A 144,179-nucleotide genomic window follows, 5' to 3' on the forward strand; every position below is an offset into this window, starting at 1 on the left:
AAGGCTATTTATTGCCACCACCCCTCCTCCAGGTTGGATTTTATCAGCTGATCATGGGCTCAGTCCCTGGACATCAGTGGCTCCTCTCTGTGCCACTCCTCCAGCCAGACTTTGACAAGTTCAGTATTTACACTTTTCTATTTTGAAATGCCCGTGTACTATATCTAATATATTTAAATAATATATTTTCAGGGTCACCAATAATTGAAGTTATCAGTAGCCCTGGTAAAGAAACTTGCTGGATCCTGGCAGGAGCTTGGCAGGAGCACTGGGAGCATCTGGGAGCCCTTTGGGATATCCAGTAACACACAGCCAAGGAGTCTTTTATTCAGTAATTCCCCAGAATCTGTGACAATTGTGTGCCCAGAGCTCCACACGAGCTCAGGCTGCAGGGGACAAAGCAGGGACAAAGCAGGGACAAAGCAGGGACAAAGCAGCCCCCTGGGACCATCCCAGGGGCAAACACGAGCTCAAAAGCTCCAATCTCAAATGTCAGAACTGTAAAAATGGCATTTAATGGCATCTTCTCCTAACCAGTCTGAAATGGCATCATTTTCCTGGGATGATGTGAACACAACAGAACCATGAATTGCAATCACATGCTGGGCTTGACCCGAGTTCCTGGGAGCTGAGGACAGAGGAATGAAAGAGCAGCAGGTGAGGGAGGGCAGGAGCAATGGCCAGACCAGGCCAGGGAGGGAAGGGGCAGGAATCCTGCAGGGAATCAGATCCTGGGCCAGAGATGCTTCTTTTGTCAAAGGAATGGGACAAAGGGGATTTGGGGTGGAGTGTGACCCCACTGAGGACTCCATGCCCTCACCACGAGCCTGGAGCCATGAGCAGCTCTGATGAGTGTCTGATGGCTCTCCTGGAAGCATAGAATATATAATATATAATATAGAATATAGAATATAGAATATAGAATATATATAATAATAAACCCAAATAAACATGGTGACTGTAAATCCCATTCTTGTCTTGCTCTTACCCCCCCCCCCCTCCCCATCCATCCAGCTTGGGAATTACCCAAGAGAAATTTATGTAAGCTTTGTTTTAATTGCAAACAATTCAAAGAAATCATTCCCTGCTGGGAACTGGGCCTTTTCTGCTGCAGTTAAAGGAGGTTTTATTGCAGGCCTGGCTCTGAGCTAGGGCTGGAAATGTGGAAACTCCAAGGGAGCCTCATGGCAGCATCTGCATCCCTGGGCTGAGACTTGCTGAGCCAGGAGCATCTTCAGAGCTGGAGAGGCTCCTCCAGCACTGCTGCTTCACCAGCTCCTTTTCCTTTATTCACCAGCTCCTTTTCCTTTATTCACCCAATCCTTTTCCTTTATTCACCAGCTCCTTTATTCACCAGCTCCTTTTCCTTTATTCACCAGGTCCTTTTCCTTTATTCACCCAATCCTTTTCCTTTATTCACCAGGTCCTTTTCCTGTTTTACCCAATCCTTTTCCTTTATTCACCCAATCCTTTTCCTTTATTCACCCAATCCTTTTCCTGTTTTCACCCAATCCTTTTCCTGTTTTCTCCCAATCCTTTTCTCCTTTTCCTGGGCTCTGTCTCTGCCCAGGGCAGCTCAGCCCCACACCTGGGGACCCCCAGGGCCTTTCTGTACATTTTATTTCCATCACTGATGTTGGGCAGCTCCTGCCTTGGGAAGGAGCTTTTATCACATTCTGAGCATCAGACACTTGGGAAGCACTGCAGTGACAAAATACAGTTAAAATCAAAGAATTAACAGGGATTGAGGTTTAACTCACAGAGTCCCTCCCCTGCCATGTCAGACCCAACCCTGTCCAGGACCACAACAAAAACTCCACAAAAGCATTTTGGAGCCATTTAATGAAAAAAGCAGAATTTTATTATATGGTTTCTGTCCATTATTCGGCATTGCTGTAAATGGCTCACATTTACTGCAACTTCTGTACAGATGTGTGGCTTTGTATTACCAGAACAGCAAATTTAAATGAAAAAATAAATGTTCAACAATTCCACACAAGCTTTTACAGTCCAACATTTCACTGAGTAGGTGAAAACTACAGACTTGTTACTACAGAATTATTCAGCATGAATAAAAAACTACAACTTTTATTTTTAAACAGGAGTCACTGGTTTAATTTTTTTTTTTAATGCTGTTTAAAATTGCTGTGATAAAAATAATGATTTTTTTTTTCTTTTTAATAATGCCATACACTGGTATGATATAGGATTTGTCCCCAGTATATATCTTTTTTGTTTAATATACAAAATAGAGTAATGAGCCATGGCTGCCTCTGCTGTGGGCAGGGGGTGCAGGTGGGGTGTTCCCAACACTCTCAGCCTTCCCTTGGACACCAGGCTGGGGAGGCCTCGACCTTCATGGAAAATTTGGTTCCTATGAGTCAATGGCTCAGCAAGCCCTGGCTGAGACTGGGACAAGGGCAGAGCCTGCCTGGTCTGGGACCACGAACCCCAAACTGGAGGGGACCCTAAAGCTCATCTATCCCCCTAAAACAACTCATGTATCCCCCTGAAACTCATCTATCCTCCTAAATCTCATCTATCCTAAAACTCATCTATCCCCTCTAAAACTCATCTATCCCCTCTAAATCTCATCTATGTCCCCTAAATCTCATCTATTCCCCCTAAATCTCATCTATTCCCCCTAAATCTCATCTATCTCCCCTAAATCTCATCTATCTCCCCTAAAACTCATCTATCTCCCCTAAATCTCATCTATTCTCCCTAAATCTCATCTTTTCCCCCCTTCCACCAGACCAGGCTGCTCCAAGCCCTGTCCAAGCAGGCCTTGAACACTTGCAGGGATAGAATGATAATAATAACAATAATAGTACAATCAGTATAAAATCTCACCCCAAGTCATGTCCCTGAAGTCCTCCCTCTGGAATTGGGCCGCAGGGTGTTTCCCACAGCCCGTGTTCATCCAGGCACTTTCTCCTCCCTTCCTTTCCCCCCTAAGGCCACTGCGAGTCCTGAGCGGCTCCGTGCACTGGGATAAGGCACTGCAGGGCCGGGGGTCCCGGCTTTTCCCAGGCTGGGGGCTCCGGTGAGCAGCACGGCTCTGCCCGGGGCTGCGCTCCCCCGGGACCCGGCCCGAGCCCCGGGAACCGGGACACGGGGGGAGCGGCTCGCCGGCCGGGCTGGGAGGGGTCCCAGAGCTCACCCGGACCGGGAGGGGTCCCAGAGCTCATCCCGGATCGGGCTGGGAGGGGTCCCAAAGCTCATCCCGACCCGGGAGGGGTCCCAAAGCTCACCCGGACCGGGCTGGGAGGGGTCCCAAAGCTCATCCCGACCCGGGAGGGGTCCCAGAGCTCATCCCGGATCGGGCTGGGAGGGGTCCCAAAGCTCACCCGGACCGGGAGGGGTCCCAAAGCTCATCCCGGACCGGGCTGGGAGGGATCCCAAAGCTCGTCCCGGAGCTGGAGGGATCCCAAAGCTCATCCCGGACCTGGAGGGATCCCAAAGCTCGTCCCGGAGCTGGAGGGGTCCCAAAGCTCATCCCGACCCGGGAGGGGTCCCAAAGCTCATCCCGGACCGGGAGGGGTCCCAAAGCTCATCCCGGACCGGGCTGGGAGGGGTCCCAAAGCTCATCCCGGATCGGGCTGGGAGGGGTCCCAAAGCTCACCCGGACCGGGAGGGATCCCAAAGCTCATCCCGACCCGGGAGGGGTCCCAAAGCTCGTCCGGCCCCCAGCCCCGACCCCACCGTCTGCAGCTCGCTCCCTGCAGCTCCTTTGCTGGCAAAACCCACAATTGGGGGTCCGTGTCCCCCGGCCCCACGCTGTCCCCGGGCTCTGGGGTGCAGGTTCATTCCAGAGGCAGAGCAGGTGCCCCAGCCCAGCAGCACAAACTCCAATCTGCATCGCAAACGGAGGATTCCCAGCTGCAATTACAATCCTGACCTTTGCCTATTACAAAATGTACATATTCCTTACAGATCACGAACAGTGTGATTATTTCCTTTTATTAAAGATGCTATTTTACTCCAAAGTACTGAATATAGGATCTTTTTTTTGATAGGTATAACATTCAAAAAGAGCTTTTAGAAAGGACGAGAATTGAGTTTCCTATTTCAGCTGGAAACCAAGGTCTGCTGGATGTAGAAATGTGCTGTGAGCACCCCACGCTCTGTATTTACATATTGCTGGCACCTGGTTGTGGATTATTGCCCGATTCACATCGGTTCTGCCTGGGGGAGGCTGTGCCCCTGCTCAGCCCTGCCTGGGGAGTGTCCCAGCCCAAAAAGCCACCGGGAATTGTACACAGTGATTCAATAAACACAACCCGAGCCCAGAGCAGCCGGGGGATTCCCCCGGAGCCTCTTTGGATTCCAACAGCGGCAGCCCGGCCAGGCTGCCTCCCGCTCCGCCTGCCTGTGACCCCTACAAAAAATAGAATTACATGTATCATGATAAAGCAATCTGTCATCTAAAAATCATCCTTATTATACACTATACAAGCTATTTTACAATCATTTAATAAATTGCTTTTAAAGCTGCAGTAGCCCTTCCCTTATTTTTTTTTTTTTTTCCTTGGATCAGCGAATATACCGATTATACATATTTGAAACTATAACTAAATATAAAAATATATTAGGTTTTGTATTTTCTCAGATGATCTTTCTCATTTCTATTACACAAACGATCTGGCCACTTTTGAGTAAAAATCAAATTTTAGAGTGGCGTAGTAAATATTTCAGTTTTGAGATACAGAAAATCGTTAAGGTGCACGTAGAAAAGGCTACTACAGCTTCTAAACGTCGAAAATATCCTCATCAATGGCAACAAGGAGAAATCCACAAGGCCTACGGGGATTTATGGCACGCCAGGAATTGAGTGTGAAGGGCTGCAGCCTCACAAAGACAGAGAAGTTTGACAAGTCCAAGAGCAGGAGCTGAGCAGCAGAGCTCTGCTCTCCAGGGCAGGTGTGAAGTGGCTCTCAAGCAGGTGAGTCTGAGCTGGGAGATGCAGCCCCAGCTGCCTGGGCAGTCCCTGCAGAGGAAGGTTCTGGAATCCTCGGGGGCACAGCCCCAGCTGCCCCCCCCTCCCTCTGCAGAATCGGCTGCAAGTGTACAGAAAACAGAGTTTCTCCACACAGAAGTAAACTTTTCTGGAGCTATGCATATTTTCCTGAAAATTTCCTGATGGGCAGTCAGGACTGATCTTCTTGGCATCAATGCAGCCCGTGACTCTTTGCGTTATGGCTGTTGCATCATATGCAAAAATCAGGCTTCTTTTTTCTTTTTTTTTTTTTTTTCTGTTTTTTTTTTTTTTTCAGTATATAAAATAACCTGCTCATTTACATCCAGTTAGGACTGGGTTAATTTTCTATGAATCTGCATATCCAACGCTTTTGCAATGTACCAAAAGGATTTGTTTCATCCGGATCTACTGAAATGAGATTTGAGAGTGTTCTCCCACCCACCCTGGCCCTTAGAAAAAAAGCCCAATTTTTATGGCCACTTTGCCTGTTGAAAGCATTAGGTTAGAAAAGCCCAACCCAGTTTCACATGAATCTACTCGAGTATTTACTGTCTAGAGGTCATTTAGGAAAGCTACGAGCTGCCCCACCTTAAAAAACCAGCTGTACAATAGGCATCTTGAAGTATTACAAAAAAATTATGTAAGAAAAAAATGAACAAGCCGAGTTCACGGTATATAAAGTTAAAGGAAATTGCTAAAACCAGACAGTAATAGCTATAAAAGGCACAACTTCCCTTTTCTGATATACACTTGTAAACTTTCTTCAGGTTACATGCATAAACCAAAATACTATCTTAACTTTAAAAAAAAAAAAAAAAAGAAAAAAAAATCCAAAACACTTTACTAAAATAAAAAAAAAACAAAAACCAAAAAGCCTAAAAAATTGTCTCCAGCCAACTGCAGCAATTAATGAATGAATTAGCAGAATGTTCGTAACAGCCTCAGAGCTTGTCACTGGTGGTTTGATGCATCCAGGGATGGTGCAACCAGGGGAGAGAGAAGATTTCTGCCCAAACCAATTTTTCTTTTCCTTTCCTTTCCTTTCTCCCCCTTTCTTTCCCAAACACAAGAAATCCACTGCTTCTCCAGCCTAACTCTTGGCCCTCTGTAAACCACATGTAGTGCATAATTACAAAAGAAACACCTGCGAGGACAAAGGGAACAAGTTCTGTAGGTTTTTCTCTTTACAAAACAAAGCTATGGTGTGACGGATTCTTAAGGCAACCCTTTGTGTTAAGGCAGTCACTTCTGATGAAACAAGAGCTTCTTGATATTTCCATTGGAATATTTTGGTATCTGATTGCTGATGATTTCTGCCAACATTTCTGGGAACTCAATACTCATGGATTTATCCAAAAATGTCTGGAAGCAAAAGCTCAGAAGATTTTCAACCACCTACGAGTGACAAGACAAAGAATTACTTGCAGATTCAGAGAACTGTTCCCCTCCCTCCTCCCCAGCTCCTGCCCACAGGATGGGGCTCAGGCAGGACGTGCACAGGAATCCTCATTTAGTTCACTAATTATTGTCTGTGGCACTCTGATAATAAAGCAAACAGACAGACAGTGTGAGGCTTGACAAACACTGAGGAGATCTGGTTCCAATTCCCATTCCAGCAGGTAAATAAGGATAAGCTAAATGAGATCTTTCCAGGTGCTTGCTACAGTAACAAGAAAAAAAACAGCAATTCTGAGGTCTCAAAGTTACCCTTGTCTTAAACACTGCTTTGTGCTACATGTGTAATTAGAATTAAACTGCCAAAGGAGACAGTCTGAATTGGAAATTCCTTCAAAATTAGATCACTGCTAACACCACACAGAGTGCTGAGGCATTGTTTTAATGGAATTTCAAACTATTCCATAAATTCTTTACTTCTTGGGCTCTGAGATAAAGCTGCTTTTAAACATCACATTTCTGCTTCTACTGCAAAGTCAGTCACAGTTCCTGAGCTCCTCCGTTTTAAAGCAACATAATTTTTAAAACCTGGAGAGACTGAGAATGAGATGAATTACCCAATTAATTGCTGTGGATTGGGCTCAGGCAGAGGCAGCCTGAGAGGACCATGTTCAAGGCTGTCAATTTGCCTTTTGTGAGACAGCAGAGGAGCGTGACCTCCTCCTCCTCCTCCTCCCTCCCTTTAAATTTATCTCTTTAAATACAAAGAGCTGGAGGAGCTCAGAGCCCCATTTCTCTGGAATGGCTGCAGCATTGCTGTCAGGACTTACATCATGCATAGAGTCCAGCAGTTTAGTCAGTTGATAAAACCTCTGCCAGTTCTGGCTGGAGTTCCCCTCCCTCTTGACGATGGCCTTGCCCAGCTCCTTGATGTACGTCATGCGGATCTCCTCAAACAGGGACTGGCTCTTCAGCCCCTCCTTGGGAACTGCAACAGGACAGCAGCCTCAGAAACCCTGAAACCCACCTCAGCAGCACCTCAGCCCTCTGGCACTGCTCACACAGAGGAACTGCCATCAGGGCTGTGCTCACAGCACAGGGAGCAGGAGGGGATGTTCAGGTTAAAATCTGCAATTGTTCCCTGTCAGGGTGGGCAGGCTCTGGCACAGGGTGCTCAGAGAAGCTGTGGCTGCCTCTGGATCCCTGTCCAAGGCCAGGTTGGAATGAGATAACCTTTAAGATCCCTTCCAACCCAAACCACTCTGTGATCTATAAAAATGAACAGAAGAAAAAGGACTTGGATTGACTGAAATGACAGCAGAGAGACAAGGAGAGAACAGGATGGGACAGTGACCAGCTGAACACAAAGCCAGGCCTGCTGCAAAATAAAACAAACAAACCTCCAGAGGTATCCACCAAAAATCAGTGGGAAGGGAACTGGACCATGCAGGCAACAACAGCCAGCCCTGGAAGCAGCTGGATGGAGAACCAAGAACCTCCAGGGCTGGAGCTCCTGTGTTCTCCAGGGCTGGGGAAACGTGACTTTAGGAAGGTTCCATGAAAATCCTGCATGCCAGGGAAGAGCAAGGGCAGGATCACAGGACAGCCTGGCTTGGAAAGGATCTTGAAAGATCATCTGGTCCTGAGCCTCCTGACACGGATCAGGTAACGGGCCCAGAAGGCACAGACAGGGCAACAAGCACTGCAGCAGCCATGGGCAAGCTGGGCTGGGACAGGGCTGGGACAGGGCTGGGACAGGGCTGGGGACACCAGGAGGGGCACAGGACCCACAGCCTGGCATTGCAGCCAGGGCAGAGCTGTGCCTTTCTCCTGCTGTGGGGATGGTCCCTGCAAAGCTGGGAGAGATGGAGCACAGGGACCCCACAGGGCCCCAAGGTGCTTCTTTGAGCCCCTGATCACCTTGGGGAAGTGAGGGAGGTGAAGAGAAGAGCAAGAGACAAAGGTGACCAAAGCATGGCAGAGGCCACAGAGCACATTCCCTTCCTCAGGAAATCCAACCTTCCTGCACTGCCAGCCTCTGAGAGCTTCTGGGGTGAAGTCTCTTGTTTCTTGTCAGGAGATGAGACCCGTCAAGTGTTTCACATGGAAAAGGTCCCTGAGCTACAAGTCTAGACCTGAGTGGGATTCCTGTTTTACTCCTTCTCCTCAGCTCTTGGAAAACTTCACACAGAAACACAATAAACAAATTCAAATTGTCAAGTTGTGGATTAAAGAGCTTTAGAAACTCCAGCTATTCAATTGCAGAAGTTCCCTGATGTTCCACTCACACAATGTATGTAGTTAACAAAATGAGGATAAATTGTGTCCCACTGGAAATGGAGAGGAGAGGCCAGTGCCAGCTGCTGCAGGGGCTGAATCCTGCCAGTGCTGCCTCCTCACCACTTCTGCCATGGAAATTTCCAGCTCCTGTGAGGAAAGTTGGCCTCTACCACACCCAAAACACTTGAGGAATTTTTGGGAGAGATTTCAGAATCAAACAGGAACTGTTTGAAATCTGCAGTTTCAGGGAAGTTTTAAGTTCCTCCAAAGCCCACGGCCATGAAGGCTGAAAGGCTCCTCTGAAAAGAGTCCTTGTCCCAGTTCTGGGCTGGCAGAGAGGCAGTGCTGGGCACTGCCAGGCTGGAGGGGCACTGGGGAAGGGGCCAAGGCAGCCTGGCACTGCCCTGGCACTGCCCTGGCACTGCCCTGGCACTGCTGGGGCTCCCAGCCCTCCTGCTCTGAGCCAGAAAAGCCAAGGTGAACAAATCCCATTTCTGGGTAACGACCAATGCTGTCACTCACTGGGAACATTGAAGATAAGGAATATTAACAATATTTCCTTTCCATCACCTTTCAGGTCCCTTCCAAGCCAAAGCACCTGATGAGGATGATGAGGATGATGCAGAAGAACCAAAGAACCCTGCCAGATCCTCACCTGCTCTGGGCTCTTGCCACCCTCCAAAGACACTGGCACCACTGGCACTGCTCTGAACCAAAGCCTGGGGCCAGGAGGAGCAGGGACACACGGGGGTGGGATAATGGGGTGGGAAAATGGGATAATGGGGTGGGATAATGGGGTGGGATAATGGGGTGGGATAATGAGATAATGGGATGGGATAATAGGGTAGGATAATGGGATAATGGGATGGGATTTCCCAGGACACAGAGGCTGTGCTGGAGAGAGGTGCACAGCTCACACCCACCCCAGCACACTCACACTCACACTCACACTCTCACTCTCTCTCTGTGCTGAGCCCCTGCACTGCAGCCAAGCCCTGGCTGATCTCAGATCCCCAGGGATCTCCCCATGGAGCAGGGCAGAACAGAGTTACTGGCTACAGAGATATCAACAGAGGGGAAAATAGCACTGTAAAAGGAATTTACACATCATCACTTGCATTAGTTTTGTTGTCTCAGGTTATTTCTGTATATTCTAAAAGGAGCATTTTTGACACTGCACTTTGAACTTTCATGCAGTACAGACAGAATTGACTAAGCTCTGACTTGTTTAACTCCAGCATATCCCACCCAGAGATAAAAACCAGCATGCAGCATATTGTACACAACTATCCCCCACTGTATAAACCCAGCACATCTGCAGAAGGCAAAGGCTTGGTACTGAGCTGTTCACCTACTTGTGGAGAGGAGAAGCAAGGTCTTCATGCAGAGATATTCCTCATAGGACACCTGGAGGCGGGACAGCTCTCGGGCCACCATCAGCATGTGCTTGCACTGCTCATACATACAGGGGAGATTCATCCTCTGCCTGGGGAACAAGCACAGCAGTCACTGACAGGCCTGGCAGCAACAGGGCAGGACAGCTGGGACACCTGAGAGCCACAAAGGCTGCACCAAGGACCAGCTGCAAGCTCTGCTTCCTGCAGTGACACAGCAATCAGTTCAGTCTGAGTTCCCAGAGCCTCTCACCCTCCCAGGGAAACACAGAGTGCCACACCAGAGCTGGGATTTCTCTAATTCTTCCAAGACTTTTGAGAAGTGCACCTAATTTAATGCATATTTATGTATTTAGGAGTATTTTCCTGTAACTTCTCAGTTTTCAAAGTGACTTTATGCTTGTGCCCATCTATGTTCCTGAAGCAATGACCAGCACTGCAATTAAACTTCATTATCTTTGTACTGTAATGAACTTGTTTCTAACCATAAATGGAAAGTCATGTTGACAAGCAAAGGCAAATCTTGGAATCAGAATAACAAACATTATGTGTATTTGTGTATTTGTTTTTCCCATTTCAATGAAGCTTTGCATCAAGGCAGGAACTCCTTTAATATCTCATCTGACACAGCAATCTTGCTTATGGGTGCTCTTACAGCTGGTTACTGTGAAAATTGCAGAATTAGTTTGGAGTGGGAAATGAAGAACAGACTAATTCTGAAGAGTGTAAGACAGAATTATGCTCCTCCATGGGTTTTCTATAGTAGAAATAACTATAACTCCATGGAATGAGCACACAGTGTCTCTGCAGTGATCCAGCACCTCATTTTTTGATAATGATGTGTCACCTTTCCTTGGCATCACCCACCCAGCCCTGCAATCTACAGAGAGACAAAATGGGATGGCTGTGGGAGTCACCAGCAAGATTGGGTTATGAAACAATTACTGCAAAGCTGATCACTCTCCCAGCCTCCCTGGCCTGGCCCTCAAGGAGGATTATCCAGTCCAGTCACCCTGGGGGCCAACAGGGAGCAGCCCCTCCTCAAGGTGCCAAAAGCAGGGGGAATTCTGGTGGCTTTGGGAAGACAGAAACACAAATTACTGAGACTGCTGAACCAGACCAAGCCCAGGAGTCAAACCCCAGCATTTCCAAAGGACAATTCCTCCCCCAGGGACTGGGCCAGGTGTGGCACTGCCCCACAGCTGCAGCTCCAGCTGTGGCACCCCCAGCCCAGCCCAGCCCAGGGAGCAGCAGCACAACCAGGGACATATCCTGAGCCCAGGATTTCCAGGAATTTGTGTCTCAGCTGGGCAGGAATTCAATGGCATCTGCTCCTGAGGGGCACAAGTGGGCACTGACACTGTGCTCACCCACTGGGCACACTGGGACACTCCCAGAAAGCTGAGACAGAACCAGCTCCAGTTCCAGCAGGGCATGGTTTCAATCACAAACTGGGCAAACAGTTATCCAATACTGCAAAATCACAGGTCTAAACCCTTTCCAAGTACTAAATAATGGCCTAAAGCCTAAGATTTATCCAGCTGCCAAACTTTTCAACAGCTTGAATCAAGTTTCATGTGCGTGTGTACAAAAACATGTATAATATATATAAAATTGCCAGCTAGTATAGACATACCTCCATAAAAAAGAAATAAATTACAGGAGTACAGAGGCAGAAGTAAAATATTCAATAAAAATTCAGTTTTTAGGAGAAGACTGAGCAAATGACTAATATGCCAGTTTAAGACATAAGAGGAGAATTCAATCCTCTTTCCCAGCACACACTGTCAGCTACTGGATGTTGCTACCCCATGGAAGAGCAGCAAATAGACAGGAACACACTGGGCAGGGCTGGCACAAGGATAACTCCATGAAGGAATGATGCTGCTCAGATGCTTGAGCAGACACATGAGGCTAAAGAAAGTCCATTGATTAAGAGAATTAATCCCATAAAGAAATCAATCAGTAGCTGCAGTTATGTCCAGCTGAACCACCAAGCTTTGGACACCCCTCAGGTGGAGTTTCTATTTCCTTCCCAACAGTTTTCCCTTGAGAAGTTGAAGACACTGAACTGCACTGAACATGAGGGTGAGTCCTGAAGGCTCAGGAAGGGAAGAAGAGGTTTCTGAGGCCATAAAAAGCCAAGGAGAGTGACCCAGGAGCAGCTGCCCTGCTCTGTGCCCCAGCTGACCCCCCAGCCCCCAGCTGACCCCAACCCCAGGCACTGATTTTTGTCCATCTGATTGATCTCCCTGCCCTGCCCAACCCCTGGCACTGATTTTTGTCCATCTGATTGATCTCCCTGCCCTGCCCAACCCCAGGCACTGATTTTTGTCCATCTGATTGATCTCCCTGCCCTGCCCAGCCCCAGGCACTGATTTTTGTCCATCTGATTGATCTCCCTGCCCTGCCCAACCCCTGGCACTGATTTTTGTCCATCTGATTGATCTCCCTGCCCTGCCCAGCCCCTGGCACTGATTTTTGTCCATCTGATTGATCTCCCTGCCCTGCCCAGCCCCTGGCCCCAGCTCTCCCTCTCTCCCCTGCTCCCTGTCAGATTTGCCCTGAGCTGGTTCAGTTTTATGGAAGGATGGGACATAAAAAATTACGACCAGAGAGTTTTATGGAGAACCTGGAGCTGCCTGGAAGGGACTGCAGAGCTCTCAGTCAGCTCAGTGTTTTATTGGAAACAAATGTCACTCTGATATACCATTCACCAAACCCTAGCTGGAAGGAATTTGGGAATTACTGTTTGCTGTAACTGCATCACCCTTTCACTTCTGGGGCTTCTCAAGAGTTCCAACACCCAGCACTGAAGCTCTGTGGCTTTGCCCCACTGATAAAACAGCAGGAGACCTCTGACTTACAGCAAATTAGATGCTATTGCACTGAGTGACAACTTCAATGATTTCAATTCCACCACACAGAGACTGTTCTGCTCCAGGGACATATTCTAAGCACTCTGGTAAACACAAGCACACAGATGGACCCTCACCTACCATCTCCTCTCCAGCCTTTTTAAAAAAAAAATATTATTATAAGGCAACGATTAGAGTTTATAAAAGCCTGGATAAATATTTACAATGAATTAAAAAAAAAAGGCAAGGGAATAAATAAACATGAAATATGAATTGCTGATCCCACAGAAAATGTAACAATTATTACATTTCTTTAAAAGACAGAAAATATTTGGGAGATCTGATTTTGAAGCGAATTAGGACCAAAAATATTAAATTGTGCCACAGCAGGCTAAAGGTATTGCCTCCAAACCAAAACCAGTAAGACCCAATCACCTCATTAATCCCAAATCCCCTCTTCTACACAGAATTACTGCACGACACAAACCTGGAAAAATACAAGGAAAATGATGTGTGGTGCAAGAAAAAAATATATCCAAACTTTCCACCAAATTCAGCTTTGCTTGAAAGCTGACAGCAAAGTTCAACAAGAAAGTGTAAACCAGGCAGGTTGTTCCATCTTTAACCTTGTCTCTTCAGCCCTAATTTCATCAGAGCAGACAGAAATGTTTCACTCTGGCAAACTCCTAGGGCCATTCTGCCACTTTGATACACTGAACAGACAGAACATTATGCAATTTGCCAAACTTTTCTCTCCATCCCAGGCATATTTTTAGCTCTGACTGTGTTGGCTCTGATCAAATGAATGATTCTAGTGAATGGTGCAGGAACAGTCACAATATGGAATGTTAAAGCACAAACACCTCCCACAAAAACTTCTGGATATAAATACACTTAATATCTCAATTACCTTCCGCTTGACTGAGTGCAAATGCAAAGCAAGCTGGAGAAAAACAAGGGGGGAGAGAGGGTGGGGGTGTCTGGGAGGATCCAGCAGGCAGAGCCAGCCCCAGGCAAAGCCCCCCTGGCAGCTGCTACTCACTCATTAATGATCAGGTCTGGAGCAAAGCACAGCAGGTTGCCATTGGACTGCTTGTAGGATCTCCAGCCTAAAGCAAAAGCCATCAGGAACATCCAGGAGTACTGCAGGAGGGTCATTTGGTCATCCAGGTGCAGGTTTCGGAAACCTGGAGAAATAAAAAGAGAGGGGGGATGGTGGTAGTCACAAAAAAGGAACAAAGAAGTTGTGTGGCCTGGAAATGGAGCAGGGCCATGAGCAGCACTGTGCTGTGTTATCAGGGCACAGAGCTACAGGCAGTGGAAGAGATGCAATATTAAAAAATCACAGTGCATATGTGTGGGGTTATCTGGAACTGATGGTCAGTCAGATACATCACAAAAGGCAACAATTGTAGTTCACATACTCTGTAATTCACTGGGCTGCCTTCCAAAAATAACAGGGTTAGCTCCTTTTCACCAGAGCAGTCTGCTAGACAATAAATGATTTCACATCAAATTCTGTTCTTATTCAACAATTGCACACTGAATCTACAAAGTGTGCAGTGCATTAGTTACCAGCATTAACTCCTCTAATCTCACATGTAGCATGAACAGAGCCAACTGAGCGAGGAGGAAATGAGAAAAACCTGACAAGTGGTCCCTCAAGGAGTCTGAAAATGCCACCAGCCTCAGATTTGCAGCAGCAGCTCCCATCAGATCCAGCCTACACTCACCAAGAAACCACGGTGCCATTATTAGAGCCTGAATACAAGCTGATTTTATCTATTTTTATGAAGCATCTGACATCTAAAGAGCTCATAACATCTAAAGAGCTGCTTCCTGAAGCTGTGCCAACAGGCAGAGCCAGTGGATGGATGTGTAACAAAGCTGGTGGGTCCAAACACAGCCCCTGGCTTTGGAGGCACCAGGAGGGAGCAGCTCTGAAGTCAAAGAAAGGGTTTCAAAGTGATTCCAGTCTTTCTGGGTCAGACCTTCCAATCTGTGCTCAAACCCTCCCCAGGAAAAGGTTATTTTGAAATCCCAACCAAAGGGTTTGGCAGGGAATGCTGGCGTGCTGTCAGCATGGCTGATGGGCTACAACCAGGAGCAGGATATACAAATTAAACACTCCTGAGGAACCACCTCAGCAGACAAAAGAAAGGAGATAAAAACGATAAGGATAGTTGCTATTAAAGCAGCTATTAAAGACAAGATTGGCATTTTCATTGAGAGCATAAGCTCTAACCTGAAGGGTTTGGCTAATTACAAAAACTGCTCAGCAGAGAGATGATGAACAGAGAAGTGTTTTATAAAATGGAATCTAAATCTGGATCTGGGAATACCAGATGGTCTCCCAAAAACCTGTCCCAGAAGGAAGTGTGTGCATGTGAGCCTCTCCTAGAGCAGCCTGAGCTAATTCAGCACCAGTGCCCAGTGCAAACAGCCCTGACACAGAATGCCAGAGTTACTGAGGCTGCAGAAGTCCCCCAGGATCACCCAGTCCAACCTGCCCCACTTGTCCACCAGACCCCACAAATCTCTCCAGTCACATCTCTGCTGGACATGGCTGCATTTGAGTTTCCCAGCCTTTCCTTCCCACTGTTAATTTATTTCCCCTGCTCAAAGAGACACAGTTATGACTCATAAATCTCATTATTTTTCTTTTTCTCTCTTTTTTTTTTTTGGCAGACCTGTTCTGTGATGTTATTTTTGGGCAACCTATGCGTCATGGAGGTGTTTTTGCCAGGGTTTTTGAGAACAGGTAGTGAACAGCAGTGACAGGGGTGAAGGGAGATGAACACTGGGCTTTGTTCTGTGGGAACAAACACCTTCAGCTCCCCTTGGCCCTGGCCTCTCCAAGACAGAGTCCAAGGCTGAGATCTGACATCATTGCTTCTGTGTCTGCAGGTGGGAGCCAAAAGAGCAGCACACCTCCCTCTCTGCCCAGGTAAGAGTCAGTTTGAACAGAGCTGGAGAGAAAGTAACACCTTGACTTGGAGCCTGGAGCTGGACAGTGAGGGGCAGTCAGGAAAAATCCTGCCATGGACAGACCCAGGAGCCAGCACGGTGATGCTGGGCTGCAGCAGCCAAGAGAACCTCATTGCTAAAAACACTAAAAAAAATTGTTTACTGTCCAGAGCAGCTGTGGCTGCCCCTGGATCCCTGGCAGTGCCCAAGGCCAGCCTGGATGGGCTTTGGGGCAGCCTGGGGCAGTGGGAGGTGTCCCTGCACAGCAGGGGTGGCACTGGGTGGCTTCAGGGTCCTTCCAACCCAACCACTCTGGCATTCTGTGAATCTCAGGTGGAGACAGAGCTCATACAAATAGCTCTCTGCAATAGTTTAACAATCAATACCCATTTATATAAGAATTTTAATATCCAATGGTCAAAGTGTACAATTAAAATTGTACACCTAATTTGTGGTAAATAAATGTTTGTATTCTTTTCTGCTTTCCTGCTCTGGAAGCACCTGAACCATGAACAAGTTGTGATATTACCAACACTTCATCTGTGCAGCCTGGAGGAGAACAGGCAGAAAAGTTCAGTGGGAAGCCTGCAGCCATTCCCTGTGTCTGTGTGTGCATTCCCTGTGTGCGTGCACTCCCTGTGTCTGTCTGTCCATCCCCTGTGTCTGTCTGTCCATCCCCTGTGTCTGTCTGTCCATCCCCTGTGCCTGTCTGTCTATTCCCTGTCTGTCCATTCACTGTCTGTCTATTCCCTGTGTCTGTCTGTGCATTCCCTGTGTCTGTCCTTCCTCTGTGTCTGTGTGGTCCCTGTGTCTGTCTGTCCGTCCCCTGTGTCTGTCCATCCCCTCTATCTGTCCATCTCCCATGTCCATTCATCCCTCCCCATGTCCCTCTGTCCCTCCCCTGTCCATCCATCCCTCCCCATGTCCCTCTGCCCATCCCTTCCCATGTCAGTCTGTCCCTCCCCATGTCCCTCTGTCCCTCTGTCCCTCCCCATGTCCCTCCATCCCTCCCCCTGTCCCCCTGTCCCTCTGTCCCTCCCCCTGTCCCTCCGTCCCTCCCCCTGTCCCTCCGTCCCTCCCCCTGTCCCTCTGTCCGTCCCCATGTCCCTCTGTCCCTCTGTCCCTCCCCATGTCCCTCTGTCCCTCCGTCCCTCCCCCTGTCCCTCTGTCCGTCCCCATGTCCCATGTCCCTCTGTCCCTCCCCCTGTCCCTCTGTCCCTCCATCCCTCCCCCTGTCCCTCTGTCCGTCCCCATGTCCCATGTCCCTCTGTCCCTCCCCCTGTCCCTCTGTCCCTCCCCATGTCCCTCTGCCCATCCCTCCCCATGTCCCTCCATCCCTCCCCCTGTCCCTCTGTCCCTCCCCATGTCCCATGTCCCTCTGTCCCTCCCCCTGACCCCCTGTCCCTCTCACCCCCGTGCATTACCTGGGATCGCCTTTGCCCACTTGACGGCCGCGACCACCTGCCGGCCGCCGAGCATGTTGAGCGTGGAGAGGATCCTCCAGCTGGAGTCGGGCAGGGAGCTGTCGTAGCCCGAGTAGAGCACCTCGGGCTCGATCACCTCCAGCAGGGACACCAGCGTGGGCGTCAGCTGCGGCAGCGAGGCCGGCACCAGGCTGCCGGCGCCCTCCGGAGCCTCCCGCGGCCCCGCCGCCTGCAGCCCCTTCAGCTTCTTCTTGGTCTTGCGGGCTGGGGCGGGACGGCGCGGTGAGACACGGGGACACGGGGACACGGGGAGATACGGGACACGGGGACACGGGGGGATACGGGGGGATACGGGGACACGGGGACACGGGGACACGGGGACACGGGGGAGATACAGGGACACGGGGACACGGGGACACGGGGAGATACGGGGACACGGGGACACGGGGAGACACGGGGACACGGGGGAGATACGGGACACGGGGACACGGGGAGACACGGGGAGACACGGGACACAGGGACACGGGGGAGACACGGGACACAGGGACACGGGGGAGATACAGAGACACGGGGACACGGGGAGATACGGGGGGACACGGGGATACGGGGGGACACGGGGATACGGGGGGATACGGGGGGATATGGGGCGATACGGGACACGGGGAGATACAGGGACATGGGGACACAGGGGAGACACAGGGGAGTGCACAGGGACACAGGGGAGATAGGGGGACACGGGGACACAGGGATACAGGGACACAGGGGAGCACACAGGTGACACACAGGTGACACACAGGTGACACACAGGTGACACACAGGGACACAGGGGAGCACACAGGGGAGCACACAGGTGACACACAGGTGACACACAGGGACACAGGGGAGCACACAGGGGAGCACACAGGTGACACACAGGTGACACACAGGTGACACACAGGGACACAGGGGAGCACACAGGGGAGCACACAGGTGACACACAGGGACACAGGGGAGCACACAGGGGAGCACACAGGTGACACACAGGTGACACACAGGGACACAGGGGAGCACACAGGGACACAGGGGAGCACACAGGGGAGCACACAGGGGAGCACACAGGTGACACACAGGGACACAGGTGACACACAGGGACACAGGGGAGCACACAGGGGAGCACACAGGTGACACACAGGGACACAGGTGACACACAGGGACACAGGTGAGCACACAGGTGACACACAGATGACACACAGGGACACAGGTGACACACAGGGATGCAAACCCAGCAGGGCAAATGCTGCTCTCCTCCCCCCAAGCTGGCAGCACTGCACTGAAACCTGCATGGCCCTGCTTTGCAAGGGCAGGAATTTCCTGTTCATTCCAAGCAAACTCCCAGTGAAAAGAATATTTTATATTTTAATAAATGCCACATTTATGCCCATGCTTCCAAATGTTCAATAATGTCATCCTGACAGGGCTGACCCTAAAATACAAGGCCAACCCTAAAACACAAAGCTGCCCCTAAAATACAAGACTAACCCTAAAATACAAGGCCAACACTAAAATACAAAGCTCAATCCCACCATTGGAAATATCTGCAGGACTGCACACTTTAAAAGTTCCTTTAAATACCAAACATAGAAACTAGGCAAAAGAAAGGGGAAAAAATGTATTTAATGGGTAAGAAGTTACTGGATCTCTTAGTCAGGGAAAACAGGGTTGGTTTTTTTTTTTTTAATGCTGGGCAGGAGGAGCTTTTTCTCTTGCCAGCTCTCTTGCTTATAAATCACTGCTGTGCAATTAAACCATAAAACTCACTCGCCAAATAAATAAAACATCACACAGAGATGTTAACTGTAAACTACAAAAAGTTGGAGGCACAATTTTATTCTATCTTGTCCCTAATGGAGTCTCCTGCTTGGCTCTGGCTCTCCTCGATGCAGGGAGAGCAAAGGAGAATTTTCCCAAAGTCTGGGACTGGCCACATGTGCCAAGCCTGCCATGAGGGAATAGCAACAGTTGTTTCCTTGGAGCAAAGAGTTTCTTGTTATTCTCAGTTTGGAAATGGTTGCTTCAAAATCCTTGCATATTCTGGCATTTTTTTGCCCCATTATCCGTGTTCTGAAGAGCAAATGAATTGCTTTGACTTAAATTTAGCAGCACATGCCTTCAGCTTCCTGCAGACACCTGGATGGAGTATTTCCAGCCCAGCAAGCCTGATAAAATTATAATCAAAATAAACAGATCTGATAAGACAAATTATTGTGCAAGAATTTTTATCAGGCTGTTACCAGTCTTGACTTAGATATATAGTTGTACCTCACATTAAAAAAAAAAAAAAAAAAAAAAGAAGGTTGAGCTAATATATTTCTTTGCAATTAATTTCCAGGTAATAAAAAGAGCACTAATTTAAAGCCAGCTCCTGAGGGCAGTTACAGGAGATAACCCCCACAGATAAACTCAGCATGGAGAGAAAAGCATCCAAGATTTTCTGTTCAAAATAGACAAAAGCCCCCAAGCCCCAACCTCCTGCAGGTTGGCTGCAGAGGCTTCCTCCTCCCTGCCTGGGGGCAGATGGACCAGCAAAAAACCCGAAATAAATCCCAGAAATAAATCCCAGAAAAAAAAATTTAATTAATTGCCAAGTTTAACTGTAAAATTGGGCATGAAAAGCCAAAAAAATGATGAGACTGTTTTTTCACGGGTATCAAACCCAACAATAAATCTTTTCTTGCAGCACATCACCAAGGGGAAAGGTGCCAAGGAACAGCAATTAATGGTGGGAGAGGAAATGAGAACTCAGGGAAATAAAGGCTGGAGAACAGAAAATCATCATTGTGCTCTGCAAATCTCTGCTACCTGCAGCCTGATGGTTTCCCAGTCACCCATACCCCAAAAAACATGCAACAGAAAAGAGAAAGTTCCAGAAAGGGATGGTAAGCAGGGCCAAAGGGATGCTGTGGACTTGAGGTTTTTTCCAATCTTAATGGCTTTATGGTAAAAAAAGTAATTATTATTATTATGGTCAATTGTGGTAAAAAAAAGACTAAGAGGAAATTATCCAATGAGTAGGAAGGGCCACTTTTAACTCACATCAATAACAGGTCAATGAAAATACTGCATGACAGAATGAATTAATTAATTAATTGATTTAAAAATTAATTAGTTAATCCATACCTAACAGTGAAATCCACTGTAGGTACTAGAAACAAATACCCAGAACAGGACAGAAAAGTGCAGCAGAAGGGGCAAGGAGCCAAGGACTGATGGACACTGGGATCTCTTCTGACCATTCACTGTTTGCTGTAACCATTGCTCATGCACTGAGGATGCAGCTGGGGACTTTTCAAAAAGAAATTACTGTCTAAAAAACATGCAAATTTAATTCTCTTTTTAACAAGTCATTCCTGAGCTGGGACCCTAAAATAGACAAGATAAAAGAAACTGGATTTTACTCTCTTCTGCACTTTATGCTGCTCCCAGTTTGCTTTTCTGCATAACCACTTCTCCATCTGTTCAGATCTGTCCCAAAAATCTTTGTTTTCAGGGTGTTTTCATCCTTTCACACAACTCTGGCCTCTTCCATTTTGTGCTGCTGAATTTCTAGATTCCTTTTCCCTCTCAGCCCTAACAGCTTCCCTCTCCACACCTTCTCCAACAACTTATTTAACCAAATCCACCCTCCAAAACCTCCCTATTCCCTCGGATTCCCAGTGCCAAAATCCAGACACCCTACTCTGGAAGGGCTCAGCTCTGGCACCTCCCCAGCCCAAAGCTCTCCACAATCCTCTGCTGCATGTCCTGCAGCCACTGGAAGGGATGCAGCAGGAGAGGCTCAGCATGGGAGCACCAAACCTGCAGCCAGAGAGCTGCTCCTGCTGTGAGAGCACTTCTCAACAGATCAACAGCTGAATATCACTGATCTATTCTGAAAACAACCTCGAAGGGAAAACATCCTAATCAACCTTAACCAAAGTGCATTCTTCTCCACAGTGCATTCTTTTCCAGCCCAAAAGCAGCCCTGGGGGCTTGGCATGGTTTGAGCTGCCCTTAGGCTCTGCTGTGATGTGTCCTTGGCCACCAGCAGGACAATGACCTGTCCCCATGGACACCAGGGGCAGGCAAGGGGCCTGTCCTGCTCTGACCTCTGAAGGATGGGGCCAGGCCCCTGGGAGTGTCCAAAACCTAAACCCAGCTTTTGGGAGACACTGAGAATCCTTTAGGGATTTATTTCAGAACCCATTACGGAGGGTTTTGGCTGTAGCCTCCCTCCTGCACATGGATCATGACAAGAGCTCAACAAGAACAAAGGGAGCAGCAGCATTATCCCAGCCTCCCTGAGGAGGGGATGTGCCTGGCAGGGCAGGACCTGCCCTGCAGCCAGGACAAGTGGGGCTGTGTCCCCCTGGCCAGGCTGAGCACAGGCAAGGGTGTGCTGACACAGTCTGTGCTTCATGGACCTCTTGAACTCACCACTTACACCTCACCAAGGGTATAATCACCCACTCAAATGCAATTCTGCTCATCCTTGGAGCTGACAAACACATCTTTGACATTTTTATTTTATCTGACAGTTTTGATTGTGCAGGTACTGCCAGGATAACTGCACCAGTAAGTGCTGTGTTAATCTCTGCTGCTCAGGGAGAAACAGCAAACATAAAATGAAGCTGACACTAATAAAAATGTTTTATGTCATTTTACAACTGCTGCTGAGTCTCTGGGTGATGTGGCCTTCAGATATTCTCACGAGTCATTCAGGACTCAGCAGAGAGCAACCATGTGGTGCTATGTTAAATTTAACCAATGTTTTCTGGAGAACTTTTGACAGGTATTTAAGAAGTATCCACAGCATGAACAAAAGTGCTTCAATTTCCTTCAGCTGGAAGATGCAATCCCCACTGCCATCCCTGTCCTCCCTGCTCTCTGTCAGGTCACTCAGACAGCACACCCTCCTGCAGGTGTTACACCTCCTCCAGCTGTTCTCCAGCTGTTCTGCTGTCTCATGTTCAGAGAGGAATGAACCCTGCACCAGCAACGCTGCTGCCTCTCTTGCAGTGAACAGCCAGCCTTGGTTGCAATGCCCAAAAATGCAGCTCAGGCTGCAGTGCTGCCAGCCCTGCCCCAGCAATGCTCACACATAACACAGCACAGAACAGCACAGATGAGCCCATCCCATCCCATCCCATCCCATCCCATCCCATCCCATCCCATCCCATCCCATCCCATCCCATCCCATCCCATCCCATCCCCAATCCCATCCCATCCCATCCCATCCCATCCCATCCCATCCCATCCCATCCCATCCCATCCCATCCCATCCCATCCCATCCCATCCCATCCCATCCCATCCCATCCCATCCCTGTATCCCAGCCCAGCTCAGCCCCACCCCACCCAGCCCCGCCCGTAAATTCCAGGTTCATCCCTGTCCATCCCTGCCCCGCCCTGCCCATTCAAGCCCCACCCAGCCCCGCCCATCCCAGCCCCGCCCCACCCATCCAAGCCCCACCCAGCCCCGCCCATCCCTGCCCCACCCATCCCAGCCCCTCCCATCCCTGCCCCACCCATCCCATCCCAGCCCCGCCCCTCCCTGCCCCGCCCACCCAAGCCCCACCCAGCCCCGCCCACCCCAGCCCCGCCCATCCCATCCCAGCCCCGCCCATCCCATCCCAGCCCCGCCCATCCCCGCCCATCCCAGCCCCGCCCATCCCATCCCAGCCCCGCCCATCCCATCCCAGCCCCGCCCATCCCCGCCCCTCCCTGCCCCGCCCACCCCAGCCCCGCCCATCCCATCCCATCCCGCACCTTCCAGGTTCATCCCCGCCTGCAGACACTTGCGGTAGCGGCAGGCTGGGCAGTTCTTCCTGCGGATCTTGTCGATGATGCAGTCGTTCCTGCCAGCACACAGGTAATTGTGCTGCCCTGGGCACAAACACAGACACACAGACACACAGACAGACAGACAAACGTCAGCCCAGGGCACAGAGCCCCTCAGCCACCCGCAGGCACAGCAGGGACCAGAAAAACCTTCACCTGCTGCCTGCACCTGACCTCACACCCACACCCAACTCTTGTGTTCAGACCCCAAAGCTTTTAGGTAGAAATATTATTTTCTATTTGTTAACAACAGGCAACTTCTATTTTTAAAACTATTTCCTCTTGCATTTACCAAAACTGCCTTCTACAGCATTTTCACATTTCATGTATTTTCGTTTTTACAGTATCTTTCCCATTTCTCTGAATAGTTTGACAAGAGACATAAATAATGTGCACAAACTCATTCTGAGAAAACACTTGTAAACATTTCTGCAGAGCACAGACACAGACACATCAGCTGGACAGTCATGGAACCTTCTGTAGCTCACAGCCTGACATGGACAAACCACATTCTCTGACATTTTCATGGATTCACAGATTCAGAGCAAAACTGGCCCTGAAAACATGACAAGTTGAAGTACATAAATAAAATAACCGTGTTTTTTTTAGCTGTTTGGAGCAGGCAACTGAAGTATCTACTCTTAATTAGCTGAGTGATGTGAGTGAATGAATGTCTGTATGTAACTTATTTAGGGAAAGGTATTAGCAAAGAGCAGATCCATCTCCCAGACAGGGATCAAGGAGCATGTTTTCCCAGAGAGCAGAAAGCTGCAGCCTGGGCTTTTACACTGTATTGCAAAGTACTGACAGTACAATATTGTGAGAAACAAACAGATTTTCCAAATACTGAGTTATTAACAGCAGAGCCCAAGAGTTTTCTCACAGGAAAACAGCTTGGAGAAGGAATTTCTTACAAGTCAGCTGTGAAAATTATGGGCATGCAGAGTTCATTCCTATGGCTTTGGCCAAACCTCTGTGAAGTGTCTGAAGCTGATATTCCAAGGAATGTTTTTCTGAGTGACCCCCCCACCTTTTGCACTTGGGGAAGAGGAGCTTTCCTCACCCCTGGGCCAGCTTTGTGTTTAATTAATTCAGACAACAGCTCCTCACTGGCTGCCATTAGCACCCTAACACAGAAACACACACAGAACACAACTGGGGGAAAGGAAGGGAAGTTGGTGCTCCATGTCTGCCTGCTGCCCAGGGATGTGCCAGGGGAATGTGCTCTGGCTCTCTGTGCTGCTCAAACCCAGATACTCCACAAACATTCTGCTAAAAACCAGGAGTGAGCCAATGCACGTCTTTCCAGGGGGATCTGGGGCACACAGGGGTGTTTTTCAGAGGCTGGCCAATCCTATCCCCATCCCCAATCCCATCCCATCCCCATCCCCAATCCCATCCCCAATCCCCAATCCCATCCCCATCCCCATCCCATCCCCAATCCCATCCCCAATCCTATCCCCAATCCCCAATCCCATCCCCATCCCCAATCCTCTCCCTTCCACCTTCACCCTTCCTCTTCTCCTCCTTGCTGAAAAAATGCACTTTATATTGACTTCCCAGACACTGACACTTCCAGTTTCTGTGACTATTTCTGTCACACTACACAGACCTGGAGGCAAAGGTGGAAAAAAGGGCTTTGGCTAAAGGCTGGATAATGAGTGTGCAGAGTCAGCTTGATGTGAACACTAACAGGTGCCTGGCAGCCACTAATAAAAAGGATATTGCAGAAACAAATTCTTTTTACATGTGTTCCTAATAAGAAAAATGCCTATAAAAGACAAAACCAAATTATTTGTTCCTTAAAGTGGAGACTAAGACTAACAGATGCTGGAAACAGTCCTGCAAACATCCATGTCATCAATGGAATATTTAGGGTGCTCAGTCCTTGGTGCCCTGGCCCAGCTGACGTGCTGGCACAAATCAAAGGCTGCACTTAATGATCCTGGAGGTCTTTTCCTACCTTAATGATTGTGGGATTCTGTGAAAAGTGGGATAATTTGTGGCACAATCAAAATGGAAGCAGAGGTGAGCCCTGAGGAACTGACTGCCACAGCCTGCTGACATTTTTAATATCAGGACAGTTGATTAACAATGTGCCAAAACAAAAAAGAACCACTGGGGTGATTCCTTCCTGTATCAATGCATTTGTGATTTATTTAAGCTTGAGAACAGGCAAACCCATGGCTATGGCACACATCCAGCTCCTCATAATCTTCTGAGGGATCTCTGCTTTTTAATCCAAGGTACAGGTGATTACTGCTTTGCACTGGAGCTCATACTGCCTTGCCACACTCAGAGCCAACACCCTCTGTGACAGCAGAAACCACCACATGGACCTGACTTTCCTGATCCCTGGGAGGCTCTGCCCTTCCATGGAGCTCCCCAGGGGCTGGGGGAAGTGCTGCTTCTGAGGACTCACTGGTGGCTTGGTCTAAAGCCTTCCCTCTCCTCCAGTGACCCCAACTTGCACAAATGGCAGCAGAAACAGCTGGTTCAGTGAGGGCTGCACGAGGAAGGCACAAGACAGGAAACCCTGAGGGCCAGAGCTAAGAAAGATGCTCTTCAGACCAAGGAACTAAGAATGATGCTCTTCAGACCCAAGGAATTAAGAAAGATGCTCTTCAGACCCAAGGAATTAAGAATGATGCTCTTCAGACCAAGGAACTAAGAATGATGCTCTTCAGACCCAAGGAACTAAGAATGATGCTCTTCAGACCCAAGGAACTAAGAAAGATGCTCTTCAGACCCAAGGAATTAAGAATGATGCTCTTCAGACCCAAGGAATCACCACCTTCCCACAAACACTGGGAATATGCTCCAGTTTCCTGCATGTGACACTGAAGCAGGAAGATCTTGAGGCACAACCTCAAGATCAGGATCAAGATCAAGCACAGCCTAGTCCCTCACAAACTGGCCACTGATGCACCCAAAAATCACACAGTCCTTATTCACATCAGCTCTCCAGCATCTCTGTTTTCCAGAATGATTTTCTCTAATCACAACTGGAGAGAAATCTCAGTGATCCAATTCCTCACCCTGGTACTCAGTGTCCCTGCAAATAACACCCAGGGACATGGATGCAATTCAGCCAACATTGTTTACAGGAGGAGCTGTAAAATGACAATAATCTCACACACAACAGATTTACTGAGTTCCATGTAAGTTTTCTACACAAACCAACTAACCTTAAACTGAAAAATCACAAACTTTACAAATCTAATGCACACAGACAAATATTTGTACAAATATGGGATAAATAAACAAAAACAACAGTGAAAGAAAATGCAAGAGACAAAAGCCAAGACAACAATAAATTCTTTCACACAGAGTGAATGGGAGCCTTTTAGCAATGTGAATGGAATCCACATTTGGATAATGCACCATTATCAATGTGATTTACTATGACAAGATCAGTGATCTAATGGACGTTCAGTGGGATTCTAGCAAAACCAAGGGTTTGAAAAGGGATGGTATGAGTGGGGATTTTGCATATGCAAGCAGGTCCTACCTTCCACTGCCCTTTTGAAGAAGACTTTGCAGCTGCCACACGTCAGGACACCGTAGTGGCACCCGGAGGCCTCGTCAGAGCACACCAGGCACAGCTTGGGAGGTGGTCCCGTGGTTGCTGAGGTTGTGGAGGGAGAAGAGCTTACATCTGACCTCATTCCAGGGCTGAAACAAAGCAGAACAGCACCTTTAACTGGGGTAGAGCCAACACAGGGCTGGCAGCAATGGCTTGTCCCCATCGCTGGTGGAGTTGTGCACACGGAACAGCCCAACAAGGACTTCTGTAAAACCCAAGGAAAGCTGAGGGGATTTTTGCAGCCTATTTGGCTGCATCAAGATCCCTTCCCTTACACATTTGCTGAAGCCAAGTTTCTTGCACAATTACCCCAGCCTTTAAAATTGACTCTTAAAACACGTTCTTACTCCATATTGTTTCCATTACTGCCACATTCCCTGCAGCCTGCAGCAGGGCTCCCCTCCCAGCACCAGCACTGGCTGCTCTGCTGGGATGGTCTTGTGCAAGAAGCTCTGCAAATTGGGCCATACAGTAACAAATATTCACAGCAGCAAGTGATCATTGCACCCCAGCAGCTTGGGAGAAGAGTGAGAAATACTCCCCATTTCAGGATCTGGATGTAAACACACAGCCCAGCTACAAGGAAAAAAAAAACCCAAATCCCTCTGAGAACAACAAACAATCCATGGTAATCACCTTGGAGCTGCTCCTAATCCTGGGGCTGACCCAGCAGTGCTTAGGGGATGATCTTACAGAGCTGCAGCCCCAGGAATGGCCCTGCCCCACAGCCCTGCAAAGGCTCAGCTTGCTGAGCTCAGCCAGCTCCACACCTTCCCGAGGAGAACTCCCTTCCATGCAGGGACAGCTGCCCAGGATGCCCCTCTGGACACATCCCAAACCCTGTGTCCCCTGCTCCAGGTGACCCTGCCTTGCCAGGGCTTGGACTGGATGAGGTCCCTTCCAGAGATCCCTTCCAACCCCAGCTATTCTGGGATTTCCAGCTAAGCCTGAAACTCCTAAAACACCATTTCTACACTGCCTGCTTCACTTGAAACTGATTTTCACAGAAAATCCTGTTCACCAGGGTTCCAGCCACTCTCCAGATGAAGTTAGAAAAATGACACTTTTATTTAAGATTTTGGTGCCTCTCTTTGGAAGCTCTCCAGACCATCCACGTTCCCTGATGTGGGCTTTAACATTTGTATGTGGGACGGCTTCTGCATGGAAAATTCCTTTTCCTCTCCTCAAGGAAGTCTGAGCAGATTTGGTCACACATTTAAAAAACCCCACAGCTCCAACACGCTCACGCAAACCTTTAAATTCCATGAAGACATTCCAGCACCTGGGAGCTCTGCTTTTGCACAGGTCCATATGTCCCATCCCCACCCCATCCATCCAAAGGACTTTGCCACTGAGTTTGTTCTTTCCTATAGGGATTGAGGCAACCAAAAGACAAGGAGCAGGATCCTCCGACTCAAACACAGAGGGATCAAAGTCAAACCACAATAAATGTGTCAGTGAAGTTCTCCCTTGGACTAAAATGGAACCAGAAGGCAGAGAGAAGTGAAAATCCCTTGTGTTATGGGAAAAAATGAGAGCACAGGCAGGCAAAGAGGTGTAGGATGTGCAGACCCCCAAAACCAGAGGGAGAAGCTGAGAGGGCTGAGCAGGAGGGCAAAGAGCAGACAGGAACGAGCTGGCAGAGAGGGGAAGAGGAGAGCAAGGACCAGAGCAAGGCTGGCAGCAGAATGGAGGAGAAGGAGTCAAACTTGGGGGAAAAAGGGAAGAAATTTTCCCCAGAGGGAGGAATGCCTCTTTCCAGAAGCTGGAAAAGAAGTGCAGTGTGTCCCATCACTGCTGTGTGTGCAGTGTCTGTGTCTGGGATGCTGCCCAGGTCTCAGGCTTGAGAGCCATCCTTGGTTCTTTGCTCTCACACCTGTCTAATCATCAGAATTCTGACCCCAAAGCTTTGCTTCCTTTCATGTGATACACATATTCATTTCTTTTTTTTCCTTCTCTCCCCAGCTTACTGACACAATTGGAAAGAGAAATTTGTTTCTCTACTTTTAGACTGTCACATGCAAAAAAAAACCCCAATTAAAACCCCCAATACTTACCTCAAAATCATTCAACACCCTTCTACAAGCACCAATTACTGTCTGGCTACTCTAAGATGCCTTATTTTCTCTAAAGGTTTAGGCCCCGTTGCTCCTTTTCTAAGACTAAATATCTCAGATTAAACACCAAAGTACAGGTTGGGTGCTATGAGTTTAAATAAAGAATATATAACTTCAGAAATCTGCTTCATTGAAATTATTAAACCTAGAAAAAGATGGAAACATCTTTCTATGTATAGTTTTGAAGACAGCTAATTTAGATACAAAAATAAAACTCTTCATACCTCTCGAATTTCTGACAAAAGCATTTTTAAGGCAACATTCATCAGCTGTCAGGGAAACCATGACAGTGCCAAACATATTCCACTGAAACTTTTCAGCCACCTTTAATTTTTAACCAGGGCTCATCTTCTGTACCAGCACCACAGAAAAATGTAATATGAGAAAGAAAACAGATGATATGACTTAGAAAACTAAAAATAAACGATTACATTGATGAATAAAGCAGCAGCCAGCAATCCAAGCCGGGCTGCTGGCACATCTTGCCAGCCTGGCTGTATCAGATAAGGGCAATATTTATTTACTGGGGCTGAGAGAGCTGCCAGGCAGCCCCTGGGGAGCAGCACAGGAGGGGCTGCAGCTCCTGCAGCAGCCCCAGCTCCCAGCCCAGGGCTCACATCAATCTCTCACCTCTAGTGACACACACCAAAAGGCAAATGACCACTTCCTAAGGAAGAGGTAAGGCAAGGAAATTACACCCTGAGATAATGTAATAACAGAATACCTTTCAGTATTTACAGAACTCGCTTTCAACACAACAACACCCCAATAAACTATGAGTCTTATCTAGATTAAAGAAAAAAACCAAGCAGCAGAGATGAGACAGGAAAAACCTCCCAATTTTCAGGGTTCTAAATCTGTAAAATCTTTGATTAAATTTCATTTTGGAAGGCAAGGTATTGCTATGGGGCACTAACCTTAGTACGTTCCTGTGTGTTTGTCAGAAACTATTAATATATAACACTATTCATAAACTATTCATATATAACTATTAAAATATAACTATTATAAACTATTCATATATAATATTCATATACAATCTGATTTTATTTATTTATATAGGTGGGTTTATCACTTCCAATCATGTGATCATATGGGGGCAAAACAGAAAACCTTAATGAAGGGGGTGAAATGGGAAATGCTAATGAAGGGGGCAGTGGGAACTGTTAATTAAGGGGCAATAGGAAATGCTAATGAAGGGGGGCAATAGGAAATGCTAATGAAGGGGGCAATAGGAAATGCTAATGAAGGGGGGCAATAGGAAATGCTAATGAAGGGGGGCAATAGGAAATGCTAATGAAGGGGGGCAATAGGAAATGCTAATGAAGGGGGCAGTGGGAAATGCTAATGAAGGGGGCAGTGGGCAATGCTAATGAAGGGGGGCAATAGGAAATGCTAATGAAGGGGGCAGTGGGAAATGCTAATGAAGGGGGCAGTGGGCAATGCTAATGAAGGGGGCAATAGGAAATGCTAATAGAGGGGGCAGTGGGAAATGCTAATGAAGGGGGCAGTGGGCAATGCTAATGAAGGGGGCAGTGGGCAATGCTAATGAAGGGGGCAGTGGGAAACGCTAATGAAGGGGGCAGTGGGAAACGCTAATGAAGGGGGCAGTGGGAAATGCTAATGGAGGGGGCAATAGGAAATGCTAATGAAGGAGGGCAATAGGAAATGCTAATGAAGGGGGGCAATAGGAAATGCTAATGAAGGAGGGCAATAGGAAATGCTAATGAAGGGGGCAGTGGGAAATGCTAATGGAGGGGGGCAATAGGAAATGCTAATGAAGGGGGGCAATAGGAAATGCTAATGAAGGAGGGCAATAGGAAATGCTAATGAAGGGGGCAGTGGGCAATGCTAATGAAGGGGGCAGTGGGCAATGCTAATGAAGGGGGCAGTGGGCAATGCTAATGAAGGGGGCAGTGGGCAATGCTAATGAAGAGGGCAGTGGGCAATGCTAATGAAGGGGGCAGTGGGCAATGCTAATGAAGGGGGCAGTGGGAAGGCTTAAGGAAGATGCTGCCCTGGTAACCAGCTCAGCAATGAGGGTGTTTAAGTAAAGCCACTGCAGGTTAATCATTGACCAGAACTCCAACCCCGGCTCAAGGGTCACTGCAGCACAGCCCGGCTGGGACAGATCCTGCCACGGGTCCTGCTGGGGGATGGGCACAGCCACAGCCTGGACACACGGACACACGGACAGGGACACAGGGACACACAGACACAGCCTGGACACACGGACACACGGACAGGGACACACAGACAGGGACACACGGACAGGGACACACAGACACAGCCTGGACACACGGACACAGGGACACATGGACAGGGACACAGGGACAGGGACACACGGACACACGGACAGGGACACACGGACAGGGACACACGGACAGGGACACACGGACAGGGACACACGGACACAGGGACACACGGACAGGGACACACGGACACACGGACACGGACACACAGACAGGGACACACGGACAGGCTGCTGGTCTCTTGTTCTTCTCTTTGCTGTGGGAACAGCACACCTCCCCAGCACACAGAACGGGCACAGCCACGTGTGCTGAACCTGCCAACACTGAAATGGGACTTAAAAAACACACCACCCTCCTTCACTTTGCACTATTGAATGAAAATCACACAGTATTGAACTTTCAACAGTAGTTTTAGGTTAGATTTTGAGAAGAAATTCTCCCCTGTGCGGGTGGGCAGGGTGTCCCCGGGTCCCTGCAGTGCCCAGGCCAGGCTGGACAGTGGGGATGGAGCAATGGGACACTGGGAGGTGACCCTGGCCCTGGTGGCACTGGGTGGGTTTTGAGGTCCCTCCCAACCCAAACCACTGCACGGTTCTCTGAGCCTGTGAAAAACAACTCTAGTGAGACAGAGACAAGGGCAACACTTGCAGGAACCAACATCACTGATCACTTCCAGGCTGCAGCTCTTCTCAGCAGGGCATGGGGGGATGCCAGCCTGGACCCTGTGCAAACACAGCTCACTGCTGGCACAGCCAGACACCAGAACGTGCCCACCACACCCCCTGCCCCTCCACTGAACCACTGGGAATGCATCCCTAAAAGCAGATTACTTACTGCTGCAAGAGGGATCACCAAACTAAGAGTAAAGAAACCATTTTCAATGTCATTGCCATCTGGGCCTCCTCCTTATCTTCCAGCAATGAGAACAATGTAAACACCAGGCTGTGGACACTGCCTGATTACATTTTTTGAATTGTTTATTTATTTCTTCATTAACTAGAGAAACTATTAATTTTTTTTTATATCCTCTCAGGCAGGGAAGTAGCTTTCAGTTCAAGCAGGAAAACATTTTAATCCAAGGCTGTTGACACTAGACTTGTCATGACTACTAAAATAGAACTGTGTTTGCCAATTGGAAGTAATTCCAGAAAGACTGAGAACCTGAACCATTGGTTCCTTCTGTCTCTTGAAATGTTTTCAGTACATTTTGAAGAGACTGAGAATTGGTGAGAAGCCAGGTTTTCATCTGAACTCTGCAGACAGAGCCAGCCCTGGCCAGAGGCACAGACCCCAAGCCAAGGTGTCCTGGGGTGTTGGCTGCTCACAAAGCCACAAATCCTCCCTCCACGAACCTCCTTACACACCCACCCATTCTCCAGCTCTCTTTCCTAATTTCTGGTTAAAATGGAGACCTGGATGGTTCTGGTGGGAGTGCTGGTCCCCTCAATGATAAACAAATGCAAAATCTCCTTTGGAGCATTTAACCAAAGCCTGTAAACAAAAGCCCCCAGCACTTCTGGTTTCCAGCTGCTCTGAGAACCAGGACGATTAACACGGTTTCCTTTATCACACACCCAGATAAACACTGTATTAAAAAACCCCTGATAAGCCAGGAAATCAGATGCTGAGCTAACGGTCCCGTTGTGTGCAGAATGTCTGTGACAGGGCCAAGATAATGCCACTGTCATGTGTCACCACGGCCAAACCCCCTCCCCTGGCCAGCCAGAGGCTCTGCTGTGCACCAGGGCAGAGCTGTCCCTCTCCTGGCCCTGCACAGGGGCTGCCAGCACTGCAGCACAAACCTTCCAAATGCCACTTCTGCACGGCTCACCTGCAGAACACACCCTGTCCCACCCCTGCACACACCCACCCTGCCTGCAGGGTCTGCGGGGCTGCACAGCCAAACAAACACTGCTGGCAAAGCCCAGGAGCAGAGGGGAACCTGCAGACTGCCAGCACAGCACACAGAGCCCCTGCAGCCATGGCACTGCCAGGGACCCTGAGCATCCCCAAATCCTGAGCAGCACCACTGAGGGACCCTGAGCATCCCCAAATCCTGGGCAGCACCACTGAGGGACCCTGAGCATCCCCAAATCCTGGGCAGCACCACTGAGGGGCCCTGAGCATCCCCAAATCCTGGGCAGCACCACTGAGGGACCCTGAGCATCCCCAAATCCTGGGCAGCACCACTGAGGGACCCTGAGCATCCCCAAATCCTGGGCATCACCCCACTGAGTGATCCTGAGCTCTGGGCATCCCCAAATCCTGGGCAGCACCACTGAGGGACCCTGAACTCTGGGCACCCCCAAATCTTGAGGAACATCCCACCAAAGCAACCCTGAGCCCTCTGGGCCATTCCCAATCCTGAGGATCTCCCCCCCAAAGGGGACCCTGAGCCCTCTGGGCCATTCCCAATCCTGAGGATCTCCCCCAAAGGGGACCCTGAGCTCTCTGGGCCATTCCCAATCCTGAGGATCTCCCCCAAAGGGGACCCTGAGCTCTCTGGGCCATTCCCAATCCTGAGGATCTCCCCCAAAGGGGACCCTGAGCTCTCTGGGCCATTCCCAATCCTGAGGATCTCCCCCCCAAGGGGACCCTGAGCTCTCTGGGCCATTCCCAATCCTGAGGATCACCCCCAAAGGGGACCCTGAGCTCTCTGGGCCATTCCCAATCCTGAGAATGTCCCCCCCAAGGGGACCCTGAGCCCCTGGAGCTCTGAGAGCTGCTGGCAGTGCCAGAGCCACAGCCCAGCTGTGAAATGCTGCTGCTCCCATCCTGGCACCACCAGCTCCCACTGGAGCCTCTCCAGAACTCTACAGGTTTGAAGGGCACAGGCAAAGCTTTCTTGGAATGGATAAATGGTAATTGATGTTGCAGCTGCAACCTCAGCCAGAGCTCTTGGGATTTCAAATGTACTACAGACCTGAAGCATTTATGGCCAGAATATGATAATTAAATTATATGTTCTGAAGTTTTATATTTATTACAGTGCTCCAGTAAAGCAGCCAAAATGTCTTACCTTCAAGGGTAGAATTCATTTCTGTATGAATCAATTTAGGCATACTTTTCCAAAGCTTTGTGCTGCTTTTTTTAATTTCATTGTGCACCCTTCCTTCCCTATAAAGAGGCAGCAAAAAAAGAGACCCAGACAGAAGCCAGTACCTCTACACTTAAATGCAAATTTTACATAAAAATATGGACTCAAGTTATTCTGGGCATAGACATTTTTTATGCTTTGTTGGATGACAAAATAGCCATTTGCTCTACCTGTGTTTTACCTGAGGATCATCCCAGAGGTGCCTTGCACAAACATCACAGGTACAGGGACACACTCAGAGCTCAGACTGAGGGGATCAGCACCAGGACAGCTGCAAGAATAATGCACTGGACTATAAAGTGCAAAAGTCTGAGTGGAATTAGATTTATTTTATTTTTTCAGTGCATCCCAAGAAATGTCTCAGCCTGGAGAGAAGGAGGCTCAGGGGAGACCTTGAGGCTCTGCACAACTCCTTGATGGGAGGGGCAGCCAGGTGGGATTTGGGATCTCATCCCAGGGAACAGGGGCAGGAGGAGAGGGAATGGCCTGAAGCTGGGCCAGGGGAGCTCAGGGTGGGCACCAAGCAGGAATTTCTGCCTGGAAAGGGAGCTCAGGGATTGGAACTGCCCAGGGAGCTTTGGATCCCCATCCTGGAGGTGTCACCTGGCTGTGGCACTCAGAGCTCTGGGCTGGGGACAGGGTGGACTCAATAACTAAAATAATTAAATAAACTCAATAATAAAAAATCTTTTCCAACTTCTGTGGATTCTGGGGTTCTGTTTCAGACCTCAGCAGCCTCAGAGCTTCTTTACCTGACCTGGAAACATGTTTTTAGTTTTCTGAACCTTGCAAACCAACCAAGAGCCAAGACACTGCCCAAAAATGCATTAACACTGACCCCTGAACACACCAACTCCATGGGCCAGCACTTGGAACCCAAGAGCAGCAGAACTGCACTGAGACACTCTGCAGGGATCACAAGAGCTCCACGGGCTCAGAGCAGCCCCAGCATTTTGGCTCTTCCTCCACAGTCAGCACAGATCAGATCTGACCCCTTATTCCAGCACATTCATGTGGTACCAGAGGAACTGAAGTTAAAATATTGAACAGGATTTGTTCCATGAATGAGCTCAGCCTGAGCTGTGTCCAGCATGTCAATCACAGGACTGTGTGCAGGCTGCCAGAGGGATGCTGCTAGCAAAGCAGAGACATCTGGAAAGCTGATCCTACATACATGGAAAAACATTCATGACACAGAAAGAAAGGCAGCAAAAGATTCAGCTAAAATTCTCTAAATTTTAAAATTTAGAAATTTTCTAAAATTCAGCAGAATCCCAGAATGATCTGGATTGGAAAGGACCTTAAAGACCCCCAGCCATGGCAGGGACACCTCCCACTGGCCCAGGCTGCTCCAAGCCCCATCCAGCTGGCTCTGGACATTCCCAGGGCAGCCACAGCTGCTCTGGGTACCTGTGCCAGGGCTGCCACCCTCACTGTGCCACCTGGCAGTGGGAAGCCATTCCCCCTTGTCCTGCCACTCCTTCCCAAAGTCTCTTTCCAGCTCTCTGGAAGCCCCTTTAGGCACTGAAAGGGGTCTCAAGGTCCCTTGGAGCCTTCTCATCTCCAGGCTGAAAAACCTCAAACAGTGTAGTCCTTCCACAGTCAAATAACCATCAGGATATAAATAAATTTAGACTTGTAACTAGGAAGTGAATTCTATTCTGAAAAAACAATGAAATCCTGCTGCCAGTGGGACACCTAGCAGTGGTCTGGACCTGCAGCTGTATCTATGTGGACACACAGCTTTATTCACCAGTTCATTCTTTCAGCTGCACTGCAGAGCTAACTCCTGCTTTACAGCAAAAGTCAGAAGAAATATAAAGAAAGAAACTAAAAGTAATGAAACAAACACAAATAACAGAGTAGGAATGACACCTTAACTCTGAGCAGGAAGAAGAGAAGAAGGCAAAGATGAAGGAGGTGGCAGTGAAGGACCTGAGCTGTTGAATTCCTCGGAGCACAATGCCCATTTCCTCATCTCCCTGTCCCTCTGGGGGAGCCCTGCAGGGTGACTCAATGGGAGGCACACATTTCCACGTGCAGCACTTCATGATGGAATATTAACCAGCTCCTGCACTCTGGGCTCTGCTTCAGTGCAAATCTAAGGAGAAAGGGATGGGGACTGGTGCCAACTTCAGGCTTTGGCCTCGCTCCATCTGGTGCAGGGCCAGGATGACTTGGTTGACTGTTGAGTCATCGGTTGGTTCAATTGACATTATTTTACATTTGACTGGTTATTGTTCTTTAAACTTTGAACACGAGTCCAGAAGCTCAAAAAACACCAGTGGACCAAAAAGAAAGCGGCCAAAACAGAGTTTAAACAAGGCACGCAAACAAGAAAAATACTCTCCTTAAATGACATCTGCTTTTAGTAGAAACTGCTAAAACATCAAAAATTACCTCATGGTTTAAAACATGCCTGTTGTACTCCCAATATCTGTAGGAAGGAAAGCAAACTTTTCCCCCCAGAATCAATCAACTGGCTAATGAGAACTGTAATTTAACAGCAGCATGCTCCTGAAATTTCGGAAGGTCAGTGGGCACTGTGGTCATTTGCTTCAGCCAATGCTCAACCTACCACTGAAAATGAAAAGATTTAAGAAGTTACTGCTTCAGCACTGAAGACACCCCTCTGTTTGGCAGGAGATGTCCACAAACTCAACTGGTTTGTTTCCACACGGATGTGACACGAAACAAACTCGTTACACGGATAATTTGCATTTACCAACAGGAATTCCTGCTGAAGGTTCATTCCTGCTGTTTCCAAGCTGCTTATTAAACTCACTGTGTTTGCACTCCACTTTCAGGTATGCATTCAGTAGGTTTGGATCCCCTAAGAGGGAAATTCATTGTTACTTATTTCCATCAGCAGCTGAAGGAATGAGCCGAGGAGGAGCCCGAGCTGCTCTAATGAGAAGCGCAGTGGGAAGGGAGACTGGGCTTTGCTACAATAAACCTGCCAGGATGGAATCAGCTCTCCTGACGGCTTCCAAGAGCATGAACAACAAACAAAAACCCAATAAAAGCATCATATCCTGGGTCCTTTGGCAGACAGAAATACCTGTGATGATTCTGAGCTCTTAGTCACAGGGATGACGCCTGCGCTGCTGCGCCCGTGTGGGTCACGTTCATTCCCTCATGAGCACTAACATCACCCACAAGGGCAGGGATTCTACTTATCACCTACACAGGGAACAGGGATTCTTGCAGGAAAGACAAGGAGCAAATTCAAAATTCCTGGGGATTTAAAAATCAGAGAGTTGCTGATGGATGAGCACGGTGATGGCGCAGGGTCCTGAGGGGGAGACCAAGGCTCCCCCCAAACCCTACAAAAAGCTTTTCTTTCCTGTTTTACATTCAGTTCTCGGTGCATTTTATCTTTCATACCCACATCTGTGTGCCTGCATAACAGAGCTTAAAACTGAACAAATCTGTTTCAAAAGCATCTCCCAAACTCTTACGACCACCTTTACTTGAGAACACGATTTCACTTTGCTTTAACTGGCCTCTGACACGGTGGATACAAAGAACAAATATGAAACCACTCTTCCCCGCACGAACAGGAAGAAAAGCACGTCCTAAGTTTGTTTATTGACACAAAATCAGCCACAGAAACTTGTGTAATACTCTCAGAAGGCCAAGCAAGGAGTAGCACCCAGACCCGTATGACGTAGATACTGTATGTCATTTCCAAGGCACTTTTAAGTCAACTTTATTGAATTATCCAGTAGAGTGCTGTAATTACTTTTGTCAACACTGTCAAGCAATTACAGACACAATTTCTGCTGTAACATGCACACACAGTGGGTTATTACCTGCTTTTATTTCCACTTGGCAAGCATGTCACACACTCGAGCCCATAGAGATGTTTCACCACATCCCTCCTGCTGCCTTTACGGGCAATTCTCACCTCGGGGCTCGGGGCTCCTCTGTGGTGTGTTTTTTCCCCCACATGACACTTGTAGCTGTTTCTTTCTCTCTGGGCTGCTGGTTTGCTGGATCCCTGTGCTGTGTCCCCTCCCTGCCAGTGAAGGAAGCTCTATTCCTTCCTCGCTGAACCTCGCACCATTTCCTGGCCACATTGTTCCCCTCTGCCTCTTTGTGTATTTTCTCTTCCTGAGCAGCGCTGGGAACCCCTCCCAATTAAACTCCATCTGTAAACTTCATTAATGGGCTGTTTACCTCTCTCACCCAAGCACCAGGACAGGGACAGACAGACAGACAGAGCCTGAGTCCTGCACACATCCCTCTGCCCCCAGAGCACCTCCCGTGTCCTCGGGCTGAATTCACTGCAAGTGTCCAACTGCGGCAATTCCAACATTCTTTCTGGAAAGCATTAAAAACTTCCCTGCTGGGAAACTCTTTTCTTTTTCCCGAATTAGAACATGTTACAACAGCTCAGATCAAGCATTCTAACTATGGCCATTACTCAAGATTTACTCAATGCACTCTATATTGCATTCACAGCTGCAACAGGTTTTGAAGCCACCTAAAAACCGTTCCAGGAAGAGCTGTGGAAAAATTACTGGGTGTTTCCTATATGGGGAAGGCAGAATTCACTGCATGCTGGTTTGGAAGGTGAGCTCACTCTACTCAGCACCTGAAGAAAACAGGTGTTAATTCAGTTTTAAGATTATGTATTAGTCCCTAAGTGCTGATCTCCTTACATAAACCTAATTACACAGGAGGTGAGAGAGCAGGAATGGCATCGGTTTCCCATACTATTGATGAAATCAAATAATATAAAAATACCAAAAAATGCCTTTTTAGCTGCAGCTAGGAAAGGTTTTAAAGCTAGGGGCACTTGAAAAGAGCACATCAAAAATTTGACAAAGCTAGATGCAGGGTAGGGCAGGAAAAAATGAATGTTCATCAGCCAATTCCTTCAACATGTCAGATGATCAGTCAATCCAACAATCCCACCTTTTAAAAATATTAACATAAAGCAAAGGAGAAAAAAAAAAAAAAGATCAATTTCAATCAGACATTACTGAGAATACCTCACTGGTGTATAACTTCATTTCCCTCAGTCTCAGCTTCATAATCAGCTTTTCCAGCAGCAAGTAGCAGAGAAACAAAGCAAAGAGCACTGGAACTGCAGGCTGCTGGAACTCCAGGGTGCAGAGCCCATACAGGCACAGCCACACACCAAACAGCTGTACCTGCAAACACCAGGGGCTGCTGACTTCCAGAACACCTCATGCAAAGGAAAAGCACAGGCAGGTGCTTCTGTCTGTAGAACACAACATCCCATCAACAAGCATTTCTGTGCTGCTTTAACAGCACAACAACTTCAGCTGCTGCTGCACCTCGGAGAGACACTGATCCAGTGGCTCAGCAAACCCCAGCAAGGTTCCCTCTGGCAAAAGCTCCTCTAGCCTTGGAAAGCTTCTCTCAGATGCCTGGGGCTTTAGACAAATTAACCCCAAAGAAAGGCACGTCAGCACAGCCAGGGCTCTGAAACCAGCCTGGAGCAGCACAGGGCTCCCTCCCAGCTCTGAGCAGCCCCCAGAAGGGGTTTTTTAAAAGGTGCAATAAATACAGGTATGACCAAAGCCCTGCTGTATTTCAGGCTAAGATCTGTCTGGGGAGTCTGAGCTGCTCTTATGTCACTGACATGTTCTGTCAGAGAAACATGAAACAAAGGTCATGCTCACAAACACAGCAACAGGAGCCAGCCCAGCTCTGACTGCACACTTAACTCCTTGTGTGGACAGGCTCAGCTCAAACCTGCAGATGAAGCCTTGGCTGGGCAGGGATCCACCTGCCACTGGGGTGTCACACTCCAGGGACAGCAGGACTCCTGTTTTTTGGGAGCCATCCCATTGCTTTCCCAGGAGAAAAGCAGCTCCTGGTTTTTCTGGAGTCATCCCACCACACCTGAGGCTTTTCCTTTCCACCCTGCCCAGAGAAGCTTCCACTACTCAGTCTATTTGTGGCACAGCAATAAAGGATCTGGCTGAGAGACAAACCAGGTTAAAAGTTAAAACAATATCTGAATCATGCAGGATGAAGTCATAACATCTCAGTGTCTCAATGACCAATCTGTAAAGTACAATTGAGACTATCAACAAATAAACCACCACCATGGAACATGAAAAATGAAAGAACTAACACATCCTAAGAATAAAATATTAAAAAAAGAAAAAAAACCTGGAGTCAATTTTGTCCCCCAAATTAATTTTATCTCACTTCAGGAACCAAAAGAGGCACTCACTTTAGAAGTATGGCTATAATGAACACTTACCTGGCAATACAGAGAAACACTGAACATCAAAGAACAATCCAAGCCTGTTTCTCCTCCCCACTGCCTCATGCACAAAAATGAACTATGGATAATTATGCTCTTAAATTTGAGTCCTCAGCACATCTGAATTTAGATGAGATTAACCAATGCCTGAATCTAAATTATCATCAAAGTGACAGGAAGAAATGTCTGAAGTTTTGTATTTTCCTATTTGTGATGCTGAACACGCCATCATTACCCACAGCTTTTCCCACCTGGAATCCAGACCTCCCTCTCAGCCCTGCTCTGCTTGTGGAACCTGTGGCTGGTTCTGGGGGAAAACCCCAGGAAGGAGCAAGAGAGAAATGCAGTAAATGGTAACATGACCAACTTCCACTCCTGCTGCTACTTCTCAGGATTTCAGAAGCTTTGGTGCTTCAAAAAGCTGGGAAAAACTTAACCCCATCTTCCCCTGCAACAATCCACAAGGAAATGCCAGAGCAAGAGCTGCAGTTGCTCACCTCAGCTGGAGCTGGTGCTGGAGATGAGCAGTTGGCCTTTCCAAGGAGACAATGATAAGTGTTCCCCTGGATTGCTTATTCTTGCAACTTGAATCACAAATCCTGCAGCATCTGGCACCTCTCCTTGAGCTTCACTTAAGGGCTGACAATTAAGGGAATCTGTCTTTTCTCAGAAAATCTGTTCTGGGCTGAGAAGTGTATGTGCAGAAGAGCTCAAGAACAAAGCAGCACTTCTGATTTCAACCAGGGAGAGAAAATGGGCTTGAGCTGCTGCACAAAGAAAACATTATTGAAAAAGAAAACATTATTCCTCCCAGCTCCTGGATTCTTCAGTGGGATAATGTATGGACAGGTCTGGAAGGAGCTGCCCAGGGAGGTTTGGAGTCCCCAACCCTGGAGGTGGCACTCAGAGCTCTGGGCTGGGGACAGGGCACAGCTGGGACTCGATGGTTTTGGGGGTCAGTGACTCTGGGACTCTGTGATCTGCATGACCTTTTCTCAAAAGCTTCCTCCCAAACTGCCCAAGACCCAATATCTGAGGAGCTCTTTCCCTAACTTTAATTTTTAGGCCAGGAAAACAACTGAACTGGAAGAAAAAAGTTTTGGGTTTTTTTCAATCTGAAAGGAAATTACCAGCAAAATCTCACAATTAGGCTGAGCCTCAAACCATACCTGGTAGAGCTTTTAAGCTTTATAAGAAAAACTTGGAATATTTTATGGACTTTGATGCAGCAAGGAACAAATTCCACAGCTCAGTGCTAACAGCAGGTGACAAATGATGCAGCCCCCACTGCTCCAGGGGTGCAGGAGCTTAAGGAGCAGTACCTGCATGCACAGGCAGGTATTTCCCAGATATTCAGTGTATCATGGGAATGTAATGTGTTCAGATGAAGCCCTGCAGGGACTCATCACAGCCTCAATGCAGCCAGAATGTCCCAAGCCATGAACAAACCAGCAATGTCCCAGCCATGGATTAACCAGCAATGTCCCCAAACCAGCAATGTCCCCAGCCATGAACAACCAGCAATGTCCCCAAACCAGCAATGTCCCCAAACCAGCAATGTCCCCAGCCATGAACAACCAGCAATGTCCCCAAACCAGCAATGTCCCAGCCATGAACAACCAGCAATGTCCCCAAACCAGCAATGTCCCAGCCATGAACAACCAGCAATGTCCCCAAACCAGCAATGTCCCCAGCCATGAACAACCAGCAATGTCCCCAAACCAGCAATGTCCCCAGCCATGAACACACCAGCAATGTCCCCAAACCAGCAATGTCCCCAGCCATGAACAACCAGCAATGTCCCCAAACCAGCAATGTCCCCAGCCATGAACACACCAGCAATGTCCCCAAACCAGCAATGTCCCCAGCCATGAACAACCAGCAATGTCCCCAAACCAGCAATGTCCCCAGCCATGAACAACCAGCAATGTCCCCAAACCAGCAATGTCCCCAGCCATGAACACACCAGCAATGTCCCCAAACCAGCAATGTCCCCAGCCATGAACAACCAGCAATGTCCCCAAACCAGCAATGTCCCAGCCATGGATCAACCCCTGGTCACTGCTCTCCTGCTCAGCACCAGCCCCTTCCTGCCCCAGTGAGAGCCACCACTGCAAAGTCACAAATAACCAAACCCATTCCTCCCAGACTCACTTCTTCAGCTGCACGTTTTTAAAAACACCACCCAAGTAAAAAACAGTTTTATAAATATCACAGGGACTGTCATTTATAGAAAGGCAGGCCTTGAGAAGATCAGAGAAACCACCAAGTAATCTCAGTGTGATCATGGAGACGGGAAATGGACCTGACAGGCTTTAAAGTGCTCAAATGGAAAATTAATAATGAAGAAAACCATTCAAAATACTCAAAACCAGTTTCCACTAAGCATTATTGATTTCAAAACCAGCCTTTAAATTCAGTCCTGAATTACAATATGAAAAGAAAGTTTTCACACACTTTTTAAAGGCAAGCTCCCCCACACCCTTGGTGTGTAAAATAAGCATTTTACTTGACATTTACTGGAGGCAGCTGGAAAAGAAGGTGGCTCCTATCATCAGCCTTCACTCCCCTGAAAGCCTCTGCTATTTTGATTGCCCAAGATCTCTCCTTAGCCTTTCTCCAGCCTCAAGAACTCACAAGACACATCCATGTGCTCCAACCCAGACCTGCCCCCTCAGCACTCACCACAGGCAGGGGTGGCTGTGGCTCTGCAGGGGCAGCTCTGCCACCCCAAGGAGCCAAAACCAGCCCAGAAGTTGCCAGAAATAAAACTGCTGTTGCAAAACAGCATTACATGGACAGAGACAGCAGCAGAGGAAGAGATAAAACCAGGTTGGAAATAGGGTTCTGTGCAATAAGAATATTAACCCAAGAACACCTGGGCTGCTGTTTCAATCCCACTGCCAAGGCACACTCTGGTTTATTTTAGACCTCAAAAAGAGCCAAGAAGGGAGATGATATCCAAGGCTGCTGTGAAAGAAATGGTGGCTGTGAAGGTCCCTGCAAAAGCTTGGAAATGAGAATTCCCTGGTACAGGTACCACTGGTGAAAGGGTGCCATCAAAATCCCACAATCATTCAAGGCTGTGCCCAATCCCCACCGTGTCCCCAGGAATTCCCTGGGCACTCCAGGGATGGGGATCCAACCCTCCCTGGGCAGCCAAACCTGCCCATACATCACCCCAGGCTGAAGGAGCCACCAGCTGCAGGGAATAATGCAGACACTGTGTGGGTGCCCTTGGAAAAATCCTCCTCTGGTGAGGCCACGAGCCCCATTCATGTGCTGAGGCTTTCCCAGCACAAGGATTTTGTTCTGGAGCTTCTGAGCACATCTTGAGGGGAGAAGAAGAGGGATGCAGGAAAGGAAGCAAATTTCCTGGCAGATCTTTAGTGTAATAACCAGCAAAAAGATCAATTACAGACATGCATTCAGCCTAATTATTCTCCAGCTTACAGCACAGACATTTTTAAGTCCCTGTTACAGAAATGGGATCACTCAAACATTGGAAGGAAAGCAGAGACAGTGGTGCAGAACCCCAGGGTGCTGTGGGCAGGTGTGTCCAGGGTGCTCCAGGTCCTGCTCTGAGCTGCTTTCCCCAGCCTGGAGCTCAGAACAGTCACACAACAGCCTGAAAGGGGGAAAGGGGATTTTCCTCAGGGACACAGCTGGTGGTCAGGGCAGGGTCCCCGAGGGCTCTGTGTGCCCCAGCACCTCCCTGGGGACAGGCACAGCTGCCACAAACAATGCAGCCAGGGACAGAAACTCACTGGCAAACTCCCCCACAAAGAAACGGAAAAAAAAGATGAATTTCCAGCCTGGCCACCTCCCAGCTCAGCATCCCCACAACTGCTTCTTGAGAGGCTTCTATGCAAACTCAAAAACTTCCTCCCAAATTGCTGAGCCCCAAAATCTTAGAAGCTTTCTCCCTAATTTCAATATTTAGGCCAGGAAAGCAATTTAATTGGAGAAAAAAAAAAAAAAAAAAAGTTTTCTTTTTTGTGTTTGAAAGGAAAGGAAATGACCAAGCAAAGAGGCATTCTTGTGGGGCTGAGAGCAAGTCCCGAGCTGCCTGCTCCAGGGCCAGCTGGCCAGCAGCCCATGTACAGTACGTGTTTACTTGTTGTCTAAGCACTGATAACTCTGCAGTGCATCCACAAATCCAAAAAAGAACCCAGCCTGCTGCTCAGTGAGGGAGGGAGAACAAAGCAGACAACAGTAAAAATATTCACTGCTGGTGGTTACTACACTCACTTCTGAATATACACAGTGAGTCAAGAATCCAGTGTCAAGGCTCTGACGTATCAAACTGGAAAGAGCATTTAGATACAAGCAGGAACTACACCAGCATGGAGAAATAATGCTGCTCTGGACATGCCCCCATGTAAAAATCCACTTCCAGCATTCAGCAAGCACAAGCACAGAGCACGTGCAAAACTGAAGCACACACACAACACAGATGTTTGCTTCCTTCCAAGCTATGTAAGACTAAGTTTAATCTTGTGATTCAAGTGAAAAACCCTGCTGATAGGGGCTGGCAAATATTCCAAGTCCTACAGGGCACACAGAATGCTGTCCCAGCACCCTCACCCCCCAAACACGGGGTCCCTGGTGTGCAGGTGCCAGCCCAGCTGCAGCCCTGGCAGGGTTGGGAGTGCTCTGAGCCTCCCAGGCAGGGACAGTGGCTGTCCCAAGCAGTTTATCTGTCCCCCCTTGTGGGCACATAAAGCACAAAGCTCTGGGCTGAGCCCCTTGCTGACCCTCATGTGGACAGTCCCCACCTGTGCTCTGGGGAGGAAAGGACTCCCTGCTGGAAGATCTCTCCCATCCAGACACCCTAATCTTGTCCCACAGGCTGGGGCTGACCAACAGCCTCCCCACCCGTGACTCAAAGTGTCTGACATTTGCATGTCTACCCTGAGACAGAACACTGCTTCTCTAAAAATATTAAACAGCAAATACAGGCCTTCTGCATGTGCCTTCTGATCAAAGGAAGCACAGGTTTCACAACAGAAAATGTAAAATACACTTGTATACGGTTAGTGATACAGCCACAGCTGGGGCTGTAACAGAAAAAGGGATCACTGGGGTGAAGATGCAGCTTTCACTGCCCAAAAGGTTTCACCAAGTGGATTCCAACCTGCCAGTCCTGTCAAATGCAAACCCAGACACTGTTTATTTATCAAAGGCAATTGCACAATCCAGACTGAAAACTGAAATTTGGACTGGCAAAAGGTTACTTAGAAGGAGACCAAAAGGCACTTTCCCTTTTCACAAGGGCCTGGGGAAAAGCTTAAACTGACAGAGGGAAGGGTCAGGCAGGATTTTGGGTGATTTGGCACGGGTGCCCAGAGCAGGTGTGGATGCCCCTGGATCCCTGGCAGTGCCCAAGGCCAGGCTGGGCAGGGAAGGTGTCCCTGCCATGGCAGGGGTGGCACTGGATGGGCTTCAAATTCTTTCCAACCCAAGCTATTCTATCATCCTGTCTTCACTGTGCCTAAAAAAAGAAAGTAGAGACTTTACCAATGCAGGGATCCAAAATAAAAGGTGAATTTGTCAGTGCTGGAGTGCTAATCCAGTGTTATAACCAAATATCTGACTCCAATTTTTGAGATGTAGGATGGTTACAGGCAGCAGCAGCTTGGTGAGTGTGATGCTGTAAAGGGTTAATGAAGGCAGGTGACAACTCAAACCTGCCTTGAACAGGTCCCAAGACATTCAGGCTGAGCCAGGCTGTGAGGAGCAGTGTCCCAGCAGACAGGGCAGTGACAACAGGGCCCTGCTCTTCCCTGAGAAACGCTGCAGGCAGTGCCACAGCTCTGCTCTGCCACTGCTGTGCTCACACTGCATCCTACAGCAGGGACACCACTGCCCGGGACTGACCCAAACAAACAAAAATACAGCTTTGATCTGAAAGCCCTGCCTGCCTGGGCTCACAAAGCAGAGCAGAGCAGCCCCAGGGGATGGACCATCAGCTGCTCCCTGCCTGCTCTCACTTAGGGGCACAAAAGGGTCTCCAGAAGACAGGCTGGAGCGGCCAGGAATTGTCATTTTAACACAATGTTTCCCAGGGCAGAGCCTCACTGCCAGCTTGGTTGTGTTACTGTTAATTCTCGGCTAAGTCCCGGCAATTAATGCTCTGCAGTATCTGCAGCACGACTTTACTGGAAAGAATGAGAAACCCCCTCAGGCAGAAACACGCCAAGGATTCCCAACAGCATTCCCTGCTCTGGCACCGGCAGCAGCTTTATTCACTAAAACTACAATTCTGGGAAAACTGCTGGGGATTCATCATCACCCCGGGAAATGTAGAGCAGTAACACAATGTACTGTACACAGAGAGAGGAGGGACCCCAGCCCTGCCCCTCCAGACCCCAACCACAGCCTGTTCCAAGCACACCCAGCCCCTCTCAGCGCCCCAATTCCCACCCTGGAGCCCGGGTTTAACGCACCTCCCAGACCAGGAGAACATTGTAAACACAGCAGCAACAAACATCATCACCTTCCACGGGAAAGAATGATTAACCAGAGGAGAGCACCGAGTTCTATCCTTGGCAGGCAGAAAATAAAGAAAAATAAACTACTGGAATGGCTAGAACATGGTCAAGTTCTCATTTTTCTTCAACAATTAAAGTTCTTTCTTGCTGTGTTTGTAGAAAAATACTTTGAAAGATTACGTTTCAGTTACAAATTTGTATTGATTCTATTAAAAAGGTATTTATTCTGTTTACTACAACCTCCCTGCCGTTAAACTAGAGGAAAATAAATTGATTTCTGCCAAACTGGGGTCTGGCTGCCTTTGGTGGCACATCTGTGGCAGCAGCACAGGAGGGAAAGGGACATTCCTCAGAGCTGGCACAGCACAGCCAGGGAAGCTACTGATGGTAATATGTGTGACAGAGTAACCCATCTTCATAACAGAGGATTTTAATTTCCTAGATGTCTCTGGAACGATGACTACAGCATGAAAGAAGTGAGGGATGGCGTTCAAGCCCTTAGGAATTTCCCCAGGCAGCATCTGGAAGAGCCTGTTTCCTCTAATTGCCTTGATTTATTTGAAATTTTAAAAACAAAATGAAGTATGGAATTTAACACATGGGGTGGGAGAATACACAGACACGTGTGAATATTCCGGTATCAAAAATGAGGGAAGGAAAAAGTGCTGTGCAGGAGGACATCACCACACTCACCCTGGATCTGCCAGCTCCATTTTGGCAATTTCTTAACACTGGAGCCAAACCCACCCACAGCTATGGGGGTCCAGGGGCATCAGTGAGCCCAGACCCTTCCCAGTCCCAGCTCCAGCTGTACCAGCAATAGAACATTCCCGAGGCTCACAGCCTCCCCTTTTCCAGCTGGAGCTCCTCTCCCTCTGCTCTGTGCTCACACAGCTCTCCAGGCTGGCACTCAGCACCCAAAATAGCTCAGGATCAACTAAACCCAGACAGCTCTGTGCATGCTGCCTGCCCTGCCCTACACCCCCAAAACCAGCCCCCAAATTATCCCCCAAACCATCCCCCAAATTCTGCCCAAAACCACCCCCCAAAACCATCCCCCAAAACCATCCCCCAAACCCTGCCCAAAACCATCCCCCCAAACCACCCCCCAAACCATCCCCCAAACCCTGCCCCAAACCCTGCCCCAGATGCTGCCCCCTGCCCAAGAACTGCTCCTGCAGCTCCACCCTGGAGAGGTTGCTGGTTCTTTCCTTTGAAGTGGCCTCTGGCAGAAGTGTCAGAGTCCAGGGAAGGAGCAGCAATCCCAGTCCCTTCAGGGGCAGGGGCTGCACTCAGCACAGCCAGGGCAAGAGCTCCACATGCCCTTACAGGCTGACAGCTGCCCTGTGCCAAGGGCCAGGGCTGGGCTCCCCCACACTGCCCGGGTGCCCCAGAGCCCTGTCCTGGTCTGGGTGACTGCACACAGCACCTCAGGGGGGTCTAAAGCCCCCAGGGCAGGGCAGCACTGATGGCAGGCAGCTCTCCCTGCCCAGACCCCGGGCCAGCAGCAGCACTGGGCTCCAGCCTCCCACCCTGGCTGGGCTGGCAGAGCTGCCTGCCAGGCAAAAAGGGGATGGATGCTTTTGATAAAACCTGGAACTGCAAGTTTTGCTGTTTCCATGAAGGTCAGGGCTTCCCCCCGCGTTTCATTTTGAAATTAGGACAGTTTGAAAATCTCCACGCCTTGAAAGACCACACGCAGGAAGCCAGTGCTGTTAGCACTTCTGAATACTTGGAAAGACTCAGAGAGCTGAATGCTGCATTTCCTTTAAAGCTCTTCCTCGGTTCCGAGGCTGGGGTCAGCCAGGAATAGAAACCCAGTCACTTCCTCCTCCCCACTGGCATGCCAGGCTTTGATCTGCAACACCCAACCAGCTCAGGCACTAAAATAAGTGGACTCAGAAACCTCCAGATTGTTATTTAATAAAATATCAGATGTCCCAACCTTTAACGTGCTACAAGAGCCTTTAAAGATTTATCTTGAAAGTGATAAAATAAGTCCAAGCTCATTTGTCAAACCAGTTGCTCTGGTTGGAAAGTAGCTGTCAAGTATCTCGATGAGTCAGGATGTTGCCGTGCAGGCATCCTAATATTAACTGCACCTTCAATAGGGGCTGAAAAAGGAATGCTCTGCTGCTCATAATACAGAATTCCAAGCACTCAGGTTCTTACAACACTTACATTTTAGACGAGGGAGTTTCAGCACTAATTCTTTTATCAAATCATGCACAGAACTTGCAAATCACCTGGCAGCGCATGAGAACAGACTTGTCTTCTCCAGCTACAGAAACCAAGTCAGCACAGAACTTGTTAGATGGGTTTTGTTAAAAAAGGTGTCGGAGAAGCTTCCTTTCAGCTCAGAAAATGGCAGATGTGAGGGGCTGACAGAAACACGTGTGCAGGAAGGGCAGAACTCATCCAGCAAGGTGTGAAAATGAAAGCGAGGGACTGACACCAGAGCAGAGAACTGCCCCCAGCCAGGGCAGCCAAGGCACCTCTCAAAAGCCTGGGCTGGGCCCAAGGAGGGCAGAGAAAAAGCCTTTGCTGAAATCTGGATTAAAGCAGCAGTGCCACTGCAGCTGGGAGAGCTGATCTGACCCACAGCACAGCCCCTCTCGGTGCTGCTTCAATAACAGCACAAAGCCAACCTGCAGCTTGCCTCCAAACTCTGCAGGAATGGCTGATAAGGAAAATAACCCCACAGGAATTACAAGCCTTCCTTTGCCACCAAAAGAGATTGCATCATTTATTCATCAAAAGGTGAGGATGTAAGATCATTCTCTACAAACTGATTTTACTTTGTGTCTGGAAATCCCAGTGAGGTACTGGAAACAACCTGGACGTGGCACTCAGGGCTGGGGACAAGGCAGGGATTGGCTCAGGAGGGCTTTTCCAACCAAAATGATTCTTTTTGGAAATGAGTTGTTAATAAAAGCAGGTCTGGGGAGCCCCAAAAGCCACTGCAGTGCCATGGCTGGGGTCACTGCCAAGCCTTACCAACAGGCACTACAGCCCCCAGCACCCTATTATTTCAATAAACATGGATTACCTTACTAAAATGAAGGTGTGAAATTAAATTCCATACATCTTCAGCATCCAAAAACCATTCTGCATACAAAGTTTAAGATTTCCAATTTTTCAAGTTGTTTTAAAAGTCTGTTTTCAGATATGACTGTTTTTCTCATATTGGCTTACGTTCCAATCTAGTCCATGTTTTATGAGAATCAAGATGCAGAGTCCTTTACAAAACAAAAGTCTAATTATACCTACATCACCCTCATAAGGGGACAGCACAATTGGTTTGGGAGCAATTCATACAGAACACAAGATTAACAGAAATTCAACAGGCAAAATAAACCATCAAAGGCCCCGGGAGCAAAAGTAATCCACAGAAAAAAAGATACAAGAGAGAAAACAACAGCCGGGGAGTAGGAAACTGAAATCAAGATGCAAACTGAAATCCACATCAAGTCTGCCAGTTCTTCTCTTTATTCACTTTTGGTTTTTGTTTTTGAAGTTAACGAGCCTGGACTGCATTCTTGCACAACAAACCCACACATGTGCACGCAGAACGTGCACGTTTTCAGCATGGATTTATCCAAAATTTACCCTCTGCTGATGGCTTTGGGAAGTTATTGCTTCAGAGAGGTAACAGGAGCTCTTAGGGGAAAAAAATAGCAAGAGGAAAAAAATATATGGGTACAGAGCAATGGACAGCATGCCTGTGGAGAGAGGTGTTGGTTTAAAATAACTGGAGAGGCTCCTGCAGCCCCCTGTGCTTCCCCAGCACCCCAAAAAACTCCTGCAGCCCCCTGTGCTCCCCCAGCACCCCAAAAGGCTCCTGCAGCCCCCTGTGCTCCCTCAGCACCCCAAAAGGCTCCTGCAGCCCCCTGTGCTCCCCCAGCACCCCAAAAGGCTCCTGCAGCCCCCTGTGCTCCCTCAGCACCCCAAAAGGCTCCTGCAGCCCCCTGTGCTCCCCCAGCACCCCAAAAGGCTCCTGCAGCCCCCTGTGCTTCCCCAGCACCCCAAAAGGCTCCTGCAGCCCCCTGTGCTCCCCCAGCACCCCAAAAGGCTCCTGCAGCTCCCTGTGCTCTGCCCAGCACCCCAAAAGGCTCCTGCAGCCCCCTGTGCTCTGCCCAGCACCCCAAAAGGCTCCTGCAGCCCCCTGTGCTCCCCCAGCACCCCAAAAGGCTCCTGCAGCCCCCTGTGCTCCCCCAGCACCCCAAAAGGCTCCTGCAGCCCCCTGTGCTCCCCCAGCACCCCAAAAGGCTCCTGCAGCCCCCTGTGCTCCCCCAGCACCCCAAAAGGCTCCTGCAGCCCCCTGTGCTCCCTCAGCACCCCAAAAGGCTCCTGCAGCCCCCTGTGCTCAGCCCAGCACCCCAAAAGGCTCCTGCAGCTCCCAGGGACAAGCAGCCAGTGTCCAGCTGGGAATGAAGAGCCCATGGCAGCTCTCCTGTCACACCCAATTCACACAGCTGGGTAATGGCTGAAGGAGTCTCGACCAACACCTCATTTTCTAAAAATTTCACACAATTTCTAACCCCAGATATCCTGTTTTCACTCCCCTCTCACCAGTGAGACCAGCCAGGTCAATGATCACTTGTGAGCAGAGAGGTGACTCCCCTTCCAGCCCCCTGTCCATGAGAGGTGCCAGCAGGAACAGGGATCCAAACACACAAAAATGGGAACAACCAGCAGGGACAGGGATCCAAACACTCAGAAATGGGAACAACCAGCAGGGACAGGGATCCAAACACTCAGAGATGGAACATCCAGCAGGGACAGGGATCCAAACACTCAGAGATGGAACATCCAGCAGGGACAGGGATCCAAACACACAAAAATGGGAACAACCAGCAGGGACTGGGATCCAAACACTCAGAAATGGGAACATGCAGCAGGGACAGGGATCCAAACACACAAAAATGGGAACAACCAGCAGGGACAGGGATCCAAACACACAAAAATGGGAACAACCAGCAGGGACAGGGATCCAAACACTCAGAAATGGGAACAACCAGCAGGGACAGGGATCCAAACACTCAGAAATGGGAACAACCAGCAGGGACAGGGATCCAAACACTCAGAAATGGGAACAACCAGCAGGGACAGGGATCCAAACACTCAGAAATGGGAACAACCAGCAGGGACAGGGATCCAAACACTCAGAAATGGGAACAACCAGCAGGGACAGGGATCCAGACACACAGAAATGGAACATGCAGCAGGGACAGGGATCCAAACACACAAAAATGGGAACAACCAGCAGGGACAGGGATCCAAACACTCAGAAATGGGAACAACCAGCAGGGACAGGGATCCAGACACTCAGAGATGGGAACATCCAGCAGGAACAGGGATCCAAACACTCAGAGATGGGAACAACCAGCAGGGACAGGGATCCAAACACTCAGAGATGGGAACATGCAGCAGGGACAGGGATCCAAACACTCAAAAATGGGAACAACCAGCAGGGACAGGGATCCAAACACTCAAAAATGGGAACAACCAGCAGGGACAGGGATCCAAACACTCAGAGATGGAACATGCAGCAGGGACAGGGATCCAAACACTCAGAAATGGGAACAACCAGCAGGGACAGGGATCCAGACACACAGAAATGGGAAAATGCAGCAGGGACAGGGATCCAAACACTCAGAAATGGAACATGCAGCAGGGACAGGGATCCAACCACTCAGAGATGGGAACATTCACCAAAAACTCCCCAGATCACCCCTGCCTGCTAAGGCTCTAATGAGAACAGACTGAAAAAGAGAAGAAAAGACTGAAGAAAAGACCCAGAAGTGTCTCACAAGGGACCTTCTTGGTAAGAACAGCAACAGGACCTTTCCCAGGTTTCTTGGAAAAAGAAAACCAAGGCAGGGAGCTACAGAGTCACTTCCATTATTTGTTTCTTGAATATATGACAGACTTTACTGATACTTTGTATTTGCTCCTCCTTGACTCCACAGACCATTTCTGAGTTTCCCAATACTATTCTGAGGCAAACAACTCATTTGTGCTCTCATTTCTTTACAAAAGCTCCTGTCCTGAGCAATAATTTCTAACTTTAAACTCAGCTACACAAATAAAAGCAACGAGAAACAAGAAGTATCTGAATAAAGCAACACAAGAGTAAATGGCGCCCTGCTGCTCACAAGTTTCATATTAAATCTTGTGTGACCGTGGTGAAGAAATTTGATGATCTCCAGCTGTTTTCTGACACACAGTAACTGTACAAACATATTACAAATAGTATGAAGAATGTATTACTGTAAAATCCAATATGAAACTAGTTTTCTTTACTAAATTACAGTAGCAGTGAACTGAATTCAAGACATGATCATTATTTTAGAACTCCTTCCCCAACAGCATTTTGCCTTTGCAATCTCATAAAACCTGAGATATTTGATCAAAAAGGAGAAGTTGTGCATGATATCACATCCCCACAGCAGAGTATCAGCAGTCTGTGGAATATTAATTTCCAAAATAGATCAGGATTGTAATTTTCTGGGAAGATTTAGCACGGGCTGGGAGCTCCACAGGTAGAGCTGGAGTCTGGAGGTTTACTGGTGGCACAGGCTGGATTAAAAGGCAGTGGGCTGGCACAGAAAAACATTCTGCACACCATGTCAAGATGACTTCTGAAGAGCACAATTTCCTCCAGAAATCCACACAATCGTGGTGATTATTGATTTAAGGCACCAGGATTACAGAACTCTACATGACATCCTGGGTAAGTAACAGTGTGTCCTGAGTCTGAACCCCCTGAGCAGTGAGCAGACCTGACCTCATCCCCATCCCTGCCTTCATCCCCATCCCTGCCTTCATCCCCACCCCTGCCTTCATCTCCATCCCTGCCTTCATCCCCATCCCTGCCTTCATCCCCATCCCTGCCTTCATCCCCATCCCTGCCTTCATCCCCATCCCTGCCTTCATCCCCACCCCTGCCTTCATCCCCACCCCTGCCTTCATCCCCATCCCTGCCTTCATCCCATCTCCATCCCTGCCTTCATCCCATCTCCATCCCTGCCTTCATCCCATCTCCATCCCTGCCTTCATCCCCATCCCTGCCTTCATCCCCATCCCTGCCTTCATCCCCATCCCTGCCTTCATCTCCATCCCTGCCTTCATCCCCATCCCTGCCTTCATCCCCATCCCTGCCTTCATCTCCATCCCTGCCTTCATCCCCATCCCTGCCTTCATCCCCATCCCTGCCTTCATCCCCATCCCTGCCTTCATCCCCACCCCTGCCTTCATCCCCCCCTGCCTTCCCCATCCTGCCTTCATCCATCTCCATCCCTGCCTTCATCCCATCTCCATCCCTGCCTTCATCCCATCTCCATCCCTGCCTTCATCCCCATCCCTGCCTTCATCCCCATCCCTGCCTTCATCTCCATCCCTGCCTTCATCTCCATCCCTGCCTTCATCCCCATCCCTGCCTTCATCTCCATCCCTGCCTTCATCCCCATCCCTGCCTTCATCCCCATCCCTGCCTTCTGTGGAGCTCCAGGCTCTACAGACCCCTGAGCCACAGGGGCTGGAGCTGCTCTCCTGCCCCTGCCACACTCCTCTGGGACAGAGGTGACACAGCCAGCAGGACAGGGAGGGAAGGGAGGAAAACCCTCTGTCAGGGTGTTTGACAGTTCTATTCCAACAATGCAGGCATGGCTGGAGCACAGGGAGACACTGCTGCCTCCAGGGAGGGAATCCCAGCAGGAAACATCCCAGCAGAGGTTCTGGGCAGAGGCACAGCACCTTCACTGGGGTGGAAAAACCTCAGCACAGACACAGAAATTGTGCTGAACTGTGCTCCCAGCCCAGCTGCACTTGTGGGGACACAGTTACACCCCAGAGGGGACCCTGACTGCACATGGGGACAAACCAGCCCTGCTGCTTCTCCAAGAGCTGCACAGCCAGAGCCTCGAGTCTGTGGGACCCAGGGCTGCCAGCCATGGATGGAGTTCAGTGTGTGCAGTGACCCCCTGCAGTGACCCTCTGCAGTGACCCCCTGCCCACACCCCCTCTGCAGTGACCCCCTGCAGTGACCCCCTGCCCACACCCCCCCTGCAGTGACCCCCTGCCCACACCCCCCCTGCAGTGACCCCCTGCAGGTGACCCCCTGCAGGTGACCCCCTGCCCACACCCCCCCTGCAGTGACCCCCTGCAGTGACCCCCTGCCCACACCCCCCCTGCAGTGACCCCCTGCCCACACCCCCTCTGCAGTGACCCCCTGCCCACACCCCCTCTGCAGTGACCCCCTGCAGTGACCCCCTGCCCACATCCCCTCTGCAGTGACCCCCTGCAGTGACCCCCTGCAGTGACCCCCTGCCCACACCCCCCCTGCAGTGACCCCCTGCAGGTGACCCCTGCCCACACCCCCCCCTCTGCAGTGACCCCCTGCCCACACCCCCTGCAGTGACCCCCTGCCCACACCCCCTCTGCAGTGACCCCCTGCAGTGACCCCCTGCCCACACCCCCCCTGCAGTGACCCTCTGCAGTGACCCCCTGCCCACACCCCCCCTGCAGTGACCCCCTGCAGTGACCCCCTGCCCACACCCCCCCTGCAGTGACCCTCTGCAGTGACCCCCTGCCCACACCCCCCCTGCAGTGACCCCCTGCAGGTGACCAGCCTGCCATGCCCACAATGGGTCACACCCTCACAGAACCCTGGATCCTGTGTTTTGTTTTTTCCCACAGACAGCCGAGAAGAGCTGCTCTGGAGTCAGAGCCAAGACAATGAGATGAAATGATTCTTTTTGCATTTGTGTGTCATCTGTTCCAGCTGTACTGGTTCACTCCTGTCCCAGGGGACGAGGCCATGCACTGACAGCATCTGACCAGTATTTCCAGAAGCCAGCCCTGAGCACAGCATTAACTCCTGCTCTGCAAGGCCTGGGCTCTTTCAGCAAAGGCTGTGCCATGAAAGGCCATCAATGGATCTCACACTAGAGTGGCTCCTGCAAATGGTTATCAATGGATCTCCTACTACAGTGAATCAGCCAGAAAATCCCCGGCACCAGAACAATCATCTGGGCATGCAACAGTGCCACACATTAATTCCTCAGTAAATAAGATTAAAATCTGTGTGTACTTGAGACTCTGGGAGACAAAGGCTGGGAAAGCAGAGAGGGATTAAGCCAGACTCCCTGGGTCTGGTGCACAGCACTGAGCACATCCAAGTGCTCTTCCCAAAACCCACCGTGCTGACACACACACTTACTGAGCCCTGAGCACTTCACAAAGGCATTTCCAGGTTCATTTCTCTACACCAGAGGTGACACTCACACTTATTTTCATAGCACAAACCCAAGGCAATTGTAACTACAAGTTTTTCCCGCTGCCCCTAACTTTGGCTGAAAATAGGATTTTATTGGGATGTTGTTCTCCTCGAAACTGATGCCATGGGAACCATTCACAGAATGCATATGTGACACTGGAGCACCTTGGGCAGGCTGCAACTACCCCAAAAAAAATGAATGCTAGTCCAAGGAAGCCTTGGGAACCTTTTAACATGCAGAAATAATTCCAGTTTGCAGTTGCATACACACACAGAATATGCACCACTCGTTCATTTCTAGAATGAGCAGCAATAATCCAAGGAAGAAGCAAAATTTGCTTCCCCCAAGAGAAACTGTTCTCAGTGTAAAAGTAATCTTTAGGCTGGTAAATATACAATGTAGGAGTTGGATAATACCTGCATTTCACATTTCTGAGAAGATTCGTGAGTAGGACTCTCCCAACCACAGCTTTGCTTACGCTGGCAGAGGAGAGTACAAGGGGTTTAACCATGGAGACAATTTTTTTAAAATGGTATGGACAACAAAAATAAGGCTGCTTTATAAGCCAGAATTAAGTTTAGAATGGAGACCATTGCAGGGATAAATAAATTTGCAGAAGTTAACCATTTGGACTGGATTTAAAACAACCTCCTTGGCTGTGAGCTTGATGGAAGAATCAGCCAAAACTGAGAAAAGTGGATTACATCTTGCATGACCTCTCCTTTATCTAGTTACCTCCCCAGAGCTCCTCAGAGCACATTCTGCAGGACACTCCTGCTTCACTGCCAAACAACTGGGTGACTCTGCCATGCACCCCCAGAGCCAAACCCCCAGCACAGTGTCCCACCCACCCACTGGGAGCAGAGAGCAGGGGGTCCCATCCAGCCCCTGTGCAGATGTCCCAGTGCTGAGTCAGGCTGCTCCCCTGGCCAGCAGCCAGGAAACAGCAGCAGGACAAACGGACAGGTGACCTTTCCCCTGCTGGCACCACCCCCTTCCTGCCCACCTGAGCCCAGGAGAGGCTCCAGAGGGAAGGGCAGAAGGGCAGATTCTGGAAGCTGGGACCGACCAGCAAAACTTTTCCTCCTTCCAGACTCTCCTCCTCTTTCATGGCTTCTCTCAGCTCTTGCCCTTTCTTAAACTTCCTTAATGATCCTTATCCCCCACAAGCTTAAGTACTAGGAATGATTTCAGCTGTAATAAGAGAAACCCTAACAGAGCCAGTGGGGCCCAGTTTCTGTGAATTCTGGCTGTAGGAGCAAACCCTGCATTGCTGGGCTGCCTCAGCATCCTTCACTCCCCCCACAACCAGCCACATCTCCAGGAAGTCAGAGCAACGAGAGCTGAGCAAGGATTTAATGTATATACCATGCTGGAGCCCCAGGAGTGTGTGTTGCTAAAATAATTTCCTTGAAATGGAACAGTTTTCCTGGGTTTGTGCAATAAATCACAGAACATCCCATTGGAGACAGACACCAGCAAACCTCCAACTCTTCAGTGAAGCACAATTTGCTCCCCTTCCAGCTGCTGTCTCACTGCCATTAAGGACAATCTAAGGTAAACTGTTAGGCTGGTTTTTCCTCCCTTTTATTCTGCCCCTTCCTCCCCTGCAGCTGCTCAGTGGATCCCAGAGCAACCCCCCTGCTCAGATCTGGAGAGTGAGGAGCTGCACTCAGTGTTCCAGCTGCCTCTTCCACCAGCACCACCTTATTGATTATTGCCAGTTCATCCCCATCAATCACATCCCCGGAGTTTGCATTCTGCTTGTCAGCCTGGATCCCCCCTGCAGCTCACTGCAATTGATTGGCTTGATTATCACTTGTCTCATTAAAGGCAGCAAGCTGGGCTACCTGGAGAGCAAAACCTCTCAGAAATGGCAGGACATCAACTCCAGCCCGAGTGGATAAAAGGGACAGCCCAGGCTCCCATTAACAGGCAAATTAAACACAGTCTGAACACCAGGGCTGAACTGCAGCTTTTCTTCCCCCGTGTTCAGCCTACAATTAGTATGTTATTAGTAGACAAATAATTCTACAAACACCAAAAAGTATTTCCTCCTGGAACCTGAAGCTTCTCAAAATCCCAGCCTCCACCTCTGACATTTAGTACCTTAAAAAAACCAGACCACGGGAACCTGGCAAGAGAGTCCTTCCTTTGTTTCTAAAACAAATGCCAATTTTGTTAAGTCTTCTGCAAGAAAAACAAACAAATCCACAACACATCACCTTAAACTAACCCAGTTGAGACCAAATATTTCTGGCAAGGTTCAAGAAGGAAGAAAATTCCTGACTCAAGCCCAGGGCTCATTAATACCTCAAACACTGTAAAAGGAAGATGGAATTGCCTGAATGTTATAGAATAAAAATAATAAAGCAAACCCAAACAATGCTGGTTTTAGAACTGGACTTTGTAGTTGAAGTGTACAAAAATCCTCAGGAAGTAAGAACAGCTTCCACAAAGCTGTGAATAATGCATTTTTCTGCAAAGCTCAATTAGGAGCCACCTCGAAATTCTTCACACATTCCACAAAGAAAAAAAAAAAAATCCATTATCTTACAGTAAAAAGGAAGCAATAAAATATAAGATGACCTTGCAGGAAGCAAGAACGTCAGTGCAGGATAACCCTGGGCACTGGAGGAGGCAGCTGGGGCTGGGATGCTCAGGGAGCCCCCCTGCCTGTCCTGGCACTGCCAGCCCTGCCCAAACTGCCCCAGAACTGCCTCCAGGACCAGCCCAGGACACAGCAGCAGTGTCTGAGCTGGGTCACATCCCTGTGTCAGCACACTCAGCACAGGCAGCACCTCCCCACAACGATCCTCAAAAGTGACATTTCATCATCTCGGAGCAATCTGCTGGCTTCAATCTCCTCCTGAAATCTCCTCCCCGATGCTGAAACACTTCTTGCTTTGACACACAATTTATGATTATCATTCAAGATACAGTGAGAGCAGAGGAAATAAACTCCCCCAAAAATCCCCACGAAACAAACAGAACACAACACGGAATTGGACTGATTCTGCAAAAGGTTAGCACAGAGCGTGTCTGCTCTGTCGAAATCCACAAGCTCAATATTCACATATCAAGGTGGAATCTAGCCACAGATTTTGATTTTCTTTTCTGGGTCTCTTACATTGCAAATTGCTTTCAGCATTTCAAAGAAAAATAAAGTATTTACGACAGAAATCAAAATCTATGAGAGAAATTGAGAATGAAAGCAAGCTAAAAGTTGTCTTCCTGCAACAAAGAAGAAATCCTGGCACACTTCATTCCAGCCATGGGAAAATGGAGCAAACACTGCACAGGGAGAGCCCCGGGAACACCCTGGGGATCCAACTGTCAGCACAGCAATAAAACCCAGAATGTTAAACCAGACCCTCCATTAGGAGCCTGCAAACATCAGGGTTCTGCAGGGGCACAAATGGCAAAGCTATTTTCTAACAGACTCCACGAAATCCTCCGTGGAGCCACAGGCTGCTGGTGCAAGGAGTTGGTAAACACAGAGCAGTGGGAGAGACACAAGTGGGCGTTCCCTGGGATCAGAACCCTGGTGGTGGCACAGCTGAGCACAGCTGGCCCACAGCTGGCCCAGAGCTGGGCTGGCCACGCTGCCCCTCCAGAGCCCTCCCCTGCAGCAGCAGCACCTCTGCATTACTCCAGGACACACAGCCACAGGTAGGAGCAGCTCCCACACCCCCTCCTGCTGCTCTCCCAGCCAAATTCCAGGTGTGTTTCAGTCGGACTGCAAATATCCTTATCTCTTCCAAGGCAGTTATTGAACAGGCTGCTGAGAGTTTGCCACTCGGAATCTTCTTGTCCATGTAAGGTAAATGCGATACCCAGCACAGCGAAAACTCGAGTTCAGCTTCAATGTAGTTCTAGAAATTTACCCAGCAACCAAGTTATTTTTGTGCATAACATTTAAGTAATGCTAGGAAGGAAAAAAAGCCCACAGTGATTGATCCTCTAACCCCTGGGAACGAAGGAGCTTTTGTACACACTTAAATACTTCCTTCCATACTGCCTGTGCATGGATCCTGCTGCCACACACTCGATTTTCCCTCTAGGTTGCATCTCAAAAGTTTTATTTTTATTTATTTACTTTTTCGATCACGCCAGCTCCCCTCCACTTTTCTTGCCTTTAATACCAATAATTGAGTAGCTGCTTAAAGCTGCTGTTGTACCGTGGGATAAACATTCCCCATGTTTATGGGGAATTACGTCTGATCAGCCACACATTCCAAATGGAAAAGGGAAAAAAAAAAGGAAATAAAGCCCGAGCAACAAACCAGCATGCACGGAGTCGTGCTAAACACGCTCGTGGCGTTTTAATAAAGAGCAACAAAAACTAATTACCTTGAATAGCCATTAGAGAAAGCAGGTCTGCCAGAGAGGTTGAGCGTTCCCAGCGGAGCCAATGCCTCGTCCCCCGATCCCTGGCACCTATTCCAATTTTCTGACCCGGCAGGAAGAGACGGAATGATATTAAAAATTGGTTTCTGATCCTGCTGCTGAGAGAGCGAGGCAGTATTTAAATCATAGTGGTACATCTGTCCCCCAGAGGTGCTGACCCCGTGGATGGAGATGGCCGAGACTTTCGTACCCAGCAGGTTCGACCCGGAGAAGTTGGCCTGGCAGTAAAGCGAGCCCGCGTTTTCCTGCTTGATACTGCCGGGAGTATGCAGTTCAATGTAGTCTTCCTTTTCTGTTTTCACTTGAGGCATTGGCATTTTGGAACTGGGTAAAAGGTCACCACGGTCATTAATTTTAGGTTTAGTGTCAGATAAAAGAGGAGGCTTGCAGTCCTCGCCGAGGCTTCCCTCCAGCAGGAAGGCGGCGTCGTCGGAGATGGGGGACAGCAAGCCGCCGTCATCGAGCAACGGCTCCAGCCGCCACGGGCTCCCGTTGGGCTCCTTGCCCGGCGACACCGGCGGCAGCTCCAGGTCCTGGAGGATGTCCAGGGTGCTTTGGTCTTCAGAGAACAAGGTGCCACCGTTGGAGCCCACCTGGCTCGGCACGGCAGCTCCCGGCTCGGCGCCGCCGCGCCCGGCCATGCCGGGGAAATCGGGCGCCTCCGAGGCCGCGCTGCCCTTGGCGCCCTCGGCCAGGCTCGAGGACTTGTTCAGGCTCGCGATGCTTTCCTCCAGGAGCCTGAAGTCCGTTTCTCCGGAGGAGATGCCGATTTGGCCCTGCTGCGAAAATCCCAGGTCGTTTCCCATCACTTTCGCGTCTGTTTCACCCATGTACAGTCCCATCGAGAGCGACACTGCCTTGGAAAGGTCCGGCTGAGGCACATTGTTTCCTAATCCTTTTGGAAAGTCAGCCAAAGCAGGTTGCTGACTGGGCTCTGACTGAGAAGATGCAGGGAGAGGAGATGCAGACACAGGGGCTTGCACAGTGGCTCCACCCCTGAAGGGTGGATGGAAGTCCATCACGATCCCTCCTTTGGTACTGATGAGTGCACTTTTCCTGGTTTCATCTCGATCCAACGGGTTAAGCAATTCTTTGGAATCCATTACTTTACCATTAACTATAAAAAGATGAGAAGCAGTCAAATTCAGCAGAGCAAGGGCACATTAATAACAGCTCTAAAATAAAGAGTCTAAACCCTTCTCCTGGCGAACCTGCCGCTCCGGGAGCGAAGGCGCGGCACACCGCGCTGACACGTGCCACGTCTCCCGAACACACTGCGCCGCTTTTCAGGAGTTCCAGGTTTTGTTTTCTGCCTAGTGAGGAGGAACTACGTATGTTCAAGCTTTGCTAAAGCTGGAGGAAGGGGTAAGTCAGCCTGCACACAACTCAAATGAAGCTACAGCACGTGACATCCCCGCACGCACTCTCCGGCTCTGTCACCCATCCCCGCACCAACAACCCCAACAATTATTAAAGGGTTACGGGTTTTGCCAGGTAGACTTCCCCGCTATTTAACTACACCTCGAGCAGGCTGAAAGGACATTTCCCCCTTTCCCAGGCAGCTCTCCCCTCGCAGGGCAGGTCCGGAGCGGCACCTCTGCGGTCTGGCATTCCCCAGCGCTCCATCTCCCCACCGCAAACACAGCGTTTGCCACGGGCTCGGTCTCAAAACAACCCACCCATCTCGCAGCAAGCCCCGCATGATTCTTTGAACACATCTCAAACTTATAAATAAAACCTAGCTAAAAATAAAGCGGGATTTTTATTAGCTTTCAGCGCCCTACCCCTTCACAGCTACTCTCCAAACACACCCGACACCGAGAACAAACCTCGTAAGTTTCAGATGTTTGTATTTGCTACATGGTTGTTTTGTTTGGGTTTTTTTCTCCCAGCGGAGAGCATAAATATTTGAAGAAACACTGTAAATTCTCCGGCAAACTTCCGACACGGCGTCCGGCCTTCCCCCGGCCCTCAGCGGGCACAGGGACACGGCCACAGCCCCGGCCCCGCCGCTATTTCTGTGTGCAAAGTTAAGGCTGCGACCGACAAAAAAAGGCCCCACGTGGAAAAACCTTAAGGAGGCCCGGGCGAGCTTATCCCGGGCGAGCTTATCCCGGGCGAGCTTATCCCGGGCGAGCTTATCCCGGGCGAGCTTATCCCGGGCGGGAGCGGCTCGGAGCCCCGAGCCCTCGGTGCTCACACGGCCCGGGGGTCCCGCAGAGCCGAGCCCCGGCCCCGGCCCCGGCGCGGCCCGCGGAGCGGAGCGGGCACTGCGCGGGGCTTAAGGTGGACACTGGACAGCGGAAAAAACAGAGAAAGCACTAACAATTTCACCTCCAGCGCTGCCTGCCTTCTGAACGTGAAGGGGAGCGGAGAGGTAATGGGAACATCTCGGAGAGGGAAATGTCAGATTCACTTGACAATTTCCCCAACGCCCCAAAAACAACAAGGCAGCGAAGCGCGCAGCGTAGGAAACGTGTCAAAAATCAGCTGCGAGAGGCTGCCCAAGGGCGGAGAGCGCTGCCAGCACTCCAAACCGCCGGATCGCAATAAAATCGCCTTCGCAAAGTACAGTTTTCAGAGAAATGTGTCGGGACCTGTTGAGCCGTCTCCTGGCACACCCACCCGTGCAGAACCAGCCCCGCGCTCCCCCCGGGACGCGCACACCGGGGGCCCGGCCCGGGGTCGCTGCCGTGCCCGGCTCCTCCGGGGGCGGCTGGGCTGGGCTGGGCTCGGGTCCCCCCTCCCGGGACATTCCTGCCGGGACCGCCACCGCCCCCCTGCCGAGTTCCCGGGGTACGCGGGACCCCCGCCGCCCTTACCTCGTCCGGGGGAGGGCGCTGGGGCTGCTTCAGCCGCCCACGGCCATGGCGGCTGGGGGTGAACAGCCGCCCCTCGGGGCCGCGGCGGCACCGCTCCCCCCGCCGCTCCTGCCGCTCCTGCCGCGGGCCCCACACCCTGACCCGTCCCCGCGGCGCCCCCTCCGTTAATTAGCGCTAATTGCCAGCGCGGACCTGGCCCCCTCCCCGCGCTCCCCGCGCTCCCCGCGCTCCCCGCCCCGTCCCTCCGCCGGGCAGCGCCGCGCTCGGCGCTTCTGCCCCCGCCACAAAATGGAGGACGGCGGCGGCGGCCGCCTCCTCCCCGTCCCCTCCCTCTCTCCCTCCCTCCCTCCGCCTCCCCGACGTGGAGAGGGAGTGGAGGCGGCGGGCTCCGCCGGGGGATCGGCCGGTTCTGCTCCGCTCCGCTCCGCGCCCGGCACGGCACGGCACGGCACGGCACGGCACGGCACGGCACGGCACGGCACGGCACGGCACGGCACGGCTCTGCCCGGCTCCGCCGTGCCCAGCCCGGCCCGGCCCGGCCCCGCCGCCCGGCTCCGGGGCTGCCCCAGCCGAGGGGGAACGGTGCGACCTGTTGGCCGAGACGGGAAAGTGCAGCCGGGCCGGGCACGGAGAGATGGGCACGGAGAGAGAGATGGGCACGGAGGGATGGGCACGGAGAGAGAGATGGGCACGGAGGGATGGGCACGGAGAGAGAGATGGGCACGGAGGGATGGGCACGGAGAGAGAGATGGGCACGGAGGGATGGGCACGGAGGGATGGGCACGGAGGGATGGGCACGGAGAGATGGGCACGGAGAGAGAGATGGGCACGGAGGGATGGGCACGGAGAGACGGGCACGGAGAGAGAGATGGGCACGGAGAGATGGACACGGAGAGAGAGATGGGCACGGAGAGATGGACACGGAGAGAGAGATGGGCACGGCGGGTGGGCACGGAGGGATGGACACGGAGAGATGGACACGGAGAGATGGACACAGCGGGATGGGCACAGCGGGGTGCGCAGGACAGGGCAGAGCAGGATGCGCAGAACGGACAGAGCAGAACGGGCAGAGCTGGGCAGGACGGGGCAGAACCAAAGCAGAGCCGGACAGAGCAGGGCAGAGCAGGGCAGAACGGGCAGGGCTGAGCAGAGCGGGCAGGACGGGGCAGAGCAGAAAGAGCAGAGTGGACAGGGCAGAGCAGGCAGGGCAGAGTGGAGAGAACAGAATGGGCAGAGCAGATCCTGCCAGGGGGAGATGCTTCTACTCGGCCCTGGCAAAGCACGGCCCCTGCCCGTGTCCATCCCCTGCCCGTGTCCATCCCCTGCCCGTGTCCATCCCTGCCCGTGTCCATCCCCTGCCCGTGTCCATCCCCTCTGTGTGTGTCCATCCCCTCTGTGTGTGTCCATCCCCTGCCGGTGTCCATCCCCTGCCGGTGTCCATCCCCTGCCCGTGTCCATCCCCTGCCCGTATTTTTGTGAAGGAGGAGGGACTGTGGGAGCTGAGCTGGGTTAGTCTGGAGGGGACTCCGAGGGGATCCCATCAATCCATGCCAGCATCTCCAGGGGCTGGCACAGGACAAGGAGAATAAACACAAACACAACGAGTTCCACCTCAACACGAAGAGCTTCCTTCCATGGAGGGGGCAGAACAGCTGCCCAGACAGTTTCCCTCTCCGGAGACATCCCAAACCCACCTGGACACATTCCTGTGTCACCTCCAGGTGACCCTGCCTTGGCAGAGGGTTGGACCAGATGAAGAGATTTTACAGAACAATTATACGCAATTTTCTTTTTGAAGTTTTTTTTGTTTTGTTTTTTTTTGTTGTTGTTGTTGGTTTTTTTTTTTTTTTTTTTTTTTTTTTTTTTAGGCCACATTGACTTTTGGAAGCTGTTGCTTTACTTTTAAAATGCAAAACACATGCACATAATGTTACATTAACATTATTTTTTTCCCCCCACAAGTTATGAAAAATGGCTCCAAAAATTGCAGCTCTTCCCCATTTTTGACAGATGTGTTTAAGGCAGCCCTCAAAACTGTCTTGTGGTGCATTTTGGATGATGCAATGGATTTGCAGCTCTCAGGAAACGCTTCTTCCCATGCGAGGAAGCAGAATAGCAGAAGTCAGGGCGTGCAGAGACTAAAACCTGTCACCAGTGCGGGTTGTTCCCGGTCCTGGCTGCTCAATAAGGCAACAATGTCTCTCAAGGATGAAATCCTAAAGTGCTGCACCTGGGAAATTCACACTATTGCTCTGGGAATGTTCTGCTGCAGAATGTCTCACATTTGGGGACCCCTCTTACAGTCAGATATTAGGGACATGGGAGAACATCAGCCTGGAGGAGAGCTGCAGCTCCTTCTGCAGTCTGGGGAAACTGGAATAACAAAGCTGTTTATTTCTAAGACATTTTGATGAGAACATCTGTTTATAAACACCCGTTCAGATGCTTAATTACAGCTGGGTTTGTAATGGGCAGGACACTCCTGCTCTAATGAATAATTCTTTATCTTAATGTCATCTTTGGTCCAAGCAAACCCAAGTTTAGATTATTACATGGAATTTTACTGTACCCTGGGAGGGTGGGGAGGCCCTGGCACAGGGTGCCCAGAGCAGCTCTGGGTCTGCACTGGATTCTGCCCCGGAGATCTGTTCCCTTTCAGAGATTTCCTATTGAATGGAGCAGATGAAAATGTCAGATATTTTCTGCCTCTCTCTATAAAACTGGGGAAAGAACGTTGCAGATTCTCCCTTGTCCAGGTGCCGCTTCAGACAGCAGTGCTCCCTAGGACACTCCTGCACTGTAAAAATAAATGTGGTGTTGATAAGTTAATGAAATAAATAATACATGGAAGTTGATAAGCTGCGTGTTCTGGCTGTTTTACAACATTAACTTGCATCCAGTACAGAACAGGCTCAAATCAGTTATGGGATGTTGGTCACAAATGCTTGAAGCAAGTTAGGCTTTAAAAAACTTGTGATTTTTTTTTCTGGTTGGAGCCCAGAGCCCCAGGAATTTTGGGGAGCTGCAGGGAGAGTGATGCCAATTGTCATACTACAGATTTCAAAAATCTATAAATGGCTGCAGATTCCTACACCACAATGTAATAATACTGCAGAGATAATGAGCCCTGACCTTAACAAACACTAAATATAGACTTTAAAATATAGAAGTGGAGAATATTATTAAATCATTAAAACACAATTATGGCTCTCATTGAGGAGAACGGGCAATTCATGGAAGCAGGAGCCACTCTGAGCCTTCCCAAGGTCAGAAGGAACATGTGAAGCCCCAAAGGAGCTCCTGTGGCTGCCAGATGCTGCCATCAGTGTGCCAGGGGCAGCAGGGACAGTGGGGACACCTGGGGACGAGCAGATCCTGTCCCATCTGAGCGAGGCACAGGGACACCTGGGGCTGGGGGCACAGGGAGGGATCAGGGCTGCATGGAGCCCACACCAAGCACCTCCTCAAGTCCCTCAGCCTGCTTGGAAGCACTTCCAGAGGCAAGGGCTGTTTCCTTTTCCTGTGAAATGCCACTCAGGGGCCGTGCCTCACTCAGCTCGTGTGCAGCAGGGTTTGACAGCAGAGCTGCTCCCCCTCTGCAATCTGCTCCCCCAGAAGGGCAGGGACGTGCCAGGGTCCAAGGCTCTTCCCAAGGCCAAATCCTTTAAGATCTTGGTTGCCTTGTAAGGAGCTGTGTTTTGTTTCCTATCAGCTTGAGAGTAATTCTGTTTAATTCTTGAACATAGATCAAAGTCCCTCAGCAGAGCCTGCAGCCTGTCAATAGCTCCGCAGGGCAGCCAGGATGGGATGAGGATGTTCCCCAGCTGTGGCTCCCACAGCTCAGGAGCTGCTGCTGCACCAGCAGGACATCACAGCATCCTCCTCCTGCCTCTGAGCTCCCTCCAAGTGTGCTTTTCCTTAGCTGTGCTCAGGCACAGGCTGAGGCACCCAGGGCTGGCCCTGCCCTCTACCTCTGCCTGACATTAATGACTCCTGGGGTTTTTCTGGTTTTTTCCTGTATTTCCCATGGTGTCTGTTGTGGTCTATCTTGTGCTTTGATTTCCCACCAGGTCCTTCACTTCATGAGCCACTCTGCAGCTCCTGCTCTGTGCCATTCTCCTTCCCAGCTCCCTCTCCTTCCCATGTACTGACCAGCTCCATCCTGAATCCCTCTGCTCCTGCCCTCAGGGACCATGGAATGGTCTGGCTTGGAAGGGACTCGGAGCTCGACCCTTTCCTGTGGGATCTGTGACAAAGGGCTGAAGCTCCAAATGCTGGGACAGACAGACAGTGAAATGCAGGGGTCAGGAGTGGAGGGGGGAAGGGGAGAGGAATTAATTGGGTTAATTGATGAGGAGGAGGAGCATTTGGGACAGGCATGGGGTGAAGTCATGTGCGAGTACACACAAACAACTTTATTGTTTTGAAGCTTCTCAGAAACATCTGGCAACAACATGCAAGGAAGAGGAAACCTTTGGTTTATGCATCAAGACCTTTCCATGAAAAAAAGAAAACTTGATCTAATTACAGGATGCCTGCATGAGGAGAACCACCTTTGATTGCAGCCCTATTTTTTCCTGCAGCACAATGCCTGCTGAAATCCAGTGGCCAGGGGCACACAGATTTTAGTGGAGTCTGTGGCATTGCCAGCACATTCCCTCCATGGGCAGGGGGCTGTAGGGGCTCCCTGATGGAGCTGCTGGGGTGATCTTGGCTCAGGGAGGAGTTACCTGGACAGGTGAGTGGGTGGAGGCCTGAGCTGGCTCACCAGCCCCTGGGGCAGCTCCATGAATTGCCACGTGTGAGGAGCCAGGCAAGCAGGAAGGATGAGCAGCAGCACTGGGAGCTGCTTTGTTGGGTTTGGAATGTGGTGGTGCTGCTGCAGAGGGGCAGATGAGCACCAGTGCCAAGGCAGCACTGCAGCAATGTGCTGGAATCAGCTGGGCACAGCTGGAATCAGCTGGGCACAGCTGGAATCCCCAGGGACCCTGGAGCTCCATCCCCAGGGACTCTGGAGCTCCATCCCCAGGGACTCTGGAGCTCCATCCCCAGGAATTCTGGAGCTCCATCCCCAGGGACCCTGGAGCTCCATCCCCAGGAATTCTGGAGCTCCATCCCCAGGGACCCTGGAGCTCCATCCCCAGGAATTCTGGAGCTCCATCCCCAGGGACTCTGGAGCTCCATCCCCAGGAATTCTGGAGCTCCATCCCCAGGGACTCTGGAGCTCCATCCCCAGGAATTCTGGAGCTCCATCCCCAGGGACTCTGGAGCTCCATCCCCAGGAATTCTGGAGCTCCATCCCCAGGGACTCTGGAGCTCCATCCCCAGGAATTCTGGAGCTCCATCCCACCCATTCCCACCCATTCCCACCATGGCAGATCCATTGCAGGAGTGCACACATAGCAGGCTGTCACCTCTTTATTTCTAAAGCAAGTCCTGCTCCCCCATTTGGTGATTTCAAGCCACGTTCTATAAATCCAGGGCTTGTCAGCAATAAAGCAGAGTTATGTGCACCTGGGCTCACTAAGGAAACAAATTCAGCTGTGACACTGGCAGAGTTTTCAGCTCGGACTCAGGAGTGAAATATGGAAGTAAAGGTGTGAACAAAACAAAAACGTTACCACTAAAAGCGTGTTTTATGAAATGCCAGGTGCCTTTTAAAACATCTGCCTTTACAGCAAGAGATCTGCTGCCTCCTCAAATGGAACCATAATTCCAAACTCTGCCATGCTTTGTACCCTAAACGAGAGCCTGGGGCAATCCCAGGGGCCAAGGGCAAGGGTTGTCGGACTTGCAGTGTGAGCACCATATGAAGAAAGAATTTTTGAACCTTTTCCTAAATATCACATACCCAAAATGAGAGAATTCAAAGAGAGTTAGGTAAGAACCTGAGACATAAAAAATGAAAATGCTTTTTCTGTAGCCAAGAAGGGAATATGGCAGAAATGAATTTGACGCAAGGTCTTGATTTTTGTAATTTCTTATGGAAAAAGTGCTTAATTGTCCTTGTCCTTTGAGCTCCTCTTTATTCCCTGTGTTTTGTTGTTCCAGTATTTACATGGATATAACCTTCAAAGCACTGCTGTTTTAAACAGCTTTTTCTGTGATTTAGCTGGGAGATCTTATAAAAAAACAAGACTTACCAGGGCATTTCCTCTGTGGGATTGTGCTTGGCATCAGCCTGACGTCACAGAAATTGGTGCTGAAGAGAGAAAACAAATAAAAAGAAAATCATATTGCCTTATCTTATTTAAAGATGAGTTTAGAGACAGCCTCAACATTCTGCTAACACAAAGCTCTCCAGAACAGGTGGCTCTTTTGCCACCTGAGAGTTTCTGCCTTGCCAGCCGCATTGAAACCCAGACTGGTGAGTGGCTCTGAAACACTCGGGTGTAAATAAGCAGCAGCTCTGCAGAAACAGCCCCACTTAAAATATTCCAAGGAGCAGGGCCTCTCCCAGTTTTTCTCAGGAATAGCCTGGAGCAGCCCTGCAGCTCCTGCCTGCCCTGGCTGGGCTCAGCTGCCCCAGGACGTGTCCCATGTCCCAGAGGTGTCCCAGCCCCTGTGCTGGCTCAGCACCAGCTGTGCTCTCCAGAGCTCCTGCTCTGCCCCTGTCCTGCTCCTTGGGCTTTTCCACACCTTTTAATTCCAGGATAGACTTGCTGAGGACACAGGACACAAGACATGGTCACACAAAGTTCTTTTCTCTCCCTTCCCTCACCATTCTGAACGTTCCAGATGATTTGTCTGACATCCAGCAGGGAGTTTGTTCCAGAAGAGCTCCATATCTCCATTGGCAATACCTAATTTACAGTTTTTCATGGCACACACTCACATGTTTTTTTTGCTTTTCCTTGTGTGCATTTTCATCTCCTGTGCATTATCAGTTCAGCCTGGCATTTGATCATCTGCTCCCTTTCAGGCCAGGCACTGGTCAGGTACTTCTGCAGCTCTTTACTGCTGGATTTTGGGTTTATTGCTCTGAATAATGTATTTTCAGCAGACAACTTTGTCACTTCTTGCCACCTCCTGCCACCTCCTCTCCTTTTCCAAGTCATTTATGAGTATTTGGAAAGGCAGAGATCTCTGTGGGACTCCACTTAGCTGTGAAATGATCTATTCCTTCCTGCCTCTTGCTTCCACATTTTAACCACTTTTCCAGCCTTTAAAGGATCCTCTCTCTTTCCCAGGGCAGCTCAATTTGTCTGACATGAAAACTGTCTTGAAAGGACAGGAGAGCAGAGCAGGAGCCTGACCCTTGATTGAAGCCCCAAAGGAGAGGTGATGGGGCAGCACAGGGAAATCAGAGATTCCTGCTGGGAGGAGCAGGAGCCTGACTCACCCTGCAGACAGAAACCTCAGCTGCAGCCCCAGCACGGCTTTCAACCCCTCAGTTTGCAAACTTCTCCCCAGGAGAACAGGAGAGAGGTTAATTGGCTTAGAGGCACTAATGAAGCTGCAGGTTTGGACTCTCCTGTATCAATGCAAAACTTCCTAAAAAAAAAAATTAAATAGTTTCTCCAGTGAAACAAGTCTTCTCTGGTTTTTCAGGTATGGTGTGGAGCTCCTGGTTAATTTGCAGGTGAGAGGCAGCCCCACCCCTGCTGTCAGAGCCGAAGGGGCTGCAGCAGCCCTGCAGGTGTGATGATTTATGGGGCTCAGCAGAGAACTCGGGGCTCAGTACTGCCTGGGAATTACTGCAGAGGTTTCTCACGTCTCTCAGGAGCTGGGGCTCCCTGGCTGCTGTGAGCAGCCCAGTCCTGAGCCTTGCTGGAGAGGCTCTGGCATCACCCAGGGTCTGTGGTCCCTGCCTTGGACCTGCACCCATGGGCACGGCTCCTGAATTCTGGGTGCTCACAGCCTGCACCTCCTGTGGGGAAACCTGAAGGAAATGTTTGGAGAATAGAAAATCCCAGACAGGTTTGGGCTGGCAGGAGCAGTAAAGATGGTTTTGATCCAATCCTCTGCCATGGGCAGGGACACATGCACCTTAAATCAGCAGTGTAAGAGGATGCTCCCAATGAATGGATGGCACTGAGAAATATTTACCAACAAACCAATAAATAGTGAATTTAAATATCTCAGTCATCATCAGAGAGGAGGGAAAAAGCCCATTATGAACAGTAACTTTTATTCAGACTTGTGAAGAGCTACAGGAGTCCTCAGAGGTCGTTACAGTGCCCCAAAGGCCCTTTTGTGCTCACACCAAAGGTCAGGGTTTGACTTCTCCCACTACTGCTTAACAAGGAACAGGACCTGAAACAACTGCAGAAGGCAAATGAAGCTTTACAGTGAGCTCTCCTTGCCAAAACCCTGCTCTGCCTGCAGCCCCCAAAGGGCTGGGACAGAGGCAGGAGACCTGCAGAGCTGAGAGCAGATTCCCTGGCAGCCCCTGGCCTGGGGTCTGGGGGCTCTGCCTGCTCCTCCCCAGGCACTTTGGAGCTGTTTATTAAAGCTGCTTTATTAAAGGTGTCAGAGTGAAACTGCCTGGCAGCATCTGCTCTGCTCAGCACAAGGAAAGTGAAACTGCCTGGGTTATTTTAGCCCTGGGCTGGCCCTGCTGCTGTTGGGCTCCCCAGGAGCAGCTCCAGGGCACTGTTTTTACCTGTTTTTATGGACAGAGCTCTCTGAGAGCTGGCAGGAAGCAGGAACCCACAGCCCTGCACTGGGGATGCTCCTTCCCTGTGCCCTGAGCCATGCACAGTAATGGGGACTCTCAGGAGGAGAGGAACAAAACTCCTGGAATTGCCTCCTCTCCCTGCCCGTGCTGCCACTGCCAGGCTGGATCCTCCCTCTGCATTAGAGCCAGAGAATCCAGCCTGGTTTGGCTTGGAGGCACCTTTGAGCCCACCCTGTCCCAGCCCTGCCTTGGGGACATTGTCCAGCCTGGCCCTGGGCACTGCCAGGGAGGGGGGACCCTGTCACAGCTCCCACCCAGGCCAGTCCCCAAGGGCTCAGCTCTCAGACTGTCTCCAGGGAGTTACAGAGGGCAGGGACAGGGACAGTCTGGGCAGGGACAGGGGGACAGGGTGGGCAGGGACAGGGACAGCCTGGGCAGGGACAGGGGCACAGCCTGGGCAGGGACAGGGACAGTCTGGGCAGGGACAGGGGGACAGGCTGGGCAGGGACAGCCTGGGCAGGGACAGGGGACAGGCTGGGCAGGGACAGTCTGGGCAGGGACAGGGGGACAGAGTGGGCAGGGACAGCCTGGGCAGGGACAGGGGCACAGCCTGGGCAGGGACAGGGGCACAGCCTGGGCAGGGACAGCCTGGGCAGGGACAGGGGACAGTCTGGGCAGGGACAGGGGGACAGCATGGGCAGGGACAGGGGACAGGCTGGGCAGGGACAGGGGCACAGCCTGGGCAGGGACAGGGGACAGCCGGGACAGGGACAGCCTGGGCAGGGACAGGGGACAACATGGGCAGGGACAAGGGGACAGCTGGGCAGGGACAGCCTGGGCAGGGACAGGGGACAGCCTGGGCAGGGACAGCCTGGGCAGGGACAGGGGACAACATGGGCAGGGACAAGGGGACAGCTGGGCAGGGACAGGGGACAGGCTGGGCAGGGACAGGAACAGCCTGGACAGGGACAGGGACAGCATGGGCAGGGACAGGGACAGCCAGGGAAAGCAGCCTGCTGTCAGTGCATCACACACCTTGGGCACTGGGGAAACAGCTGGCAACAATGGCCAGGAGAGCAGCAACATGAATCAATGGACAAATTCAATTAAGAAGAGAAAATGAAAATATTGTGTGGAAAACTCAGCTAACCTGATGTTTCAGCCTTGAGTTTGTTTGGTTTACGGGAGAAGTTCTAATCAGATTAAAAGGAGGTTTCAAAAAAATTACTAACAGATGTGAATGAAATAGATAATGATTTTCATTCCTGATTGTGTGACCAAGGTTATAGATGGGATGAGGGAGTTTAATGGAAATAATGTGGCCATTATGTGTGCTTATGCTTTTCTGATAAAGATTAACTCTTTGCAGTTTCTCTGCTTGACCAGGTGCCCAGTGATCCATTCCTGGCTGAGCTGACCCCAGCAATGAAAGCTGGAGATATTCTCAGCCTGAGTTTCTGCCTGCTGTCCTGGGGCTGTGCTCAGTGTCTGAGCAATGAGATTCCCTCAGGGGAGAGCCAGAGCATCCTCCTGCAGGGAGAGTGTCAGCATTGGGGGGCTGCCACATCTTCACCCTCCCAGCTCAGGGCACAGCCAGCCCAGGACCTGCTCTGCACAGCCAGAGCTTCCTGCTGGACTGGAACCAACACAGCAAAATTAAACAAACCACCTCCAGAAGCAGAGACAGACAATTCCCTGAGGGAATCTGGGAGCTGCCACTTCAGGGGGAGCTGAATTTTGGGAACTGTTTCATTCTGCACACCAAGAGGAGAATCTGTGGCTTGCTGCATTATCCTGATAACAGCTGGGGCTGAAAAGAGCTGTTTTTTGTACAACATCCAGAATTCCAGGATAACCTGCCATTCCCAGTGCACAGTGAGACACTCACTGTGAGACCATCACTCTCCTCCTGCCATTCCTCCCGTGTCCAGAAGGAGAAAAAAGCAAAGATAGAAGTTCAACATCTTCTCTAATCCTTGAAATTTCTCCACTCCAACGAGGAATTTTGGTGAATGAGTCAAATCTTGTCTTCAGAACCTGTTCAGGCTGACAGCCCCAGGGCTGAGTGATTTCAGCCCTGCCTTCCCCTCCTGTGTCACATTTGCTTGGTTGTGTTTCACATCTTTAAGCTTTGGAGTGAAGAGAGAGCAGAGACAAATATGTTGTTTGTTTTCCCAATGCCAGATGGATGGATTCAATTTTCAGATTCCTTAAACTGCCAGCACTGCAAAATTGTAAAGAGGAAAAAAAAAAAACAAACCCAAAATCATTTGTTCTAAAGATCTGTTGTGGTTTCTATAAACAGCACAGATTTTTTTTTTTTTTTGCATTTATAAGAGAATTGATGCCACATGTACATTCTATCACTCACATTCTTCAGTGAGAAGTTTAGGTAAGGTAAAAATGAGTCAATATGGTATTTCTTTCTGTCTTTTCCTGCTCCCTTCATTTAACCAGAGTCCCCAGCCCAGCTGTGCCCTTGGTCCTGTCCCTGGGGTCACCCACGGAGCTGCTGCAATTTTGGCAGGCTTGGCTTGTTTCACTGTAGGTTTGGGGTGTCCAGTGACTGATTTAAGGACTTTTTCTGGGGTTTTTTTGGCTGTTCTTCGGGGGATGTGTTAGGAATTCTTTCCTGAGCTGTTTCCCAGAAATCTTTGGAATTTGGGTAGATTTGGGGTGTGTTAGTGCAGATTTGAGGACTTTTATGGCCATTTTTAGGATGATTTTTGGGGGTTTTGGCCATTCAACGTGCGATTTTCACTGAATTTTTCTCCCACTTTTTTCCTCAGAAATCCCTGAAATTTGGCTGGATTTTGGGACCTTTTTTTTTTTTTTTTTTTTTGTGTGTGTGTTTTTAGTGTAATTTTAGGAGTGTCTGGACCATTTTTTGTGGATTTTTAGGGGATTTTTCTATTTTTAATGGGAATTTTGGAACGTGGAACCCCCTGCCCACCCTGCTGATGCCCTGGCAGTCCTCAGGAAGCAGGAAAAAGGCACAGCAGAGTCTTTTCCAAGAGTGTATTATTCCCAAACAGGCTCTGGAAGAGCCTGAAGAGCATTTGGAGAAGGAGCTCTCTCCAGCAGTCTAAGTCTTGTGTGAATCACTAAACTATCACAACAATCTGGAATAATTGGCAGTTTTCCACTCCAAACCCCTATTTTACTCTGCTTCTGTCTGCTGGGGCTGAAAAGAGCTGTTTTTGTACAACATCCAGAATTCCAGGATAACCTGCCATTCCCAGCAGCAACCTGCCAGTGCCCAGAGCCTCTGCTGTGAGCTGGGGGTTTGTGCCCTCTGAGGCATCCACAGCCCCTGGTGGGCTCAAATTCCCCTCTGGCCTGGCAGAGCTGGGCTGGTCCCTGCCCTACCCATCCCCTGGTCACTGTCCTGGCTGTGCTCTGGGTTCCACCTGAACCCCCTGGATGGGAAACCCAGCAAAGGCAAACCAGGAGCAGGCAGAATCCAGGGCAGCTCTGGGCTCAGGGGCAGCAGCCCCATCTGTGACTCACTTACGTGGTTTATCCACTTATTGTCTCTGGTTGCAGCAGAAATGCAGATTTGCCATGGCAATCTCTGCATCACATGCCAGGCATAAAGGGCTTCTCTTCCAGAGACCCTCTGCTGCTCCCAGATCTTTGGGGACAGAATGTGCACAGTCCACTGAGAGGGGCTTTTGATATATTTGAAGAGCAAGATGCTCTCTGGCTGCAGAATTAATCAAAAAACAGCTTTCCTTTGGATTGTTTTTCTTCTTTTTCAGTTTTCTTTTTTTTCTTCTCCTAATGTAGTAGGAGAATATTTTTAAAGGGTTTTGCCTGGCTAAAATAGATATGGTATTGAATGAACTCCAAGGGTTTAGGGAGATATTAATTAGTGCTGTGAAAATTTAAAAAAAATAAATAAAGATTAAGTAATTTGAACTAGTACCTGAACAACCTTGATATTTGATAGAATCTGGATATTTGATCTAGGTGTAAGGTCTGTTTTTCCTTTAAGGAGCTGCTGAAAAATAATAACTGAAATACCTGTTTGCCAAACCAGGATTCTGTCAGTAAATCACCTGTGATGGAGCCTGAGCCTGCCCTGCTGCACTGCTCCCAGTCCTGCAGAGATCCTGTCCAAGAGATGGAGCTGGGATGATGGTCTGGCAATGGGCAGGAGCCAGAAGGTGAAGAGCCAGAATTGCAGCTGAACCATGTGAACCATTGAACAGGGCACTGTGTCAGTGCTGAGCTCTGCAGTGCCAACAGCCCAGGGACAGCAGGGCAAGGGGGTCCCTTGGCTGGGGAAGGGACATCCCCTGGTGGGCCCTGGGGATGTAGGATCAATCCCCACACCCTGGCATCCACAATCTCCCAGGTGCTAGGTTCAGTTTGCAATAAAACACAGACCTGAAACTCTCAGTGCTCCTCTGTGCCCAGCCCCAGCACAGCTGGGTCCCATCTGCACCCCAGATTTTGGGGACTGCCCCCACCCATTTACTGTGAGAAGGTAACACAGCCAAGTCTGGGGCCACAAGTGCCTGAAGAACCTGCCTGGCACTGGGACATCTGCTTTGTCTTTGCAACCATTCCCATTCCATCCTCCCTGAGACAAAAGCCTGAGAAAACAACCCCCGACACCCACGGAATCCTGCAGAGCTTCAAGCACTTTGTATATCAAGCACGAGCAAATATGCGATGAAAGGGCCTGAAAATGAGCTAAAAGCAAGATGGTTTTGCTCAACGAGATTATGCATTTATTAATAAACTTCTGAAGAAGCAGCTCTTTTCATCTGCTGGGAAGAAGAGCCCGAGTGTCGGGCGATGGAGCCGAGCTCAGCTCAGCTCAGCTCAGCTCAGCAGCCCTGGGTGCTCTGGCTGCAAAAAGCAGAGGGGGAAACTCTGGGGCCAGGGCTCAGGAGGGGCTGCAGGGCTCGGGGTGTCACTGCCAGGGCTTGGGGCACAGCCCACACTGCAGTGGGAGCCTCGCCTGGAGGGAAAGGGGGAGTTGGAGCAGTGCCTGGGCTTTCAGGGGACGTGGAGAATGAACCCTGCCCCTGTCTGTGCCTGTGCTGGTGGGAAGGACAGGTGTCTGCCAAGAAAGGCAGGAGCTTCTCTTTGAAATGGAGAATGGAAACCCCCTCCTTCCAAATTATTATAATCTGGAAATTAAGGGGCTCTCAGGTAAAGAGAGGGGAATTAGGAATAACAGTTCTTTACTAGGAAAATTAAAATAGAAAAGCAGTATTACACAGAACAATCCCAACCCTGCCAGAGTCAGAATCCAAGCTGGCACAGTCAGTCAGTCAGGGTGGTGGCACAGTCCCATTCCATGGTGCTGCATCCTCCTGCAGGGGCAGATGTGGCTCAGCTGGAGCAGTGCTCCTGGAGAAGGTGCAGTTTCCTCTGAAGGTCCAGGGATGATGTGGGAGGGTCTGGCTTTCCTCTGGAATCCAGTGGAAAGAAGGTGCCTTGCTGTCCAAAATCTCAGTTTTTCTCTGGGTAGGAAAGGCTTGGCTCCTGCCCTGGCTGGAGCATCTCCCAGTGGGATGATGGAATTTTATCAGTCATGCACTGGGACCCACTGGCCATGAACAGGAGATATCTCCTGGAGGGAAGATGGGCTGTGGGAAGATAAAGATGATTGCCCAGCTGGTTTAAAGATGGCCCATTAGCAGATAATGTGTGCCAGGAGATCAGGGTCACTGCCACACCCAGTTTTAAACAATGGCCCATTAACAGGAGATATCTCCCACAGGGATAAGAGTCACTGCCACACCCAGTTTGTAACAATGGCCCATTAACAGGTGATACCTCCTGAATGAAGGGTGGGTCATGGGAAAGATCAAGATGATTGCCCAGCTGGTTTTTAACAATGGCCCATTAACAGGAGATATCTCCTGGATGAAGGTGGGTCATGGGAAGGATAAAGATGATTGCCCAGCTGGTTTAAAGATGCCCATTAGCAGATAATGTGTGCCAGGAGATCAGGGTCACTGCCCCAGCTGGTTTAACAGATGAGGACAGAATCCACATTTCTGGCCACATCCTGTGCTGCAGCCCTGGGCAGTGCCCTGGTTCTGGGGATGCTCTCCCAGCACAGGATCTCTGCACTTTTGGGGCAGGCTCTGAACCTGTACTAATTCAGTTTAGGTTTTTAAATTTTATTATACTTAATTTTTGTTGTGAGATAGGATTAGGAGCTAAAAAGAGGCAGGCTTAAAAATTAAAAGGTATGAAGAGGAAATTTATTAACAACATAGAGAAAAGAAGAAATTCAGAATAAGATTTTTAGATTATTTCCTCCTCCCTCTCTGCTTTCCACATTTCTTAACAAGAACATACAGAGACACTTCAGTTAGTCTTTTATTAGAATAATTGTTTTAGTTTATTTTAAGGAGAGGAGTTTTTTTCTTGTTCAGCAATAGGGATTTCTCTAAGAGAAAAAATAAAGATTTTTGTGTTTTTACTTTTACAATTCTCATCCACCTGGGAAAAAAAAAATTACCATTCCATAAATACTCCCTTGGGCACGTCTGAAAACCACTAAAAAATTAAAAACTCTGAAGTCATCCATAACTGCAGCTGCAGGGACACACCTGGCCCTGGGTGGGAGGGACAGGGACACCATGGGCAATATGGTGCTGACCATTTAAAGTGTGTTTTAACATTTTTTTTCAGGAATAAATCATCTCTGGAGCTTTAGGAAGTCACTGAACTGGGCTGAGCTAGGGAGAAATAATCACTTTGCCATCAAAGGGAATGCAGATGTATGATTAACACAGTATTTATATCATTTCTGGGATGGTATAAATAGAGTCTCTGTGCAGAGATGGAGCCTGTGAATCACTCATTTGCTTTATGAGACTGAACAAGCTCTGCCTCCATCAGTGTTATCAGCTCTGGGGAGACAAGCCTGGTGCTGCAACCACAGATCCTTTTACTGGAATTCTTCTTTCCAAGTTATCTCTAAAGCAAAATGCACTATGTCAAATTATGTCCAAAGTTAAATACTCCCAGGTTAAACATAGCACAGCAGATGCTTCCCAGAAATGGCATCATTTAATAATCAATAATTTATAATGTAATAGTCAATTAATAAGAATCAATTAATAATAACCACAGCCATGTCTCCCATTCTTTAGGAAGGCTTTGCCTGTGCTTGAGGTCAGTGGAATTTTGAATTAGGTGGTCCCAGGGGTCACCCAGGGGTCACCCAGGTTTGCAGTGACACTTTTCTGGCAGCTCAGGACCAGAATGAGAGCATTGGAGCACTCAAACTTTCCCCATCACAGAAAAAACCTACTGCAAACCCAGCTGGGCTTTGCTCTGGGCCACACTCGAGAATTTTCTCATTTTCAGAAATTTGGTGATACCTGCCCAGGGTCCCAAATATTGTCACTGCCCAAAGCTGCCCAGCTCTGCCCTCCCTCCCCTCACCCCAGCAGCACGAGGGGCTGTGGCTCTGGTTATTATTATTAATTGATTATTAAATGACACAGTTTCTGGGAAGCATCTGTGGTGTCACATTTAACTGGAAGTATTTAACTTTGCACATAATTTGTGCCCAGCTGTGCCCATCCCTGTGCACCCAAAGCCCTTGTTTTAAACCCCAAGATATTCTTAAACCATTTTCTTAATTAGGGCTTGGAATTTTTTGAAATGATTTCTGGCTGCCTGGGATTCTTGTTCATTAAAAGGAAAAAAAAAAAAGAAAAAGAAAAAGAATCTTTCAGTCTGCAGTGACTTACAGTACAATTTTATTGACTTCATATTTGAGGTATATTACCTGACTCCAGCAAGGCTGCAGAGGGAATTACAAGTCAGGCCAGAACATATTTCCAGCTAAGACATAAAAACTTTTTCAAATCCATAGTCCCAATACCGAATGCACGATTTAAAAAGAACTGCAATAATTAGCCAAGAGGGGGAAAAGCCAGGGAAACATAGGTGGAAAAGAAAGAGAGGCTGTGCAGGATTTCTGGGCTCCTGTGAAGGATTGCAGGGAGCAGGCAGCAGTTTCAGCAGGAATCCACTCCCAGCCAGGGATGGACACTCAGGTGGGAGCAGGTCTGTGTGAGGCTCTGGGATGGGCAGGGCAGGGTCCCCTCCCGTGTCCCCAATGTCACAGCCCAGCCTGGACAGGGCTCACACAGGGGGCTGTGTGTCTGGGCTCACTCCCACCCAGGAGACATGGCATATTTTCTCCTTTTTTTCCCCCCAAAAAGGCATTTGGTTGTGTTCAACTTGCATTGCAAACAAATTCCAGGCGAAGGGTTTTCCAAAGAAATGACATTCTTGTGTTGCAGCCAGCCCTGCTCACTTCTGCAAATACAGTATTGTGATAACACAGTCAGGGCTGAGCAACAAATTGGCCAAGAAATGAAACTGATTTAAAAATCCCTCTTTCTGAAGAGATACCCTTTGGGAAACACTCTGTGTTCTCCTTGAACTTGGAGAAATGAGTTGAGTTTTTTATCACTTTTATAACTTTAGACAAGCAGAGAGAAAAACCAGAGTTTGATGGAGCAGAACTGCTCCCCTCAGAGCTCTGCACCAACCTTCCCACAGGAGGGGAACTGAGACCTTGCAGCTCCCTGGGCAGCTGAGATGAGCTGAAGATCAGTGGAGAAAGATTTAATTGGCAGCAATAATTTGTGCTTTGCTCAGCTCAGCAAGAAATTGGCTGCAGGTGCCAGATATGGAGATGGGGAGGGAGGTGAGGTGGAGCCACACAGGTAAGGACAGAGCAGGGGGGGAGGAAACCCAAATTCTGGGGAGGAAATGGGCTGGCAGAAGGAAGGGGCAGGGAAATTCCCAGACACAGAAATGAGAAATAGCTCTAAACTATAAGAGAGATGATGAACATTTATTTATTCATTCATTTATTCATTTATTTCTGTATTGGTTGCCTGCTGTGTCCCCACATCCCCCCAGGGAAATGCTCTCCCTGTCCCTCAGCACTCAGGGTGGGAGCTGGCACAGGCTGCAGGGACAGATGCTCACCCTGAAGGAAAACTCCAAAAATACCAGGGAGAGGAGCCCCCAGGAGCTTTGGAAGGTCAGACCAGCAGAACAGCCCTGCAGAGCCCCAGGAACCTGCCCCAGAAACTGGATTCAAACCAAGCCCCAGCCCTGCTTATCTGGAGTGCAGGAGGAGTTACAGGAGCACAAACCCACAGGATTGATGAGCCATAAACTGCAGGGATGCTCAGTTCTGCCTCCCCACATCTGCCTATACATGGTGGGGATCAGAGGTGCCTCGGGCCTGCAGGAGGGTGGGTTAGGGGAGAAAAGGAGGATTTGAGTCACCTTTAGAGGGGTGACACACTCCAGAGCTGCCCATCCCTGCAGAGGTGCCAAGCCCTGGCAGCAGCTCCAGCACAGCAGATGAATCCTGCTGGGAGATGCACAGTGCAGCTCTGGCTGCTGCCAAGGGCTGAGGTCATCTTGGAAGGAATCTTATTTATTCAGGAAATATTTCTGGAAATATTTACATGTCAGGACTGCATGTTTAAATTCTTTGACAAAGCGAGCTCTGGGCCACTTGCAGAATTTCTGAGGAGCTCTGCAAGTGTTGCTGCAGGTTTTCCTGCAGACAAAAGCCCCCATTCTGCTGGGGGCAACAATCCCTTTTCCTGAAATGAGGAGATGCAGCTCTGTGCTGGAGACCCCAGTGTGCTGCAGCTTTTATTCTGTGTGAAAACACAGAGTGGGAATCACCTGCCGTGCACCCAGAGCTGCTCCCCAGTGCAGAGCTGGAAAGGGAGGAAATAGTGTGTACACAATGTAAATAGAGTGTAAATAGTGTGTAAATAATGTGTAAATAATGTGTAAATAGTGCAAATTGAATGTAAATAGTGTAAAAAGAGTGTAAATAGTGTAAATAGTGTGTAAATAGTGTAAGTAGTGTAAATAAATAGAGTTTAAATAATGTAAATTATGCAAATAGAGTGTAAATGAGCATGGTTGATATTTTGAGTTGCTGACAGACCTGGGCAATAGTGTGGGACAAGGGTTTCTGTCCATCCTGCTCCCTTTTCTGCTAAATAACATAAATTATTGTGGACATTCCCCTTTTTCTGCTAAATAACATTAATTATTGTGGACATTCCCCCCTTTCTGTTAAATTACATTAATTGTTATGGACTTTCCCCCTTTTCTGCTAAATTACATTAATTATCGTGGACATTCCTCCCTTTCTGCTAAATAAATAAGTGATTTGAGCCAGGAGCCGAGGGCAGCACGAGCTGCCAGCTGTGTTGGTTGTGATTTGCCCACATGCTGCAATATCTGCTCCAGCTCCCTGATTCAGGAGGTGCAATTCCCAGAATTGTGGCACAGCCCCATCCCAGTCAGACTCTGCTGAAGTTCCAGCCAGGTCTGTATCTGCCTGAAGAATAAAACCCCAGGTAATTAAACAGCAGAGAGGAGGCACTGCAGGGCAGGTGGGTCATTCACAGAGCTTCAGGCAACACCAGCTCATCTGGTTAATGATAAAATCACTGTGAGAAAGAAGCACCAGCCCTTCTCCAGGCAGGGAACCCCCTCCATGGCTCAGCCTCACCCAGCACAAACCCGGAGCAGACCCAAATTTATACAAAAATATTCACAGAAATTACTTTTTTGGAAGAAACCCCAAACCACAGCAAGCAGAGCACCCAAGTAACTCCCATGTTTTGTGACACTGGGATGGTTTTATTTGCCCAGGAGATCTCAGGGCAGTATCCAAACCATTCCCACCTGAGGGGCTGAGGATTTTCCCCTCAAGCTCCTTTTGGAGACTGCAAAGAGCAGCAGGCAATTCCTCTCTGTAAAATAAAATAACAAAAAATCTGCATGAAGGACCAGAGCAGGGGTGAAGCTGCCCTGGAGGGAACAGGATGCCAAATGTACCACACACAGCTCCTCACATCCCCTGGAAACTTCCCCTGGCCATGGCTTGGATGCTCATCAGCATTATTTATGGGATACATGTGAAGATAAACACAACAATATATTCTAGAAAGAATATAATTCTGATGAGATTGGGGAGATGCTGAAATCAGGAGCCTTGGGATCAGCAGCCTGAGCTAATATTGTGATTGTCATCACATTAAGGGGCTCTCAGGAGACTGGAATATTGATACAACTGTGGTGTGAAATCAAAATCTTGTCATTTATAAAGGGGGAAAAAAATGTCCCTGGCATGCAGACAGCTGGTTAGGCTTGAGTGTAGCACATACAAACCACAGTGTTAGAGCAGCCCCAGGAGAGGCTCCAGCCCACAGATACAATCAAATCCTCAATATACCCAAAAGGTTCATCCTTACCACGCTCCCAATCAGTTATTTACATAATTCCTGTTGTCCTGTTTTGCCTTTGATATTCTTTGTTCCTCACCAGCACCATTTGTGGTGACTGAGCTGCAGGCAAGACCTTAACACAAAGCAAAGCTGCCTGCTGGGCAGGGAGGGCAGCAGAGCTGGTGATCCAGGAATCTGCACAGGTATCCACCACAGATCCCCCAGGAATCCTTCAGATCCCCCAGGAATCCTGCACAGGTGTCCCACACAGATCCCACATTATCCTGCACAGGTATCCACACACAGATCCCACATTATCCTGCACAGGTATCCACACACAGATCCCACATTATCCTGCACAGGTGTCCCAGACAGATCCCACATTATCCTGCACAGGTGTCCCACACAGATCCCACAGGAATCCTGCACAGGTATCCACCACAGATCCCCCAGGAATCCTTCAGATCCCACAGGAATCTGCACAGGTGTCCCACACAGATCCCACATTATCCTGCACAGGTATCCACACACAGATCCCACATTATCCTGCACAGGTGTCCACACACAGATCCCACATTATCCTGCACAGGTGTCCACACACAGATCCCACAGGAATCCCTCAGCCAGGACCTGGGTTGGGAATTCTTCCACCTCCCTTCAAACACAGCCACTGCCTCTGGCTGCTCCTGCAATTCCTCAGGCAGCCCAGGAAGCAACATCAGCACAGCTGCTGCTCCCAAACACCCACCTGAGCATCACCCAAACACCCACCTGAGAATCACCCAAACACCCACCTGAGCATCACCAAACACCCACCTGAGAATTACCTCACCCACCTGAGCATCACCCAAACACCCACCTGGGCATCACCAAACACCCACCTGAGCATCACCCAAACACCCACCTGAGAATCACCCAAACACCCACCTGGGCATCACCCAAACACCCACCTGAGAATCACCCAAACACCCACCTGGGCATCACCTCACCCACCTGGGCATCACCCAAACACCCACCTGAGCATCACCAAACACCCACCTGAGAATCACCCAAACACCCACCTGAGAATCACCAAACACCCACCTGAGAATTACCTCACCCACCTGAGCATCACCCAAACACCCACCTGGGCATCACCAAACACCCACCTGAGCATCACCCAAACACCCACCTGGGCATCACCCAAACACCCACCTGGGCATCACCTCACCCACCTGAGCATCACCTCACCCACCTGAGCATTACCCAAACACCCACCTGAGCATCACCTCACCCACCTGTGCCACCTCCACTCTGCCACCTCCACCCTGCCTATTTGGCAATTGCTCCTTGTGCTCACAGCCCCAGCTACTCCCATTTCCCAGAGCAGCACACAAACTGAGCCCTGAGGGGGTTTGGTTTCAGCCAGCCAGGTTTCTGTTGCCCATGGAAGGCTGAAGGCCAATTGTCTTTTAGCATCACTCCAGGGGATGCAGGGAATGCAGAGACTTGGATCCTCCTGGAAATGCCCCTCCTGAAGCACTGTCTGAAAATTGGAGTGATTTAAATAGGAATGCTAAATGATACCTGCACCCATTACATTCTCCCAGTCCTAATTATAATATAGACATGAAATCTGGATACTTTACACAGAAAATGTGCATCTGGAATGAGTAGAGCTGACAACTAAATGAAAAAAGTAAATTAAGTGCTCGTTTCTTCATGACTTGAAGGTAAAATGAGCAAACAGGTATTTCACCTGCTGATATGTAATGAAACCTAAAGCTAAATTATTATATTATTATTAAATGAAATATCCCAGAGCAGCTGTGTCTGTCCCTGGGTCTCTGGCAGTGCCCAGGGCCAGGCTGGACAATGGGGCTGGAGCAAAGGGACAATGGGAGGTGTCCCCATGGCAGGGGTGGCACTGGGTGGGCTGTGAGGTCCCTCCAACCCAAACCAGTCTGTGTCTCTCTTACTCTGCTCTATTTGCCAACATCCTGGCTGACATTAGTGTTATATTAACTATTTTATTGTGTTCTCTCCTCTTGGAGAGGAAAACTGATTCTGAAACTCTGCCATTTCCTGCAGGAGGGCCCCTGGACCTGGGAATTCCAAGGTCTGTGGATGGAATGAAGTGGCCCAGCTGTTGCAGTGCACTCTCACAGGAACACGTGGTGGGAAGTGGAAATGCAAACACCCTGTGCTCTTATTGAGGTTGTAATTGATGTCTTTGGGAAAGGAACCAATGTAAATGATTTTTCACAACAGTGAGCCTTTATGTAGGGTTGGACAGTTGAAAAGCCTGCCCACTGTGTGCAGGCAGCAAGGGAAATGTCAGGCCATGTTTGTGAACAGCCAAGCTTGAGTGGAGCTTTGTCAAACTCTGCAGTAATGGTTTCTAATTCTGACAAGCGGGAGCTCAGGTCTCCCCCAGAGGCAACCAAGCATCTCTAAACCAGGTGTGAGTCTCTCTGCACCCTTGTGGAGTTCCTGTTCCTGTTCTGGCCTGGCTGCCCAGAGCTGTGGGTCCCCATCCCTGGAGCTGCCCAAAGTGGGGACAACTGGGAGAGGGGCAGCCAGAGGCACCTGCTGGGCTGGTGCCAGCTCTGCAGGGAGCTCCATCCATCCATCCATTATCCATGGATCCATCCATTCATCCATCATCCATCCATCCCTGCATCCATTATCCATCCATCCATGGATCCATCCATTCATCCATCATTCATCCATCCATCATCCATCCCTCCATCCATCCATGGATCCATCCATCCATCCATCCATCCATCATCCATCCCTCCATCCATCCATCCTTCCATTCATCCACTCATCCATCCATGGATCCATCATCCCTCCATCCATCCATTATCCATCCCTCCACCCATCCATCATGATTTCACACTAGTGAAATGTGTTTTTAGGAGGATCCAGCAGCTGCACTGACCATGGGACACAGCCAGGTTAAGGTTCTGCTCTCTGCAGCCCAGGTCTGGTCCCATCTCTGGCTTTACAGGAGCCACAGCTCCCCAACCCTGCCACAGGCAGCCCAGCAGAGGGGAAACCAGCATTCAGCATTTCATGCATCAGAAGATGATTAATTTTCTCCCAGCTAATTAAAGAATGAGATAATTTTCCACCTCCTGCTCCGGCGTCCAGCAGGATCAGCAGAGAGCCTCTGTGGCTCCCCAGGACTCTGCATGGTCCATCCCATGGCAGGATGATACATCCCTGTTGGGACAGGGACTGCTGGGCTCTGCTAGGAGCAGGATCATCCCTCAGAGACAAGGATGCTCACCTGCACTTTCTCTGCTGCTACGGCAACTGGAAGAAAGTCTTGTTGTTGTTTTGGTTTTAATTAAAGTTTTTAGCATTCATCTCAGCCACCATGATCTAGGAATAAATATTAAAAAACACATATTTTACACTCCCTGCTCTGCAGTTATTCACTGCAACTCACAGGATTCTTTCCAGTGCTCTAAGTCACACATTTTCAGCAGCATCCTGCCACATCTTAAGAGAAAAAAAAAAAAAAAGTAGGGCAGAAAAACCACCAGATTAACCCACAGTGTCCTGAGATGAGCTGTGCTCTGCTCCCAGCAGCCTCACTGGGTTCTGCACCATCTATAGCCAGGAGGCTTCAGCATTTCTGAAGCATCCTGCCAGCATTCAACTCTCAAACATTCAACCTCTGCCCTCCCCCAGCGCTGGCAGGCAGCACTTTGCTGGTTCCAGACTGTGGGGATTGATTCCCAGAACCCCAGACACCCCAGAATCCCAGAAAACCAGACACACCACACACACCCCAGAACCCCAGACACCCCAGAAACCCCAGGAAACCAGACACCAGACACACCACACACACCCCAGAACCCCAGACACCCCAGAACCCCAGAAAACCAGACACACCACACACACCCCAGAACCCCAGACACCCCAGAAACCCCAGGAAACCAGACACCAGACACACCCCAGAACCCCAGATACCCCAGACACCCCAGAACCCCAGAAAACCAGACACCAGACACACCCCAGAACCCCAGACACCCCAGAACCTCACACACCACACATACCCCATACATCCCACACACCCCAGGCACTGCAGGTCCCACCGTGGGACAGGTGTGGGCACAGCCAGGGTGGCTCTCCTGGGTCCCTGGGCTGCAAACAGCACGTTTGGGTGCAAACACCCCTGGGCAGAGCACCCTGCTGAGCTCCAGACATTCCCCTCTCACCATCTGCCTCTCCCCTGGGAATGGGATCCCCCAGAACCTGCCTGAATTTCCAGCCTGAGCCCCCTGAATCTTCTCAGAGCTTGTGCCTGTGGGTGATGAGGCACAGATGATGGAGAGGGCAGGAGCTGCAGCTGTGCCAGTGACACCCAGCAGGGGTGGGACTGGCAGTGCCAGCCAGGCCAGTGGGGAGCAGGATGGATCAGTGGGGAAGGGTTAATTCAACCAGCCAAGCTCACCAGCACACTTGCCACGGCTCTTTTCCCTTTAAATGTCCTGCCCTCCCCTCCCTGCACACACACAAATAAATAAATAACTGGAGTGGATCAAGTCCCCACAGTTCCAATTAGCCCCAGCTGTTATTTCTCCATCCTTTACAGCCCTGTCTGCAGCAATTGGTTCCACATGGCCTCGTGCAAGCAGACATGAAATAATTGCTTCAATCTGAGGCAAGAGTAACTCATTTTGTTCATGTTTTATTCAGAGTGACAGGGACATTACTGTAATAATTCCTGCCTTGTTCCATCTTCTCCAGCAGGGTGGATGAAAGGAATTTGCAGGCCCAGGGAGGGGGATGAGCCACATCCCAGCTCCACCTTGCCCTGATCCTGCTTATTTTTAACACCATTCCCCAGTCACACGGGAGCCAGGCTGCTTTTCACAGCAGAGCCTGGCTGGGGCTGCAGGGATGAGCAGAGCTGCTCCTGAGCCTGCCTGACCCAAAACTGCTTTAGCAGGAAGAGATGATGGAGGGAAATGATTCCTTGGTGTTTCTTCTTCTTCTCCTCAGGACAGAAAGAACAACTTTGGTAAGTCAGTCAGCAGGAAAATCAGGAAATGACTGTAAGGAATCTGCTGGGAGAGGACACCTTCAGATGCCAACAAATTTATTTATTGGCTGTTTACGGCCCTGCACATTGCAGCCTAACTTTAAAAAGAGTGCATTGTGATTTACTGACCTGGCAATGTGTTTTAAAAAAGGTGGTTTGGATTGTCACTGTTGAATAAAGGAGAGAAAGAATAAAAGGGTCAAGACATGAAAGATGGCAATGGGTGGAGTTAGACATGCACCTGTGTGTCAGCTTTTTAATGGGAAGGAAAATGATAAAAATAAAATAAAATAAAATATCTTAAATAAGTTTCTTTGGATAAGCTTCAAAGTCGCCCTGATTTGAAATCTCTGGGACTGGTCAAATGTTGAGGTTTTTCTCTTTTTCCCTGCCATGTATCCATTATCAGGTATTAGGAGCAAAACACCAAAAGAAAGAGCAAATTTATGGTTTTAATTACAAAACATAACAGGGACACAGTGTGGAATCTTGTCCAGGGGGGTGACAAGGGGTCCCAAAGGGGGGCTGGGGGTTCCTGGGCTGGTGGTTCCCAGCTCAGCACTCTGGAACTGAGAAAGAGCCCAACAGAAGGAGTTCCAGCTAATCACTCTGCATATTTACTGATATGCAGTCAATAAATGAGTAAACATGTTAGTAACTGTGTTGGTGAGGGAATCAGTAAATAGATGAGTAACTGTGTTGTGCAGAGGGCCAGGAAATCTGTCAGAGCTGTGACAGAGCTCACCCAGAGCCACACCAAGAGCTGAGCAGAGCCATGGAACCATCCCCAGAGGGGCACCAAGGGTTAACCAGCATCAGAGCCAGCTGTGAACAGCACATCTGCCCCCAGAGCAGAGGGGTGGGCAGGGGCTGCACAGAGGGCCAGGGCTGGCTGATTACAGCACAATTAGTTGTGTTCCCCAGCACAGAGACACCCCCACCAGTGCTGAAATGTGCATTTGCTGCTCACATCCCTGTCAGTGGCTGAGCTGAGGGTGCCCCACGCTCTGTCCCCTGAGGGTCCTTCAGCACAGCAGGGTCAGGGACAATCCCTGCCTTGCAAAACCTGCTTCTCACCCACAGAGCCTGCTCAGGAGGGGCTCAGGTGATGTCACTGCCCACCTCACCTTCTTCCCTCTGCCAGCATTCTTACAGCTGTGTCAGGTAAGGCCTTATTCCTTTAAAAAATAACTTAGAAAAGCCATCTGGAGCATTTTTTTCAAACCAACACGAACTCCTCCAGCTGTTGGGTGACCTCATCCTTTATTAATTTCTGTAGTCTTGCATTTACCATTGAGATCAACCCTACAAGTGTATAATTTCCTGATTTCTTCCGAGCTCTTTATTAAAGATTGGGGTTAGAGATTGGCCCCCCAGTCCCTCGATAACCCTCCCCTCTCCCAGGAGTTGTTAAGGAGCAGATGATGCATCACAGGCTCCTTTACAGCAGCAATAATTGTTCAGCTTCAGGAGCCGCCGTGCCTCATACACTGCTTTTCCTGAGATTGTTTTCCTTCTTTCCCTTATTGCTGGGGAAGATATTGGCAGCAGAATGTGATTTGAGAGCTCGTGTTCCCTGATTTTCTACGTGCCTGAGCCAGGGCAGGTGTGGGGAGGGGATGGCCAGAGTCACAGGGTGGGTCTGGGGTCTCCAATGGGGAGGGGATGGCCTGAGTCACAGGGTGGGTCTGGGGTCTCCAGTGGCCAGAGTCACAGGATGGGTCTGGGGTCTCCAATGGGGAGGGGATGGCCAGAGTCACAGGTGGCAGCAGAGCTCCCGCCGGGACCCTCGGGCAGGGGGGCACGGTGTGTCTCGAGGTGAGCTCAGCTGGGCTGGGCTGGTCTCAGGTTCCATTGGCACCAGCAGAAGTTAATGGGCAATCCCTCAGTCTGGCCACACTGCTGCTCCCCACTGGCCCTGCACAGAGACCCCCAGCACAGCCCAGCCCTGCAGGGGGACATGACCTTCAGGCACCAGGGGAGAGCCTGGATGCAGGGCTGGGACCAGGGGAGAGCCTGGAGGCAGGGCTGGATGCAGGGATGTGCCAGGGATGAGACTGGATGCAGGGCTGGATGCAGGGATGTGCCAGGGATGAGCCTGGATTCAGGGCTGGATGCAGGGATGAGCCAGGGATGAACCTGGATGCAGGGCTGGATGCAGGGATGTGCCAGGGATGAACCTGGATTCAGGGCTGGCACCAGGGATGAGCCTGGATGCAGGGCTGGTACCCAGGGATGAGCCTGGATTCAGGCCTGGATGCAGGGATGTGCCAGGGATGAACCTGGATGCAGGGCTGGTACCCAGGGATGAGTCTGGATGCAGGGCTGGATGCAGGGATGTGCCAGGGATGAACCTGGATGCAGGGATGTGCCAGGGATGAGCCTGGATGCAGGGATGTGCCAGGGATGAACCTGGATGCAGGGATGTGCCAGGGATGAGCCTGGATGCAGGGCTGGCACCAGGGATCAGCCCTGTGGAAAGAGGCCATAAATAACACAAGATGTGGTAAAAAAAGAGCAGAGCCTCCACCCTTCATCAGAAAATGAACAAAATTCACTTCCTTCAATAAGGAAAAAAGAGGAGATGATCCTAAGAAGGGCTGAGTGCCCTCAGTCCTCCTGTGCTGAGGGGCACCTTTCACAGCCCCCTCCCACATTTGGGGCATTTAATGGGGGATGAGGGCTGGAGCTGCTCCCAGGGCAGCCAGGGGGGTTCTGGGCTGTGCAGCACAGCCAGCACCTGCTCTGCCTTGCTCTGCTCTGCTCTGCTCTGCAAAGCTCTACAAGGCTCTTCCTGGACACACAACCTGCTGGTGATGGGCTGTGCAAACACCATGTGGGGTCAGGGGAAAATACCAAGGGAAAACGGAAGGATTTTAATAATGCCTATTTTTATTTCTTCTAGATGCCAACCATCTGAGCTAATAGAATGTAATTGGAAGACTCAATTTAGTAATTTTCTTTATTATTATGTCTTGATGTACTTCTGTCAACTCCAAAATACTCATTACATGTAATTAGGAGGAAGATTAGAGTGCCGTTAAGATGTGGAATAATGATGCAGCTCAGCAAGGGCCAGAGGAAAAAACAACCCTCAGGAAAATGTCTCCAAAGTGCTGAGCAGAGGAGGGCATTTAACAAAGTGAGAAAGCTGGGAGCTGGTGCCAAAGAGTGAAGATGAGACTTTGGAGTGGGACAGAGCTGATTCCCCTGAATCAGAGCAGTTAATGACTGTGCCTCCCTCTCAGGTGAATCCCTCGTGTTTATTTGGATGGCTGAAATAACATTAATAAGATAATTCCCTAAGAACCACCCTCTGTGTCTTTTTCATAAACTCCCACCCCAAACAGCATAATTAATTTTGCTGTTGTACAGAAGAAGAATAATAAAAAATCCATCCTTTGGGAGGTAGGTGGTAATTTCTATCTGATGGAAATTGAGATTAGACACAGCACATAAAACTTTTTGATAATTTATTCACCAGAAATTGCCATATTATACCTATCAGAGAGCTGGTGATATGAAACTTAACAAGCTGATATTTCACTCTGATTTCCTTGAGCATGATCCAATTTATTAAATCAAAATTCTAGATTAGCTTTAATATGAGGGAAGATTTTTATATTCCAGACTAATGCATGTCAGAATGTACAAAGCCCATAATGGGAGACCTGACAGCAGAGAAGTTTTGTGCAGCACTGAGAGACAGGTGCAGAATGAAAAAGGAGAAATTTCCCCAAATTTCTGAGTGTTCCTGTGGAACTGGGGGATAAAGGCTGAGGGGAGGGAGCAGGGCTGTGTCTGCAGCTCACCACCAGGCTTTGCCATGGGGGAAGCTATTTCTGGTTCTCTCATCAGCACAGGAATTATTTCAGGACACAATCACTTCTCCAATGGGTAGGGAATAAATAGACAAGGAGCTGCTGAGAAGCCCTTGCTGTTTCTGCCTCTCCTTTCCTGCTCACCAGGTCCTGGTGGCCACCCCAGTGGGTGCCCCAGTCCCACCCAGTGTGTGACAGTGGCCACCCCTGCCAGAGTTTGGGGCTGCCCACCATGGGCTCTGTGCAGGCCCTGCATTTATTTTTAATCGAATTTTGGGTTTGCTGATCTGGGGGTCCTGCAGGGACAGGGTGGCAGGAGGGAGGGTGGCTCTGCCATGGAGCCAGGGGGGCTCTGTGCCCAGCCTGTGCTGGGGCACCCCAGGGGCAGGACCTGCAGAGATGGGGATGGAGAGGCTGCAGGAGCAGAGCCACCCCAGACCATCCCCAAAACATAAAATTCTTTGTGCTGAGGCACCCCCAGGCTTCGGGGAGAGGAGGGAGATGAAGTTTCCTCAGGACAGCTCCCATCCCAAATATTCCTGCTCCAGGTGTGCCAGAGCAGCAGGGCAGCACCCAGAGCCCAGAAGACAGATGGGGACAACAGGGGACCCTCGATGTCCTCCTGTCCTCAACGTCCTTGTGTCCCCAGTGAGAGCAGCAGGAGGCAGCAGGTCCCTGCCCACAGGGCAGGACACAGAGCACTGGTGCTGGGGCAGTCACTGCACCAGGACTGTGGATGGATCCAAACCCAGCTGGATATCCCAGAATGGCACCAAGGCAGCACATGGACCCAAACCCAGCTGGATATCCCAGAATGGCACCGGGGCAGCAGATGGACCCAAACCCAGCTGGATATCCCAGAATGGCACCGGGGCAGCAGATGGACCCAAACCCAGCTGGATATCCCAGAATGGCACCGGGGCAGCAGATGGACCCAAACCCAGCTGGATATCCCAGAATGGCACCAAGGCAGCAGATGGACCCAAACCCAGCTGGATATCCCAGAATGGCACCGGGGCAGCAGATGGACCCAAACCCAGCTGGATATCCCAGAATGGCACCAAGGCAGCAGATGGACCCAAACCCAGCTGGATATCCCAGAATGGCACCAAGGCAGCAGATGGACCCAAACCCAGCTGTTTATCCCCAGAATGGCACTGGGGCAGCAGATGGACCCAAACCCAGCTGGATATCCCAGAATGGCACCAAGGCAGCAGATGGACCCAAACCCAGCTGGATATCCCAGAATGGCACCGGGGCAGCAGATGGACCCAAACCCAGCTGGATATCCCCAGAATGGCACTGGGGCAGCAGATGGACCCAAACCCAGCTGGATATCCCCAGAATGGCACTGGGGCAGCAGCCACTCTTGGTGCCACTCCTGGTGCCAGCCCTGAGCCCAGCCTGGCACTGCCAGCCCCGGGACAGGCACCTGGCCCTGCTGGAGGGCTCCTGCTGCAGCCCAATCAATCCCCCCAGCTTGTTTATAACTATCTGTGACTCACAGACGTTTTTCCTGCTCCTTAATTGCCAGTTTCCTGAGAAACCATCTCAGGCAGCCAATGGGCTGCACAGCTCCAACTCGGAGACTGGAGACGACTGGGAGGAATAAATCCAGTGTTATTGGTGAATTGAGCAGCACTTTCCAAAGTACAGCACGTATTTATAAACAGCACATCTGCAGGAGCCAGAGCTGCTCTGCTCAGGGCTCTCGGGGGGCTGACCTGGGGCAGAGCCTGTCCCCTCCTGTCCCCTGAGTGGGACCAGTGGCCATGCCCAGGAATGGCCTTGTCCCCTCCCTGCTGTTTGGGCAGCATCCTGCTGTCCTCCTGTCCTCTGTCCCACTGTCCTTGTATCCCTCTGTCCCCCTGTCCCGTCCCTCTGTCCCTTTACCTCTTTATCCCACTGTTTCTGTGTCACTCTGTCCCACCAACTGTCCCCTGCCTGCTCCATCCTGATTTGAATGCTGTACCTCCCAAACCATTCTGCCTCCCTAGGAGCCCACACAGATTGGTGCAGCAGTTTTAATAAAACTGAAATCCTCAGAGAAGCCACAATAGAGTGCTGGTAATATTATTCAGCATTATTATAGAAGTGATGCACGAGATCTCAATAAGAGAAGAAATCTCTGCACGCAGTGTTAGTCACTGCTCAATTGCAGCTCTATTCAAAGCTGTTCACTGGTACAAAGAAATCAGCCTGTGAAGTCCCCCCAGCACAGTCTGCACCTTCCTTTATGCTTTTAGTGCAGGAGGATGTTTGGGAAGCTGGGAAGTCTTTTTTAGTAATCACAGAAAAGCCATCCTAATAGTTGGTAAAAGACTAGGAAACACAGAGCTGGTAATTCTGGAGGAGTTCACTGGGAACTGGGGGAAAGGAGATAAAAAATCCACTGGCATAAATGTGGGGCTGAGCTTGGGGAGCTGCAGCACCTCCAGAGCTGCGTGACACTGGTGGCCAGGCAGGAGGTCAGTCCCTCTCTCCTCTGCCTGCAGTTCCCATCTCTGCTCCAAATACTCAGAACCTCTGTGCTTGGAGCACAGAGCAGGCAAAGTCTACCTGGAATAACTCCAGCAAGGGGTCTTGGAAATGAGGAGTTCAGTTTCTTTCTTCCCCTGCAGCAAATCCATAATTTTTCTGCAGGGTGACACTTAATCTTGGTGTTTGCCCTGAGAGCCAGAGCTCCCACTATAGTTCTGATCAAGATCAAACTAATTTCAGCCAGCCAACACTCACCATTTGACATTCCACCTGTTTGAAGCAAAATTGGAACTGGTATTTATGATGAAGATTAGCTCATGGCCATTAAGTGCTCTGGGCTGAAGATGGATATTTGCTGTCAAAGTGGTGGTGGTGATTTATCTCAGAAAAAAGTTCCCTCAGCTCTCTGAAGTGACTGCCACAAAGCTCTCCTGGCACAAGAAACCCGGGAATGTTCCTGAGCTGCATTTTTGCAAGGCTGAGGAACTGACCCCGACAGGCTTTTGCAAAGACAAGAGGGGAGATCTGGCTCTCCCTTCCCAGCTGAGCTGTCTGAATCACTTGGTACTGGAGCAGCATCAAACAGACGGCAGAAAAAGCACAAGGAAATAAATTTTTTTCTACAGTCTTTGTTGGTCAAAGAAGACTGGGATTAAAACAAATCTGACAGTTGCAAAAAATTCAAACCCAGGTCCTAAGGTCTGTGTTTAAAACTTGCCTTGCGAGTGACGGCGACCACAGCCCAACAGTTCCAGAACTTTCCATCTGTGACATTCCATCTGCTTCCAGAACCTTCCATCTGTGACATTCCATCTCTGCTTCCAGAACCTTCAATCTGTGACATTCCAGCACTTCCAGAACCTTCCATCTGTGACATTCCATCTGTGCTTCCAGAACCTTCCATCTGTGACATTCCATCTGCTTCCAGAACCTTCCATCTGCCACAGCCCAGCACTTCCAGAACCTTCCTTCTGTGACATTCCATCTGTGCTTCCAGAACCCTCCATCTGCCACAGTCCAGCACTTCCAGAACTTTCTGTGTGCCATGTGCAGGGGCTGGGTGAGGCTGCACAGGGCTGTGTCCAGCTGTGGGGCCCTGTCCAGCTGTGGGGCTGTGTCCAGCTGTGGGGCTGTGTCCCCCTCACTGTGTCCCTGCTCCCAGCCTCGTGTCCAGTTCAAATCCCATTGAAATGGGGTGGATGGGTCTCTTCTCACTCTCAAAACCAGTTCACTGTTAGTGGTTTCCAGAGGCAGCAGGACACCAGGGCAGCAGGGTGCTGATCACATCCCTCAGATCACCTGAGCAGATTTCCAAAAGAGAGACTTCTTGTTCCCTTCTTTCCCACAGCAGCGTTTTTGAAAATCCACTGCATTTTTCTTTCTGAACAAACCAGCCCAAACTGCCTCCAGAGGGTTTTGCCATCCTTACATTTACTCCAGCAGAGTAATCTTCCAGGAAGATAAAATACCAGAGCAGCCCAGGGAAGTGCTGAGCAGACAGGCACGAACCTAAAGATGGATATCCAAGTTCAAGCCTTTCAAGCCCAGAAAATAAATCAAGATGACAACAGCCCCAAAACATCAGAAAGCCTCAGACTTATGGAAGCCAGGATATCATGAGTGAATACATTGCCAGCTCAGATGTCTGGAACCACGAGCTGTGCTCATGTTGCACACAGGCTGCTGCTGCCCTTGGCCTGGGGGCTCTGGGACCCTCCTGCAGGGGATGCACAGAGCCCCGTCTGTACCCAAACACTCACCTCTGCTCCTGGAAAATCCTCCTGCTGAGGGTTTCAAACTGTCTCTTCCAATTCAGCTCAGGGACTCTCTAAGCAGAGTGTCAGTAAGGGCACATAATAATGATCAGATGTTTGAGCTTGGCCAGCCCAGGGAGCTCCTGGAGATCAGCCAGGCTGCTCCCAACCACCCAGGGCAGATGCCAGCCCAGAATCAGGAGCCACGGTAAAAAACAAATCTCTTCAGTTCTATCTAGAAGTTAAAATTAGGAACCAAACCAAAATCCATGTTCTTGGGCAAGGTTGTACTGATCTGGTTTAGGTTTGGTTACAGAGGTTGGAACAGACACATGGAGGTGTTTGCTGAGCACAGTGTTCAGTCCTGTCAGGGGAACCCCTGGAGCCCCATTTTCCCAACTCCTTGTCACTGGTGTCACCTTGACTGGCACTGAGCAGGGGCAGGCAAAGGCTCCCAGGCACCAGAGCTGGAGGAGCAGCAGGAAACTGAGAAGGAGTTCAGGAAACCCTGTTCTGAAAAAGGAAGAAACCCCATTAATGCAATCATGGAATTTTCAAGGTGCCTAAGCTGGAGGCACGGAATAATTAGAAGGTCATTCTGTGGCAATCAGTAAAAGTGCACCAAAAATTGTCTTAATCTCATCATTTGATTGCTTCTCTATTTAGATTTACACTAAATACAAACAAGCCAATGGAAGAGAGCCCTTCTGAAATTCCAGCCTCAGTATAAATTCACCATCAGTCACTAAAGCAACCAGAGCAGAGCAGGTGCCCCAGCCACTCTGAACTCTGCTTTACACCTCCCACAGATGGGCACAGGGCTGGGTTATATTCAGAACAAATGCTCAATGAACAGCAATTTCCATAATTTTGCCTCTATTCCATTATCACACCACTGCTCAGTAGCATTTCCTTAGGCCTTTCACAGGGTACTCTGTTTAAATTACATTTAAAAACCTTTTCCTTTGCACTATTCTCACATCATTTTCCATCAGCCTGGCTTGTGCAGGTGGGAGAGGAGGTGATTTAATACTGGCATCAAAGGCTGGGCAGGAGCTGTGGGTGCTCTGCTGGTGACAGGGGTGTGCTCAAAGCTGCCACTGCTCACCCAGGCAGCTCCAGCTAATTGCATTGATCAGCTCTGCATCGACCAGGCAGCTCCTGGGGATTGTTTGTGTCTCTCTCCTGAAGCATCCCTTGGGTTTGGGAGGCAGCAACACGTGCTCAGAGCCAAACAAAGCTGCTGTCATTTGACTTTTACCCAGGCTTGATCCAGTGCTGGGTGTCCAGGCAACAACTGTAAAAAGCAATTTGAATGCTGAATTTTAACTGCCATAAAGATTTTGGGATGGTGTTCCAATTTGGTTGTTTTAGCAAACATAATTATTTAGGGGATGCACATCAATGTTATTTATTTCTCTCTCACTGAATCCTGAAGGACTGATTCTGTTCTTCTGTTACTTCTGCAGAGGGAACCTCTGAGCTCTGCTCCTCATGTACAAACACTGACATGAAATCTGTGTGGAATCTGCTCTACACTGAAATTACAGCTTGAAACAAAAACTCTCCTGGTTGGAGGGAGAGCAGCAGTTTGAAATAATCGTCCATCAGACAGGAAAACATTCAGCTGTAAAGCTGGAGCAGAAACCTTCAGGCCTGGAGCTGCATAAACACACTGGCTGAGATCCACCATGGAGATGGTCAGAGTAAATATTACAGAGAGTTTTGCATTCAGCTAAAAGAGCTGTTTACAGATCTCTTCTGCTGAAGCTGCACATTGTACAGTGAAAGGAGAGCTCCAAACCCATCTCTGCCCTAATAACTTATAAACTCTGCTATGTATTTTATGGAATTTGAATGTATGAGTGGTTGGCCCAGAACTCCTTCTGCAGGAGATTATTGGGAGAAAACATTTCCATATGTCAGGAGAGTGCAACATCCCATGGATGCTGGAGAGGAGCTTGGCTCAGCCCAGCTCTGTGTTTATTCTGTGGCAATATTTCCATCCTTCAGATATTGGTACCTCTGCTTGTGTAAACAACATTATGGCCATGCTTGTCAAAGACACTTAGAGGACTCCAAGGAAAATAAAAGCGAATTTCTTCTTCCATATTTCCAAAAAAACCCTGCTGCTGCTAGCACAGCTCTGCTGTGAGAGAGCCTGGGCCACCAGCCCTGTGCCAGCCTGGTTGGGCTGGATTGCCCAAAACCACCATGGGGGATTCACTCTGCAAAGGCAGATGGAAATTCGGAGGAAATTTATTCCTCAGAATATGCTTTATTTCGTAAGGAAATGCTTTATTTATTTATGCTTTATTTTGTAAGGAAAATAAACAGCTTCTCCTTCTGGTAATGAAGTCCTGAACTCAGATTTTATTGGTTTCCATTGGGTTCATTTGAGATTGATAAACCAAATTAAAAACACTAATTAGTATCTGATTCTTTTTAATTAAGTGAAAGTAGAGGCTGGGAGAGGTTGATGCTGTGAATTTGACCTTTCTGTGTAAATTCCAGCAGCTCCCTGAGGATGGGAGCGTGGCCAGGGCTGCTCCAGGTGCTGATTTGGACAATTTTGCTGATTTTGTGCCTGGGCAAGGACACAGAGTGGGAATCACCTGAGCTGCTCCCCAGTGCAGAGCTGGAAATGGAGGAAATGGAGTGGAAATAATGCAAATAGAGAGGAAATAGTGTAAATAGAGAGTAAATATTGTAAATAGTGTAAACAGAGTGTAAATAGAGTGCAAATAGTGTAAATAGTGTAAATAGAATATAAACAGAGGAAATAGTGTAAATAGAATGTAAATAGAGTGTAAATAGTGTAAACAGAGTGTAAATAGAGTGTAAACAGTGCAAATAGAGTATGAATAGTGTAAATAGAGTAGAAATAGTGTAGCCAGAGTGCAGTCCCTGCCCAGCAGGGCACCCCAGGCTCTCTGCCTGCCAGGGCCCCAGGCCCAGCTGAGGGAGCCCTGGCCATGGTTGGTATTTTGAGGTGCTGACAGACCTGGGCAGTAGTGTGGGAGAAGAGTTTCTGTCCTCTTTTAACATGTATGTATAAATATATATATATATATGTGTGTGTGTCTATGTCTGTGTCTATGTCTATGGCTATGTCTATGGCTATGTATGTGCATGTATATATATATAAAATAAAGTAATTTTTGTCTCTGCAAGAGCACTGCCAGCAGGAAGAGCAGAGCCCCCAGGGAGCACCCTGGGGCAGGGTCTGTCCAGGAGAGGGGATTGTGCTTCCCTCAATCCCTGCAGGGGCAGAGGGGTGGGAGAGCCCCCAGGGAGGGTCTGCAGGGTCTGGGAATGGCCCGAGGGGCAGAGGGGGAGCAGCCACATCCTCCTCACCCCCGTGCTGCTCCTGCTCCATCAGTGATTCCCCCTCAGCTGGGCACTCTGAGTCTCCACAAATAAATTGGCTGAGGCAGCAGCCAAGCAGGGGTCAGACCCTGCTTCCTGTGCAGATTATCCCCATTTCAGAGCCAGCCTTTCCTCCTACTTAACTTTGCTTTCTGGGCCAAAATTCTTCACTTGAGGGTCAGACCGAGGGTGAAACCCTTCCAGGGCCTTCAACAAGCAACAATTAAAGTGTCTGTGACCTGGAGCTCTGAGCAGGATCTGCCCCAGCTCAACACCAGCATTCTGGTGTGAAGCCACAGGAGAAGTTCTGTGAGTAAAATTAGCACAGATTTACTCAGGTCCAAATTCTGGGTGCTCTGGGTCTTTTATAAGAGTCTGTATAATGCTTTACTCCTTCTGATGTAAATTGTTCATATGAGTTGTAGCTTTTTAGATGAGAGGAAATTACAAATCCAGACCATTAACTTTTGCTCCTCTGAAATTCCAGAATCATTTCTTGGCAAGGAAGAAATTATTTTGTGCCTTGCATTGCAGTGACAGCAATCCCAGGAGCAGTGTCCAGCCCCTGCAGACAAGGCTGATATTAGGGCATGAATCTCACCCTGTCCCAGGGCCTGGCAAGGCTGGGAGGATTTGGAAGGTGAGAGGGGAAGAACTTCAGCAGCAGAGTTTAGAAAACTGTTGTGATCAAAGCATTCAAGCTCTGCCCCCACAGCACAAATGCCAATTTTCAGCCAGGCTCTGGGATGGCCACAGGGATTATTGGAGGATGGGGTGAGGGAAGGGAGCTGCTCCTGCAGGGACAGGCTCCAGGCAGGGCACAGCAGCACCTGGCTCTGATGGGGTCTAAATGAATAATCAGGGATCTCCCCCAATTCTGGAATTTGCTCCATCCCTGAGGGCAAAGTCAGCTGAGCCTCAGGTGTCACAAATCCAGTGGCAGGTGGAAAATGGACCCAAAGCAGAAGGAGCCAACAGCCAGGGGGAGGCAGAAAGGGGAAAAGGGCTGGGGCAGGAGAGAGACAAGGTGACACTCAGGAGCTGTGGGAGGGTGGCACAACCAAAAGGGCAAAGGCAGGGGATGCTCAGGGGGAGGATTTGCTGCTTTGGAAACCCTGGTGAGGTGTTTCCTGTGACTCTGAGGTCACCAATTGCTCCTCAAGTGTTTCATCAGTTGTGTGCTGTGGGTAACCAGACAGAACTCACCCAGCTGCTGCTCTCAGCCCAGGCTCAGGGAGCCCCTGGGCTGGCAAACAGCAGCAGGGAAAAGCAGCAGCATCTGCTCTGGCTGCTCCTGCTCCAGCAGAGGCATTCAGAGTCAACCAGAAACCAGGCACAAAGTGAAATAATGGAATCTGGAGTTGGGAGGGACCATAAAATGATGGAATCTGAAGATGAAAGGGACCCTTAAGGTCATTGAGTCCAACTCCACGTTCCTTGCAGGGCCACCTGTCCTGCCAGAATCAGAAATCCATTTTATCAACTCTGCAGTGGAGCTGGATTCACAGAGCTGGATTTATTTAAACTCCACGTGCTGGTGTCCCCTCCTGTGCCTCCATCCCAGCACAGCTCAGCAGAGGTGCTGGCCCCTCCTCAGGCATGCACAGCATTCCTGGGTGTGTTTTCCCACCCTTTGGCTGCTGATGCTGGTGAGATTTGCTGCCAGGCTCCCAGATGACAATGTGCCATTGCTGGGTGACCTCTCTGTGTGTCCAGGTTTGGGGACTCACAGCAGGAGCACAGGCAGAGCCAACCCCACCAGCCCAGGCTGGGCTGTGCTGGATCCCCCAGCCCTGGGCACTGCAGGTCCCTTCCGTGGTTTCCTCAGCCCAGAGACCCCCAGGCCGGGTCCTTCAGCCCCCCCAGACTTTTGGACACTTTTCCATCAAGAGCAGCTCCCAGTGAGCCTCTGCTCTCTGTGTTTGCTATTAAACCTCTCAGATCTTCCACGGGTTGTTTCCTTTGGCAGCCCCTGTGACTGTCCCAGATTTCTCCCTCTCTCCTCAGTGCTGGCACAGATCACAGCTCATTTTTCACTCCAGCAAAGAGTCCAAACACACTTTACATGGTGCAAAGACCACAGCTTATCCTCAGCTAGGCATAAAAGAAAAGAATGACCAGAGATGATGAACAGCCTGTAGCATTTTAGATTGGCTCCCAATTTACCAAGAACCATCCAGAACCTGGCTCCTCTGAAATTCCCTTTCAGCTGTCCCACCTGGCTGGTGCTGCACAGGATTTGCCCCACACTGGCACAGAAGGGAATCTTTGGATCACCCAAATGAAGACATTAGACAAGATAAGGGTTTCTGTTCCTTGGAGCTGTCACCAAGAGAAATGTAATGGCTCTGGAAATAAGGAACAAGTGACTTGCTCCATTTCTTGCAGGAGATTAAATACACGCTATCCAAAAATAGCTGATGTACATACTTGTCTGTGGAAAATGGAGACAATTCCAAAATCAAAGGTGTCAGCCAGGGATAGAATTGATGCTGCAGAGGCAGCACAGGCAGTCAATGGAGCTGGGAGCAATTTTCATAGCAAGCCCCTGGCAAAACATCTCCCTCTTTGGATGTGATCACAAACCCAAACTCCGCTCAGGCTCGTGAAGGTTTCAGCCAAGCTAAGCCATATAAGAGAGAATTGCTGCAGGATGCTGCCTGCCTGGGCAGTTCTGAGCCCAGGAGGAACAGCTCAGCCCTTCTCCCTGCAGCCACAGCTGCTGGAGGCTCACACTGGGCAGGATCTGCTTTGGGCAGAGCCACAGGAGCTGGTCCCTTGAGCAGGATGGACCTGGGGCTCTGCAGGTCAGTCCATGGTTCTGCAGAGTTTCATTCCTCTCCCTCCCCACTAATCAGTAAATGAGAACAGAGACCTGTCCTTTATATTTCCTTTGTTTCCTTGGCCCATTTCTCACCCAAAGCCAGGGCTCAGTGAGCACACACTCATTTCCACAGCTGGGAGCTGGGATGTCACACACACAGGAGGGAAACACACAGTGCTGAAATACCAGCACCAAGAAATCCATTAGCACTGAGGTCAGGAGAGTTTCAATCCCCCTCACATCTGCTTCCATCATTTCTCTCCCCAAATCTGAGTGCCTGAGCTCCCAGAGCCCAAAGAGCTCCATCTCAGCAGAGCCAGGGCACTGACACGTGCTGGGTCATCCCTGCTCATCCCACCTTGGAGTGGGCAAAGGGAACTGAAATACTCAATTTGCTTTTTCTGTTCAGTCTGAAAAGGAACATAAATCTTTTTGAACATGTAGAAGTTTTGTGCAGCTGGGAAGACAAGGAGAGGCTGCAGCCTGATTCTGCAGCAGGAGGTGCAGGAGCAGAGCTCTGCAGAGTGATCCCATCTCATTCCATCCTCTGCCCCAGGCTGCTCCAAGAGCCAGGCTCTGGCTGACAACCACAGAGCCCCATGGACCATGAGCATCTTTGGAAGTCTGATTTGTAGGTACCAGCCTTGTTTGTTCCTCCTGCTCCATGGGGCAAACCAGGGATGGCAATAACTGGACCCAGCATTCTGGAGAAAATTGTTTTATACAGAACATTTTACTTCCTTCAGGTATTTCACAGCCTTTCTGGACTGAGACATCTTTAGGCTGAAATTCTTGTTCTGAGCATACCAAGTGTGACATCTACATCTGTATCTACATCTGTGTGACATCTACATCTGTATCTGTAACTGTCTATCTCCGTAGAATCTGGAGAAGCAAATGTAAAGAGTGACTAATAGAATTGTTTTTTGTTTTTTTTTTAAATCAGAAACGAGCTCTCAGCTGCTCCTGGCTGCAGATTCAGGAGTGCCCAGGGGTGAGTCCTGCTGGATTCAGTGACATTATAGAGGGGTGGAGCAGAACCCTTTAATGTGACACGGTTATAACCTTTACACCCCATTCCCTCCTGGCTTGGCCTGGCCTGGCTCAATGGGTTTCATTTTCTGAAAAGCATCCTCGCCTGGAAAAGCTGCTGGGAAATAAAACCCAGCCTGGTTTTATTTGGCTAAAGCTCACCAGGCAAGTCTGGCACATGCTGGAGCCAAAATCACTTGTGTGGTTTGCCTAAATATTCTAATTCCAACTTGCAAAGTCACAGGGATTTGGAAAGTAACTGCAGCTTTGGCCATCTCTGCCAGGGAATCTGAGCTGGGCTATCTGCTGGCTGCAGGTTTCAGCTTGAGTGAAGGGAAATGCCTGAAAGGAATCACAAATGTGCTTGAGAGATGGCACACAGCAGTTGTGATTTGGGGCTATTGGTTACTCCCAGCACTCCCAGTGCCTGTGCATTGGGGTGTGGAGGGGCTGTTCCAGCTGTTCCCAGCTGTTTGTTTCCAGCTGTTCCCAGGTTCCTGAGTCTCCTCTGCCCATCCTGCAGTCAGACCACGGGAGCAGCCCCAGCACTGTGGGACATCCTCTGCTGGAGGCAGCTTTGGGCTGAAATTCTCGTTCTGAACACACCAAGTGTGACATCAATATCTGCATCTGTAGCTGTCTGTCTCCATAGAGTCTGGAGAAGCAAATGCAAACAGTGACTAATAAAATTGTTTTTTTTTTTTTTTAATTAGAAAATGTGCAGATTACAGGTTCCATGGGGGTTTTTAGGTCAGGCCCAGTATCAGCACTGTGATCAGTTTTGCTGTTACTCACTTCACTCCAGGAGTTGATACCCAGCTCTGGGACAGTAGCTCGAGGCACAGCCCCCTCCTCTGCTCTGAGTCATTTTCTGAATGCTCAGCTCTTCCTTCAGCTCCACTGGAGCAGTGTTTGCTTCAAGCCCTCTTTGTTCTGATTGCAGTTTGTGGAGCTAAAGGCTCTGGCTCAGCCTGGCCCTGCACAGGGGCTGCAGCTCCTCCTTCCAGCCCATCCCCAATTTGGCAAGCACCAGCTCAAGGCCACTCTCTGCAGCACAACAAACCCACCAAGCAACAGGAGAAGGAAAAAAATGTAAATGTTTAGAGAGGGGGAGCTACATCCCCAAGAGGTTCAAAAATTACAAAATGTGTTCAAATATTTGCATGCTCAGTTGAAACGTAGTAAAAAATTCCCCCAGAAAGAGGGGAAGGAACATTTGGTAACATTGAACTGTCTAAATTCAACTCTGTTTTCTGAGAATTTCTTGGAAATCATGCAAAACAAGAAAGAAGAAGTCATCCAGTCCATTCTCTTGCTCCAAGTCAGGATCAATTATAGTTAAATCATTCCTGATAATAGCTGCCAAAATTATTCTTAAAGACTTCCCATGATGGAGTTTCCTTAAGCTCTCCTGGCAGCCCAGGCTGTGCCTCACCATTTTAATCATTAGCAAGGTTTTCCTGATGTCTGGCCTAAAGTGCCCTCTCTGAATTGGGATGTTTCACCAGATCTGCTCCCCTGAATAAAGAGCCTGATTATATTAGAAGGGAGCTGCACACACAAATTAAAGATTTCATTTGTAGGAAACTGTTCCATCAGGAAAAACGTTCACAGCTGCTCAGTGCAAAGCCAGGGAGCTGCAGGAGAGATGCCAGGGCTCAGCTGAGTGTCCAGGGAGCCAAATGTGCTGTGCTGACCCAGGAAAGGAGCCCACTGCCCATTCTGGAATATTCTGGGCTCCTGTTTGCACAGGCAGGCTGATAACCTGGCCCTAAAGAGGGGGGTGGCAGGGGAGAGCAAAATGGGTTGGAATTAATTCTCCAGAGAGCTGTGAGGCTCAGCCCAGTTTCCTCCCAGTCAGGGGGACTGGGAGAGCCCCTGAGCACACCCCAAAATCCCCTCCTGGGGCAGCAGGAGGGGTCCCAGGGCTTGGGGCTCTTCCAGCACTGATTTGCTCTCATTGTTCACGCTGCTGAAGCAAAGCAGGTAAAGACTGTTTTGATCAAGGTTTGGAAGAAGTGATAAAATTAATGCTTTAAATACCATTTTGTACTCTCAGCCTGCCCCCTCCTCGTTCCGTGCCTTACAAGAGGCAGCTGCTCTTGGATTCCTTGGAAATGAATAGAAGCTGCTTTTGTGCTCTCAAGCCAGTCTAGGAGAAGAAAATTGCAAGAATATTTTCAGGTTAATGAGTCTGAATTACAAAATCCAAGACGAACATGACACTAATCACCAAATCAATGCTGCTCAGAGCTTCACCCTGCAAGGCTCTTCCTCTCCTTATTGTGACAGTGTGCAAAGAGCATTTGTCAAATAAATGACATTTGTGAAAAAGAACATGGATTTCAGCAAATCATGCAACAATTGTGATGTTACCAGCCCCAGTGAGAGAAATTTGGGGCAAAGGGTGATGGATTTGGAGACAGCTTGGGGGGGATGAGGGGTCTCTGTCAGACACTGCCCAGTTCAGTCCCAGGCTGATCCTGAGGAGGGTTTGGGGCTCATCTCCCCCCCTCAGCCCCCTCTGCTCCCCCAGCCCTGCCATGGTCTGTGTTTGCAGGCAGAACCCCCCAGAAACATCGGGGGAACTGGTGCTTTAAATATAAAAAAATTATATCTATTTAAAAATTTAAATAAATAATTTATAAATATTAAATGCTTGATACTTAAATGTCAACTGAAACCTTCATTCTTCTTGGGGAAAACCAGAACAAACCCATGGGTCCTGTGCCCCCTCAGAGAGAGCCAGGGCTTGGAGAGGCACTGACAGCCACTCCTCAAAGCCAAAACACCAAACTCAGCATCCCCTGGCACCAAAAACCCAAACCCACCCAGCGTGGAGCAGCCAGAGCCCCCAAAGCCTTTATGGGCTTGGGGATTTCCTCCCTGAGAGCTGAATGTGGCACTAAAGGCAAACAGGGAACTGTTCTAGGGCACAGAACCACAACACAGCTCCTTCAGCTGCTGCTCCACAGATTGCTGACATTTCCAAGGACCCCATATTTTGAAAATATCATTCAATAACTGCTATTTTCCTTCAGTATTTTTTGCATCTTTCCCTCTACCCAGCAAATGTTTTTTTTCTCCGGCACTTTTACCAGGAGAGAAGTGTCTGGTACTAGAGAAAATTCAGTTTTGCACTTTCAAATGCAAATATTAACACAAGCAGCCTGGCTTCTCTTGCTGCTTTTGGCAACACAACGTGAGTTTTTTCAACTACAGGCAGAACTGTCACAGTCTGAATAGCAAATATTAAATAACCATGGAAAAATACTCAGAATTAACTCAAGGAAATAAAAACAGGGGGAAAAAATATTATCCTGGTATTACAGGAGGAGGAAAATAGAGTAAATTGGAAAAATTAGAGCCAGAGAGATCAGGTTGCAGAGGTTAATTCTCCAAGACACTTTCCAGGTTGTTAAATTCCAAAGGGCCCAGCAGTGTAGGTTGGAAAGGCTGGTTTCTTCCCCCTTGGTTGGGTTTGGGTGGCTCTCCCCCTCAGTGGGTACATTCTGCTCTCATTCCACACAAGGTGAATGGTTCCCAGGCTTTCCAGTCCCTTTTGTTCTACTCCAATCTGCGTCTGCAGCCAGCACGTCAATTTATGTACTACAAGGCTCCTGCCTGTATTTTCAGTTTCTAATTACATACAGACAGGGACAGAAAATTCCCCCAAGGATGAGCTGAGAGATTATGTTCCTGTGGAGATGCACTGTGATCATCTTTTCTCAGAAACCATCATTTTCAGTGGCCCACAGGGAAGTTTGGTTCCTTAAAGTATAAGAGCTGGGCTGAAAGAGGGACCATGGGACCATGTATAACCATGGATAACCATATATAACCATATAAAACCATATATAACCATGGATAGCCATGGATAACCATATATAACCATGTATAACCATGGATAGCCATGGATAACCATATATAACCATATATAACCATGGATAACCATATATAACCATGGATAACCATATATAACCATATATAACCATGGATAACCATATATAACCATATAAAACTATATAAAACCATGGATAACCATATATAACCATGGATAACCATATATAACCATGGATAACCATGGATAACCATATATAACCATGGATAACCATATATAACCATGTATAACCATGGATAACCATATATAACCATATATAACCATAAATAACCATGGATAACCACCTATAAACATGGATAGCCATGGATAACCATATATAACCATGGATAACCATGGATAACCATGGATAACCATGGATAACCATATAAAACCATATATAACCATAGATAACCATGGATAACTGTATATAAACATGTATAACCATGGATAACCATATATAACCAGATATATAACCCTATATAACCATGTATAACCATATATAGCCCTATATAACCATATATAACCATGTATAACCATATATAACCCTCTATAACCCTATATAGCCATGTATAACCCTATATAACCCTATATAACCATATATAACCGTATATAACCATGTATAACCATATATAACCATATATAACCCTATATAACCCTATATAACCTCTGGAGAGCTGCTCCAAGCTGAGATCTCTGGCTCTCAGGAGCCCCATTTCCGTGCTCCAGCTGCAGTTTCACACTCTCAGCACTCACACTTCAATTCAGTGATGACGAGGGCAGCGCTGGGTTTCATTTGGAATTTTGCAGCCGTGATTTCAAGCCCAGATTCACCCTGGAATCTCCTCTCAGGCCCAGCCAGAGGAGCCAAGGGCAGCTGCTCCTGGGGCAGGGCTGCAAGTTCACTCAGTGCTCACTCTCCATCAGATATCTGTAATGGGCTTTAAAAGCCTGTCCCCCACTTGGAACAAATGTGCTTTTCTTTTGAAAGAATTCGAGTTCCAGAAGAGTGAAAACCTGGGAACAAACATTCATAAAACCATCTAGAAACTCAGATTTCTGCCCCCCCCCCGTGTATCTATTTATGATGAAATAAAGACCCTGGAATCTGAAGATGCAATTTGAAGAGCTGGGTTCATGGCCATAGAGGAAGAAACATGCCTTTCTATTGATTGCCACCGTTACTCATCATCCTTTTACTGTTATCAACAAGACAGGAGTAGAATGAACAGACAGCCAAACAATAAGGCAAAGTTCTGCAGCTGCTTAAAATAAAATAACTTTTATTGACGAGGTTATCAAAATGTCAGATGTGCCAGCTCAGCTGGCATTCTTCTCTGCCTTTTTATTAAAACCTCCTAACAAGGTAGAACAGGCAAGCAGAGAGTTCAGCATCTGGAGCCTTTCCTAAGGCTTTAGGATTTCCTTTTGAGGATTGGTTTTCAATTTGCATCTGTACATAAATAAAATGCACAGGTGGATGGGCACAGTGATTTGGTTGGGGGCTTTATTTGGGTTTTTTTGCTGTGCAAGGATCACGTCTCTGCTGCAGATGTGCATTCCCACTGTCTGTCCCCCACGGTCCCAAAAGCAGGATTGGAGAAGAATTCTGTTTCTGGGCTGTTTGGAATGGATATTGCTGCTGAACACAGACACACCTTCCACAGGGTCCTGTCTGCTCCTTCCAAAGGGTCCTGCCTGGTGATTCCAAATGATCCTGCCTGGCTTTTCCACAGGATCCTGCCTGGTGATTCCAAATGATCCTGCCTGGCTTTTCCAAAGGATCCTGCCTGGCTTTTCCACAGGATCCTGCCTGGCTTTTCCACAAGATCCTGCCTGGCTTTTCCACAGGATCCTGCCTGGCTTTTCCAGAGGATCCTGCCGGGTGATTCCACAGGATCCTGCCTGGCTTTTCCACAGGATCCTGCCTGGCTTTTCCACAGGATCCTGCCTGGCTTTTCCACAAGATCCTGCCTGGCTTTTCTACAGGATCCTGCCTGGCTTTTCCAAATGGTCCAGCCTGGCTTTTCCAAATGGTCCTGCCTGTCTCATCCACAGGGCCCTGCCCGCTGCTCTGCTCTGGTCCCCCCCCTCACCTGCGCAGGTGAATCCCACCATCCCCCATCTCTCATCCCTGCAGCCAAAGCTCCAGAGCCCAAACCCCAAAATGTGCGTCCGGAGCCCCGCCGGGTCTGGCTGCAGCTCGGGCATTGCCTTGGCAACACTTCCAATGCTCTGATTAAGGAGCAACTGATGCAATATTTCAGGAGACAGGGGGAAAATGGTTTGATACTGAGAAAAACATTCTGGCTGTTCTGTATTGTCCTTGAGGACTTCGGCGTGTGCCGTCACCCAGTGCTTAGCAACAGATTGGTAGTGGCTGCAAATCAATCCTGCCGGAGCAGAAAGCACAGCTCACAATGCAGCCTGTTCCAGCTGGAGATGCTATTGGGGAGCTATACGAGCATCAATTATGGGGTTTTAGATGGAGTTAATTATAGCAGGGAGAGCTCTGATCAGAAATCAGCTTTCCATACTCCCGCCTTTTAAAAATCGCAGGAGAGTTACTATAGATTAGGAAATTAGAAAGCGCAAAAAATGTAATTATCCAAAATTAAGATGGGTTGTCAGGCTCTGCTTCTGAATGGGTTTGTGCCAGAAAAGTGAAGAAAAATAAACTTGCCATCCTTTAAAAAGTTTTTAATTGAATTGTAATTATTCTGCGGTTTGGTTTTGGATTTTTTTTTTAATGTGCTATTAAAAGCTACTTTTTAAAAATTAAAGCTATTTTTAAATAGGGCTCTATTCCACAAAACATACAGAGATATCAAAATTAAAAGTGGACAGCACTCACAGCCCCATGGACATCCAGACACCAAGTGGGATTTCTCATCCCTCTTGCTTTGATGGGGTGAAAATCAGGCAATGGTGTTTGACACTTTGAAGTCTCAGCCAGTCCATAAAGAATAAAATAGTGTGAACTTACAAACACTCCCCCGTGACTGCAGCCCCCAAAGGCTTCCTTGGCTGGCTCACATTCTGGCTGATTAATAGCTGGACAGGAAGAACAAAATAAGTAGAAATTACAGCACGTTAACATAAAGGAATCTCGCTCGTGCACATGTATTCAAAGAGAATTTAATTTCTCTTTTGGAGTTTCTCCTGGTTTAAAAGCTTGAAATGGAGATTAAAAGCTTCCCTTTCCTGGCTGCATCTTATCAAACATGATTTCATATCTCTGCAGCTTTCTGGAATCCCTCAACTATATCCCTTAAATTCTGTGCTAATTGAATTTAAAATTAGTCCCCAGTGGGGACTAAGTAGAAGCCAAGTAATTTAATGGTCAGACAATTATCAGCCCTGCATTAGGCAGAGCTCTGAGCTGAGCTGGGTCTGCAGGAGGCTCACAGGGACACCCCACTCTGAGCTGCCACTGAAAAATGCCATTTTCACTGCCACACCACCATTCTGGGCTGGCTTTTCCCCAGACAGAAGCAGCTTTGTGGGCTCCCCTCAGGTCAATTTTATCTCAGCAACTTCTTGCTCTGTTTTTGTGTCTGACCACCAAATCTGGGCCATTCTGGAGGGTTTTCACTGCAGGCAAATGTCTGCTCAGAGCCTGGGATTAATTCCAGCCCTGGAAATGGAGTTTCCACTCACACTGAGTGTTCTGGAGCCGTGGAAATGTCAGCATTTTTAAAAACAGGAGACATCCCACATGGATGCAAATATACCAGCATCACTGCCCCTCATGTGGGTTCACAAAACCACCTCTGAAATTTCAAATAAACCCTCCTGGAGAGGCTGTTGCTAAGAGCTGCTCCTACAGCAGAGGCTCCCTCCCATCCCACGGGGAGCAGCACTGCACCTCCTGCAGCTCCATTTGGTGACTGGGGTCTCACTTTGACCCCTTCCCTAAAATTTCCCCTTTTTGAGGCACAGCTTGGAGCCCCAGCGTGGTTTGGGTTGGAAGGGACCCTAGAGATCACCTCAGTGCTCTCATTTGTACCTGCATTTAGGTACTGCACACCAAAATATGATTTTCTGCAGTGCTCACAGCTCTCTGTTTGCAGCCCCAGGTGTGGGACAGAGCAGCACAGGGGGTTCAGCCCCCAGAGCCCCCCAGAGCCCCCCAGAGCCCCCCAGACCCCAGAGGCTGCAGCTCTCAAACAGTCACAGGAATTCCACTTTTTCTTTCATTGCTGCTTTCATTTATTTGAAATAAACGGGAGGAATGAGGTAATGAAAACAAGACAGTGCTCAAGAGCCTGAAGGGTGGAAGTCTTGCAGCTTAAAGAGTTTTTGGGAGTTGCAGACTCCTCCCTGCCTGCTCCACAGGAATATGAAATTCCCTTCCCCTCTTCCCAAAGCACCAAAAACACCCTCAGAAAGCTCCTTCCCAACACAAGGATCCAGAAATAAAATGGGCAAACCTTCAACACAGCATAGGCTGCACCCCATTATCACCCTCCAGCCCCGAGCCACAGACAGCACATGTCAAAAATACTGGGAATCCTTTCATGAAATGCACTTTTTAAAGTCCTATTCACTGGCTGCACCAGCCTTGCACACCTCTGAGCCATCCCAGTTCCCTCCTCTGAGGTTTTCCTCCCTGGAAGGGCAGGACAGTCCCAGGGGAGCAGGGACAGCTCTGCAGGTTGGGAAAGGCTCTGGAAACTGGGAGGCACCCAGAGAAATTCTGGAGGAGAGCAGCAGGAGCACAACCCCTGCCATGTGCACCAGAACTTGTCAGAGCAAGATCTGCAGTGCCTCAGTGCCAGAACAGGAACATTCCTTGCACTGCTTCACTCAGATAACACAGAATCCTGTGCTTTTCCTGAGTCAGTGAGCTTTGAGACACACCATAATTACTGATGGCAAAATTATAAATAACCACTCGTTAGGAGGGGGGAAAAACAAGCCAGAGCTGCCACCTCAGAGCCCACAGCCCATCCCAGGATGGATTTCCATGTTTCAGGGACCCCAATTCCCATCCCAGCCCAACCCAGGATGGATTTTCATGTTTCAATGTCCCCTGTTCCCATCCCAGCCCATTCCAGGATGGATTTCCATGTTTCATGGACCCCAATTCCTGTCCCAGCCCATCCCAGGATGGATTTTCATGTTTCAGGGACCCCAATTCCTGTCCCAGCCCATCCCAGGATGGATTTCCATGGCTCAGTGTCCCCAGCTCCCATCCCAGCCCATCCCAGGATGGATTTCCATTCTTTCAGGGACCCCAATTCCCATCCCAGGATGGATTTCCATGTTTCAGTGTCCCCAGTTCCCTGGTGGGGCAGCAGGGCCCCTCAGGGACACCTGCACCAGGAGCACCAGCCAGGTGTGCCAGGGCTGGAAATGGTTTCCTGCATGAAAAGCTGCTGGGAAATGGCAAGAAATGGATTATGATTCAACAAACATCCCATAGCTTAAGTGTGTGCTGTGTCAGAGCCATTGCTGTCCCCATCCTCCACCCCACTCCTCTCTCCTGGCTCCTCATGGCAGCAGCTCCATTCCTCAGGATTTTTATCCCACTGGCAGCAGGTGCCATTTATAACTCAGACAAGCTGTTTCCATTTTTACTTTGACCAAACTCCTTTGGTTTCTGCAGAGAAGTCCCTGCACTTGTTAAGAAGAGGAAAATGGAGCATCTCCAACTGCAGAGATTCCAATTTACACGAGCAGAGGGTTTGAGCCCCATTTTCCTTCTCCTCTTTCATCCCCTGGGTTCAGGCTGTGAGTTTAGCTCCTGGGATTTGCTGAAATGTTTATTCATTTCCCCCAAAGCTGCATCTCTTGAATGGTGCAAAATGCACATCTGAGGAATGAGAAAAGGCAAATGGAAGGAGCTGAGAGGGAATGTAGGAGGTGATAAATGGGCACAGCATCAATTTTGCAGAAGGGGGGATGATCTCATGCTCTGCTCTGTGCAGCTTCATCTGAACCTCACCCATCCCTCCCTCCATCCCCTGCAGGCTCCCTGCAGGTGTTTGGGGTGCACAAACCCCAGGGTTTGGTGCAGAAGGGACAATGCCACCAGCACTGTCACCTCCCCTGCAGGCTCCCAGAGCAGCAGCCTGTGCTGAGCACCAGCTGCTTCTGCATCTCATTCTCACTGAATCCTGCCTGGGCACCATCCACAAACTGCCTTTGAAGCTGGAGCCTCATGACTTTATCAGAGAAGTTGGAAAAATTTGTTTGACTCCTTTGGGAATGAATGAAAATTTTGCATTTCGTGCCAAGGCTGGGTTTGATCAGCGTGTCCCAGCCTCTGATAAACAGCTCCTGGTGTCCATCCCCTGGAAATCTGGAAAATCTACAATTTCAGAGCTGCCCCAGAGTGGGTGGCCCTGCAGGGGGGTCCTCAGGACTGGGAAAGGAGGAGCTGGGGGGAAGGAACTTGAGGGCTTTCCAAGACCTTCCTAATTGTTTAAAGCTTGGACAATCTGGGTGAATGAGCTGGGAAGGAAGGAGCAGAGCAGGCTGAGTGTGCAGGAGGCTGAGCCCAGCTGGGCTTGTCCCCACTCAGGAGGAGCAGAGCAGCTCCCCTGGCTCTCATGGATTAATGGCAGCAGCTCTGGTTATCACAGCCACTACATGCCTTGGGTGGAGATAAGGTGCTAGGGCATGAAAAATAACAGAAAATATTTTATTTAACAGACTTTCTCAGGTGAACTCATTTCCTTTGGCATGGCATTAATTTTTTAATCTCTCTGCTGCTGCTCTTCTCCCACTCCACTTTACAGCACAGTTATTTGAAGCTTCAGTTTATGGTTACAATCCTTCTGCAAAATTTTAAATAAATACTAATGCATCATTAAATACCAATTAATAAATTCTTTCCACATACCGTTGCTGTTAACTTCCATTTGAAGTTATCTCTCCTCTCTGCACGGAGCAGGATTTTGCAGTGCAGCCCTGATTCACACAGAGCCATCTGTCTGTGCTGCTCCATTCACTGCTGGACTGGGCAGGAAACTCTGCACACCCAAAACCACCGAGAGCCTGAGCACTGCAAGGCTCTGGGAGCCTGCACCCAGAATTTCAGCCCAGAACATCCCGTGGGGAACACCCTGTGCCTGCATCCCTGTGCCTCAGCAGGCAGCAACAGTTTTCCTTTCGGCTGCATCGTGGTGAAACATTCTGAAATGTCCACCCTTGGCAAGCCAAGAGGATCCAGAGCAAACACAGCCAGGTGTCAGCTGGGCCAGCTGCAGGAGCAGCTCTGTCCCTGTGGGAGCTGGGACCCCTCAGCCTGCCAGGCTCACCCAGCAGAACCCCTGGCAGAAAACTCTGATCAGCCCCAAAATCTGCTGGAGGAGCTCTGGGCCAGCCTTTGTGCTGGGGGTCTGCTCTGTTTGCTGCCAGCTGCACTGACAATCCACCAGGGCAGCGAGGAGAATCCTGCAGGAGCCACGAGGAGCCAACAAAAATCACTGTGGCTGTTGGCAGAGGGAAACAAACCCTGCCACTCATGCTGGGAAATGCCCTTCCAGCTTCTCCTGAACTCAGCTCCTGCCTGGCTGCAACACAGCCCCGAGAAAGGACTGACCTCTCCTCTCCTCTCCTCTCCTCTCCTCTCCTCTCCTCTCCTCTCCTCTCCTCTCCTCTCCTCTCCTCTCCTCTCCTCTCCTCTCCTCTCCTCTCCTCTCCTCTCCTCTCCTCTCCTCTCCTCTCCTCTCCTCTCCCTCCTCTCCTCTCCTCTCCTCTCCTCTCCTCTCCTCTCCTCTCCTCTCCTCTCCTCTCCTCTCCTCTCCTCTCCTCTCCTCTCCTCTCCTCTCCTCTCCTCTCTTTTTTTGTGTTAATTTTTCTTACAAGACTTACAAGAACTCTTCAGGCTGGGTTCTTTTTTGTATGATTTGTATGAGCAGCCACATTCCCAGTGCTGGCTCTGGAAAGGTTTTCACTATTTTATTCCCTTTGCTTTCCTCCTCCTCTCCCAGAGCAGGGAGATCAAGGCTGTCCTCTCTAAGTTCTGGGCAGCTTCTCCTGCTGCAAACAGAATTTCTGAGCAGCAGGGACTGATGTGTCACTGTTGGCAGCTCTTGGGGTGACACTGCTCAGGAGTTCTCCTGGTGATGGCCTGAGGAGCTCTCCCTGCTCCAACACCAGGATTTCAGCCTCTGCTTTCACTTCTGTCTAATTAACTGCACCCAGTTCAACGGACCTCAAACCCTGTAGCTGTAATTTTTGGTTATTTTGCCTTCTAGGAATGTTGATGTTGTCTGTTCCTGCCATGGAGATCCCACAGGCTGTGGTTGGGATTTCAGTCTGGATTTCAAAGGAGTCACCCATGGGGATTAATTCAGCCTGAGGACTCAGAGACATTGCTCATTTTTAAGTCAGGTGAGACTGTACCTGTGTTCATTTTGTTGCCCTTGGTATCCAATATATTGCAGTGATGATTTGGAGCAGTCAGTGCTCAGTTTACATGCACACAGCTCTGGGCCAGGACATTTCCTGACCAGGGAAACCCCCCAGAGGAAATGTGGGGGGACACAAGGGCAGGGGTGCCTGGTGGCACAGAAACATCCCCTGGGACCACCCAAGGTGAGCAGCCAGCCCTCAAAGCCAGGGAAGGTCCAGGATGGATGAGAAATGGTGCAGAAGTCAGATCCAGCAGAGTTTGGGGTGTGTGCTCTGTCTGAGCTGGGATTGCTGGTAAAGGAGATGTGCAGCCAGGGGGGCACTTGGAAAGCTCAGCACAACTGAAATGGGGGGAATTGGAAATGCTGGGGGCACCCAGAGCACAAGAAGTGGTTCCAAAGCAGGGACAGGAACAGGAACTTTCAGGTTTCTGGAACTGGGGGGATTTAATTTGCTTTTAAAGCTTTTCAGGTGTGGCAGGAGCCAAAGGTGGCCCCAGTGCCAGGGGGTCCCCTCACCCTGGAGAGGAGCCCCAGCTCCAGGGAATGCTCAGCATTTCACAGCTGCAGCCACTTAACCAGGAGGGATAAATGTTTGCTCCAGACCTCAGGAAAAAGTCAACAGCTCAGGATAAAATTCCAGATCTCTGGGAGCAGAGAAACCCCAGCCTGGGCTGCTGCTCCTGCTAATGAGCTGCTCACAATTAGCCCAATTTGTGATGGGCTGATTCCAGGGGGTAGGGACACCTCTGCTTCCCTGGGTTTGCAATTCTCACCACTGCTGGGTGATGAATTTCATTTTAATTTGAATTAAATACTTTATTTGACATCAAATGTTGGGATTCTTTTTTGTCTCAGGTGCTGCTTGCTATCTAAATCCATATGAACTCTGGAAGTAAATAATTTTCAAATAGATTTCTGCATGTTTTTAAAAAATCTCAAAATCGAAACCTCTAATAAAAACACAAGCCTCACTGGGGTTTTCTGAAAGTTTAATACCCCCCCCCTTTTTTTTTAATGAAAATAATTGCTAGCTGAAGTCCCAAACAGGTTTTATTCTGTTGAATAGAAACTTCCCACCTGAGATTGAATAGATATTCAAATATTCCCTTCATACATTATGGAAGAAATAAGTTTTGAAATGAATTCAGGCTTGTCCATTTGTCCTGGAGGGGGATAATTAGGGATTTTTAGAGCAAGGAAGGAGTTTCCCACCTCAGCTTTTTGGCTCTTTCCTTGTCAGCACCAGGCAGATGTTTTCCAGCAGTTCAGCCTGAGCACTCCCTTGAAAACAAACAAATAATATCAATTTTAGGATATATGGCTGTCACTCAGCCTGACAGGAATTCTCCATGGGGAATTGTGAATTTAACTCTTAAACAGCAGCATGAGGAGCCACCTCTCCCCAGCCTGGGGCAGGATACAAACAGAACACAAACTCTGCTCTGCAGAACACAAATAAACTTCGTTTGGCTTTGGACTTGTTTTTTCCCAGTTCCTGGAGCCCCAGCCAAGGATCTGAGCAGAAATTAGAAATGAGATTCTCCAGGTAACCTGGACCTTGCTGGTGCCAGTCCCTGCCCTGGACCAGGCTGGGTCTCATTCCTGCTGATCAGTAAACACAGTGGCACCTGTGCCACAGAGACGATTTGCAATTAAAAACTTATTAACAAAGTGCAAGGATAACAAGAGCAATAACGTGCCAGGATGTGGAATTGCTTAATTATGAGAAATAATTCCATAATAGTCCCAGCAAGCCCAGGGCTCCACAGAACATTCCCCCTCCCTGATGAACAATCAGTTCTCTCTGAATTCTAATTGGCCTCAGCAGCAGGAGATGCAGAGAGTTCCACGGGAGTGTGCAGAGCTCCAGCCAGAGCAGGGCTGGCCAGACTGTCCCAGGATATTCCAGCATGTCCCAGGCTGTCCCAGAATATTCCAGCATGTCCCAGGATGTCCCAGACTGTCCCAGGCTGTCCCAGACTGTCCCAGGATGTCCCAGGATGTCCCAGACTATCCCGGGATATCCCAGACTATCCCAGACTGTCCCAGACTGTCCCAGGATATCCCAGACTGTCCCAGACTGTCCCAGACTGTCCCAGGATGTCCCAGGATATCCCAGACTGTCCCAGGATATCCCAGACTATCCCAGACTATCCCAGGCTGTCCCAGGCTGTCCCAGAATATCCCAGGATATTCCAGGATGTCCCAGACTATCCCAGGCTGTCCCAGGCTGTCCCAGGATGTCCCAGGATGTCCCAGACTATCCCAGGCTATCCCAGGCTATCCCAGACTATCCCAGGCTATCCAGGAGGAGCAGGAGCAGCTCTATTCCAGGCCAGATCACAGGTGCCTCTTGCCCAATCTGTTCCTTCCAAGCAGATTAAGTCTCTGAGCTTATCCAGACCTGTTTCAGAGCCTATTTGATCTTGAAATACGACTGAAGAGTCCAACAAGAAGAGGCTTGCAGGAGATTTTCTTGTTTCATCGACACTGGAAAGGCAAGAATTGGAAACTCAAGAACAGACCCCCTTCAGCACCTTCCTTTTGCCAAGATTACAAAGTCCTGAAGCACTTGAAAATGAGATGACAGCTGCTGTGATCTGCCAAGCCCGAACTGCTCCCAGCCCCGGCACAGCAGAAACACGGGGAGAGATTCTGGGATTTTGGCAGCAGAGATGCAGAGCCCTCGTCCCTCCGCGGGGTCACAGCCCCTCCTTGCCGTGGGACACCAGCTCTGCCTCCCTCACTCGGGAATTGCCCTGCTCTGGGGTTTGCTGCAGCAGCTCAGCCCTCTGCTCCTGCTGCAGGACACGGGGACAGGGCAGGGACAGGACACAGGGCAGGGACAGAGCAGGGACACAGGGACACAGGGACAGAGCAGGGACACAGGGACACAGGGACACAGGGACAGGGCAGGGACAGGACACAGGGCAGGGACAGAGCAGGGACAGGACACAGGGCAGGGACAGAGCAGGGACACAGGGACACAGGGACACAGGGACACAGGGACACAGGGACAGGACACAGGGCAGGGACACAGGGACACAGGGACACAGGGACACATGGACAGGGCAGGGACAGGACACGGAGCAGGGACACAGGACACACAGGACACGCAGGACACACAGGACACACCCTGTGGCAGTGCTGGGGGATTTTCCCACACGGTTCCCTGGATATTTCCTCCCCAACTGCACGAACCAGTTGGTTCCCAGGGCAGCAGGCTGAAATCACAGCTGAGGAAACTCCCAGCACAGAGCACCCGATCCCACCCAGCCTGACACGCCTCTCAACCCTCTGTCAGGCACTTCTCCATTTAATGAGGGGCTGGGGGTGGGTGTGAGAGCAGGACTGACAGTGCAACCCCCACATGGACAGGAGTCAGCTCCTGACACCCAGGGGCTCTTCCCTCTCACACCTCTCGGGTTTATCCCAGCCCACATCCCATTATCCCATTATCCCAGCCCAAATCCCACTGATCTCATCCCATCTCCCACTGATCCCATCCCATTGATCCCATTGATCCCATCCCATCCCATTGATCCCATTGATTCCATTGATTCCATTGATCCCATTGATCCCATCCCATCCCATTGATCCCATTGATTCCATTGATTCCATTGATCCCATTGATCCCATCCCATCCCATCCCATCCCATTGATCCCATTGATTCCATTGATTCCATTGATCCCATTGATCCCATCCCATTGATCCCATTGATTCCATTGATTCCATTGATCCCATTGATCCCATCCCATCCCATCCCATTGATCCCATTGATTCCATTGATTCCATTGATTCCATTGATTCCATTGATTCCATTGATCCCATCCCATCCCAAATCTCATTATCCCATCCCATCCCATCCCATCCCATCCCATCCCATCCCATCCCATCCCATCCCATCCCATCCCACTTTGCCCTTGCTGGGAAGGGCCTTGGATGGAGCAGGGGTGCTGGAGAGGTCCCAGCTGTGCCCCCTTCCCTGCAGCACCACAGAAATTCCCAGTTTCCCTGTCTGTACCCCAATTTCCCTGTCTGTACCCCAGTTTCCCTGCTGTACCCCAGTTTCCCAGAGGAACACCCCAGCCTGGGTTTCTGCTCTTCCACAGCCCCTGGTGCTGGTGCTGCCCTGAGCTGGAGCACAGGCACCTGTTGGTTCATTTCAGCAGTTGCTGAAATTAAAATCTAATCACTGAAACTTTGACCTTAACCAATCTTCTGGAAGTTGGTAATCCCTTAATCTGATGAAGCATTTTGACCTGGGAGCAGGGGGTGGGTTAATGCCACCACTGCCTCTGCAGTAATTACTGCTCAGATTCCCACACAAAAAACCAAAAAATCTCAAAATGCCAAGTTTAGCCTGAACCTTTGGGGTTTTCTCTAGAAACAGCAGCCCCCACATTTATTTCCTGTGGTAAAAATCAATTATCCTGGATTTTCTTTCAACACCTTTTTCCTTCCATGTTGCTGCCTACTGTGCCAGAGGATTTATCAAAACCCCAGCCCCCATATTGATTACTCCTCTCTTTTCACTTACATCTTTATTTTCAGGTAAATATCCAGATATTACTGGGTTTAAACTCATCATTTCTAACACCCTTGCAAGGCTTTTGCTTTTCACCAGCTTTGCCCAAAAATATTGTTGTGATTTGGGTACCTGCACATGGGAAATGCAGAGAATTTGTAGCATCCCCAATGGCTGGGGTAAAACCCAGTAAATATCTCTGCATGGGTTTGGTGTGGCCTGGAGAAACTGAAGGGTGCAATTCAAACTTGTATTTAATTTATAATCTTTTAAAAAAGGCCTAAAGGCTGCACCCTGAAAGGAGAGAGTGAACCCCAGAGGGAGAGAGAACATCCCAGAGGGAGAAACTCCATCCTAAAGGGAGAGAGAACATCCCTAAGGGAGAGAGAACATATCCTAAAGGGTGAAACTCCATCCTAAAGGGAGAGAGAACATCCTAAATGGAGAAAGAACATATCCTAAAGGAGAAACTCCATCCCTAAGGGAGAGAGAACATATGCTAAAGGGTGAAACTCCATCCTAAAGGGAGAGAGAACATCCTAAATGGAGAAAGAACATATCCTAAAGGGTGAAACTCCATCCTAAAAAGAGAGAGAACATCCTAAAGGGAGAGAGCACATTCTAAAGGGAGAGCATATCCTGGAGGGAGAAACTCCTTCCCTGAGGGAGAGAGAACATATCCTAAAGGGTGAAACTCCATCCTAAAGGGAGAGAGCACACCCTAAAGGGAGAAACTCCATCCTTAAGGGAGAGAGAACATCCCTAAGGGAGAAAATCCATCCTAAAGGGAGAGAGATCATATCCTAAAGGGGTTGAGGGAGCCCTGCCTGCCCTGGCCAAACACACAGAGCAAACACACAGAAATTGCTGTGCCATGGCCCAGCCCCTGCTCTGAGCCACCTCCCCATTAACTGAGATTTACAGACTCAGTTACAGACCCCTGCACTGCACCCTGCAGGAAACAGCTTCTGTTTGCCCCTGCTGCCCCAGCCCCAGCCCCTCCCAGGTCAATCCTGGTTCTGAGGGTGTCTGTGGGCAGCAGCAGCTGCAGGGATGATCTGATGGCAGCTCGGCTCCTGTGTCCCAGTGTGGGAGCCCTGAGCACCCACTGCAGCAAAAGGAGCAGCCCAGAGCCCCGGGGTGCTGCACAGGGGCTCACACAGGGCTCTTTGTGCTGTTCTGATTCATCTCACACCCATTTTCTGTCTGAAGCACCCTCTGGTCCAGGCTGGTGCAGCACACACAACATCTGGCTCTGCCCACATGCCTGCAGGTTCTCAGAGCAGCTTTTCACAGAAACTTTTGGGGTTGAGCCCCTGAGCTCCCCAAAGAACCTGCCTGGGGAGGGGACCTGCAGTCCACCCTCAACCCTGCCTGAGCAGGCAGGAGCTGAGGCTGAACCAGAGAATTAAACCAGAATTCTTCCACATTCCCTCTGGGACACCTGAGGTTTTCTCATAAAACCCAAGCAGAATTATCCAGGGAACATTTTGAGCTCTCACAGCAGCAGAGGGGTCCCCAGGGCTGTGCTGTGCCAGGTCAGAGGGGGATTCATCCAGGTGGTGCCTGGGGAGCCTGAGGGCTCTGCAGCACCTGGGGACCCTGTGCTGCTCCCCCAGAGCCCCAAGGTGCCTGTGAGGAGTGACCCTCACCCAGCTGTGGCTCAGGAGCATCTTCTGCTCTCACCAGCACAGAGAGCAGCACCAGGATCAATCCTGAGTGTCTGATCACTGCTGGACACACATCACTGCCATCCCCCAGGGACCCCATAAATCCCAGTCCTGCCAGGACCTTCTGCAGCTGTCCCACCTCCTCCTGGGCACTGGGGTTTGTTAATTTTCCATTAATCCCTGGTGCCATGAGCTCAGTCCTGCCAGGACCTTCTGCAGCTGTCCCACCTCCTCCTGGGCACTGGGGTTTGTTAATTTTCCATAAAACCCCTGGTGCCATGAGCTCGGTCCTGCCAGGACCTTTCTGTAGATGTCCCACCTCCTCCTGGGTGAGTGGGATTGCAGTGCCTGGAAGCACTGGGGGGATTCTCAGGTGAAGGAGCTGAAGGGCAGAGGGGATTTTGCCCCCAGTGATGTTTCACAGGTGGATCTCAGCCCTGAAATGAGGCACAGCCTCTCCTGTGGAATCCTCTGCTCAGGGGGTTATTGTGTTCCAGGTTTTCCATGTCACTCCATGCTCAGGAAATCTTGTAGAGTTCCCTGAAAACCCAAAGTCCCTGAGTTCATTATTGGCATCCACTCCTCTCCTCTGAGCACTAAGCACCATAATTCACTTCTCCAGGCCCCACCTGGACTGAGTTAATAAAAGTAAAACTTTGAGAAAATATCTTTTTAAATTCAAAGGAGTTATTGAAGATAATACTTAATTTTTATTGCAAGTGCTGTCCTCTATTTGTCACATTAGGAATTATTTTCACCTGATACTTTGGAAATGAAGTCCTGACCTTTAATAACTCCATTTAGCCTAAATGAATAAATAGAGCTGGGAGTGGATGAAAGTTTCCCCAGTGCTAAGAGAGTATATCCTCTATATCTTGCTGTCATTAACAGCTGATGAGTTCAGCTAATAATGTCAGAGGACACTGCCAAGGTTGATGGACCCAAAGCTGTCCTTGTTCTGGCAGTGTTTCCATGGAAGAGGGATTTTAGGGAAAGCCATTACCCAGGCAGTGAGAGTGGCCTCTGAGATCTGGATGGATGGGCACTGGCAGAGGGATAAAACAGGATTTATTTCTTCCTTTTCCTTTAAAAACCCCATTTCTGATTCACCCCAGCACTCAGCTCTGGTGATTTGCCAGGACTCGGTGTCAGCCCAGCCCTCACAGCTCCCCATGGTACCATGAGCAGCAGAGCAAAATCCTCCCAAATTTTGTCATGGGCTGTTCTCTGCTCTTCCTTTGCTTCATTTCTGTCACCAGCTCCCTTCTGAGCCCTTCTCTGGCTGTTCAGTGCATCACCCTGGGGGCTGTTTGCAGAATGTTTAATTCAGAATATTAATGCCATTAATGGCAGAGCTGGTGGGCAAGCACTGAGGAAATCCTGGACCAAGGGGAAGAAACACAAACTCTTAAATCAGGGACCACAACTGGAACGTGGGCTTCAAAAAAATTCACATAAATCTTAAATTGTACAGAAAAAACACATTCATTATGCCAAGTTTTTAATCTAAAGCTCCTTCATGTGTCAGGGAAATAAGGATTGTGACTATAAATCACTCAGCACTGGTGTGGAGAAACAGAGAGATACTGGACCTGCTTTTATGTTTTCAATATTATTCTGTGCAAGATAAGGCCTTGCTTTATTTGGGATATCTCTGCCTTGATCTCCCCAGTGAAATAAAAAGGTTTGGTGAAGTCAGGAGGAGAAATGTGTTTGTAGGGTGGGCACAAAGGATGAGGAGTGTCAGCAGGAACCTGGGCTGGTGTTTGGGGAGGGAAAGGCAATGTTGAAGTGTTTGGGTTCATCTCAGATTGGCAAATATCCTGATTTTGCAGGAGCCCAGGAGTTGGGATTTTTAACAATCTGTGGAATCCCAGGATGGGTGGGTGGGGAGAGACCCTGAAGCCCCTCCAGGGACATTCCCCAGCCTGAATTTGGGCACTGCCCAATGTCACCCAGAGTGTCACACAGGGTCACACACACAGACCCGGGAGTTTTTTTTTTTTCCCAGTGAGGATTCTCTCCCATTTCACCTCCAGGAGGGCTCTCTATGGAGCTTTGAATTTTGTGGCCCCAACTAAGCAGTGAATACATTATAAAGGACCTTTTATAAAGGGATAATCATTAAATAAAACACTTTGCACTGTTAAACAGCATTGCACAACGTGCACTGTAATTATTTAAGTGGGAGAGGCCAAACCCTCATCAAGAGCAGCAGCTCAAAGCAAATCCATTCCTCGGTGGGAATTGCTTTGTCTGAGCCCAGCACAGCTGAGATGCAGAGCTGGCCCTGCTTCCCCAGCTCTAATGAAGTTCAATTGTGCAGAGCACTTGAAAGCTTTTCTCCCCCCAGTCTGTGGTGTGTGCAACCAGGAGCACTGGTCATTTAAGAGACAAAAAAAAAAAAAAGCTAAACACCAACCCTGAGCATATGTAGATGTTTAGGCCACAGGGAATAAAATTCTCCAATTAAAATGCTAATAAATGCAGAATATCCCCTCCCTTAATTAATTGGTTAAATAAACAGTGAGACTAGGTGAAATACTGCCATGATTATTTAACACAGAGAAAAATCAAGAAGGTTGACTGAATAACAATTCCTCAATTAACACACAATGAGGAACATTTGAGTTTTAATTAATCCTTATTGGCACTGCAGTAACTTCCACGGAGAATCTATTGTGACTCATTTCATAGGCAGGCCTTTCAAGTTTAGGCAATTTTAACATTTGGTGTCCAATATAAATCTCCTTATTAAAGCTGATACAAATACAGGGATTAAACTCAGACCCCAAGGGCACTTGGGGAGTCATTTCCTCACATGGAGCATTGCTGCTGTTGGCAGAACACAGCTCTATTTCCTGCCCTGCTATGATTTGCATTATTCATTACTATTATTATTATTATTATTATTATTATTATTATTATTATTATTATTATTATTATTATTATTGTTGTTGTTGTTGTTGTTGTTGTTATTGGTTTTTATTATTATTATTATTATTATTATTATTATTATTGATGTTTTTGTTGTTGTTTGAAGTCCTTTCTTGTGGGTGGTCAGGAACAGACAAGCTGAGCTTGGCAGAGCAGCTGTGGCTGCCCCTGGATCCCTGGCAGTGCCCAAGGTGTCCCTGCCATGGCACTGGAGGGGTTTGAAGGTCCCATCTAACCCAAACCCCTCTGGGATTCTGTGAAATGGATAATTTTAATTTCTGGTGTTTGTTGGATGAACATAGATAATCTAATGGAGAAATAAAATTAAGCACAATGCCAACACTTACAGGTAGGACTGGGCACCAAATCTTGTAAAACCCTCTCAGATAAGATCCAATAACTCCATAACTAAATGTTGATTTTATGAGCAGCACCTGCAGCAGTTTCACTGTTGTGCTGAGTTTCAATCCTCAGACCAATTTCTGAGCTGGGAGGGAGGGAGCTGACAAACAGCTCCTTGTCCTGCAGTGATACCACAGACCTTTTAAAAATTTAATCCTCATCTTTCAAAACCTCAATTTCTCTTTCTTGCTCAACAAAAGTATTTTAAAAGAATTGTAGCTATCTCACAGAATTCTTTCTGCATTCTAGGCTGGATAAAGAAAGGGAGCTCACTGAGGTGTGTGCTGTTCTGTACAGCTGATCCCACCAGAGACAGGATGGGGCTGGACAGGGCTGCAGAGCTGGGAGATCTCCCTCCCTGTCTCCAGCAGCAGCAAGGTGAGGCTGCTCCTGACAAACACAACATTCCTGCCTTTTCCTCTTGGTTCTCACACTGTGTTCACTTAGGGCCAAGACACGCTCTGAACTATTCAATAACACATGAAATTCAACACCATTCCAATTTCATATACAAGAGCAGGATGGGCAACAGAAGAGCAGAGAAAGTCTTCAGAAAAACGGCAGAGAGCAGATTTCCCCAACTGGAATGCTTGGCAAAGAGCCCAATTCAAAATGAAAAATCTCTCATTTCTTTATCTCCCAGTGGTGCAGCCCAGTTACCCCATTCAGCCCTTGGTGCAGGGAAGCTGCTGGGGCTGCCAGGGCTCTGCTCCCCTGGCCCAGTGGCTCCAGTTCAGGGGCACCAGTGGCTCCAGTTCAATGGCACCAGTGGCTCCAGTTCAATGTCCCCAGTGGCTCCAGTTCAATGTCCCCAGTGGCTCCAGTTCAGGGGCACCAGTGGCTCCAGTTCAATGTCACCGGGTCTCAACGGTGGTCTGTGGGTTTTTTGTGGTGGGGCCCGTGGCTCCGTTCAATGGGCAACACAGTGGCTCCAGTTCAGGGGCACCAGTGGTTCCAGTTCAATGGCACCAGTGGCTCCAGTTCAATGGCACCAGTGGGTTCCAATTCAATGTCCCCAGTGGCTCCAGTTCAGTGGCACCAGTGGCTCCAGTTCAATGTCCCCAGTGGCTCCAGTTCAGGGGCACCAGTGGATCCCAGTTCACTTGTTCCAAGCACAGCCTGCTGTTTGCACAGCTGCTGCTCTTTGCTAAACACTTTCTGAGGGGCTCAGCGTTTTCACCTCACCCTTTTTTTTTTTTTTTTTTTTTTTTTTTTTTTTTTCAGGAAACCTAATGCCTAAATGGGAAAGATGAAATTCTATCTGTAGTGGGGAATGGAAATGCATTAATCCAGTCACTCCTTCCAAAAAAGGGGCTTTTGTACAAGAAATGCCACAGCAGAGTTCTGTTATTCGGGCATGTTTACATAGAGATGAAAAAGCCTGTCTCATAATCAAATGGGAACCAGAGCATGGCTCTGCCCAAGGCTTGTCTAGACAGCCCAGCAGCAGCCAAACCACAGCAGGGCTGGGGCTGTCCCAGCACTCCCAGGCTGTGCTCTGGGGCTCAGGGGTCACAGGGACCCCCAGGGACCCCCAGGGACCCCCAGTGCCATCCCTGCCCTGCCCAGACCCCAGCAATCCCACCTGGGCATCCCTGGTGTGCAAACACCCCTGGAGCTCTGGCAGTGCCCATTCCCTGGGCACCTCTGGGGTTCCCAAAATCCACCCTGAAGCTCCCTGGGCCAGCTCCCTGTGGGGCAGCTCCTGTGGGATGTGTCCCACAAGGCAGAGCTCACACACTGCACTCTGAGCTGCCAGCAGCACCTCCAAAATCCTCCAGCTTCCTTATCACACTTCATCAAGGGCCTGCAGGGCTCAAAGGAGAGTGTGTGAAAGGCTTTGCAAGCAGCACAACTCTTGACATCCACCCTGGGCTGGATTTGGTGAGGATCAGGCACGAGGAAAGGCACAGGAATGTTTTTGGGAGGAGGGCTGGAGAGGCTGCCCCATGCCCAGAGCACCCCAAAGCCACACTGAGCCCCATTCCTGCCTTGGGGCAGCTGGGATGGCCCAGGATGGAGCTGGAGCAGGGCAGGGGCTGCTTCACCCACACCCTCCCACCCTGCTCTCACCTGTTGGGTTTTGGTTTTCCACACACAGAGGGATTCATTCCCTGCATCCTCATCCTACCAAGCTCTGGGCAGGATTTTCACCAAGCACCAGCAGCAGCCTGTGTTGAATTGCTGAGTCTGAAAGAGCCTTGCTCTTTTTGACTCAGTTGAGTCAAACCAGCCCCAGAACTGCCCCTGCTGCTGCAGGGGGAGCCTTTCCTCACTCTGCTTTTGCCTTAATTCTGCCTGCACACCTTAATTTCCACGTTTGCTTTGCTTATCTTCACCTTCCAGCTCTTACAGCAGAACATTCCCCTTCCCCAATCTCCACCTGGAGCTCAATGATTTCTTCATTATCTCCTGTCTGAGCCTGTGCAGAGCTGCTCCCATAGTTTAACACAGTTTGGGGAACATGAGCTGATGGATTTGTTAATGTCTCCTCTTATTCTGCCCCTGTAAAACATCTTTTAAATGTTCAATAACTGGAACAGGAGGTTAGGCACATTCAGTTTGGGGGCCCTGAAAAGGGAGAGAAAATCCCCAAACCACCTCTAAAAAGTGATTTTAAGGTAGTCCTAAGCAAATGGAGAGGTTCCAGGGACTGTGCCCTGTGTCCTGCCCACTGCCTGCAGAGGGAATGGCTTTGTTCTAAAACCAGCAGAGAGGGATCTGGAGGACACTCTGGCCCTGGAGCAGCCAAAATCCTGCCCAGGTGTGACCCTCAGCATCCTCCATCACCTCCCTCTGGATTGCACAGGTTGGGACTGAGGCACCCCGAGCTGCTGGGGGTTCCTGGGCTCACCAACATCCTGGTGCAGGTCATTCCCTGGGCCATGGAAAATGCCCTTTCCTGGCTGGGAACACCTGGAATCTGGGAGGAATGACCCTGCTCAGCACCCAGAGCACTCCCAGGATAAATCCCAGCCCTGTGCACAGCTGGAGCTCGTGCCCAGCTCCAGAGCCTGGCCAGCTCTGGGGTGTGCAGAGCCCTCTGCCCTGTCAGGGGGCTGCAGGAACAGTCTGTGAAGAGAAGATGAAAGTCAGAGCCTGGAGATGGAGCTGAGAGGGGAGATTAAATTCCCTTTGTGCTCAGCCATGTGCTCCCCAAGTTCCAGAAACATTAAAAGAACCCGGGTCCAGGTCCAGGGACCTGTCCCTGCTTGCCAGCAGGGTCACAGGGGCCAGCAGGGATTTCTCTGCCTCCCAGCCTGATGCTAACATGGAACAGCTTGTGGGGAGGGTTCTGTTACTGCAGGGTGTCCTCCAGCTGCTCCAGAGCCACATTCCTGCAGTGCTGCCTGCAAACGATGCAGCTCCAGAACTGCAAAGAAACTGTACAGAAACTGTAAAGAAACTGTAAAGAAACCCGAGCCAGGGCAGGAGCCCCGAGTGCACAGGAGCTGCAGCAGGTTCAGAGCTGGAGCAGGGCAGGAAGGAACCTGGAAAGCTCTGTTTGCTCATTCAGAGCTGATTCCAGCAGAGCTGCAGGGCTGGGGCTCAGCCCCTGCTGCTGCCACGGTGCAGGCTGGCCCTGAGCCCTCTCCTCACCTGCAGCCAGGTGTGCCCAGCACGGGGTCACTGGGTGCCACCAGCCCTGCAGCCCTGGCTGGGACACCTGCACAGTGCTCTGGGTGACAAATGACTCCAGGGGAGGAACCTGGTGCTCCAGCAAAAAGCTCCAGCTTGAGGAAATATCTGCGCCTTCCCCAGAGGTCTCAGAGTGACTTCTGTTCCCATGGGCAGGAGTGTTTGTGGCAGCTGCATAAATCAGAAATAACTGGAGATATTTATTGCAATGCTGAAGCTGAGGAATGAGCTGTTTGCCCTGGCTTTGAGTGCCAGCCATCACATTCAATAACTGCAGGGAGCCCATTCCTCCCTGGGCTCTGCCAGCACCCTCAGCAGCCTGACCCACCCATGTGGGCTGTTTGTGTGGACTCCCAAGCAGGGAGCCAGCAGATGCAACGACCAACCTCTGCTTTTGGCAGTGCCCCAGGAACGTGAGCATTTGTTCTGAGCTGTCCCTGCCCCTTCCCAGCAGGGCTGGGGGCACAGCACGCACACAGCTGGCTGCATCTGCCTCTGCAGACACCCAGAGCACTCAGACAGCGGGGCTGCCACATCCTGAGCTGCAGCCTTTCTGCAGAGTCAGGAATCAGAGGGAAAGGAATTGCCACTGAGATGTGGAAGCACAGTGAGCTGCAGCGTGTGCAGGTATCACAGCATCCCCAGCCTGGCTGCTCCAGCCCGGGCTCATCCTGCTGCTGCTCACCCTGCACTGTCTGGGATGTGTCTCTGTGCTTTGCAGAGCCCAGAGCTGTTGGTTTTCTCAGGTCCCTCAGCAGTGACAGCATCCCCTCAGTGCTGGTAACAGAGACATCCACGGAGCATAACCCTGCAGTAAACAGGGCTGCATGAGTCACCCACCACAGCTTTAATTTAAAAGGAAAATAAATTAAACACCTCCTCAGAAATAAGGCTTGAGGCCCTGGCAACAGCAGAGTGCAGGGGTGTGTGTGATGTTGAACAGCTCTGTCCCTGTCCTGTCCCTGTCCCTGTCCCTGTCCCTGTCCCTGTCCCTGTCCCTGTCCCTGTCCCTGTCCCTGTCCCCTCCTGCCCTGGGCACCCCAGGCTGGGGTCTGTGCACTGATCTGAGACAGGACCCAGGGCTGGGGGGGCTGGAAAAGCCCATCCTGAGCCCTGAGCCCCAGCCCAGGGAGGGGCTGCAGGGCAGCACAGCCCCAGCTGCCCCCGTGCTGAGCCCCTTCCCTGCAGCAGCAGCAGTGGGAGCTGCACCCACAGCCCAGAGCCATTGCCCGCAGCTCAGCAGCCTGTGAGCAGCACGGGCAGAGCCTCAGAGAATCCCAGAAATGGCACAGGGGTCCCCTGGCACATTCCTGACACCCTGGGAACTTCAACTGGCAAAACTGCAAAACTCCAACTGCTGGCAAAACACACCTGAGAAACTTCACTGTGCTGCTGTGGCAGTACCTGGAGGCAGGTACCAATCAACCAATCCATCAATCAATCAATCAATCAATCTTTCCTTCTTTCCTCGGGTTCCTTTTGGTTTCATTGCTCAGTTTGTGGCCCCTCTGTCCCAGCCCAGTGCCACCACAGCCTGTCACTGTCCCCTCACCAGGCCCAGCTCTCTCCTTTTTTCCTCCTGGCAGCACCTGTCAGGGGCAGCAAGGTTGTTTTGGGGTTTTTATGATTGGATTACACAACCCCAAATTAATTGACATACATTATCCTAACCCAAAAGGGAAAATGAGGCAGGATGTCCTCTAGCCAGTTAACAAAGATGATTAATTAAGGAGCAATTGAAGAGTAGGGAAACATCTTTTTTTGCTAAATATTTTATTCCAGCTGAGATTTTAATCAAGATTCTAAAGAGCATCTCTCCTAAGGCTTCACAAGTTGCTGAAAAGATTTGCATAGGTAAAACCCACTGAAAATAGTTACTTTTACCTGTCACTAATAAAAATATTTTCATTTTTTAGCCTTTTCTCTTTTGTAAGGATGAGTTTGTGATGTTTGTAAAACTGTTGTGCTGTGCTTTGAAAGCCAAGAAGACAAACCCCCCCTCTGAAAACAGCAGAATGAAAAATGAAAATCTGGCCAGGTAAAAACCCAAACAATTCTGAGATCATCCTCAAGCACCAAGAATTCCCCAGGTGAGAAATGCTCCCAAGCACAGAACAGCAGCCCAGGCTGAGCCAGCACACTCTGTCCTTCAGAGTCCGTGGGATTTTGGGGATATTTTTGCAGAAAACTTTGAATTCCCCACAGGTTTCAGACATGAACGTGCAGAGTTCCTTCCCCGGGCTTGACTCATGAGCTTTTATAGATCCAGTGGCAACACTTTAAAATAATGGCCAGGCCATTATTCATCACCCTGACATTTATTTTATTAACATTAATCACAATGAACTCATTTGGTATTAATGCAGGTGTCACAAGGCCTTTTATAGAATTCCTCAGGCATTCATTAGGCTGGGCTGTTATTTTTATTATTTTTCTAAGAGTTACTTTAACTGAGAGGTGCTGGGCTGGCAGGGCCTGGTTGGGTTCTGTGTTTACCCAGGCACAAAACACAAACCATTTTTGAAAGCACAGAGGTTTCTGGCTGGGTTTTGGAGTGACAGGAGCAGGAATGATTTCCCTGCCCAGCTCCTGCCCCCATCCTCCCTCACCACTCTCCACATCAAAAACCTTTTCTCCTGCAGTTGCCAAGGAGCTGAGGAAAGGTGCCAGAGGCTGCACATCCCTGCAGGGAGCTGTGAAATCACAGAATCCCTGCATCCCTGAGGCTGGAGAACCCTCCCAGCCCAGAGCACCCAGTGCCACCTGCAGGGGTGGGATCCAAACCTGAAGGACCAGCCTGTCCTCCTCTTGCCCTGAACCAAACCAGCAAAGCAGCTGCTCAGACCCTCATTCCCCAATCCAAACGCTGCCTCCTCCATCAATATTTGTGTTTTAGAGCTCCTCACTTATCCAGAGCACGCAGGGAGAGGGAAAACACCCCAGACATTAAAACTACAGGATGGAAACCCTGAGAGAGAAACCTGCTCCTCAGGGAAACCCTTCTTAAAGGAAGAATGTCCCATTGGGAGCTGGAGCCCTGAGGAGGAGGGTGCAGGCAGAAAATGATGAAAACTCAGGAACACACCTGGGGTAGAAGAGAGGAATCAGTGTAAAAGCCACAAAACCCCCAGTGCTGCTGAAATCTCTTCATTTGAATTTTAACTCAGGCACAGACCCCGTGGATGTCAGCTCCTGGAGGTGCAACAAGGAAATAATGTGAGTTCTGTCTCCCTTTGCTGCTTTATGGCTCATTGAAGGGAGAGTTTATAACCACCCTCAGCCACGAGGTTCTGGGATGGTCAGAATCTGCAGGAAGCACCAGAGCTCCAGCAGCAGAACAGGGAAGAGATTCCAACTGCAGAGGGATGAAATGAGAGGGGAAGGCAGGGCTGGGATCAGGATCTCAGCAAGGGGCAGGGAGGGGCTGGGACTGCTCAGGTGTGGGATTGCTCAGGTGTGTGGGATTGCTCAGGTGTGGGATTGCTCAGGTGTGGGATTGCTCAGGTGTGGGATTGCTCAGGTGTGGGATTGCTGCTCAGGTGTGGGATTGCTCAGGTGTGGGACTGCTCAGGTGCGTGGGATTGCTCAGGTGTGTGGGACTGCTCAGGTGTGGGATTGCTCAGGTGTGGGATTGCTCAGGTGTGGGACTGCTCAGGTGTGGGATTGCTCAGGTGTGGGATTGCTGTGGGTGTGGGATTGCTCAGGTGTGGGATTGCTCAGGTGTGTGGGATTGCTCAGGTGTGGGATTGCTGCTCAGGTGTGGGATTGCTCAGGTGTGGGATTGCTGCTCAGGTGTGGGATTGCTCAGGTGTGGGATTCCTGCAGGTGTGTGGGATTGCTCAGGTGTGGGATTGCTCAGGTGTGGGATTGCTCAGGTGTGTGGGATTGCTCAGGTGTGGGACTGCTCAGGTGTGTGGGATTGCTCAGGTGTGGGATTGCTCAGGTGTGGGACTGCTCAGGTGTGGGACTGCTCAGGTGTGTGGGATTGCTCAGGTGTGTGGGATTGCTCAGGTGTGGGATTGCTGCTCAGGTGTGGGATTGCTCAGGTGTGGGATTGCTCAGGTGTGGGATTGCTGCTCAGGTGTGGGATTGCTCAGGTGTGGGATTGCTGCTCAGGTGTGGGATTGCTCAGGTGTGGGATTCCTGCAGGTGTGTGGGATTGCTCAGGTGTGGGATTGCTCAGGTGTGGGATTGCTCAGGTGTGGGATTGCTGTGGGTGTGTGGGATTGCTCAGGTGTGGGATTGCTCAGGTGTGGGACTGCTCAGGTGTGTGGGATTGCTCAGGTGTGTGGGATTGCTCAGGTGTGGGATTGCTCAGGTGTGGGATTGCTCAGGTGTGTGGGATTGCTCAGGTGTGGGATTGCTCAGGTGTGGGATTGCTCAGGTGTGGGATTGCTCAGGTGTGTGGGATTGCTCAGGTGTGTGGGATTGCTCAGGTGTGTGGGATTGCTCAGGTGTGGGATTGCTCAGGTGTGTGGGATTGCTCAGGTGTGTGGGATTGCTCAGGTGTGGGATTGCTCAGGTGTGTGGGATTGCTCAGGTGTGGGATTGCTCAGGTGTGTGGGATTGCTCAGGTGTGGGATTGCTGCTCAGGTGTGGGATTGCTCAGGTGTGTGGGATTCCTGCAGGTGTGGGATTGCTCAGGTGTGTGGGATTGCTCAGGTGTGTGGGATTGCTCAGGTGTGTGGGATTGCACAGGTGTGGGATTGCTCAGGTGTGGGATTGCTCAGGTGTGTGGGATTGCTCAGGTGTGGGATTGCTCAGGTGTGGGATTGCTCAGGTGTGTGGGATTGCTCAGGTGTGTGGGATTGCTCAGGTGTGTGGGATTGCTCAGGTGTGGGATTGCTCAGGTGTGTGGGATTGCTCAGGTGTGCCCTCAGCACAGCCCCGCGCTCTCAGTTTTGCATCCCAAGCCCTGCAGCAGTCTCCAGTAAGAGGCTCGGTGCCTGAGGCGCCTCCGCGGTCCCGGGATGAGTCAGCCCGAGCATCAGACGGTCAGACCGGAACCGGGGGCTGAACCGGAGCAGCAGCAGCAGCAGCAGGAGGAGGAGGAGGAGGAGGAGGATGCTCGGCAGCCAGACACGCTGATGGTATCGGGGAGCGGGGACAGCCCTGCCCCGGGGGTTTCCTGCCCCGAGAGCAGCCCAGCCCTGCCGGAGCATCCCTGAGCTGGGACCTGCTCCCTGCTGCCCTGCCCTGCCCGTGCACCTCATGGCTCACACTGGCATTTATTTGTTTTATTCATTTAGTATTTTATTTAGTATTTATTTATTTAGTATTTATTTATTTAGTATTTTATTCTTATTTATTTAATGGAATTTCAAAAATGCCAGCCCTGTGCCCATGCAGGCCCCCCAAACTCCTCCCTGGGGCAGAATCTGTGCCCTGTGCTGACTCAGGCTGTGAAAGCAGAGGGGCACACCAGCAATCAGGACTGCCCTGTGCCCTCTCTGCTGTGGGAGGAAGGCAAAGCCTCTGAGATGGCAGGAGGGGCTGAGCTGAAGCACCAGGGCTGCAGGGATGCTTTAGGGCTCTGATGGTGACATTACACAGGCTCACTGCTCCCCTGCTGCACGGCTCCAGCTCTGGAAAACCCTGTCCCTGAACAGGTGATGGCTGTGCCAGACAATGGGATGGAATAAGAGACGTGGAGCAATAAAAGCCTCTGGCACGGCCCTGCCACCCCTGGCACACCGAGGGCTGCTCCCCCAGAAGACTGGCTGAGAGAGATGACTATTCTCAAAATTACATTTTAGCTCCAATGAATCACATTTTCCAGCTTGAAGTCACTCTCAGTGAAAGCACTATTTGCCCAAGGACTCTTGATTTCCAGAAATAATGCTTGGAGTGGCTGGGAAAAAGCCCAGATTGCAGTGGCCAAAGGGATGCAGGGATGGCATTTAGATGTGCCTCAACATTTCCTCCCAAGACCACGATCATCCCTCTATTTTTAATCCTCCAGGGTCTTAAGCAAAGGACACTTGTGCTCATTCTTTTTCCTGTGCCCAGCACAGGGTTATAAATACCCAGAGGTGGCACTGGGGAGAGGGCCCAGGCACAGCAGCACAGACAAATTGTCTTTTCTTGGTGCTCTCACATAATTTACCTTCCCACTTTCTCTCCATACTTTGTTTTCTCCTTCTGCTGCCTTCTCCCTGTTCTGCTGGCAGTGGTAATTATGGTTTTAAATGCAAGATGAAAGGGATGAGCTGGTTGCAGAAAATTACAGCGCTTTATGTACTCACCAAATTGAATGTTTTCCTTTTCTTGGATGTTCACATGAGCTATTAATTTTGTTTACTTTTAGGTATGGAAGTTGGAGCTTCAAAATAATCACTTGGCTTGTTTATTTGCAGAAGATCTTCTGATTTAATTATTTATAAGAATTATGAATTAAGAATGATGAATAAACATGCATGACAATTAGTGGATTCTTTGTTGAATTCTCCTATGGAACCAGATGGTCTGACTGATGCATGTAAACAGATCATTTATTTCATTTGGAATTCTGAATATTGAATAAGAAATCAGATATTTGCAGTTGAAGACCTTACCAAATGTTTAAGCTAATTCAGAACAGAATTGGGGAATAGGCTGTACATGGGAATAAACCCAGGGCCTCAGCAGAATGACCACAGTTCAACACAAGCTCAGTGTGCACAGAAGGGAAATATTTGCCTGTCTCACCTTTCAGTCACCTCGTTTGCCATCAGAAGGATTTGTTTTGTCTCTCCAGGCACGGGCTCTGACCTGGTGCACAGGTCTGGGTGGTGCTGGTGCCCCTGGGTCCTGGCAGTGCCCTGGACATTGGCTGGAGCTGCTGGGCAGGGGGAGCTGAGGGAGGGGTCCCTGCCATGGGTCAGGTCCCCCAGCCCAGCCCTGAGTGCCCTGAGCAGCACTGGGGCAGCTCAGCCCCTGCCAGAGCTCTGAGGGCAGGTGTGAGCAGAGGAAACCACCTGCCTGTGCCAGCCCCAGGTGCTGCCCTGGCACCAGGGCAAGAGGAGGAGACAGCACCTGTGGGGAAACGGCTGCAGGAGCTGCTGCACCCCTGAGAAATGAGCAGGGATGGAGCAGAGATGCTGCACCACTGAAACATGAACAGGGATGGACCAGAGATCCTGCACCACTGAAACATGAGCAGGGATGGAGACAGAGCTGTGACACCTCTGAGAAATGAGCAGGGATGGAGGCAGATGGACTTCCACCACCAAAAAAACGACCAGGGATGCTCCCTGAGCTCCTGCTCTGTCAATAACTGTCCAGGGATGCTCCCCGAGCTCCTCCATCACCAATAAATAACCAGGGATGCTCCCTGAGCTCCTGCTCCATCAATGACTGTCCAGGGATGTTCCCTGCTCTCCTCCACTCCCAATAACTGTCCAGGGATGTTCCCTGCCCTCCTGCTCCATCACCAATAAATAACCAGGGATGTTCCCTGCCCTCCTGCTCCATCACCAATAAATAACCAGGGACGTTCCCTGCTCTCCCCTCCCTCCGGCACAGCCGAGCCGTGCCCGGCCCCTCCCGCCGAGCAGCGCGGCAGCAGCACTCTAATTAATTGGCCCGGCTGATTATTCCGAGCGCTGTGACCCTGGCAGGCGATGGGTGATGCTGGGGGGGAGGCGGCTCCCACCCTGCTGGAGCTGCTGCGGGTCCGGAGAGAGGGGAGAGCCCAGCAGAGCCCGGGGCGGACGGACAGACAGACAGAGAGACACACAGACACACAGACAGACACACAGAGACACAGACAGACAGACACACACACACAGACAGACAGACACACACACACAGACAGACAGACAGACACACAGAGACACAGACAGACAGGCAGACAGAGAGACACACAGACAGACAGAGACACAGACAGACAGACACACAGACAGACACACAGACAGGCACACAGACAGACAGACAGACAGAGAGACACACAGACAGACAGACAGACACACAGAGACACAGACAGACACACAGAGACACAGACAGACAGACAGACAGAGACACAGACAGAGAGACACACAGACAGACACACAGACACACAGACAGACAGACAGACACACAGACAGACAGACACACAGAGACACAGACAGACAGAGAGACACACACAGACAGACAGAGAGACACACAGACAGACACACACACACACAGACACACACAGACACACAGACAGACACACAGACACACAGACAGACAGACACACACAGACACAGACACACACACACAGACAGACACACACACACACACAGACACACACACACAGACACACAGACAGACACACAGACAGACACACACACACACAGACACAGACACACACACAGACAGACAGACACACACAGACACAGACATACACACAGAGACAGACACACACACACAGACCCACACAGAGACACAGACAGACACACAGACACACAGACAGACAGACACACACAGACACAGACACACACACACAGACAGACATACACACAGAGACAGACACACACACACAGACCCACACAGAGACACAGACAGACAGACAGACAGCCCTGCCCCTCCAGCCAGCCCCAGGCTGCTCCCCAGCTCAGGTCTGTTCCTTTTCCCAGTGACAAGCTGCACGTGGCACAAGAAGGGTGAAGTCAAGCCCCAGACTAAGGTCAGACCCCAAAACGTTTCATTTCAGCCGAGCTTTGCTCCTCAGCCCCATCACACACAACACCCACCTGCCCCAACAGCAATTACCACGTTTAATTAAGGATTGTTGAGCCTCCAGATGCTCCATGGCAAAGTCTATTCTCTGTTATCACAATAAGGAGCCCCTAACGAGGAAAAATGCAAATTGCTGCCAATAAATCCATAGTGCAAGTCCACCAAGCTCTTGTCTGGTGTGATTATTCTGCAGAGGTGCAGGGTGGAGCCTGCCCAGCCCTGGAGCTCAGGCACAGCTGCCACTGCCCTGGGCTGCCCCTCTCCACACCCTGCAGGGCTCTGGCACCCCGAGTGCCCCAGCCAGGGCAGCTCCCAGCCTGGAGCTGAGCACAGCTCAGCGTTTGGGATCCAGGGGATTCTGCCTCCCCAGCAGCAGGATCCTGCCCAGAACCGTGGTGGGCTCTGCAGACACTCTGTTCCCTCTCTGCACTGCTCTGCAGCACTTTGGTATCGACTACAACACCATTTTCCTCAGCAATTACTGCAATGAGGCTACTGAAAAAGCAAAGATTGAAAAATAAACTCCCCAGCCATAAAAACGTGGAAAATCAAATAGTTAAAGTGTCATTATAGGGAGAAATCACAAAGATTTTCCCAGCTTTTAACTATAGATGGAAGAATGAAATTTTTCTCTCTAATTTTGAGGTTTGGGAGGGCCTGAGGTCCAGCTGGGATGATTGGAGGCAGCAGCACCAGTGGAAATCAGCCCCTATTCAAGCACTGAACAGAGGTTTTAAACAGCAGCATTATTGTTTATTTGACAGCTCATCAGCCTTGGTTTTGAAATTCTAGGAAAGTCTGGGCACACACCTGGAAGCCCCTGTTCCTGAGCCAAGGAAATCTGCCTTTGCAGAACAGCCTGGGCAGGAACCCAGAGCTGGTACACAAGTGATTGTGCAGGTGGGAGCCCTGGAGACTCAGCTGTGCCCCCTCCCCACTCCCAGCACCCCCACTCTGCCCCAGCCCACTCTGCCTGGGCAGTTCTATGGATTATCCTCAGCTGTGAAATGCCAGTGATGAGCAGGGGCTGCTTGTGCCAGCCCTGCACTCACACAGGGCCAGGGGGCAGGGATTCCCTGGGGCAGGAATTCCCCGGGGCAGGAATTCCCTGGGGCAGGGATTCCCCGGGGCAGGAATTCCCTGGGGCAGGGATTCCCCGGGGCAGGGATTCCCTGCAGAGCTCTGCCCTGGGGCACAGAGCAGGATCCAGGACCACCAAACCAGCCTGTGCCTGATCCCCCCCCCCTGTCCCCAGCCCAGAGCACCCAGTGCCACCTCCAGCCCTTCCTTGGGCACTCCAGGGATGGGATCCAACCCTCCCTGGGCACTTCCAATCCCTGAGCTCCCTTTCCATGGGGAAATTCCTGCTGCTGCCCACCCTGCTCTCCCCTGCCCACCCTGAGCCATTCTCTCTCCTGTCCCTGTTCCTGGAGCAGCCAAGACCCCCTGACACAATCTCTCATCCTAAAGCTCCTTAACCCAGCAAATAGAGAAGCTCAGCTGGGTGATAGGGTTTCTTTTATCTTTATTTTTGATTTCCAACTTCCCTTCTTGCCTTCTGAAGAGGTTCAGTTCCCTTTCAAACACAAACCATCCCCAGCAGCCCCTGGGGTCAGTGTCCCACATGGCTCCTGACTCTCTGATCCCAGAAAAAAACCCTCAAAACTTCACTGAGGGTTAGCTGAGGTGCCACCAATCCCCTGACAAACCCTCCCAGGGGGGGATCTCAGTGCCCAGCTCTCACTTTTGAGGGGTCCTGACCTGACCCCGAGCTCCAAACAGGAGCTGGCACCTCCCCTGGGAGAGGGGACCCTCAGCCAGGCTGTGCTCTGCTGGAATTTTGGGGTTTTGGCAGCTAAGGACACCCAGAGAGCAGCTGTGGGGGCTGGAGCAAAGCAGTGCCATGCCCAGAATTCCAGTGATTAGCTGAGCTCAGGAGGGGCAGTGACTGTGAATATTCAGGTAAATGTGTTCAGCTGAAATATTGAGTCACAGCAGGCACTGCATGCACAGAATGTGCTCCTGCCTGTTTGGGTTTCATTTCTGCAGCTGCAAGAGCTGCACCAGGCTGATCCCCTGAACCTCACAGACACCCCAGACTGGGAGCTCCAACCCCAGACTGGGAGCTCCAACCCCAAACTGGGAACTCCAACCACAAAATTGGGAACTCCAACCCCAAAACTGGAAACTCCAACCCCAAAACTGGAAACTCCAACCCCAGAACTGGGAGCTCCAACCCCAAAACTGGGAACTCCAACCACAAAATTGGGAACTCCAACCCCAAAACTGGAAACTCCAACCCCAGAACTGGGAGCTCCAACCCCAGAACTGGGAACTCCAACCCCAAAATTGGGAGCTCCAACCCCAGAACTGGGAGCTCCTCAATGCTACCCAAAATCCCTGAATTGAGCCACAAATTCCACCCAAAATCCTTCAAAATTCACACAGGACACCCCAAAAAGCCCAAATTGCCCCAAATTCCAACCAAAATTCACTTAGGATACCCCAAATCCCTGAATTTGGCCCCCAAACTGCCCCAAATTTGGAGATTTCCCGCCAAAAACCTGCAGTGGGTGGGGCCTGGCCCTCTCATGCCCATATTTGGTGAAAGGGGCAGGGCCTGTCCTCCTCATGTCCATATATGCTAAAAGGGGTTGGGCCTGTGTGATCCATGTCCATATTTGGTGAAAGGGGCAGGGCCTGACCCACCATGCCCATATCTGGGGATTTTTTGGGGTTTCTCATTGTTTATTTGTTGTTTTTTGTTTGTTGGTTTGGGTTGGTTTTTTTTTGTTTGGTTGGTTGGTTTTGGTTCATTTTTTTGTTTTGTTTTTTCAAGAAATCTTTTTGGGGTAATTTCAGGGGTTTTTTTTGTGGGAAACTTTTGGGATTGGGGGGGATTTTTTTGAGGCTTGCTGCATTTTTTTCCATTTTTGAGGGGATTTTTTGGGGTCATTTTAGAATTTTTTTGTGGGAAGTTTTTGGGATTTTTTTTTTTTTGAGGTTGCCAGATTTTTTGGGGAGTTCAGCCCCTGCACCACCCCATGGTGTCCAGGTGCACCTGGGGCTCCCTGCTTTGGGAGGAAGGGAGGGAGATGCATTCTGCATTAGGAGGGGATTGCTACAAAACTCCCATTTATTTCTTTACCAATTCCTTGCACAGCAATCCAGGATTAAGAATACCAGCCTGGAGAAGTGCAACAATCCAGATAAATGGCTAAAAACCCCAAAATTTCAATAGGAAAGGGCAAACCCAACACCTAAGCACATGCAAACTTCCATTAATGTAAAATTCGGGATTTTATCCAGTGGTTGGTAGGGATTGAGCCAAGGCAAACACGGAATGGGCAAGAGTGGCTGCAGTTTCCAAGCCTGGTTTCAGTGCAGTGCATGGATAATGCTGAGCTGACTGCAGGAGGACAGACCCCTGCTCCTCCCACAGCTGTCACTTTACATCTCTGTCCTTTTTTTGCAGCCCAACATCTCATTTATTGCCTCTGTTCTCCATCAGGCACCACCTCTGTCACTGCCCAGGGGCAGAGCCACCTCCAACAGTTTGGGGACAGCCCCAAACCCCAGAGAGAGCCCTGAGCTCCTGTGGGGTCCCACGCAGTGAGGGGCACTCAAAACCCCTCACAGGCAACACTGGAAATGCAAAACTTCTTTCAACCTGACCCCAGGAGCCAGGATAATTGCTGGGCAATCCCACTGGCCCAGCAAGCAGCACTGGGGGGTTTGGTGGCCACTGACAGAGCACAGGACAGGGCAGGACACACTAGGGAACCTCAGCCCCATCCCCTCCCCAGGGCCTCCCAGCAGGAGCCCCTCTGCTCCAGATTCACCATTTTTCATGCTGCTGCTGCTGCAATGTAAACAGCCCCAGCTCTGGGTAAATGTTAGCTCTCACTGGCAGCCCCTGCACATATAGACTGCACACAGTTTGCTCTGCCTGTTTTGGTTAGAAGGTCACAGGAGTGCTCAAATATTTGGAAGAGGCACGAAATTTATAGCACCTAAGGAATTACAGCACACAGTAAACACACATACACCTATTTATGTGTCTGCACAGGGAGAAGGGCTCAGGCTGGGCAGGGAGCAGGAGCCAGGCAGGGAACTCCTGCTCCTTGGCACACAGCGAGCCCGTGCAGATTTCTGTTTACATTGTCTTTATTTAATTAAACTCTGCTTCTCATCCACACATCCCATGCAGCTGACACTCAGCTCTCCCCCTGTGCCCAGGAAAGTTTCCTCTCTGCGGCCCCTGGTGCAGATGTTTGTGCTCCAGAGGATGCAGGACTCCCCCAGCTGAGCTTGGGCAGGAATGGGCTGGACCCCAGCCCTGCCCTGGGGTGGGGTGGGAGCCCCTCCTGCCCCAGATCTGGCAGTGCCAGACCCAGCCCAGGGCTGCTGGCAGTTCAGCTGGGATTGATGAAAGGGTTGCAGCTCGGGTTTGACACAAACCTCTCCCCTCCGTGGTGCAAGGGTGGCTCAAGTTCACGGCTCCCTGCAAGCCCCAGGCTGGCCCTGGGCAGCCCAGCACAGCCTGGAGCTTTTGCAGTGACAGCAGGACTGGCTGCTGCTGCTGCTAGCAAGAGGAAAATCAAGAATTGCCTTGCACAGCACGAGTGGGAAAGGAAAGAGTCAAAGCTGCTGATCTGGGTGAGGAGGAGGAGCAGGGGGACAGCCAGGGCAGCACAACAGGGCAGAGCAGCTGCTGGAGAGTCCCTGCAAAGCCACTGCTCACAGTGCCAAAATCTGATTAATTGTTACCCTTTGCCTACACAACCCCAGCTCATGGCTGAGTCCTGCCCCAGCACTTGCAGGTCAGGGAATCCCAGACTGGTTTGGGTTGGAAGGGACCCTAAACCCACCCAGTGCCCCCCTGCCATGGCAGGGACACCTCCCACTGTCCCAGTGTCCAGCCTGGCCTGGGCACTGCAGGGATCCAGGGGCAGCCACAGCAGCACAAACCAACCCCTGGAACAGCTTCTCTGTTCTTGCTGGTCCCAGGTTCCAAGGGCAGGGTTTATCAGGAAGATTTTTACTTTAACCCCCAGATGAAGTTTTCCCCCAGTTTGAAGTTTCAGGACTGGGACACTCAGTGTCAGAACAGGATTCCCCCCAGGCTGAGCTGCCCCTGCTCCCTCCCAGCCTCACAGAGCTGCTGCCCAGGGGCTCTGCAAGCATCTGCAGGGCCTGACCAGAGCTACAGACACAGCAAAACTCACACGTGAGCTCCAGGGTTCTCCACACAGAACACAGTTAAACCCCCCCATCATTAAAATAAAACATGGTCATTTTTATGTACATCATCTTTTTCTCCTTGGTCTAGTTTTAGAATTTAAGTTGCCATAACAACATATTTTACCATATAGCACATCCTGAAATGAGTCTGGGCTCCCTTGTGGGGTGGAGCAGAGCCCTGAGCACCCACACAGCCCCAGGGGAGGGAGCACAGGGACAGCAGAGAAACAGCCCCAGCAGCAGCACTGAGCCCAGCAGAGCCATCCCAGCACAGGAACAGCAGAGAAACAGCCCCAGCAGCAGCACTGAGCCCAGCAGAGCCATCCCAGCACAGGGAGAGCACAGAAACAGCCCCAGCAGCAGCACTGAGCCCAGCAGAGCCATCCCAGCACAGGTACAGCACAGAAACAGCCCCAGCAGCAGCACTGAGCCCAGCAGAGCCATCCCAGCACAGGGAGAGCAGAGAAACAGCCCCAGCAGCAGCAGCAGCAGCTCTCTGCTGCCTCTGCAGAGCCCCAGCAGCCCCCACACACCCCAGAGAAGCTCTTCCTGCCCCCAGAGAGCAGAGCAGCCCTCAGGGGAAAGAGCAGAGCCCCTCTGGGACAGGGTGGGAGGGGCACAGCCAGGGCAGGGGCACACCTGTAGGGATGGGAGCACTGGGGACACCTGTGGACATGGGCACATTGGGCACACTGGGGACACTGGGGACACTGGGGACACCTGTGGGGATGGGCACATTGGGCACATTGGGCACACTGGGGACACCTGTGGGGATGGGCACATTGGGGACATTGGGGACACTGGGGACACTGGGCACACTGGGGACACCCATGGGGATGGGCACACATGGATCATCAGATAACCAAATGATTGGAGTAGATCCCTTCCAGCTCAAATGTTTTACTCCATGCCATGTGCACAGGCACAGCTGCAGCCCCCAGCCCCGCTCTGGCCCCTCTGCCCGTGCCCAGCCCAGCAGGCTGGCAGGGCAGGATGCTCTGTGCTGGGCAGGGGGACAGCAGCAGCAGGGAGGGGTCTCTGTGCCATCCTGCCCCTGCTCCAGAGCCTCAGCCCCTCCCTGGCACCGTGAGGATGCAAAGCTCTGCTGCTGTGCCCCTGAGCCAGGGCTGGGGGTCCTGCAGGGGATGGGGCTGGGTGGGGTTGC

At 50.0% G+C, this 144,179-nt stretch overlaps 1 protein-coding gene across 3 annotated transcripts; it reads right to left on the reverse strand.

Moving 5' to 3' along the window:
* Nucleotides 1-6,001: 6,001 nt before the first annotated feature.
* On the reverse strand, nt 6,002-63,606 carry NR3C1 (nuclear receptor subfamily 3 group C member 1). Of its 3 annotated transcripts, none has more exons than XM_079319825.1 (9): nt 63,463-63,606; nt 60,584-61,757; nt 26,665-26,828; nt 23,082-23,198; nt 17,300-17,563; nt 13,951-14,095; nt 10,012-10,142; nt 7,207-7,364; nt 6,002-6,376 (listed from the first exon to the last, which is right to left on the reverse strand). In XM_079319825.1, the coding sequence occupies exons 2-9, from the start codon at nt 61,741-61,743 to the stop codon at nt 6,224-6,226; spliced, it is 2,292 nt and encodes a 763-aa protein (XP_079175951.1). In that variant the 5' UTR covers nt 61,744-61,757; nt 63,463-63,606; the 3' UTR covers nt 6,002-6,223. The 3 variants fall into 3 exon arrangements, with proteins under 3 accessions (XP_079175951.1, XP_079175952.1, XP_079175953.1); XM_079319826.1 differs by lacking the exon at nt 63,463-63,606 and adding an exon at nt 62,470-62,607; XM_079319827.1 differs by lacking the exon at nt 63,463-63,606 and adding an exon at nt 61,852-61,985.
* Nucleotides 63,607-144,179: the final 80,573 nt, after the last annotated feature.

Source organism: Erithacus rubecula (genome assembly GCF_903797595.1).
Source record: "Erithacus rubecula genome assembly, chromosome: 16".
Classification (NCBI taxonomy): domain Eukaryota; kingdom Metazoa; phylum Chordata; class Aves; order Passeriformes; family Muscicapidae; genus Erithacus; species Erithacus rubecula.

Bases quoted from the DNA above. Each gene is read 5' to 3' on its own strand.
- NR3C1 (XM_079319825.1), bottom strand. From the start codon at position 61,743: ATGGATTCCAAAGAATTGCTTAACCCGTTGGATCGAGATGAAACCAGG. The intron at 26,829-60,583 runs GTAATTAGTTTT...GCTTTGTTTCAG, and splicing joins TTCTCTAATGGCTATTCAAG to CCCTGGAATGAGGTCAGATG. The intron at 23,199-26,664 runs GTAGGACCTGCT...GTTTGTGCCCAG, and splicing joins CTTCAAAAGGGCAGTGGAAG to GGCAGCACAATTACCTGTGT.